Source organism: Vipera berus, assembly GCF_964194415.1.
Source record: "Vipera berus genome assembly, chromosome: 2".
In the NCBI taxonomy this organism is placed as follows: domain Eukaryota; kingdom Metazoa; phylum Chordata; class Lepidosauria; order Squamata; family Viperidae; genus Vipera; species Vipera berus.
This window is the reverse complement of record NC_138203.1, coordinates 216,524,811-216,668,989: the sequence shown is the minus strand read 5'-3', so window position 1 is coordinate 216,668,989 and position 144,179 is coordinate 216,524,811. Positions and strand designations below refer to the sequence as shown.

Below are 144,179 nucleotides of genomic sequence, written 5' to 3'. Positions count from 1 at the left end.
CAAATTCCTAGTATATTTTCCATAGTCTTTATTTCAGTGCTTTTGGGCATGAGAAATAACAGTATCTTACTCCATTCACTGCACCTTTAGCTCTCCTGTTTGTGCATAAAGTCCTACGTGTATATAAATAAAATGTGGACATTTATTGAGTGGCTTTTGTCTTTGTGTGGCTATTTCCACGCTATACGGCATTATAAACATACACCATGTCGGGGTTACACACACACACTCTACCACGTTCAAGTGAACTTATTGCTCAGCAGAAAGTGGATTGAAAAAGGTTTAGAATCGCTGCCTGAGATAATACACCCTAAGAAATTTGAGGCAGCTCTTTCTGCGGTTCGGAATGTACTTTTCTTTTGTACTTTCTGGCAGAGTGACTTCTACATACACCCCAGCAATAGTTCTTTGTAACAAAAGTTGTTGAAAGACTGCTCATTACGTATGGTCCCTTAGATTAGGGAACATAGAAATGGTTCTTCTTCTAAGCTGTTCAATAAAAACGTGCAGCTCAAAATCTAGTTACCAGAATAAAGTTGTTTTAAATGGATTCTAGAACAATTTCAAGACAAAACATTAATTCAGTTGTAAACGTACGACTCTGGAAACAAGCTTTAATTACCATTTATTTAACAAGTTCTGTCTATAATTGTGTAGCATTTTGAATTCAGAAAAGGAAAAGGCATGGGCACAGGTGCTGCCTCTGTCTTCACCTCCTTGACAAAAGCTGCCTCTTCAAGGCTCACAGGTTGCTGCCTGATCCCCAGGAAAGTGTACATCTGAATTAAGAAAGTACCAGTAGGTTGCACCAAGTACTTTGAAGTGGGTGTAAACATAATGCCTCTGTCTCCTTGCACGGCTCCTGTGTGAACCCAGAAACGGCACCAATTCTAAGGGAATGCGGAAAGATACAGAACGCTCATTGCAGAGTACCTTTTTGGTTTTGGATCTCAGGTTGCATGTTCTTGTTTCTGACCTGACCTTGAACTTTTCACTTCTATAGACGCCCCCCAAAGAGTTTTATTTTTTAAAAAATATTTTTTATTAAAAAAAAGTTATGGAATAAAAACATATAAAAAGTGCCGAGAAAAGAATAAAGAAATAAGAGAAATAGAAAAGACAAAATATAAAGAAATATGACCAGATCTTTATAGTGGTTATAAACACATTCAAATTTTATCCTCTCTAAGGATATATCATAACTTTTTATAATTTATGCTATTTAATCATCAAAGCCATACAGTCATGTGAAAAATATGCTCTTTGAGTTCTGTTGTTTTGACACATTAGGGCAGGGTAAAAATCATCTTAGCAATTCTTAAAAAGTATGTAAATACAACCTCACATGAACAACAACAAATGACATATCACACCATATTGTCATTTATTTTGGAAAAAGAGCCAAAATTGAGAAGCCACATGTGTGAAAAAGTAAGTACACTCTTACTGCTACATTGAATGAGGCTAAGTAGTAGTCAGGTGCTGCTAATCAAATGCCCTTGATCAATTGATCTGCAAGTGTGACTACCTCTACAAAAGCCAAAGTTTTAGGGCTTTGCTGGTCTCCAGCATTGAGGTGTGTGTCAACACATTGCCAAAGAGGAAAGGCATCAGCAATGATATTAGAAAAGCAATTGTTGCTGCCCATCAATCTGGGAAGGATTATAAAGCCATTCCTAAAACGATTCAAAGTCCGTCATTCTACAGTGAGGAAGATTATTCACAAGTGGAAAACATTCACGACAGTTGGCAATCTTTCCAGATGTGAACATCTCAACAAATTCATGCCAAGGTCGGTCTGTGCAATGCTCAGAGAAATTGCAAAAAAATCCAACAGTTATATTGCAGACTCTACAGGCCTCACTTTGCTTATTCAATGTTGAAGTTATAATAGTACAATTAGAAAAAGACTGAACAAGTATGGTTTGTTTGGAAGGGTTGACAGGAGGAAGCCTCTCTAAAAGGAACATGGTTGCATGGCTTAGATTTGCAAAGTTGCCTCTGAACATCACAAGACTTCGGTCAAAACCAAAGTGGGGATGTTTGGTCATAATGTACAGCGCCACATTTGGCGAAAACGAAACAGCATATCAGCATAAACATGCCAGCTGTCAAGCATGGTGGTGCAGGGGTAACGATTTGGGCTTGTTTTGCAGCCACAGGACCTGGGCACATGCAAACACTGAGTCTACCATGATTTCCTCTGTATACCAAAATATTTTAGAGTCAAATATGAGGCCATCTGTCCAACAGCTAAAGCTTAGCTGACATTGGGCCACACAACAGGACAATGAACCCAAGCGTACCAGCAAATCTACAACAGAATGGCTGAAAAAGAAAAGAATCAAGATGTTGCAATGGCTCAGTCAAAGGCCAGATGTCAACCCGATTGAAATGCTGTGGCGGGACCTCAAGAAAGCTGTGCATGAACAAATACCCACAAACCTCAATGAACTGAAACATTGTTATAAAGAAGAGTGGATCAAAATCCCTCCACAATGATGTGAGAGTACAGAAAACGAATACTTCCAATTATTGATATTAAGGTGATTCTATAAGCTATTGAATCATAAGGTATTCTTAGTTTTTCATACGTGGCTTCTTTGTTTTGGCTTTCATTTTGTAAAATAAATGATGACATGGTGCAATATGTCATGTATTGGTCATCTGAAGTTGTATTTACTTTTAAAAATGCCAAGGACCGGATGATTTTTACTATGTCCTGATGCATATCATATAACTCATGACTGTAAACCAACCACAAGTACATTTTTTTCCATTTTTAGCAAAAGGTCCATAAAGGGTTTCCAGTGACTAACAAATGTAGTTAATAGCCTTTTCCAGCTCTGTAATACACGGTAAGTAATAATTATTAGTTATTATTTGCAGGAACAACAGTTTTATCACAAGTATGAATTAAAGGCACTGTCAGCAGAATAGGCATTTATGGTCCTAACAAAGTGTGCTTGAGGTTTATTACTTATATTCAAGATTGAATATACAGTTTTGGCAGATATAGTGCCAAAATGCCGTTGCCAGTCTTAACGCTGTTAATTGTCTTTTCTCTAATTAAACAAGTCAATTTTGCAGTCTCTGCAAATTCTCTCATCATTTGTTCATTGTAGGTATTTCAAAAGTTTTCCAACTTCATGCATATAAGTTACCATATTAAAAAACAATTGTCCATAAGTCTTCTTTAATTGTTTGTCCTTTAGTTCCAGCAAGAAAAAATCTGGTTTTAGATGAATACTGGTTTTTAAAATTCTTTTTATTATTGTAATGGCTCAGCAATTAAAGACGCTGAGCTTCTCAGCTGAAAAACTGACAGCCCAGATTCGAGTCCTAAGCGCTGCAAGAGGGGATGAGCTCCCATTGTTTGCCCCAACTCCTGCCAACCTAGCAGTTTGAAAACAGGCAAACGTGAATAGATAAATAGGTACCACTTCAGTGGGAAGGTAACAGCATTCTGTGCCCCTTGGCATATAGTCGTGCCATCCACATGACCATCAGTGCCGGCTCCCTTGACTAACAAACAGAGATGAGCACACACCTACCCAGAGGTAAACTTTATCTCTTATTTGAATTCAGAATGTTCTGGCTTTTTCACAAGTCCACCTGATATGTTAAAATGACTTTCTTTTTTTCCACATTTCCAACATAGATTTGGATTCAAGTAGTAATGGTACATAGGGACACAGTGGCTCAGTGGGTTAAGATGCTGAGCTTGTCGATCAGAAGGTCGGCAGTTTGGCGGGTTGAATCCCGAGTGCCGCGTAACAGAGTGAGCACCTGTTACTCGTCCCAGCTTCTGCCAACCTAGCAGTTTGGAAGCACTTAAAAATGCAAGTAGAAAAATAGGGACCACTATGGTGGGAAGGTAACAGCATTCCGTGTGTCTTTGGTGTCACATGACCACGGAGACGTCCTTGGACAAGCGCTGGCTCTTCGGCTTTGAAGCGGAGATGAGCACCGGCCCCTAAAGTTGGAAACGACTAGCACACATGTGCGGGGGAACCTTTACCTTTACCTTTAGTAATGGTACATTGTTTTATAAAAATTGTTTTAAATTATAACAATGTAAATTCCCAACTGTATGCTTTCCTATTGTTCCCTCAGTATATAGTTCCTAGCCCATTTTATCATACCCTTTTCACTTCTTGTTTTTCCATTTCAAATTTAAACAAATCAACCAGATCACTTTTAACAGATTTGGCAGATTCAGGTACCTTTTCCCTCTCTGGTAGTTCTCTTTCTTGTAATTGTAACCCAACAGTGAAAGTGAATCATAGGTGAAAGTAAAGGCTGGGCTTTCCACATCCCCTCTCCCCCTTTTGCCTCTTCTGTATTTTTAAAGCTCTTATTTGTCTCTGCAATTTTAATCATATATTCTGTCCTACATTCTATCTTATTTTGTAAGATTTGTCTTTTGCCTTTGAGGTTGAACAATTAACATTCCCAGCAAGGTCTAGTCTATTTGTCTAATTAATTCCAAATAGCATCAGAAGCACTTTTGCGAAAATTATTAATCGCTCAAAAGTATATGGTCCCCTTTGTTCATTTATAACTTTCTTAAATTAAAATCCTATTGGGCTTTTTGCTGTTAATTTGTAATCTTTAAAAAATATTTGCCTCTTTTCTTTCTGTAATTCGGAATGAAGGCCGATTCACTGAGTGGTGATCCAAATACCTCTTTAACTGTACATTGGTTATATCCAAAGTGTTTACACTACAGCATGAGGGTGAGGGTTTGATGTCCTTAAAAGGTTGTGCTCAGGTGCAAACAGGCTGTCTCTCCCTCATCCCCCAGCTGCTCTGCTCAACCAGAAGTCCACAAGACTTCAGTTCTTGCAGTCTTCTCATGAGGAGCAGCTGTCCGGCATGCAGGTAGACGATCTCTCAGTCTCTCCTTTATCTAGAGTAGGGATGTCAAGCTAGTGGCCCATGGGCCGGATGTGCCACACACAGGCCACGCCCATCCCAGCTCCACAAAGGCAAAAAAGTCACGATATGTCATGATAACGTCCCCTGACGCGATCGAGTTTGACACGTGACCTAGAGAGATGTTGCTGGCCACAGCCACAGTGCCATCTCTGCTCCTTTGGAGACACTGCTGCCATAGACCTCACCCAGAAGGCAAGCCCCCCCCCCAAGTTTTGAAATTAGATGGGAAGGAAGTTTGGTGAAGTCATTCCAAATGAATCTCCTCAGAAATGAATGTATTTGATATAGTTATTCAGTATATTGAAATACTTGGGGGGGGGGAAGTGCAAAGAATATATGTTTTGGATACAGAAACCCTAAATAATGTAACGCAGGAGAGAATCGCTTGTTTTTAAAAAGGGAAGATCAGGGTAATTCAAATTTCCAGGGGAATGCTGTTCCAGTGGGCAGGCCCTATGGCAAAGTAGGCTCACCACCCGGGTGCCATCAGATGACACAGTATTAAGGATGGGATCTGGAGCATGACCAGTCTTATCAATTTATGTCAGATAGAAACAATAAGAGAAATGGGCAGTCCATATGCTATAAAAGCCCTATCGATCAAAAACAGCACTTTAAATTGTACCTTTGTACAAATGCCATCTTGTTGGGTCTCATCTCCTCAGTAGCTGTTCTAGGCATTTGTGTTGCAGGGGGGTGGGGGGGTGGCGTGTCGGATAAACTCTTGGCTGTTGGTGGTGAATTGAATCAACAATTGTTTGTTTTAACCTTGTAAGCCACCCAGAGTCACTTGTGTGAGATGGGCAGCTATTTAAATTATAATAAATAGTAAATAAATCACCAATCTACACAAGCATGCATGAACTGTAACTTATAAAAAGCTGGTATAAAAATTAAAACATTTACAACAGCCTCCTCCTCCCCACTTAAGGAATGCTAGGAGAGGCACTCTAACATATGAAGATGGAACTGTGGGGAAAGACTACAGTATTGTTTTCATAGAAGCAGTTATGGAGAAAGAATTCTGGTGGAATAACTTCCACTGGGCGTAAAGGGTTCAAAGCTGCTGCTGCTGCTGCTGAGCTTTTCCCCACTGATAGCTTTACACAACAGAAATGAGCCTGCTCTGGGAGGGAGATCTCTGTCTGGGAAAAGTAACAAGAAGCAGAGGTTTGCCTGCTTAGTGCTGTGTATGTCAGAAAGGGGAGCCCTTGAGTTCTTGAGCCCCTTAGTGGGGTTACTGAAAATTTTCAGTCTAAAAGCTTTTCAATTACTGATCCTTCCAAAATGACTGTGTGGTTCTAGGCGAGCAAATTAACCATTTGGAACGTATCTGGGCTAAAGAGCCCAGTAATGCTTGCCTAATTAATATTCCATAGCAACAAAAGTACCTTTTATGTTCAGATCAACAACACTAAGAGACTAGGGCACCTTTCAACATGATTCTAATCAATTGCTGGGTACTATTGATTGACTATGGACTGCATTTTAGGATGTGAACAGATGAGCCAGCCACATTTTAGCTAAAAGAGCCTTGGTGGAGCAGTGGGCTAATGCCTCCTTAGGTAACACCAGCTGCCTGCAATTAGTGCAGGTTCGCATCCCACCAGGCTCAAGGTTGACTCAGCCTTCCATCCTTCCGAGGTAGGTAAAATGAGGACCCAGATTGTTGGGGGCAATTAAGCTGACTTTGTAATAATGCCGCTGGGGTGTGTGTGAAAGCCCTAATAAGCAGGCATATACATAGAATGAAGGCTACTGCTAAGCTTGTAAGCTGCCCTGAGTCTTTGGAGAAGGGCGGGATATAAATGGAATTAAAATAAAATAAATAAATAAATAAGTTGGTTGAACCCCACCCAAGTGGGATAATCATCATCATCATCATCATCATCTACTGACAATCCAAATTGCCGACTTTGCAACAACAAAGCTGAAACTGTTTCACATTTAATATGTGAGTGCAGCAAAATCGCGCAAACTGATTACAAAGCTAGACATGACCGAGTTGCTAAACTAATCCACTGGGCATTGTGTAAAAAATACAACTTGCCTGTGTCCGAAAAGTCGTGGGAACATAGGGTGGAAAAAGTTGTAGAGAATGAGAGGGTGAAGATCTTGTGGGACTTCCGAATACAGACAGATCGCCATTTGGAACACAACACACCAGATATCACAGTTGTAGAGAACTGAAGCGTACAGCTGATTGATATCGCTGTACCAGGAGATGCCAGAGTCGAAGAAAAAGAACTGGAAAAAATTATGAAATACCGCGACCTGGCCATCAAAACATGTAGGACAATGGGAATGAAAATCTCTTTAAGTAGGCTTAACTGGAAGGTTTTTCATTAACTGCAGTAATAAACTAAAAAGGATCAAAGTGAAACTAACTTCATTCTAGGGTTCCTCATTGACTTTCAAACCACTAATTTTACAAACAAAGGCACAGTTTTCACAAAAATGTCAAATGCTTCTCCTGTAGGGTTATCCAAATTCTTCTCATCTGCTTCCTACTTCTACCAGTTGTGGACTTCAGTACTGTGTAGACAGACTTTCAGCAGTGTGTTGTATGCACCCTCTAGTGGACCAAAAAAAATCACAATTTTATTTTATTTTTAGGTGAAGTGATAATGAGCCAACAGCTGGAAATTGCTGAACAGGCTTAAATTACCTCATATCAATATTTTAAAGTTGTATTGTTGAGTTCTCCCCTATTCAAGAAGTGGAATTCTTTAAATCTAAAAGTGGGGTATTATTTTACCTTAGCTGTATTAGTTTTAAATCAGATACAAGATTGCTTTCTAAATGGAATACTGTAAGCTTTTAAAGATTAATAACATTTTGCTAAATTATGAAGGTAGTCTCTAATCCATTAGAAAATTAAATAATGACTGTTAAGAAAGATAACTGGAGGCAGATGATACAATATTCCAAGAGTACTGATTGTGATAGGATACAAATGATATATTTTGATCAGTAATCATAATCATAATCATAATAGTAAAGTTGGAAGGGACCTTGGAGGTCATCTAGTCCAACCCCCTGCTCAGGCAGGAAACCCTATACCATTTCAAACAAATGGCTGTCCAGTCTCTTCTTAAAAACTTCCAGTGTTGGAGAATTCACAGCTTCTGGAGGCAGGTTGTTCCACTGGTTAATTATTCTAACTGTCAGGAAGTTTCTCCTTAGTTCTAGGTTGCTTCTCTCCTTGATTAGTTTCCATCCATTGCTTCTTGTCCTGCCTTCGGACGCTTTGGAAAATAGATTGCCTCCCTCTTCTTTGTGGCAGCCCCTGAGATATTGGAACACTGCTATCATGTCACCCCTCATCCTTCTCTTCATTAAACTAGACATACCCAATTCCAGCAGGAGAGAAGCAACCTAGAACTAAGGAGAAACTTCCTGACAGTTAGAACAATTAACCAGTGGAACAACCTGCCTCCAGAGGTGGTGAATGCTCCAACACTGGAGGTTTTTAGGAAGAGACTGGACAGCCATTTGCCTGAAATGGTATAAGGTTTCCTGCCTGAGCAGGGGGTTGGACTAGATGACCTCCAAGGTCCCTTCCAACTTTATTATTATTATTATTATTATTATTATTATTATTATTATTATTATTATTATTATTATTATTATTATTATTATTATTATTATTATTATTCAGACCTGCCTATCCCAGGTCCTTGGTAATGACTCAATAGGGTTGGAGGTCTTGGAGATCATCTAGTCCAACCCCCTGCTCAGGCAGGAAACCCTGTACCATTTCAGACAAATGGTTGTCCAGTCTCTTCATAAAAAAATCCAGTGTTGGAGCATTCACAATTTCTGGAGGCACGTTGTTCCATAGATTAATTGTTCTAACTGTCAGGAAGTTTCTCCTTAGTTCTAGGTTGCTTCTCTCCTTGATTAGTTTCCATCCATTGCTTCTTGTCCTGCCTTTGGGCGCTTTGGAAAATAGATTGCCTCCCTCTTCTTTGTGGCAGCCCCTGAGATATTGGAACACTGCTATCATGTCACCCCTCATCCTTCTCTTCATTAAACTAGACATACCCAATTCCAGCAGCTGTTCCTTATATGTTTTACCCTCCAGACCTCTAATCATCTTTGTTGCTCTTCTCTGTACACTTTCCAGAGTCTCAACATCTTTTTTACATCGTGGTGACCAAAACTGGATGCAGTATTCCAGGTGTGGCCTTACCAAGGCATTGTAAAGTGGTATTAATACTTCACGTGATCTTGATTCTATCCCTCTGTTAATGCAGCCTAGCACTGTGTTGGCAGCTGCAGCACACTGCTGGCTCATATTTAAGTGATTGTCCACTAGGACTCTGAGATCCCTCTCACAGTTACTAATATTGAGCAAGGTACTCTGTATACTATACCTGTACATTTGGTTTTTCTTGCCTAAATGTAGAACCTTACTTTTTTCACCATTGAATTTCATTTTGTTAGATAGCGCCCAGTGTTCAAGTCTGTCCAGATCCTCCTGTATCTTAAGCCTATCTTCTGGAGTGTTGGCTATTCCTGCCAGCTTGGTGTCGTCTTCAAATTTGATGAGTTCCTCATCTATCCCCTCATCCAAATCGTTGATGAAGATGTTGAAGAGCACTGGGCCCAGAACAGAGCCCTGGGGCACCCCACTACATACTTCCCTCCATGTAGATGCGGTTCCATTGAGGACCACATGCTGAGTACGGCCGGTCAGCCAGCTACGAATCCATCTGGTGGTGATGCTGTCTAGCCCACATTTTTCTATCTTATCAAGTAGTAGGTTGTGGTCTACTTTATCAAATGCCTTACTGAAGTCCAAGTAAATTATATCCACAGCATTCCTCTGGTCTGCTAATTTTGTCACCTGGTCAAAGAATGCAATAAGATTTGTCTGGCATGATCTGTTTTTGACAAACCCATGTTGGCTTTTAGTAATGACTTTATTTTATTTATTTATTTATTATTTTATTTTAATTACATTTATATCCCGCCCTTCTCCGAAGACTCAGGGCGGCTTACAAGCTTAGCAATAGCCTTCATTCTATGTATATGCCTGCTTGTTAGGGCTTTCACACACACCCCAAGCAGCATTATTACAAAGTCAGCTTAATTGCCCCCAACAATCTGGGTCCTCATTTTACCTACCTCGGAAGGATGGAAGGCTGAGTCAACCTTGAGCCTGGTGGGACTCCAACCTGCACTAATTGCAGGCAGCTGGTGTTACTTAAGGAGGCTGCCTCTAGGTGTTCACCAATTCGTTGTTTGATTATCTTTTCCAGAATCTTCCCAGCTATTGAGGTCAGGCTGATAGGTCTGTAATTTCCTGGATCCATTTTTTTCCCTTTTTTGAAGATGGGAACTACATCAGTTCTTTTCCAGTCCTCTGGTAGTTCCCCAGTGCTCCAGGATCTTTGAAAAATATAGTTCAGTGGTTCTGAGATCACATCTGCCAGTTCCTTGAGAACCTTGGGGTGTAATCCATCTGGTCCTGGTGATTTGAATTCATCTAGGCTGGACAGGTGCTCACTTACCATTTTCTTGCCTATCTTAACTTGTGTTTCTATTCTGTGTTTTATGGTACTGTTTTTGATAGGTTGGACTGTTCTTTCCCTTTGTGTAAAGACAAATGCAAAAAACGAGTTAAATAGTTCTGCTTTCTCCCTATTGCTTGTCACCTTCTTGCCACTTTCACCCACTAACGGACCAATCATTTCCTTCACTTTTTTCTTGTTTTTTACATGTTTATGATTTTGTACAAGTCATAAAATGGATCAAGTAAGCTGTGGTTACGACTTACAAACCAGTGTGTCATATGAACAGAGTCACTATGAGCATATTTAAAACGATTGACAGTAAAAAAAATCTCTTGCCTGAAAATTCAGTTATCAGGCAGCGGCTGCTAATAAGTGATTATTTTGATTACAAAGCCAGCATACTTTGTTTGGTTAAGCTTGCATCATGGCTTATTAGAATAACGTAGGTGCCTAGGTTCATGCCACACACTATATCATAAATTAGCATAATTGTTTGGGTAACAGTATACTGAATCACAAACTACCCAAATATACTTCTTGAATGTATTAAGTAAAGCCAGTCATTTTCTCGGTGGGTGTGATGGGGCAATTACTTCCCCCAGTGCTGGCCTCCACTCTGGGCTTGGCTGCCAAACCAAGTAGTGTCATCAGGCTCCTGCAAGTGATGCCAAGAAAGGAAATGGCTTTCTGAGGCTCCAACTCCCGAGAGTCACTGCAACGCCTACCCCTCTCAACTCAAGCTGTCCTTTGAAACAGCCCCAACCAGACTGCCCTCAAGAGCGGAAGTGTGATCTTCTTGAGGAAGACTCAAAGAGCAAGAAGCAGTTCTTGACCTTCTGCCCGAGCTGAGCCAAATGGATTCTCTCCTCTGGTGACAAAAGAGCCGCTTGAGATCTCATTGAGCTCACAATATTCTACATGACAGGATACATTTGCTGAAAGTGGTGGGAGGTTTGGGTTTTATGAAATGTGTGGATTTTTATGAAATTTGTGGCAGAATTACAAAATTTCTGCCTCCTGCTTTGAAAAGGTGCTGGTGATGACCTATAAAGCCCTAAATGGCATGGCTCCGGATTATCTTAGGGAGCACCTGCTGCCAGCATCAATTTCCCATCGTCCTGTGCGCTCCCACAGGGAGGGCCTCCTTAGGGTACCGCCGGTCAGTGAGTGCCGGCGGGTGATCCCCAGGGGAAGGGCATTCTCGGTGGGCACGCCTGCCCTGTGGAACGATCTGCCTGTGGAACTCCGGACCACCCCCGACCTTCTTTCGTTTCGCCGGGACCTAAAAACTTGGTTATTTGATTTATCTGGCCTGGACTGAGGGGTTTTAATTTTTAAACTTTTAAATTTTAAACTTTGGGCTACTAATTGTTATTTAATTTAATTTTAATTCTATTTTAATTCTTATTTTGTCTTTTAACTTTGCCCTGTAAACCGCCCTGAGTCCTTCGGGAATAGGGCGGTATATAAAACTAACTAACTAACTAACTAACTAACTAACTAACTAACTAACTAACTAAATACATAAATAAATAAATAAATAAATAAATAAATAAAGTGTGCTCTGTTATTCTAATCTTCTTCTGAATAAGTGCTGTGGCCAATGCTATGATGGAGCATTGAATGAAGTCCAGTGATGGCGAACCTTTTAGAGACCGAGTGCCCAAACTGCAACCCAAAACCTACTTATGTACCAGCGGGTGCCGAGTGGGCGTGGCCCATTGGGTGGGTGTGGCCCATTGGGTGGGCACGGCCCATTGGGTGGGCATGGCTGCAGTGGTAGCTGCAGACTGGGTGGAACTAAAAAGTTCAATCAATCAATTCCAACTTTGCGAGAACTTTTTTTTTTCCTGCAAGAAGTTGACATTGATTTGATTGAACCTTTTTTTTTGTATACAGCGGTGGAGGCCTAAAGCGAAAAGGTTTTATAAAACCCAGCTGAAGGCCTGGGACTGGGGCGACGATGGTGTGCATGCCCACAGAGAGGGCTCTGCGTGCCACCTGTGGCATCTGTGCCATAGGTTCGCCACCATGGTCTGAAGCGAATACAAGTTCTTGAGAAGGGAGAGGGCAATAAGTACAGCATACATTCACTGTTATTTCATGTTGAGAACTTAGTGATACAAAGTACATCAATAAATAATTGTAGAAATAATACGAGTGAAATGACTGACTTGAAAACTTTCATCAGAAGTCCATGAAAGATCTTGCCTGGCATGAAGACTTTCAGCAAGATTAAGGCATCTGAGACTTACCGTGCTCCAGAAGGTGAACTTCAAGAACTAACTCTCTGCAGTCAGTGACTTCAAACTACATGCTTCATGCTGCAGTTAATACTGCCTCTGTTGGCTTGTTAGACTCCCTAAACACAGCTATTCCAAACATTAACATAAAGTATTATAAGCAGAACTTATTTTCATTTCTGCTGAAAGAATACAAAGCAGCTACAGAACAACTCTGAATCACCCTGGGCAGAGAACACATTACTACAGAATAATGATAGCTAAGAGAGTCCAAGTCTTTCTAGGAGCAGGAACACTCCTTGATATTCCTCAAGATGAAAAGTTTGTCATAGAAGAGGATGATAGTGCACACATTTTTATTTTTTTTAATTTTTATTTTAATTCCATTTATATCCCGCCCTTCTCCGAAGACTCAGGGCAGCTTACAAGCTTAGCAGTAGCCTTCATTCTATGTATATGCCTGCTTATTAGGGCTTTCACACAAACCCCAAGCGGCATTATTACAAAGTCAGCTTATTGCCCCCAACAATCTGGGTCCTCATTTTACCTACCTCGGAAGGATGGAAGGCTGAGTCAACCTTGAGCCTGGTGGGATGCGAACCTGCACTAATTGCAGGCAGCTGGTGTTACTTAAGGAGGCATTAGCCCACTGCTCCACCAAGGCTCTTGCTGTTTTACAGGAGTGGTCTGGGATGCTTCCCAAATGCAGTTTCATTCTGGCAGGCTAATGCTAGATATGTCCAACACATTCATGCACAGAACAGCAACAAAGCCATTCAGCGTGGTTGAAACACGCTGGCTTTCATACAAATACTGTGTCCTTCAGCTCACTATGCAGCACTAAAAAGTACTATTTTCGCTTGTTAGGGTTTAAGTGACAGCTATTACCTGACTCTAGTCAGCCCTGCCAAGCCGACCTTTTTACCAGCAGTTTAACCTCAGCTATTTCCATTGTCTTAAAAAAGGGTAGGATTAGAATCATTCCAGAGGATAGTAACTATACTTGAACAAAAGCCTGCTTTAAAAATATTGGTGCAAAGCTTTCACGTACCACTAGCTTCTAACCGTTAACCTTTCCATCATAGAGATTATTTAGGGTGAGCCTGAATTGCAGTGTTGACCTGGGATTCTTGCATGCAGTACCAGACTTTCTCAAATGAGGTCAGCATTTGTTCAAAGATGCCATTTTGGGGGATCCAACCAAGAGGGATAACTTTCTGCCAGCCTTGAAAATGCCATAACGCTCTAGCTGTGTTCGTACAACCAACTGAGCTGCTATTTATTTATTTATTTATTTATTTATTTATTTATTTATTTATTTATTTATTTATTTATTTATTTATTTATTTATTTATTTATTTATTTAGGGGACTTATATGCCGCCCTATCTCCTGAAGGACTCAGGGCGGCTAACAACAATAAAAACAACAATACAAAAGTTAAAAGAAATTAAATAAACAGCCCCAATAAATAAGTTAAACTAAACAATTAAAAATTAAAAAACATTTTTAAAAACCCTATCATCAGTCCAGGTCAGCCTGATGAAAAAGGAAAGTTTTAAGGCCGCGGCGAAAGGACCAGAGATCCGAGGCCATCCGGAGCTCAAGGGGGAGTTGGTTCCACAGGGCTGGCGCTCCCACAGAGAAGGCCCTCCCCCTGGGGGTCGCCAGCCGACATTGTCTAGGACAAGTACCAGCACCTTAAATCTCACCCGGAAGACAACTGGTAACCTATGCAGCTCATGCAGGAGGGGTGTAATATGGGAGTATCGGGATGCTCCCATCACTACCCGCGCGGCCGCATTCTGCACCAGCTGGAGCCTCCGGGTGGTCTTCAAGGGCAGCCCCATGTAGACAGCATTGCAGTAATCTATCCGGGAGGTAACGAGTGCATGAGTGACCGTACGTAGGGCATCTCGGTCCAGATAGGGGCGCAACTGGCGCACCAGGCGAACCTGGGCAAATGCCCCCCCCATGCTACCTGTGGTGGAAAAACTGCCAGAATACTGACATTTTGATCCATGGTCCTGTGTAAAGCCAGAAAATTGCGTTAAGTTTCAGAATCCTTGCACAAGCAGACAATGATGAAACAAGTGCAGTCATACAATGTGCTTGCCCAAGTTCTATAAAAATCAAATGTTTGCAAAGTGTTTCCGTTTCTTTTTCCAGCATAGAACGAATTTAGTCCTATCTGTTGGATTAAAAGTTCAGTGTATTGAACAAACTCAGAAGGTAGTTTCATTCAGTAATATTATTACTAGATTTAATAATTATATTAAAAACTCCTAATTAATCTAGTAATATTTTCTATGAACACAGCCTGTTTCCCTGTGGTTTTTGCTACAACAGTCTACCTTAATAGTTGGTTTCCATGCACAAAACTCTTCCCGTAGATTATGCAATTAAGCATTATACCCCTATTTTACTTTGATGGTTAGTAGCTTCAAACATCAGTGGCTAGGGACTCTTTTTAATTTGTATTAAGGTTCTCACTTAATTTGTATTGCTGGAATCCTTTCCTCACTCCTGTAAGATGAACAATGAGTCCCTTATAAATGTATATGTATCATTTAATATTTGTTAATGCCATCTGACTGCAGGTAAAAGCACTGAACTGGAAGTGGAACTGTAAGCAAAGCGCTATTCACAGTAGTTGTTCTGAATGGCACAACCATGACCAAGTCACTGTGGTGAATGATGATGAGGCATCTAGTCCTCAAAATGTTCAAATTTGGATATTGGCTAATCCTCTCACATGAATTGGGACTTGTTTCTTTACGAACATCTTCCCCTGACACAATTCTGCTCATCAGTAGTTTGGGGTATCAAATTTATAGAATGAAACACAATTATAATTCTACTGCAGCGCAGCTAAGCAGTACCTTAGAATAAAAACCATCCATTTTATTAACTTGTGTTCTTACGAATATGAATGCAAGTATGGATGGACTTGTGTGAAGCAATGCCTTACTATAAAAGCTTTGAAACTGTTTATACAGTGGTCATCTAGTTCTATACTGCCTAATCCCCATAGTCAAACAATCTTCTTTTTAATCTCAGTCTACTCCAATGAGATGCTTTAATTAGAAGCTGATTTGCTTTGGAGCTCCTTTATACAAAATACTTGCTATTCAGCTGAAGCAGGATCATTGGAAATAAATAAATATCGTCCAAAATCTAAAAACCAGGTACTTCTGAAATCATGTCCTATCTATCTTTAATTATTAACTGTCATTGATTTTCATTTGAAGGGATCTCAGATAGCTTTTCTGCTATTTCTAGTCAGATCAATTTTCATATGCAAAGGCAGATTCTGTTCTGGATTAAGTCTGATGGCTGCAAGTGTTTCAATAAAATCTTCATTCAGCATCTGGCTTTGGCAGTGTCTGAGTTAGGAAAGCTTTTTTCAAAGAAAAGTGCAAAATCTCATTTTTTTAACCTCATTGCTTCTCCTTACATACATGCCTTCTTTTTTCTCTTAACAGATGACCAACATTGTCCAAAGTGATATCTAGAGCACATCAATTTGTCATGGAGATGTTTACTCAGCAGCAGCTGTGGAATCACTATTATGTGCAAACATTTATAAATCAGGGCTAGTCACTCTTTTCTTTTTCAATGGTACATAGCATTAATTCTGTAATTAATTGGATTCAGATTGGCCATTGTTTGAATAGAAGGAAGAGCTTTTTCTGTACACATCCAGCAGAACAAGGATGGGCAATCTACAGGATATAGATCAGGGGTGTCAAACTCAATTTCATTGAGGGCCGCATCAGCATTGCCGTTGCCCTCAAGGGGCCGGGTGGGTATGGCCAGGGTGGGCGTGGCCTACTGGGTGGGCCTGGCTAGAGTGTGTATGGCCTATTGGGTGGGCGTGGCCAGCTCTACATCGTTCGCATCAAGGGTGCCTATGGGGGCCTGGGCAGGAGTGGGACAGATCTGAGGGTCTCTGGCAGAAGGAGGGTCTCTGGGCCAGGGCCAAGGCAGTGGGGGCCGTTCCCTCACTGCTTCCAGGATGGCTTCGCGGGCCACATGAAACCACTTTGCGGGCCGGATCTGGCCCCGGGGCCTTGTGTTTGACATGTCTGATATAGATGAACTCCTCCCCTCAAACAGATGGAATCAAGTTTTTGCTTCCTTTCAATGGATTTTAAGGGATAAACTCTTACTAAGAATTCCAGAAGCCTTGTAAAACCATTACATTCTTTCAGTTTGCCACAAGAGTAGAATGATGTGGTCTATTTGGGTTTTAAGGTACAAAAAGAATGCCTAGGATGAAGAAAGGGACCTTAAGGGACCTATTTCATCTCTTAACAGTCACCTTGAGACAAGATGGGTGGCGTATAAATCTAATTAATAAAATAAATAATGCTAACAAAACTGGCCCCAATGTTTCACCCCAATCACTTTAGTGACATTGGTAACCACTCCCCTTGAAGGCCCCAAATGCTGCATCTAAAGTTGTTCATCCCTGCAGGGTATAAAAGAAGAGAGGTCCTCCCTCCCTCTCTGGAGCCTTCCCTATGTCATTCCACCTTGTAGGGTCTCCAAGGCAACTGTTTTTTTTTTTAAAAAGACAACAGGGGAGAGGCAGAGGAAGAAATTGAGATAATGTACCGTATCTTTGGTGTTTTTTTAAAATTAAAACCAAGGGAAAAATAAGGTTGGATTTTGGATAATTACTTGAAGATCTTTTCCGTGGAAATCAAGTAAGTTTAGGTGGCTCACATTTGATTGGATCATACCCCTCGGTGTTGGTGCGGAGACTGAATGTGGGACTTTGGCATTGTTGTTAAAAGTTGGCAGTGGAGTGGAACAGCTGTCACATACAGTAAGGACTTGGCCTACTTTTGCTGGGAGAGTCTGAAGGGAAGACATACTGGTTAGAAAGCACTTGTTTGTTTTTTCACGCCCATTCCCTGGAACAGTGCTTGCAGCAAATGTTGAAGTCCTAATGCCAGATGGTAATCCTTTCCCACCAAGACTGGGACTTCCCAGAGACCGGTTCCACACAAAGCTCTATTGTCACTTTTCAGCTGGAAAGCAGCTGCTGGAAGATCACCTTTGCTTTGCTTTCCAGACAGTGGGTCCAATGAAATCAATCCAGAATAAGATTCAAAACAGAAAACCTGCTTAGATTTATTTAGCACAAAACACTCTCCAAATCTAATAATGCTCTTCTAACAAACTATATTTATTCCTAACCTTCTTCCAGACCCAGATCTTCTTTTAAAGTAACCCTCTCCAACAAGGTACCTGCTGCAAAGAGGCTGGATTACAAATCTAATAATTTTCAGACAAGTGACCAATTCTCAGGAGGGTTAGTGAAGGGTGGGTGGAGAGATTTAAATCCCCCCCCATTGTCATGTTCTATTAAGCTGTATGGCTTTATGGTCATTTTCACAACAAGGTCTCATTCTGGGCATTTGGTATTACAACATCCATAAGTTAATTTTCTTGTGCAAAAAATAAAGGTGATCTAATCCCACAGACAGATTTAAATGTACACAATTGGTCTAAAATTGTTTTCCAGACAAATGTATTTCTAGAAAACAAAACAAAAGAAGTATGACTTAATACTGTAGTTGACTGCTATTTACAATGATAGAAAAAAGATTCAGTGAAGGGATACTATGGCAATTCTGATGAAGAAAAATGAATTTGTACTTTGTAAATAATGAGTCCTCTAGCTAGTAAATAATGCAGACCGAGTTAATGTTCATTCATAATGTGTGGAATAGAAGAATCCTATAGAGATCTCAGACCTGGTCATATTTAACTCTGTCCAATGACTCAATACCTGCTTCCCCTCTACTGTGATTTTAAGCTGCTGCTTTATAAGCAATTCTCAAGGAGTAAATGCCACTGAACTTGGGGGAGGGGTCTCTCTTTTGATTTGATATTCAGAATATTGCATTATTTAATCAGATGTGCTTATTAGAAATTGATTTCCAATATTAACTGAACGATCATATGCATATGTAATTTGGGAGTGTGGGGATGGCTAGAGAAATAGGCAGGTTCCATTGTTCTCAGTGGAATTTACTACTATTGGTCTTGGGTGCCAGCATATAGCCAAATTTGGCTGATCCTAAAAGATGTAAGCAGGGTTGGACTCAGGCTAAATTGGCAAGCAAAAATCCCCACAGTCTGGTAGAAGGCAATATCAAGCCATTTACACATTGATGGCAAGAAAATTACATGGGCAAGTCAAATTTGAAGCAGAAAAAGTATTTTGAAGAGAGCATCAGCACAACCACTGTACCGGTTGGTACTTCATTAAAGAAGCCTGTTTTTGAACTTAATAATAATAATAATAATGAAGTTGGAAGGGACCTTAGAGGTCATCTAGTCCAACCCCCTGCTCGGGCAGGAAACTCTATACCATTTCAGACAAATGGCTGTCCAGTCTCTTCTTAAAAACTTCCAGTGTTGGAGCATTCACCACTTATATGGCAGCCCTGCAGTCTTTGGAAAATATGAGTAGAAATAAGGAATTCTTGGCATGCGTAGCAGGCTCATCACTTCCGAAACACTTCTGTTTTGTCCATCTTTTAGCCTCTCCGTGAACTCTCAAGCTTGACTCAAGGGAGTTTACCTGTAAAAGACCATCTGACTGAATTGTACAGAGCATGGTCTACTGGCTGTGGTCCTTAACCCTTTTATTGTAGAGCAGTAGCTCTACAGCAGCCAGTTGTCAGAAGGAGGAAGATGGCGTGCTTGGTTTGACTCCAGTCCTGGGAAGCTGACATATAACCATGGGGGGGAACTCCACATCTGTTAGTCAAGGAGATACTGCTTTTGAATGGGGAAGATCTGCTTAAGCTTCCAGGAAAAATGGCTGTGCAGAGTGGCACCAAGTTACTTATCAGCATGTCCAATTCTTTTTGTAAAGCTGTCTAGCACCAAAGCTCTTAAGTGATTAAAGAATAGCAGCAGTAGTCAAATCCATCTAAATGCCACTCCTTTGTGTGGCTAGCAATTCTGTATTTAGACTTCCTAATCTTCCAGGGTAGGTGTTGGCACCATGAAGAAACTCCTGCAGATATACAGTAATTGAACCTGCCGTTCCCAGCTTTGTATTTGGACCTCTTATCAAGGCCTTAGGTGGCAAATGGCTTCCTCCTTTTGCCCCTTTGCAGCTTCCTGGCACAGAGCTGAGAGGCCTGGATGTGGAGTGAGCAAAAATGAAGTGGCCTCATCATATCTTTTAAATTCTGGGCTAAGTATTTCTGTTCAGTAAGGAAAGCTTCCTCAGCTTTGGAGACAGCAGAGCTGGAAAAGGCTCTGCTGTAGAGTTTCCCCACCAGGCAAGGCAAGTGGCTCAAAGGTTCCTTGGTGCCCTGGTTGACCACTGAAGTAGGATGAGTTGTAGACTCTGAAGCAGAGATAGAGAAAGAGACAGGCTGGAGCAAAAGACCCCAAGGGCCAATCCAAGGAAGACAGATCCTAAAAACCAATCTGAAAGAGACAGAGAGAGATGTGTAGAGAGCAAACTGATTACTCTTCCAATATTCTAAGGAATCACATCAAGCAGCCCTGTCCTAATCCCGATCCCAATCCTGATCCCAACCCCACCCTAAACCCTGACCCGATCCTATATTATTCCTAACCCTATAAAATTTAATAAAATCCTTTAAAAAAAAAGCTCAGTAGAAACCATTATCAGCTGTAGAGAAACGGTTTGGGAGTGACAAATACACAATGGCAGATGCTGCAGGGGAGGAAAGGAAAACATCAACAGCATACCGGAGAGGCTCAAGGCCATCTCTCTTAAATCGCAGAGCAGTTCATAAGGCAAACCTCTCAAAGCAACCTTCTTGGGCCACTGCTCGAACTTCCTATGAGGGGAACTTCCAAAATCCGAGGGGGAGCTCTCAGCTCCAGTGTGACTGCAGATAATAAGCCAAAGCCTTCAAAATGTCCTGCCTTGCCCTTGAACGACAGCAAACACTCCAAGGCTGGAGTTAGTTCACAAAATATAATATTTTCTCCACCACCACCCCGATGCTAAAAATTGCTTGTTTGTTCCCAAACATTTGTGCTGTTGAGACTCTTGGATGAAATAAAGTCTTAAATTAGGTTTCTAAATAAGCTTCTCTTTAAATGTAGCTCGCTGGAAAAAGAAAAGGAGGGGCTCTGCAATGAGAGTAACATTTTGCTGCAAGAGAGGGAGCCATAAATAGGGAAGGCCTTTTACAGAACTTTTGCTTCTGCCCTCCTGGCAAGGCTGAAAATAGATGGGATGGGCTTTATGAATGTTTGTAGGCTTGCCAAGCCGAGATGGGGAGTGAAAGCAACAAGGACTTTCTGAGGCAGAGCCTTGCTTTTTACCAAGCCTGTTTCGCCCTTCGACAGGGGAAAAACCCCACTGAAAATGGGGCTGGAAATTCTTATCAGCAGAGCCCTGTGACAACATTCACAGGACAGCAAACAGCCCAGCCAGAAAACGGGAAGTTGCACTGATAGCAGCTAGTCGAGCAGATGCAAACCTGCCATTCAGCCTCTGACAGAGATGCCAGAAGGCTCTTAAGTACCCATTTTCTCATTCTTTCCACCCTCTCTCTGAATGCAGTCTGATTAAGGCTTGGCTGAACAATCCAATTCATACCCTTAGGGTACAGCCAAGCAACAACATGCCAAAAATAGTAGTGGGAGGTTCAAACTCGGAACTGCTGAAGGTAGGAGGCAGTGCAGTTCCCTTCTCCCACTTACTCGGTTTTATGGGGCCACATTTGCTGGCCACAAAGTGCCACAGATACAATTCTTTACTTTTTTTCAGTCAAGCTGCCCCAACGATTCAAGCCAACAATCTTCAATTTGCCACATGCCTGGCCTGATAGGACCTAGGAGACAAGCCCCAGCTACGGCCAAGAGTAATAAAATTTAAGAGATTGATGATGCTGTTTACCAGTCTGAATTTCAACCCAATTCATCTCATGGTTTTCCTCAGGCGGCAGATGCACATGTGATCTAGAAGAAGAAGAAAAAACGGGATGCAAAACATATTCGCGACCATTCAGTGCAATCCTTTCATTAAGCAATATCCCAAGGACAACCAATTGTAATATTTTTTTATTCACTATAGCAGTTTAAAAATCTATTGTTCAGAATCTATTACCCTGGCTGAGATCTAAAGAAGGAAACTCAAAGTACTTATAATATGAATGAAGTTGCAGCAAAATTCTGAAATTTCCAGATAAAGGATAGTAACTTTAAGGCCAATTGGGAATCTCTGAGATACCAAATTGCCCCAATATATTGGAATTAGCCACACACTTGTTTTTTGTCATTTCATTTTCACTCATGAGTAAATATACCTATTTTTTGTCACTGGAACATAATGCATTGTGCTTAACTAAAATGTGCTATATTCCTTGAAGGCTTAAACCACAACAAATCTATTTAAGGTACTACAAGACGCTACACATTTGCCAGCACAGAGAAATATAATTACTCCACCAAATACCTCAATATGTTACTGTTTTCAATAATGCTTTCTTAGGAGGAAAGAAACAAGGACATGTTCCTTGAATTGACACAAATATTTCCCAATTGGGTGGACAACTGCAAACATTTTGATGCACCTTTTGCACACAAGCAAGGTTTCTGAAGACAGTTTGGTAGAAAGTGGCTCTGGAATTCTTAGGAAAACTAAGAGACAGGTTCCTACACCCCATCCTCTCCAAAACAAAAAGCAGATATTCTCACTCAAGGCCCCATTCTACATCTGGGTTGCTACAATTTTGTGCTTGGAAATCAAATGTGGACATTACAAAATTCTGGTTTTCCAAGCCCCATGCTGAGAATCTTCATGGGTTCTAAATACTTAACCACCATTGAAGTGTGTCTTTTAATAATGGTACAAATGACCCTAAACAGGGTTCCCTGAACAACTGGGATTCCTACAAGTGGCACTGCAAAAGGGGGTAGCAGCAAATACATTGTGGTCACACACAATTGCTAGGGGAGGGATCTATCCTCCTATCACTAATTAGCCACTCTCAGGTGCACCAATTTCTCAGGGGAATGAGTCTTCTCTTATCCATGTTCTTCCACCATAACATTGTCCTTGGTTCTGAAGGTGGAACAACTTCTCCTTTTGATTCCACCAGACAAATTCCCATTAACATTCTTTTCTGGAAAACAGCCCTTTAGTAATTCTAACATCATCTAGGAGGCTTGGGGAGGTAGTGCTCTCTATGAATGTGCATTTATATGAACTCCATTAAAACATTTATTTATTAAAATGGTGCTATGTCTGAACCCCTACTGTCCAAGGCCAACAAGCAAAAGAGATTCTCATCTTGATTTTTGCTCACATCCTTCCTAGCCTATTGAGAAAGCTATTGCAGGGCTGCCATATATGTCCAGGAAAAGGCTACTTTAATTAGGTGCCAACAGGTGCAGCAGTGATTGTGCCAATACTCCCTTCAAGCGTCTTTTTTGCACCTAATTGTTTTGCTGCCAATATGTAAATAGCTTGATATTGCTAGCATTCTCCCAATTGTTCTCCCTGGTGGGGCGTGGAGAGGGCTCAGGCTACCTGGGTGGGCCCAGACCCTCCCCCACCCCACCATGCCCAGGAAGCCCAGGCTTTTTCTTAGTGGTCTGCCTAACGACCACAACTGGGAGATCTGAGATTGTAATCATTATGTGAAGAGGTCACTTGGTATCTCACTTAATGTCCATTTCAGTCAACAACTGAGATTCCAGGCCCTATTGAGGTCATAACTGAAGGACTACTTGTAAATTCTTTTTGTTTAACAAAGAGTGCTTTTGATTACAAAATATCTGGTTGATCTGCCATCCTTTAAAAATACTCTCGGCATTTTTATTTTTTCCTCAGCCTGAAGTGATACGCAGCTGACTATGCTGATATAACGGTTTCTTCAGATAAAGCAGCACATTGTCCATGACCAGCCTCTGTGCTTTGTAACATGGTGAGCACAAAGCATGACTGCACTGGGAACTGGGACATCTTCACCGTCATCACCTCAGAATAATTTGGAATTCCTGCTGGCCCCTCCACTGATTTGCCTGAGAGCACTGAAAATTACAGTCATGTGACTTGTTAATCATGACATCCCACCTCTGTTTTCACATGGCATAATTGGGCTGACAAGATTTTTTAAAATGTTTATTTAATTTTTTTTAGCACACTGCTGAATGGTGCCATCATCTCCTCAGAAGAGATTAGAATTGCTGCCGGCTTCTCTATCAACTTGTGCGAAGTTGTCAAGGAGAGTTTGAAATGAGGATCATCTCAGCCCGGGAGTTGTGGGGGGGGGGGGAGACACAGAGGAGATCAATTACAGGAGCCCCCTTCAGCAGTTCAGTCAGAGGATGCATTGCTTTGATAAACCCAGCCAGCAAGAAACGGCCCCCTGTTGGCATTAAGGCTCATTCTGTCTGGAAAGCTGGATCAATTATTCAAGTAGCAGGGGTCCTACGAGAAGACACTTGTAAGACAGCAACTTGGGTGAAGGGTGTTTATTAAGCTCAGAAGGTTAAAATTTGCTTCCGCAGGTGGGAACTTGAGGTGCACCATGCTACAGAAAGTGCTTTAACTTCTAATGACCCATTCAGGGATATTGTTGCACTATAGGCCTGTTAGCTCACATTCACTGACCAAGAACATGGGACTTATGCGGAGTACTTTTCTGAGCATCCAAATACAGTTCTGAAAGTCTCTCCCTACCAGAATGGAACACAGTAAGAAAGTTTCAAGGAGTCAAGGGTCCAAATTCTAACTACTTGCTGTGTTTGCTTAAAGTTTTGCTGTGGTCCAATGTTTTCCTGTTAAAAACCAGCAATGTTGACCATTCTAAGTTCTAAAATGCATAGGTATACAATATACTGTATCTTTTAGCTGTAATGAAGGACAGCTTCAATCCCAATGGCCTACATTTGGTCTAAGCCCCACACAGAAAAAAAATTTGTTGATACTGTTAAATTTACCAGTGGCAGAGCTTGAAAAAAGATGATCAAAGAGGATGGGGCAGATTGCACTGGAGTAAGTAGTCCTGAAACTAATTTCAGACTAAGGCGTGCATTGTTTGATATGCCACAGTGAATTGGACTTAGTAACCAGAACAACTGTTTCAACATCACCCACGTTGCCTGGGTCAGTTCCAATTTCCAGACTCTCTTCAAGGGTTGCCCCATGAACAGCATACTGTAGTCATTCAGCTTTGAGTAGAAAAGATGGTAAACAACTTAAAAACAGTGAAATAAAATACCCTAACTGTTCAGTTATCCTCATAAGGATCTGTGTAGTATTAATGAAAAAGTTTAAGTAGACAAAGAGCTGAATAGATTTACTCATGCATGATTGAAATCAGTGGGATTTCAATTAGTGGATCTAGTTTTTTTAATTTTTCAATTTAGTCTGGATTCAGTTTGTTCTAACAATTTTCTGACATTCTGATACAAGTTACTTCCATTTCTACACAGGGCCTCGAGTATACAGTAAATGGATTCAAGCTGGCTCTCTTTTCATAAACACTTCAAACTAAATAAAAATTATAATAAATAAAGGCATTGCCAGTGTTTTCTGAAAAGTTTGTACTGCAGTGTTTTTCAACCTTGGCAACTTTAACATGTATGGTAAATTTAAGACATCTAAGCATATTGGCTACAGAATTCTGGGAGTTGAAGTGCACACATCTTAAAGTTGCCAAGGTTGAAAAACACCGCTGTATTGACTATACTAATTCACTAAGGATCTTAGAAACGAGAAAGGCCTCTAAGAACAGCGAATTGATTTCTATAGCTAGTATTTATTAATTCATGAGGCAGTAAAATTCTTATTATTTTAGTCAAAGCATCAATAAAAGAAGCATAATAGTTGTAAAAACAAAAAGTATTTTTTACTTTGGAGAACGTGAATTCTAAATCCTACCTAAAATTGCAATCTTTAATTCTATGTGCAGCTAAGCATTTAAACTCTGAACTTCAAACTGAGTTCTAATCACATTGTAGTTTTTCAGATTTCTGTACAAATGAGCAAGATTCACACCAGTGTGAATTTTGGGAGCAAGTGAACTTCACCTGCTGCCAACCGAGTTAAATGTCACAGAGATTTGTAGAAACTGATTTAACGTGAATTATATATAAACGTGATGATTTAAATTATGTCTTGCCAGAAGAACATCTTTTGCTGGTGTTCTTAAGCTCATTAAGACATGTGAAATGTTTGCTAGCACTCACCTTTTACAGCTTTCAGTAATACTTCAAAAATAATTCTAATTATGACAGATTCATGACCCAAAGGAGATGAACAGGATCCCTGAGCCCGAAATATGAGCATTTAATTATTACTTTTTAAAGGTGAAAAATTAATGCCAAATGCTTCTGCCATGATTCATGCCATACCCATCACTTTCTTGTCATGTGCCATACACATTCCACCATAGATATTTATGGCCTATTCATGTGATTTCTGTAACACAAGATCTTTAAGAAATTGTTTGAAGCACCTGAGAGCTGTGTGTCTCCTTAGATAAATATTTGGAAATTTTATTTGGCCAACTGTAATTAGACACACAAGGAATTTGTTTCTGGTGCAGAAGCTCTGTGTACATGCAAAGCAACAAAGCAATAATAAACCTAATAATAATACCAATGAGAGGGTAGTAAAGAAGATAAGAATACTACTACTACTACTACTCACTTAGACATAAGATAATATTGTGAGAACTAGGTGTTCAGCAGAATAATGGAATGAGGGAATAAACTGTCCCTGTATCTAGTTGTTTTGACATACAATGCCCTACCAGGGGTAGGCAACCTTGGCTCTTTTATGACTCATGGACTTCAACTCCCAGAATTCCTGAGACAGCTAGGGCAAGGTTGCCTACCCCTGCGCCTATACTGACATTCTGAGGGGAGGAGTTCAAACAGATTATGTCCAGGTTATGAGGGATCTGTAGATATTTTCTCAGCCTTCCTTCTGACCTGCACAATATACAGGTCTTCCATTGTATTATTAATTTTATTACTAATTATTCAAAATAATTTTACTATTATTAGGTGGTTAGAACTGGTTCCTTGAGGACAGTGACCATTTGTCCCAGTACTATTCAGCATTTTCCAGCAAAGTCCTTTCTGAAATATTAAAGTACATCTTAGACTAAGCCAACCTTCCCTTATTTTGTCTTTTAGTTTGATTATAATCCACAGAATTTTACCCCACTAGAGCCATTATTTTAATTATAATTATGCTCATCTACATATTTTATGTAGGGATTTTGAGCTTATCTTTAGCTGATCAGTTGATCAGATAATTTTGTGTGAAGATCCAAAGCAAATTTTGGATCACAACACTGCTTACCTAATTTAATCCTAATACATGGGAAGCACTATAAGAGTATTGGTTGGAACTTAATTTGGTAAGTGTAGGGTGATTTGTCAGCAAGAAAACACATTTTAAAATTTATTTATTTTTTTAAAAAAGCAAAATTTGTTTTCAACTAAATTTTGTTATTGTCCTTATCTTTGATGAAATAGCTAATTGTAATCTACCTCTTATTGCAACACCCAAGCAAGTTCCAGAAAATGTAAGAAAAGATGGTAATTAATTATATCATTAATGGAAGATTGACAATTTATTAGACAGATAAAACAAGATTTTAAATATTAGTTTACATAAAAATATACAAGAATATACTCTGCAGCATTAATGATAGTTTGGGATACTTTTAAGGCATATTGTTTGTGCTTCATGGATAAAGAAAAAATGAGAAAATTTGGAAAACATAATTAAGGAACACACACACACACACACACAAACGTTTATGCAAGGCATTATGCATATACAAAGTCAAATTATATAAATTTCTTATGTTGCTAAATTATTAGTTATTACTCTATGCAGTTGAAATAGAATCTTATGAAACTGAATCTTATAAGCATGTCTTGCAAGCCAGAGGAAGAAGAAAAAGGATAATTATTTGCTGCTTGATTGAAACCACTGCAACAAAGCAAAATTTTAAAAGGTGTATACTGATTTAAAAGTTACTGAGAAATTAATTGTTTTATTTATTTATTTATTTATTTATTTAGTTACATTTATATACCGCCCTATTCCCTGAGGACTCAGGGCGGTTTACAGGAAATTAAAAAATCCACCATACAAAAGTTAAAAAAACCAAATTAAAAAATATTAAATTGACCCTGTATACTTAAAACCCCAATTAAAATTTCTCCTCAGCCTGGGCCCGAGAGCTCAAAGAGCCAGGTCTTCAGGCCCCGGCGGAATGATCGGAGGTCGGGGGCAGTCCTCAGCTCCACCGGCAGCTGGTTCCAGAGGGCAGGCGCTCCCACTGAGAAGGCCCTATCCCTGGGTGTCACCCGCCGGCAATCTCTCACCGGCGGCACCCTGAGCAGACCCTCCCTGTGGGAGCGCACTGGGCGAAGGGCGTTTGATGCCGGCAGCAGGTGTTCCCTCAAATAGCCCGGACCCAGGCCATGTAGGGCTTTATAGGTAATAACCAGCACCTTGAATTTCACCCGGAGGGCAACCGGAAGCCAATGCAGCTCGCGGAGTAGAGGTGTTACATGGGAGTATCGGGAGACCCCCATTACAAATCGCGCGGCCGCATTCTGCACCAGTTGAAGCCTCCGAGTGGTCTTCAAGGGCAGCCCCATGTAGAGAGCGTTACAGTAGTCCAGACGGGAGGTAACAAGCGCATGAGTAACTGTGCGTAGGGCGTCTCGGTCCAGATTGGGACGCAACTGGCGCACCAGGCGAACCTGTGCAAAAGCCCCCCTGGTCACGGCTCCTATGTGGTCTTCAAAATTGAGCCGTGAGTCCAGGAGGACGCCCAGGTTGCGAGCCCTATCAACGGGGGGTAACACCTCACCCCCCATCGTTAGAGGTGGAATAAGTTGGTTAACCCGAGATGCCGATATGCACAGCCACTCAGTCTTGGCGGGATTGAGACGAAGCCTGTTTCTCCCCATCCAGACCTGAACCGCCTCCAGGCACCGGGACATCACGGAGAGGGCATCGCTGGGTTGGTTCGGGGTGGAAAGAAAAAGTTGGGTATCATCAGCGTACTGGTGATACCCCACCCCGAAACCACGAATGATCTCGCCCAGCGGCTTCATATAGATGTTGAACAGGAGAGGCGAGAGGACCGACCCCTGAGGAACTCCACAAATGAGAGACCTCGGGGCGGATCTCTGCCCTCCTGTCAACACCGACTGCGAGCGGCCCTGGAGGTAGGAGGAGAACCACCGTAGAACGGTGCCTCCCACTCCCAACCCCCTGAGACGCCGCAGCAGGATACCATGGTCGATGGTATCGAAAGCCGCTGAGAGATCTAATAGGACCAGGACAGAGGAGCAACCCCTGTCCCTAGCCCTCCAGAGATCATTCACCAGCGCGACCAATGCCGTCTCCGTGCTGTGTCCGGGCCTGAAGCCCGATTGGTACGGGTCCAGATAATCAGTTTCCTCCAGGAACAGAGGGAGCTGATGTGCCACCACACTCTCAACAACCTTCGCCAGAAAGCGAAGGTTGGAGACTGGACGATAGTTGTTTAAAACAGCCGGGTCCAAAGCAGGCTTCTTGAGAAGGGGCCTCACCACCGCCTCCTTCAAGGCGGCAGGGAAGACACCCTCCTTCAAAGAAGCAGTTATTACTGCATGGAACCAGCCTCGTGTTCCCTCCCGAGCCGCATAAGCTAGCCAGGAGGGGCACGGATCCAACAAACAGGTGGTGGTGCTCAGTCTCCCCATGATCCTGTCCACATCATCAGGGGAAACAGGGTCGAACTCAGTCCAGATAACATGCTCAAGACCGCCTGATTCCTCCACGTCAGACTCTGCCCAGTCAGAGTCCAGACCGGTCCGGATCCAAGCGATTTTGTCCGCCAGATGATGACTAAACTCCTCGGCTCATCCCTGCAAGGGATCCTCTCTCACCTCCTGGTTAAGGAGGGAGCGAGTCACCCTAAACAGGGCGGCCGGGCGATTATCTGCGGACGCGATAAGGGCGGCAAAGTAGTTAGACTTCGCCGTCCTTATCGCCGCAAGATAAGACCTTATAAAGGTTCTTAACTGCAATCGGTCGGATTCGGATCGGCTGGATCTCCAACCGCTCTCTAGACCTCGTCTCCGACGCTTCATCTCCCGGAGCTCCACAGAGAACCATGGGGCCCAACGGGATCTGCGCCGGGTCAGAGGTCGCGTGGGTACAACGCAGTCAAGTGCCCTGGTGGCAGCCGTTTCCCAGGCCTCCACCAGAGCATCGACTGGGCTGTGGGTAAGAGTGATAGGTATAGGCCCAAGCGCCCTCTGGAACCGATCCGGGTCCATTATAAGTACAATTTTCCCAAAGATAACACACTATCAGATTCTTTATTCAACATTCCTATATTCTATCAGGAAATAATAAACATTAAGTACATGAAAGGCTTCCAGTGCTGATTATTATCCTTTTGAATGATATATGGCAGAGGTCCCCAACCTTTTGGGCACCAGGGACCGGTTCTGTGGAGAGTTTTTCCCATGGACCGGAGAGTGCCTGGTTTTGTGTGCTGCCTGCATCCCAAGGATGAGGCTTTGCTTGCTTGTGCAGACCAGCTGCTGGCATGCCATGGCCTGGTCCCAGACCACAGACCGGGGGTTGGGGACCCCTGATATATGGTGTATATTGATTGTTGGAGATTTATAATTATCCTTTTCTGTCTTCCTTTTTAAGATTTTTAAGACTGGTAAAGCTTCTGCTGATTGTATAAACTATCATCTGATTTTTTTGATTAGATGTTAATGCTAAGTTTTAATAGTAAAATTGTTGTCAATTGTTCATTCTGCACAATTTGTTTTTATGAAAGGGCAACCATAAACTATAATATTAGACTGCTTGAATTTTGCAGAGGTGGTCAGTTGGATGCAAAAAAGCATCCAATGCAATATAATTCTAATTTTGGAACGAAGTTTTACATAAATATGGATTTCCTTTTTCTATTAATTGAATTACAATGTATTATTCTCATTCTTTGGCCAGGGTTTTCACAAATAGAATTATTTCATCAGGGATGCTTATTCTTTGATCTTTTATTTAATTTAATACTGGAAACACTGGCTTGTCTTGCCCAGTAGGATAAAAATGATAAAACACTTTTTACTGGGTTTACTGAGTTAAACACAATAACATTTACTGATAAGGATCAACAATTTGATACATATCAGATTACTAAATTAACCAGAGTAAGTCTTTTGATACTTCCCATAGGCTTTAATTTACTTAAGGAAACTGGTAAAAGGATATTTTATTTGAAATTTAAATTCTTGAAATAATTAGTGCAAATAAAAATTGTTTGTAAATGTAAATACCTAAGATTCTTTATTTCAGATCAGTTTTAACATAAACAAGTTTCAAAATCCAAATGGGTTTATGGAAAAGAAACATTAAAAATGAATATTGCTTCAAGATTCATATATATATATTTGGAGGAGTTCCTATATTAACCCCCTTTAAGGTATTTTAAGCAGATAGATAAGTAAACATGGTCTTCCCTGATTTACTATATCCAAAATATAGCTTTCATATAATGGGAGAGAAGGGACATACCTGTTGGCTTCTTTATGTAATTCAAATGATTTAGTTTTAAAAAACCTTTGCAATTCAGGATAATAAACGTGTTAAATTACCTTTCCGATATCTTGGCAGTAACCTTGGTTCTGTTTTATGCAAAATTCAGTTATATTTCAGAATTAGGCATTATCAGACACAGGAAAGTTACTGGGATTGAAGTATAATAACTTTGACCCTTACTCCCATTATAGACTCTAGGATACTCCTAGTTTGAGAATTTCAAGTCAATTCTTTCCTTACCTACCTTTCCTCCTGCCTCTTTAAAATTATTTTGAGTTCTTGGCTAATGCGGCTTTAATTCCTCAGATAATTTTATTGCAGCCAAGTTTTTAAACTGAGGTATTGCAGGAAGAATTTGGTTTATTGTGCAAAGGCAATATATTCCATTAAAAGATAATCTGATTACATGATTTGGGGGCCATATATGTCTACCCATATTTGCATATATCCGCAGGAGTTTTGGAATTGAAGAGCTAGAAGCCCTGTCAAGCTTTTTCACAATATGGGTAGTCCTCTACTTATGACAAGTGAGCCTAAAATTTCCATTGCTAAGCAAGACAGTTAAGTGAATTATGCCACATTTTACAATTTCTTGCCATAGTTGTTATCATTGCAGTTGTTAAGGTAGTAACATGATTATTAAGTGAATCTGGCTTCCCCGTTGACTTTGCTTGTCAGAAAGTTTCAAAAGTCGATTATGTGATCCTGGGACTCTTCAACTATCATAAATACATGCCAGTTACCAAGCATTTGAATTTTGATCAGATGACCATGGGGATGCTGCAATGGTCACAAGTGTGAAAAACGATCATAAGTCATTTTTTCAGTGCCTTTGTAAACTTTGTTTACTGAATGAATGGTTGTAAGTAGAGGACTTCCTGTCCTATAAAGGGGAAAACCAGTAGTTAAAAAAGAATATGAAATATATTCCTACCCCTTGAAAAGTGAGATAATCATGAGGTGTAATCATGTTTCTATTTACTTGAAAATTAGTTTGTCTGCATTAAATGGGGCTTCCAGTGTGCTAAGTAAGCATAGAATTGTGCCTTAGGGATACAGAAAGAATGTTAATATGAACTTTAGTCTTCCTGACTAAAGCAAATACAACTACATGAATTATGAATGCATATAGAATTATCCCGAGTTAGATATTTATCAGTTTTAAAGCCTATGTAAAAGTATTATAACAGAATTAATCTAAATGCTTAACTAGTTTTAAGAAAATACTAAGTCCGGAATCAGTGAAGACATACCTTATAGATATAGAAGAATATGGTCAAGAAGTTCAATTTTATCATCTTTCTGTCATCCCTCTGACCTACAATCTCCAAAAGAGCAACTAAACCTGCTTCTAGTCACAGAGGAAAAGCATGCTCCTCTCCTAATGAAAGTGAAATTACAACCATCTATTAAAAACAACCTACTCTGCGTTAAAGAGATACTTTTGAAAGGACCAGCAAGTTTCACTGAATAGTTAATGTAGCAAAGCAAATATAATTTTTGTTGATAAAATGGTTCTTACTGAAACTAAATTATCTCCAGTGTCTGCTAAAGAGAGGAAGAGATCAAATGTCTTAAATTGATTCCGAGCTCCTATTTCTACTCTCCAATCTGTTTTTGCTGGTTGAGGAATCCCACCAGAACAATGGTAGAACTGGTGTTTGGGGGAACCTAGAGAACAGTAAGAGTGATAGTCCTTGGTTGTTAGGTCATTGCTTCAGAGATATTTCTTTACTTGAGCAGAGAATGACCAAGGGCAGAAAGAAAGAAAAAGAACACTGGGAGCAGGAGCAATTTCCTGCTGACGTCCCCATTGAGTTTCTTGCGAGAATGTGGCAGGGAACATCAGAAATCTACTTTCCTTCTTCCTTTTTTCCCCTTCCTCCTTCCCTTCCTAGTAGGCATGCAAATGGCTGCTGCTGAGTGGAGGGAACAAGGGGTTGCAAGACTGGCTGGGAAATTGTCACAGAATGCTAAAAATAAATATTTAATTATGCTATAATGCTTTTCATCTTGAAAATAGGCCCTTGAGGTTATTTCAGTTAGGAGGATGAATCATACCTGTGACGCATTTTCATGGACAGACTATATTAATAATAATAATAAAAATCTGATGTAATTAACAAGAATCCCAGCCTACGTTCCAACCATTCAGAAAATATTCCAGAAATCTCTGTTGTGGCAACTCCTTTACTGAGAATTTGAATTTAAAAAATAGCATGGAAACTTCAGTACTACTAAATTTCTCATTGGGCAAAAGGTGGAAGAAGCAGGCAGAATTAAAAGATGTTCATGGTCTCTAAATTTTTTGTTTCCTTTACATTATTTCTTCCAAGGTCTTGTCCAACCCTTTGATTCTATATGCTTTACAACTGTGTCTGAAGTCTTTTCCTTAATATAATTTGAATGTTATTGTGTTCTGCTTATCACTTTTGATCCTTAAATTTCCTCCACTCACTGGTGAAGATTTAATGCAGCTGCAAATATATATATATATATTTGTGTGTGTGTATGTATGTATATATATATATTGTATAGTATGTTTAAATATGTGTTGTGTTATGTATGTGTACACTTTGAGAGCAAACAACTAAAGTTCATTTTTAATGTGTGCCATTGTGCCCACAGTAAAAAATGACAATAAATGACAATCTATCTATGGCAACTAGGTGTGTTGGCTGAAGCTCAGCCTCTACCAGCCCCACATTTGGGAAGGCTTTTGAAATCAACACTAAGAATACCTGGAATTCCTTGAAGAATAAATACATTTTCTCACAGCCATCACTGTGCAACACAGTGCTCAAACAACCCGGGATCATTCTGCTGAATTTTATGCAACACCTCTATCGGATGTTTTTTCAAGTTATGAAACTATTGTGTGCTGAGAACCCTGTGGATCCAATGGAAGAGCTTTATAACTTCTGAGTTTATAGTAAAGTACACTGGTTTTATTTAGTTGATATGTTTCTTTACATAATGCAGAAAACACATTTTAAAATAATTATATAAGGACATAAAAACACATCAGTGATTGGTGAACACTTTTTAATACAAGATTTTCTCCCACCATTACAGTGTCTAGTGGCATAAACAAACAGCACTGGTGCTTAGGGGAAACCAGCTGATGAGAATGCCATTGTTATTATTCTGTTCACTGCCCCTTTGCCTCCAGTTTCTATGGTGACAGGTAGGCCCAGGCCTGAAATTGTTTGCGTGTGCGCATGACCAGTAATAAAGTGGTATCAGTTGCTAGGGACAACGGCACTGTTTGGAAGGCCCTTCAAGCTTGCAGCATTTAGGCTTAGGAGGCTGTGTGTGTTGATAAAGTGGGGGACATCTTGAAATGTGGGCCAGCCAGTAGGGCTATTGGCAACAAAGTGGTAACTCAAAGAAGGGAGAGGAGTAGCTTATTAACTTTACTTCCAAAGTGCATCTGTCCAAAAGCACTGTGCCTTACCTGATGCCACTTAACGATCTTCCTTGACCTCTTTTGAGTGAGGAGAAGTGTCCCTGAGCCTGTCTTTACTTTACAGCAGTCACAGGACAATATTCAAGTATCAGGGATTGGGGGGCATAAAGAGACTTTTTAGGGCAAATCTGTACTGTCGCCCTCACTTCAACACATATCCTTCTAGCCCTCTCAGAGTGGGGGCACAGGTCTATGGGGGAAGAGCAAAATTAACATTTGTTTTCTGGTTTTAAATTCTGTTCGCATATTTTAAAAGTGGTTTGATGAAAAATGCCACTGGAACAAGTTCAGGGGTGAAGGTCATCTTAGCCATTTATCCACTAGCATGTTAACTGGCCATGTCAGCACACAAAAATACTTTGCAAAACAGTCAATATGGCTTAGAAGTGTTTGCTTTGTGTGCAAAGTCAGCCGGAGGCTGCCCAACCCCCAGCCAGGGGATGGACTCATTATTGCAAAAGGTTTCTCCTCCCTCTAGTGTACCCAAAATAGTCTCAAAGGACAAGAAAAAAAAATCCATGCGTAAAATGATTTTGTCTAAAAAAAAAAAAAAGCTGGGAACCACTCTGAGAGTAGCTCCAACTTCCCAGAAGGAAGTTCAGTTCTTTTTTTAAAAAGGCAAGAAACCGAGACGTGGCTCTAATATTTAAAACAATTACTATGAAAGACTAAACAAAAAAAAAGGAGAAAAAAAAGCAACATGAGCATAGCATCAGACCCAGTGAATTGATACTAAGAAGCTAAGCTCATACAAACTGCTGGCAGCATTACCACTATTATTTTTTTATAATTAATAAAATTTGACGCTGTATCAAAAATTTAGTAAAAAAATTAAGAGCTGAGAGTTCATTGATGTTCACTAAGAACTGCTTCTGGCATCTGTTGTTACTTTTGCCATACGTCAGACTGGTTCTACTGCATCTGTATGCAATAGAAAACAGCGAGGGAGTGAACTGAGACAACCAGAACGGTGGAGGGGACAAGGGGCTCTTCCAATACTGTGGGCCCAGAAGGAGTTCATATAAGGAAACCTCATTACACTCTGTAAAAATATTGCATCTTCACCAAAATACCTCAAGAGTGTTTCAAAAGCCAAAGTATACCTTCCAGATGGAAAAATGTCAGTGCAGCACCATGACCCTTTGCAGTCTACAGATACCACTGTTGGGCCTCCACTTTCCAAAAGGCAGCAACATTGCTCCATAATTCTGCTTTTTGATAATGGCAAAGATACTTCAAACTCCATTGTTAAAAATATTTGTGCCATCTGTCAAGCAACAGCAGGCTAGAGAAACGAGAGCGCTACAGTTTGCAGAAAGGACCCCAGGTGATGACTGAATTGTATAATATGTGAAAAAATAGGATTCCTTTGATAAAAAAAGATGATTCCTCAGCCTGATTGGCATTGGAAACACCCTTTGAGCTTATAGTAAAGCACTTCCCTCCTTTCCCAAATCTATACAGATACGTTTCGGTAACAGTAATTAAGTGTAAAAACTTAATATTGATTTCATAAAGTCCTCTGAATTTAACTCTTAGGCTATGTTTCATGTTATGCCCTGCAGCTAGACACACGTGAATAGAAAAGACAGTACAGTTAGTTTTAAAGGCAAACAGCAGAGACCAACCCAGTGTGCCACCCCTAGTGCTGCCTGCATGTCCAGTCTCCCTTTGCACAAAATGCTTTGAGACGTCTGCTGACAGAAATATTTTGAGCCGAGAAGGTTTCTTTCTTTCTTTCTATGAATAAACAAAACATAAGCTGTTAGGCAAAAATAAAATCAGTGTCCCAAAAGTTCCACAAGCACTCTGGTTTTGCAAATGCACTCGGAGAGGGCCTGCTGGGATCAGGCAATGTTTGAGATTCTGAATGTTGGTTTTCTAATTGGCAACAGATTTGCAGGCCACTGATCCCTAGAGATAACACCGGTGTGGAACTAAAGGCTCCATCTCCGAAGGTGTCTCTGGTTCATTAAGGAGGGACATAGGGAGGTGGAGACCTGTAGGGGGTCATGTTCTTTGGGCGGGAACCTTTACCCTCCATGGGTGTTGTGAAAGGAGGGGGAGGCTGATAGGGAGGCGCATTAGGGTCTTCATCCCGCAAGGGTGTATATTCTCCTATGACATCTTGGTTCAGCGGAGTGGTTTCTGGCATATTTTGATTTGGATACTCAGGGGGAGGGAGAGGAGCTTTTTCTTCCTGCAGAATCAATGGCATGCTAGAGGAAGGGGGAGGCTTGGAGTCATCCAGCTCATCTGCAAAGATTATTGGTACTCCTTTCTTGATAAAGGTGGCCTGGTCTTCTATAGTGAGTTTGCCTTTTCTCTTTTTGCGGTAACAAATCATAGCAATAATGCCAGCTATAAGCAAAATGGCTGCCACCACTACTGCAGGAATTACGGTGTGCAGATAAACATCATCTTCACTCGTCTTTTCCGGATCTCGTGGAACAACCTCCGTGGGACGTACTGTTGTAGGGAACCCATCTTTAGACACAGGAATAAACTGAATGTGTTTGCAGCTACCAGCACCAACCACAGAAATATTGATGGGCTTAAATTCTGGTTCTAGGGTATTTGAAAAAACTGTGCTTGGAACTCCAGAATCATCAGAAATTTTTCTACTCATGACGACAATCTTTTCTTTGGGGCAGGGATCCAAAGGCAGAGTATTATTTGTCCATTCAACTAAAATAGAACCTTTGCCAATATTCTCTATGGTAATAGTACTACTGTTTCTATCACCAAGAGCAAATGCCAACTTCTTTACCAACATAATTTTTTTATGAATGTCATTGGCTACTATATTATGGTCTCCATGAAATCTGGCCTTAAATTTAACCGGAGGTATCTCATCATCTTCAAGAGTGTGGACAAATATTTCAAAAGCATCCACAGCTGAAAGGCCACCTTTGTCTGTAGCGTGCATAAAAAACTCATGTCTGCCTTCGTGGGTGTGATTAGGTAATCCGTACATTAATTGACTAGTGCTATTGAACTGCACCCAGGAGTTTTCCTCCAATGCTTTCTCATTTTCAAGTTTCATAGTCAGTTGTAGTTTATCAGTGGTAGTATCTTCTTTGTCATAGAAAGTGTCGGAAGGTATTTTGAGCTCAAAGTATGTGCCAACCCACGCATCTACCCTGTCAATATGGTTTTTCAACTCTGGTGGATCATTGGGCACACGGGGAATTCCAACTGCAGTAGTGCGAACACGGGTTGGTGATGAAACTGTTTTTTCAACCATGCTTGGTTTCGTAGTCCGAGGAGGCTTTGGAGGTCGAGGAGTTTTTGAAGGTCTTGGTCTTCGTGTTGTTCCTGTATCAGTTGTTGAGGGTGTTGATACTCTTGGAGTTGTTCCTTTGGGTTTCTTTGTTGTGGGAGGCGTAACAACAGCAGTAGCTTCTGCCTGGCCAGGCAGTGTTGGTCGAATCTGGCCAGAAGTAATAGTAGGTACTTCTACTGTTCTGGTTGGCTGAGCTGGGGTAAGGGTGGGTGTCTGAATAATAGCACCTCTTGTTCTAATAGTAACTGTGGGTTTTTTAGGCAATGGTACAGGCTGTCTTACTGGAGGAGCTGTTGTTTCAGTAGGAGGTGCAATGGCTGGAGAAGTTGGTGTTGGAACAATTCTACTTGGAGGTTCTTGGGGGGCAGTTGTTGGAGGTCCAACAGCAGTCACAGGTGTTGGTGTAGCATTAATCTGCCGTCTTATTCTCTTTGGAAGATTAGGTTTCTTGTTTGCAATGTGCCAACCAACTACAGGGTAACCAAGATGAGCAGACATTGTTCCTTCCTTAGCTGGAGATTCAACGTTACTTATATTGGGAACACTGTTTTGGCTCAGAGAACAACCCAGTTTCCATGATAGCAAGGCTCCATTTTCCACCACCTTCTTAGCATTCCCTGGTCCAGCCATAAAGGCTGACATATCAAAGAGTCTATTATTTACAACAGGAACCAATTTCATGTTATACAGTTCCACTTCTGAGAAGGTTTTCATTCTATTCAAAAGTTCAATCCTCTGCTTTGGTGTCATTTTTGTTAAGTCAGCATCCAAAATTACAGTCAAGATGGTGACTGGTTCCTCAGCACTACACACAAATGGTGATGCTTCGTTTACATCTTGTAAAGCCACCCGTACCGACTGAGGTTCATTATGATCTTCAGGATGAACTTCGATTGAAAAGACATTGGTGGTTTGGGGCACATAGCTTCCATTAGATACCAGATGCACTGCAGTCACTGAGATATAATGAATGCCTTTATCTGTTTCAAGGGGGAGGCCTTCTAAGGTTCTGCTCTCAGCTTCCCAGTGCAACCAAGAAGGTAAGGATTCTTTTCCAGCTTCAGCAATCTATTAAAGCGGGGGAAAAAAAGGACAGCAACATTATTCTTTAGAAAGCAACAACACACAAAACGCAAAACACATTTTAGAAATTCTCCTAACAGGCAGGTACTCAAGCAAAATATGGACGCTGTTGAGAAGCTACAGGAAACTGAAATTTTGTTTCTCCCCATGTGCCAAAACTATGAAATTTTCTGGCTTACTGTCAATTAATTTTTCTTCCCCCCCCCCAAAAAAAAAGGCTAATCAAACATAGAAGATTCTTCTTTAGTTTGTTAATCTGTGAGCTGGGATCTCTGGTTTCTTTTTGCCAAACTGAAGCCTTCTGACTCTGGTTTTTCAGCAGGGAATCTCCTGGCTTCATCCATCTTAGTAAACAGACCACTGTATGTTTTTGTGGTTTATTCAGCATATTTTACTGTTTTAATAGGTTTTTTAGTATTTTTACTGGTAATATTTTTTGAACTGTAAGTAGCCTAGAGTCATTGACTGAGATAGGTGGCTTTAGAAATTGAATGAATGAATGAATGAATAAAATTATTACCATTTGAGTGGGAATGGCTGAGTTGTAAGAATGCAACTTTTTATAGCAAACCAAGAATACACAAAATAACTGAAAACTGTTAGAAACTGTTCCTTATAAACAAGTATCTGCTTATTGCTTATTGAGTAAAATTCCTCTACCAAGGATTAATTTTTGTATAGTTGGAAATAAATGAATTGAGAGTAAAAGGAATGTTTTCTTTCATAAAGGATTAGGACAAATCATATAAATGCTTAGTCTTAAGCTTTCATAGGCTTATTTGGGAGACTGGGTTAACGATAGAGTTTAATACATTCCTATCCCACATAATTAAGCTACGTCTTGAAGGATAAGATTCTTTTTGATTTGGCAGTTTCTTAAAATAAAGTGCTCTAACTCTGCAGCAAGAGTCCTCTTGTAAAAGTAATAAATAATGAAAGAATCTGGGCTGGCAGTGCAATGGTCCTACAGTTAAGATGCTGGGCTTGTAGGTGCAGACTCGAGTAAGTGTATGTCTTTGCCTAGCTCTTGACCACCTAGCAGTTCAAAAGTATGCAAATGTGAGTAGATAAATAGGTACCACTTCGGTGGGGAAGAAACAGCGCTCCATGACATCATGACCACCCCAACATCTTCGGACGGCACAGGCTCACAGTCTTGAATTGGAGATGGGCGCTACCCCCTATAGTCAGCAACAACTAGCAGAGTAAAATCCACAGGAACTCCTTTCCTTCCTTTCATCTGTACTGACTGAAAATATGTGGACACACAAGTGGTAATAGAACAGGACCTAAGCAACAACTGTGTGGCATAGAAGGTTGAGAACTTGTACAGAACTGAAGGACAGTTTATTTATTGGTTCATTTTTTAACACCATCTACACATGTATTCAAAAGCACCAAAACATTCATATTTCAAGTGAATTTTTTATTCCATTTCTATCCCACCACAATCCAAGTGATTTTTCAGCTTTTTAAAATTACCCAGTTTTGCAGCAATAATAATATACAAAAGCCTCTGCTGTCTTTGTCAAGGAGACAAAAACAATTTTAAAAATGGCAGTACAACTAAAGCATTGAAACTGCTCAACTACTAAAGGGACCAAATGGGCCTTTTCAAGGAATGTTTTAACTTTTCTTGTAGATATCTATGTTCCCTCAGACTTTAGGGCTGGGAGGTTAATTGTTGGGTTTATTTAATCCTAATCCTATGATTAGAAGTGGAATACTTTTAGATCATAGAATTTTTGTGTTTTATTTGTCTTTGGCTGTTGTGATTTTGCTTTGGCTTTAACTCTTGTTTGCTGCCTGAGAAATTGTGAATGAGATGGGTAGCTATATACATTGTAATATATGTATAAAAATACACACATACATTTTTGGCACTGCCACCATCTAGCATATCCAGCCATTTTCTCCAGGGCAACCTGAATAGGAAACACAAAATTCCAGCACAAAAGAAATGTATTATGTGTGTGCTATGTATTATAAAGGAATGCCTGAATCACGCATTTGAAGGGATAAAACAGAGTTGGGTCTATTTTAAAATATCAGTAATTTTGCTGATCCAAATTAGTTGTAGACAAATTTTATAATTCCAGAAGAAATAATTCAGACTTTGTTGCTTTTAAAATAACAACAGAAAACCAAAAAACAAAAGAAACAAAACAGAAAAATACACATTGTTCTTTTAAGGAGTGATCAGTCATAAGCCGAGGAGTATCTATAATAGTTTTTTACTGCTATTTGTTATCTATGATGTGCAGATGTTAAGGGCTGAGTGGAATAAAGAATTAGAGGTTCCTATATTGCCTAGACAATGAGTGGCTTACGTTCTATAGCAAGAATATCATTGGATCTTCAGTTATGAAATATACAACAAAGGATAATATTTAGAATTTATTGGACTCCATTACTTTGGGATAAAAATGGATTGTCCAGGACACCATTTTGTTGGAGATGTAATAAAGACAATGCTTCTTTAAAACGTATGCTTTTACAATGTCCTATACTTACTAAGAGAAAGTAGTGAACTACTAAGGGATTCTCTATCCCTTTACTATAGCTAATTGGAAAGATGAATGTATGGCCTATTTACTCAATGGATTAAAGACTTGATGACACTTGCTACTTATGAGCGGATTGCCTATAATATAGGTTTTGTATGGATAAGTATAATAAAATATGGGGCTCATTTATACAAAATATAGCAACCTTTTTTTTAAAAAAAGAATATGTTACTACATATTCTATATTTTTTTCTGTTGTATTTTTTCATTTATATTTTAAGCACTTGTTATGTATTCTTTTTTTAAATAATTCAGACACTTTATTTTCTTTCTTTGGAGAGCTTAACCAAAATAGCTATACAAATTTTAAAGTACTGCAGTCACCATCATTTACATTTAAGGTCTGCATATTTTTTCCTAGCCTTTCCTAGAAGTAATTTTATCAAGTGAATATGAAATGGATTAATTCTAAGAGTACCAGGACTAAAATGATTGCCTACCCAATATCCTCCAGCTTAATTTAGGAATGAAAGAGCATAACATAAGCAAAAATAGCACTTCAATATTCAGAAAACTCTAATGAGAGTTTACTTCACCTAGTTTTTTTTTCTCTTCAATTTCACTTTTCCATTTTCTCCAAACAGAAATGGCTTAAATGGCTCTTTCCAACTCTTATAACTCTAAATGAAAAGTTTAACTCATGCTATTGAGAATTAGAATCCCTGAAATATTGGACTACATAAGATTATTTTAAAAAACCTTCAAATGCACAATTCAAGGAAGAAAATAAAATTATGTTTATATATATTATTTCTTTGTAGAAAGAGAAAATGTCTGGCTGCCTCATTTATTCTGCAGGTAATTTGATTAACTTTTATTTAATTGTTCAGAGCATTATAAACAAAACAGCTATTTTTATAAACATTTATAAACTGTAGTAAAATAAGATGTGCGTAAATGTATGATTAGCATAATGGATTCAGCTTATTGTTCCACTGATTTCACTAGACATGTCTCTGGGTTGCCCTTTAGAAGTTTAAGATTCTTTAGAAACACTCCACAATGAAATGAATTACTGTATAATTGAAAGACTGGAGGAATAGCTTTCCTCTGAAATCTTGTCATAATTCTATAATCAATTCTTCACTAATACATAGTTACCTTCAATATATACAGTGTATTTAACTGGCTACTGTTTATCTTCTTGCTAGATATACTGTCAGTGTTACCAACAGACAGAGCTGCCAAATTTCCCATAGTCATCTTCCAGCAATCTCACTCTGTAGCAGGCACACACCTGCCGCACCCATCTGCCCACACTTGGTAGCACACATGCATGCGCCAGACTGCAGCACCCCCAACATGACAGCCACAGCCACTCTCTTATACCTCTGAAGTACCTCTGCCTGACCACGCCACATTCTACAACGCTCACTGGCCTGCCGACCTGCTGAACTGCCTAGACCTGCAACTTTCTAATGGATTCCTACTGACTTTGCTTGTTGAATGTCAACAGGAAATTCCAAGTCACAATCCTATGATGCCAATGGGGACTGCCAGGACTGCTGTCACTAAGTGATGTGGTCATATGGCACACTTTACAACCACTTAGCAACAGAAATTCAGGTCCCAACTCCCATTGTTATGGCAAATGCCTCTACTAACCAGATTTTCATGTTGGTGAATCTAAAGATGAATTCTTAAATGGAAGTCTTCAGGCAATTCTAGAGCTGTATAATATACACTATACTGGATTGCTTAAAGCTCAGCGATATTATTGCAGGTTCCATTTCATGAAGAACAACACAACCTTTTCTCATAGCAACTTCCTATGAACTGAAGGAACAGATGCTAAAGAATATCAGTACTGCCATCTGTTGGGGAGTTACAACATGGGAGGCATTACTTTTCATTCAAATGTCCAAAAGTTGAGTTCAATTTATATATTTTTTTTAAAAAAAACACCCTCATATCTGCAAATTGGAAAAATGTGATATTTAGCAATTAGACTATTTGGCATCTCATTACCTCACTATTAACATTAAAGCAGATTGATACAAATTGTTTGCAATATATCATGTCATGTAACTAAAATGGACCCCAAATTCTTAATTCAAGAAGAAAGGTACTAATTCTAGTAGTCTATGAAGAAACTCATTGTGCACCATATGGACTGTTTAATGAATGTCATAAAAGAGTTTACTAAACAAAATTTCTCCTCTATCATGCCAATGATCATTTGTAATGTAGAAATTTAAAGTGTGTTGCTTTGGGGGGAAAAATCCAATTCCTGATAATACATAATCTTATATCTAGTTAGAATTCAGCTCATATGAAAGGTTCATCTTTTATTTAATAGTAGTAAGGTTAAGGTTAAAAATAGTTAATAAATGAATATCCTTTGAGACACAGTAAATGTTGGAAATATGGATATTAAAGTCTGCGTACAAAACATTCTTACAGATTTTGGTTTGGCTAAAGTCATGTGTTTTATGATAGTACTGAATATGCTAATTTATTAGTGTTCTATGTAATAATAAGTGCATTTTAATTATACCAGAAAATGCAGCAAAAAAATATCCAAATATGCCCACAGATCCAGTGTTTTCACACTGAATTGCCAACTTAGTTTTCCCCAAATACATCATCCTGGAAGTTCCACCATACCATGAAAAGTTAAATAAGAAAAATATGAAGGGATCCCCAAACATATATGGTACTGTTTCATAGCAAACAGACACTTGTATAATATCCATATTCCTATGTCTGGGAAAACTGTGCCTTTAAGGTGAATGCTTTAATAGAAATAAGAAAATTCCTCAATTTTGTATAAAAACGCCATCCTTCTAAAAATAGTTTAACACGTTTAGATCTTTAGTGTTCTGTAGTGAAGGTTCATATTTAACAATACGAAACCTATCTTTATTTTGCTACTCAACAGCATGGCAAAAATTTAGAACAATCTAATGCTTGCTATTCTAGAACAAGTTAATTCTTGCTATATTCTCCAAACATGACGACTATATCTAAGAGTAGCAGAAGAATATAGCTTTGGGTGTGCTGAAAAGGAATGTACTGAATACACATATCACCTAAGTGTTTGGTTTTGTTCAAACTGATCTGTAACCGATCTGACTTTAGTAGAACCCTTAAATATAAGACAGAGCATAATTCAAACACTTTGGCTACATGGCTACATATTTTCCACACTCTGCAAGTGCCAAATTTTTATTTAGTTCTTTCTTTATACATGCAAATTATTTGAATGGTAAGACTACAATTTTATGTATGGGTATTCGAAAACAAATTTTAGTGCAGGATTCATTTCTACGTTCAAAGGCCGAGTCTGAAATAACAATCTGGAATTTTCCAGAAGCAAGGCATACTAGCTACCAGATAGTACATTTTTTTCTCCAATAAAGTAATTGCCCATGCAGTTTAGCAAGCAAAATAAAAGATGTCTAATTAGAGAATTAAAAACACTGCTGACTGGTCAGAGGTAGCTCATGAGACAGAAATAAAAGATGAACCATCTGGGTTCAATGGACAACCCTGGGGAATACATGCCAGCACATCCTGGAGTTCAGAATCTTTGGATAATAAATACTATAATGGTTGGCTTTTATAATTTTTCACATCTGAAGTCAGATATCTCAGCAGTCCTCTTCCCAAATAGTTCTCAGATACTTCAATAACTGGCCCTTAAATAACTGTACTGCATGATTTTTAAACATACATTTTAATAAATTTGTGTTCTCTAAAATATAGTTCTGTTTTAAAGAAATAAAAGTTTAAGGAAGAAGGTATTTAAGAACTTTTTAAAAATGTCTGAAATTCAATAGAGGTATGTTTGTACACTACCACTTTTCTCTGTCTTCCCACCACTCCTGATATTCCTGAAAAGTCACTGTAAGCTCATGGGCCAGGTAGATACTATCTTCCAGAGTTCTGTGCATGGAAGCTGTTCCAGTTGTTGTTGTTGTTAAACTCTTACAATTCTATATAAAATATTAATTCAAAACCAATACTTTTTAAAGCATACTTATCAAAAAATAGTTTATTCCAAATACTGGTGCGTGTGTGTGTGCGTGTGTGTGTGCGCGCGCACGCATGTGTGTGTGTAATCATAGAAACGCTTCAACCATGCCCTTTTACTTCTTGCTCAGTGAAGTAGTTGAAACTCGGCAGCAGTTTGGGAAAGGGAAAGATGAAGTGTGAAGAGTACACATTCTGCCAACTTAAAAATACTTCAGCTATGCTACAGTATTTGAGAGGACGTTAGTTCCTACACTGAAAAATTGTGTAATACTGTATTATATTTCCCAAAATACTAAGCATTTGCTGCTGATAGAGACAGGTGGGCAGGCAGACAGACATAGACTTTAAAGTTAAAAAAACCCCTCCGTAATATTATTCCAAAAATCTTTACAATAGCCCTATAAAAAAGTTCAGGGATGCTATTTGTATACTGTTTAAAGCTTTCATCAAAAAGATAGCAGCTTCTTTAAGATCATACTGTAGAGCAGGCATGTCAAACTGCTGGCCTGTGGGCCGGATGCATCAGGCTGAAACTGTGTCCACCCCATTGCCGGCAATGGGGAAAAAGTCCTGATATGTTGCGCGACATCACATGACGTTGCGAGTTAGACATTCCTGCTGTAGAATAAAAGTTAAAGCAAATGTGATGCTCATTTCCAAAAATAGATTTCACCCTGTACTCAGAAAAGATGCAACTCTAACCCTCTCTTCAGGAACTTTAAAAAGAATGTAGAAAGAAAAGTTGGGGTCAGTTCATATTATGTATCTCAACAAGATCAGGAAAAGTCATACAGGTAGTCCTTGACTTACCACAGTACCGAAAAAGTGACTTTTGACTGTTTTCACACATATGATTGTTGTGGCATCCCCACGGTCACACGATCAAAATTCAGACACTTGGCAACTGGCTCATATTTATGACGGTTGCAAGGTCCCCGAGTCATGTGATCACCTTTTGCAAGCAGTCAATGGGGAAGCCAGATTCACTTAACAGCTATGTTACTAACTTAACAACTGCTGTAGTTCATTTAACAATTGTGGCAAGAAAGGTCGTAAAATGGGCAAAACTCACTTAACAATTGTCTTGATTAGCAACAGAAATGTTGGGTTCAGTTGTGGTCATAAGTTGATGACTACCTGTACTGTGCTACAAATTTACAATTCCAATTTAGGTAGCGTAGAAAGGAAGATGTAGCCCTATCTTTTTATTTATTTATTTATATTTAAATTTATATACCGCCCTATTCCCGTAGGACTCAGGGCGGTTTACGGGGAAAATTAAAAGTTAAAATACATCATATACAATTAAAAATGATTAAAACTAAGATTAAATTAATCCCTGAGCTTAATTAAAACCCCTTATGTCTTAATTAAAACCCCTTCCCTTATGTCTTGTTTCAACAATTTTTGAACAAAGCATACAGGTACTGGGTCTCTGTAAACCATGGTTCACTAATCAAAGCTAGTCTTGAGAGTGCACGCTTCCTGATCTATGATTTTTCTTTCTGTCTCAGTACTGATGATTGAAACTACAAGATGTTTAAACCTGCTCTTATTGGCATTGCCTGTAATGTAGGAAAAATTACAGCCAAAGCATTTTAACAACAGTAAAAGCGACAAGGTTTCTGGGAGACAAATTCTTCTCCCTCATTTCTTTTTACCACTACTCTACAATCCTTACATACCGCTGTACCGTGGCACTGGGGGGCTCTATGTGGAATGTAGGCATTCCATTCCACGTCCTCTATCTGCTACTTTACCTGCTATTTACTCTGCTTTCCTTTGTGCCCTTCAATTGTTCAATTCTATTTTCCACACAGAAGGAAATGGGAGGAAATTGCCCTGGAAGGTAGAATGTGAGAAACGTAGAGCAGTGAACCTAGATTTAAGTACTGGAACTTGCCATGTAACAAGCTTCCCTCTGTTATGCTGTGTAAATTAACTTAGATATCCGCATTTCTCTAAAGATTTAAGGCAGAAATTAATCACTGCTCCTCCATCTGATACCAGTGACAGAGCTCCACAAGGCATACCAAAAGTCAAGCATATTGTATATCATGGCGTTCTTTTCAAGATGATTTGCATAGTACAGCCTTACTCTAAGAATGTTAGCTATCAAGTACGCATATATGCAACTATCTGTGCCAACAGCAATGTGGCTTTCCAGTCCTTTCTCTGAGTAGAAGAGCAATTATGAACAAAGTTAAATCTCAGATGTAAAATTTTAGAAGATGCTTTATATTCCTTTACAATTTTGCAAATTTTTAAATGCAGTCAAATTTTGCAAAGAAAGAGGCCAAAGACACTTTTGACTCAGAAGTCAGTCTGTATTATGATGCCTCATACACAGTTAATAACTATTTCATATATAAGCTCTAAATCCATAGGTTTTTGTTCTTAACCCAGATGATGCTAAGTGACAAACATGCTTCATGATGGCATGATGCAAGTTAGTAAGGGAAAGAATCTGATGTACCTCTTATCACTTGCCTCTCATCCAGACACCTATGTATTAAATCTAGTACATTCTTTAGAAGAAAAAAAAACCCCAGATTATTTCCAGATATACAGTATGTATGTGGCAATTAAATGTACAGTACCAGGATCTGAAAGAAGTTCCAAGATTCAAACTTCACTTTAACTTCCACAGCAAACTAACCATCTAATTGAAGGGCGTATTTATACTTTGATGTTGGCCTCTCTAGTATTAAGATTAAAAAGTTCTATGTGATTGTAAAAGCTGATGCTGACTAAGAGAGCTAAAAACGGGCAGAAAAAGAAGCCAAACAATGGGAGAACACTAAAACCAGGCAACGTGTAAAATTCTTAAATATTACTATATAATACTGAGGAACCTTCCCAAACTACAGTATATGTATACTATTATGCTACAACTTCTCTCTTATTACCGGACTCAATATGTTCGTTGGAAGGGATATATAAGGGATATATACATATTCAGGGCTTTTTTTCTCATTGAACGCTCAGAATGGCGTTCCGGCACCTTTTTTTGCAAAAAAAGAAAAAAAAAGAAAAAAAGAAGCAGCTCCCTCTATTGGCTTTCCTAAGCCTATTGCAGGGCTAGGCAATCTTGGCTCTTTTTTATGACTTGTGGACTTCAACTCCCAGAAATCCTGAGCCAGCCATGCTGAGGGGAAAGGGAGAGGTTTCCAAGCTGAGCCAGGATGGCTCAGGAATTCTGGGAGTTGAACTCCATGAGTCATAAAAGAGCCAAGGTTGCCTACCCCTGCACTAGAGGAGGACATTAAAATTATTTACAGGGTTACTTCTTTAGGAACTAAACTTTTAGAATCTAAAGCAGCTAATTCAAAAAAGCCAACAGGAAAGAACCTCAGATTTTTCATCTGCTTCTGTCTTTTGGAAGGTAAAATTAGATAACAAAATAATCTATTTCCTATGTTAACATCTCTGCAATGATGATTTCATAAAGGTAACAGGAAAGAAATGAGAAACATTTTTCTCAATGTAATATGTCTAATTTAGCTGATGCTAGAAAAAAAGTATCTTTTGTACTATTTTGTACTATTGAAAACTAGTCAGTAGTATATGCCTGTTTAAAAATATCAAACATGCAGAGAAACAAAAATAAGTCGAAAATATCTGTATTACATTCAGAAATGCCAACTTTGCAACCAATATTTCTCATCCATAACTATGGCACCCTAAGGATACCTGCATACATGCAAATGCTTCTCTGGGATCAGTAACGCAGCAGGGATTGCTTTTTCCTTCCAGTAACATAAACCTAAAACCAGTTTATTGCATTTGGCAATTGTACTAAAAAAAAATCTCATTGTCAACCAATATAATTCATTTAATTTGAAATCAAGTGAAAAATTGATTTACATTATTTTATTAAAACAAATTAATGGCAATTCTTTTATAAGAAGTTGCCTCAAACAAAATGAGTTTGACATGCCTGCTCTAGATAGTTGAATGCTCCAAAATAAATTCTAGACCAGGCCTGTACATGCAGCCTGCCAAGCACCCTTGGACAGAGCACAGACTTTTTTTTAAAAAAAAGTAATAAAATCACCACCACTGCCCTAAAAGTCATGTTGCCTAGTGTCTCCATGGCTTACCATGACCACGAGCTCCAACACTGTAGATGCTCCTCTAGTCACTAAATCATTGATTAGCCCACCAGCATTCCTTTGCAGACCACAAAGATTTTTAATTTATCAGTGTGGGCCTTTCCCTTCTACAAGTTGCACAGACGTCTTCTAGATTTTCCTCTTGCCTTTCAGAGTTAACTCCTTGGTCTGTCATTGAGCAAGAATTGACTTTGTAGGGAAGCATATTATCATTTGATGTATATTTAACATATGTTCTACCATTATTTACCGATTATATAATATTTGTATGCAATCTACATGGCGAGGTTTGGGGCAACTTACAATAGAAAAAATATATTTTTAAAATCATAAGATTAAAACATAAAAGCTGGGCTTTTTTCTCATTGAACGCTCTGAATGGCGTTCCGGCACCTTTTTTTTGCACACACACACACACATACACAAAAAGCTTTTGCACAAGCTATGCTATTCCCTCCCTCCCACAAGCTATGCTACTCGAAAGCCAATAGGAATTGCTGCTGAGAACGCCAAAAGACCCGGCCAGCAAACGTTGCACTGGCAAGTTGTCTGCAGTGAAGGTGAGTTGGCAGGAAGTTTGCATCCCTCCCTGCTGCCCAACTACACCATCTCAACTAGGTAAGTAAAAGAGAACAAGGAGTGGGAAGTGGGTTCTGAGGAGTCCATGTGCACTCCTTCCTTGTGCTCACCCGTGTCAGCCAGGCTGGTGGCCTAACCCGGTGCTGGACCTGCGCCACCGTCGCCTTGCATCGCCTGGCCCGCACCGCCTCTACCACCCGCACCGCGCAGCCCCGCCATATAGAGCGGGCCCCGGTGCTCCCACTGCACCAGTCGCGCCAGCTCCAGCCCCGGGGGACAGCCCGACGCCAACACCACTCATGTCCGTGACTGCAGCAGCACCGCTCCCCCCCTGCCTGCCAAGATGAGAGTTCCAGCACCTTTTTTTTTAAAAAAAATATTTTTTTAAAAAAATACATATTCATCCATGTCTGGAAGATGTCAAGGTGGTGAAAGCTGCTATACAGATTGCTACCGTTAATAGTCCACTTTTAAACCTCACTATAAAATTCAAAAAGTAAACTCTAAACACAAGCAAGTTGTTTGTTGTTGTGAAATAAGAAATTTGAGCATTAGAAGTTTTGAACTCTCCTAAGTCTTTAGATATTTTGAAGCTATTTTTTTAAAAAAATGAAGGAAAGCATTGACACTGCTCATCCTGGAAGAGAATCAGGATAAATATTTTGGCTTACTTAATCACCAGTCATTAGGGCTGCATCTTCCTTCCCATAAAAGGAAGGAAGATGCTGAAGTGTTCACCTTTTTGACTTTACAAGGATTTTGCTCCCATTTCTGAGAACAATTCAAAGAAATTATCTGAAGCACTGCTATCTCTTGCACGAAAGCTGCTATCAGCCTCAATCACAGATCACATTTCTTGCCAATTGCAGAAAGACACCCGGTAACTTTTAGACTGTTACACCCCATTTGTAAGACTCCTTTTTTCCCCAAAATATACCCAGTTCTGCCCTCTGGCTTTGGCGTCAGGGGCAAACTTTAAAAAGCCTGAGCAAACAGAACATGCATCTTCTTTTCTTTGCCAATTTGATTGTTTAATCTTATGTTTAATATTTAATGAGTGCTATTGACTGATTTAGACTGGCATTGATTATATAGAAACACTGAATCCTACCTGCCGAAGAGCTGATTTGAAAATACTGAAAGTGTAATATCACAAACCAATAATTACTGAGTACGGTACTTTATTTAGTGTATCTGCAGACTGAATGTTATTGGGGTTTTGTTTCCATAAAAAACTGAGACTCATCCACATGTCCCCTACCAGTTCCATCATTACATGGTTGGTACACCAGGAAAAGCCTGTGTGAGGTTAAGAGATTTCTCCTTATAGGAAAATGCCCAATACTTCATGAGTCTAGCAGAAAATATGAAAGGGGGGAAAAAATAATTGTAAGGATGACATTCTGCCTGTAAGCTATTTTAAATTACAAGCTTATAGCTACTTGTTCTTTTAAAAGCTGAGTCTCAAATTGTATACTGAAGTACAAAGAATGGGGATTAATATTGAATAGTCCCTTTTAATGACAGTTCATCAGTTTATGATGGTCCTTAAGTTTTCTAGACTGGGGTCCCCAACCTGTGGGTCACGGCTGTTTAGCTATCGGGCTGCATGAAGAGATGGCCAGTACACACGCACATGTTTTCACCCCCACTTGCGCTAGCTCCGTCCCAAGCATTCCATCGGTGCTAGCACCACCCCACCCCAAGCGTCCCACTGGCACTAGCACTGTCCTGAGCATCCTGCCAGCATTAGTGCCACCCTGCCCCCGAGCATCCCACCAGTGCTAGCGCTGCCCCAAGCATCCCGCTGACATTAGCGCTACCCTGCCCCCGGGCATCCCACCAGCGCTAGTGCCGCTTCAAGTATCCCACCGGCGCCCTACCCCAGTGTCCCAACGGTACCAGTGCTGCCCTAGCGTCCCGGCAGCGCTAGCGCCAACCCATTTGCTGCACTCATGCCCACACAGCCCTGTTTGCAGGTGTGGCCATTTGTGTGTGCACATGTGCTCATGTGTGGCCATTTGTGTACATGTGCTGGCATGTGGCATGTGCTGGCGTGTGCTCATATGCAGCCCATCTGTGCGTGTGTGCACAGAGTTCATTTTTGCGCACGCACATGCACGGGCCATTTGCACGTGCTCACATAGCGGTGCCTTCCTCCCTTTCCAGGCCTCCAAATCAAAAAGGTTGGAGACCTCTGTTCTAGACAAAAGCTAAAACAGTTAAGCCTGTTTATTGTAAATTTTGCAAGCTAGCTTTGCTGTTGATGCAGTTTGCAAATTTGATCTGGAAGAACAGAGGTGCCTTACTATTATCAAATTTCCAACTAATTTCAAATATGCTGGTGCAAGAGACAGCAGAGTTTCAGGGAGGTGGCTTCCTAATAAAGGTCACCACAAATGTGAGAGACTGCAAAAGTTTAAACAATGACAAAACTAATAAAGTATTACATAAAGCAGTAATATCACTGTATAGTCACTGCAGCACGAGTTATCACCATAAGGATATACTTTGAAATGCAAAGCCCTGAACAATCTAAGACAGTGGTGGTGAACCTATGACACGGGTGCCAGAGGTGACACTCAGAGCCCTCCCTGTGAGCACCCGCGCCATGCCTCGGTGGCAACTGTCCCTCTTCAACCAGCTGCCCCCCACAGGTGTCTCTCCCCACGAGCGACATTGAGGTGACCACTTCCACCTTGGCCACACCCACCCAATCTTCCACCACAGCCACACCCACCCAGTAGGCCACACCCACCTGGCACCCAGCAATAAATAAGTGGGTTTTGGGTTGCAGTTTGGGCACTCAGTCTCTAAAAGGTTCGCCATCACTGATCTAAGAAATAGTTACTAGGCAAGCAGCACTGAATTTAGCAAAAACAAATCTCTGAACTCTGCCATTGCAGGTAATATTTCCTCTCCTCAAATGGAAAAAAGCCTGTTTTTATTTTGAATTATTTGCGTATAATTAAAAATAAGTATATTTTAAGATGTTCTACAAAAGTTGATGATTCCATAAATCGTGCCAGGAAAAGTTATTAGAATTCATAATATAATTATAATAACTTGAACTGATTGAACTTATTTCAAATCATGTGGATTTATATATGTGGCCCCTGAATTTTTTAAGGAGCCTGCCTTCCATTCATTTCACATCTTTCCCACTGTTTTCAGTGGAAAACACAATAATCGTAATGTAAACCTTAAAACAGGCTTAATATAGTTACTATATACATGTTTATAGTCCTCTCAAAGATGCTTTTCCAAAAGGCAACTGGACTGATTTTTGAGGAAAAAGAGGTTTCTTTTCTCATCTAAGAAGCTTCATCATGGATGAGAAGCGAAACATCTTTCTCAAAAAAACAGTCTAATTGCCTTTTGAAAAAGCACTTTTGGGACAACTATGCCCTGGATGACTGAGAATTTCCATAAGTACATGCTTATAGTGCTATTTCCTTTTGAAATAAGCAACACTATGCAAAGTGCAGAAAAATAGTAAGAATAGTAAACAAAGGAAATTAAAGCTATGGATAAAAAAGGATATACAAGTAGTTGATTCCTATATAATTCACTATACCTCTCTATTCTGTTCTAAATTTCAATGTTTATACATTTTGTTGTTTAAACTTTTCACCCCTCTCTTTTTGATGACCTCATCGATTCCATCCATTCATTCACATCTTTCTTGGTTTTTCTCTTCCTCTTTCATTTGTTTTTCAATTGTATTCTCATTCATTTTCTTCATATGACTAAGTGACAAGTGTCAACTCACTTTTATTGTCAGTTCCTATTCAATGAGCACCCATTCATTCTCAATCATCTTTCTTCTGCCATCTTTTTACCATACACATTTCCCTAACAATTACAAATCATTCTAGTTTCTACCATGTCTACTCTACACTACTTTCAATAAAATTCTGCCAAACAAATAATTCTCCTGTAGTAATTGCATTCACTCTTGCTACCTTTCCCCTTTGCGCATGGAACAATAACAGCATTTTCAAACTGTCAGATACAAACACACATTAAACAAAACATAGAAACAAACATGCCTATGTTTTACACCGGTTACACCATCTACACTTGCAGTTTTATATTCTCATGGCATTCCAGATTTCTGTATCGTAATTTTTACCAGCATGCTAACATTTATAGCATGTTTGCTTCAATTCTACTCTTCAACATACATCATTCCATAGAAATGGAATTTCATTTTCATCTCAAATAATTTCATCATTTTATTTTAATTCCTTTATTCTGCTCGGGCTCATAATTTAGCCCTTTTCTCTAATTTTCAAAACTACTGATTTCTATCAAAATTGCTCTGTGGTTTTTCTACCTTTATTCTAACTATTGACATTCACCCCTTTCATTTTATTTTTTTGAAATTCTTTTTTCCCTATATACAAACTTTCCTTCATGGCTTATTTTTATAGCAATCTTTCTCTCATGCACATTTTCTCTCATCCAGAAGCTCTCTATCATTCTACCGGGGATCCTTTCTCATACTTCCTATCAGCACACATTTTTGTGACACTCTAACATATTATTTTTTTACTCTGTCCAAGTAGTTTCCATTTGTACTTCCTTACTTCTACTTTCCATTCATACTGTTGGGTGATTAATCTATCTTTTAAACTATACAAGATTTATACTTTCTTTTCCTGCAGTCTTTCTATAGTTTCTTTAACTTTTTTTCTATGTCCATTTTCCCCTATAAAAAATTATCCTCTTATACTTCACTAATTCTCCTAGCCTTTTATCATATTCAAATTAGCTATGCTTCCAGATTTATTATAGATGTCCTTTCCATGAGTATGTATGAGCAGCCTAATGATTAAAACAGTTTTTAATGATTGATCTAATGAATAGTTACTCTTCAGACCACCACCGTTCTCTTTCATTCTTGGATTTACAAATGGCTCAAACTCTTGTTCTCTACTTTCTTGAGTCATTCCCACCCATCAATTCATTTTATCCAGAATAATTTCTTATCCTGGAATTCACTTCTCTTAAGAATGTTGTGTAAATTTTTCACAAAGTTCAAGTCCAATTCTTTCATTAATATCATTCAATGAAAAGTAATATGCAATTATAGTATAATCATCAACTTATAGATTCTTACATTTATATAGGCCCGTAATAACCTAGATGTTACCAAACCATACTTTTCCCCCCACTTTCATTATCTTCACTTCTCTGTATGTACATCTCAACTCCGCAAGATTAGACCAGATATTTGTCTCTAACACCCATTATGGCTTTGTTCAACCAAAACTTTCATGTAATGTTTTTTTTTTATTCACAAACATGTAGATTAGAACAACAGCCATAGCTATAATTGTGCTCCACACAGCATTCCCTGCTAACAAAGAGGACAGTTCTGGCACATTTTGGCCAGCAATTTATTTATTTATTAAATTTATTATTTACTAAATCGATATGTCACCATCATACTGTTTCAATGACTCTGGACAGTTTACAGTGTAATAAAAAAAGATAATATAAAAGCAATTAAAAATGAAGAAAGATTAAATAAAGACTAAAAAACCAAGACGACATGTGATAAGGAGGTGGGATTTTCTGTCTATCCGACAGGTCTGCAACCCGCGGCTCCGGAGCCGCATGTGGCTCTTTCAGCCGTCTCTTGCGGCTCCCAGTCCTCTGCCATGTGCAGTCCAAAAAAACAAAAAAAAGGGGGGGGGACTAAAAAAGTTCAACCAATCAATTCAAATATGCAGGGTAGGTGCATATCTCGCCTTGGCTCCACTCTTCAGTCAAACCCTGTTCTGCACATGCACGCATGTACGCGCATGTGCACACATTTTTTGTGGCTCCGTTTTTCCTTTTGTGAGGCAACCGGTTCCAAGTGGCTCTTTCACTGTTTCAGGCTGCTGACCCCTGGTCTATCCCATCAGCGACCACCAGCATACAGCACCCCTAAATGGGCTCCAGGCCAGCCAGCAGAGCCAGGTTTTTTAAGCCCTTCTGGAAGGCCAGGAGTGTGAGTGCAGACCTCACCTCCGATGGCCGAATATTCCAAAGGGAGAGGACTAAAAGCAGAAAAGGCTCTTTGCCTAGACCCTGATGCATTCTATTCCTATTGTAGCTTCCAAATACTGTTCAAGAGTAGTCTCCTGTAGAGCATGTTACAGTAATCCAACTGAGAGATGACCAAGGTATGAGTGGCTGCACGCAGGGCCTCACAATCCAGGAAAGGTCACAGATGGCACAAAACGCACAAAAGCTCTTCTAGCCACAAACCTCATCTGCTCTTCAAGCAGGAGCCATGAATCTAGGAGAATCCCCAGATTGCACAGGTGATATTTCTGAGGTAACACAACCCGATTCAGAACTAAAGATGATAAAGCCCCAGATCCAGAGGCCCCCTGAATCTACAATCACTCTATCTTACCAGGCTTCAGCCTGTGGCCTCCCCATCCAGACACCCACAGTTTCCAGGCACTGCAAGAGGGCAGCTACAGCATCACTTGGATCAACCAGGAATGGAGATGTAAAGTTTAGTAGCCTTGGCATATTGGTGATACCTCATCCCATGGTGTTGGATGATCTCACTCATAGCTTAACACAATAGAGGTTAAAAAGGAGCAGAGAGAATACTGAGCCTTGCAGCACCCCACAAAGCAGTGACCATGACTGGACAAATGCAACCAAGAATCAACTTTATCCCAAGCATACCTCAGTTCTTTTATGCAAGCTAGATCTCTAATTTACTTCTAATATTAGAAAATACAATCAACTCTGCATTTATTCTTTATTTTGCAATTTATTCAAATTTATATACAGATGGATTCTGTATACAACAGTCTTTTTAAGACAAGCACTACATGCAATGGCTTTTAGAAGTCAAGCATTTAGTTAGTGTATTAAACATTAAATCTACAATTATTCACATATATGAAGACTGGAGCCCTCAATATTTAGTAAAGTAAATCTATTTACAGGTACCTGTAAACACAGCCACAGTACGTATAAAAATGTAAGCACTCCTGATCAAATTGTACGTTTCAATTAATCCCTAAATCTTTCTGCAAATTTAAATGCACACTATCTATGCATTCAAAGTAAGAAAAAAATGAATATGGCAGATGCAGGAATTTGGCCACTCTTCCAGATAGCAATTGGTTACACCTATTTTAACAGAAAATAACTGTTTCTAAACATTTCCCATAGTATGCTAAGAGCCCTTGTATTCTTAATCTGGATTCCACCCAATTTTTCTTAGAAATATTCTTAGGGTAAAAATAAAATCAGTTTTAGCCTAATTACTTAGTAATCAATTACTACAATTACTTTTTTTGCTTACCAAAATTGCCTGTCAATGAATCTTGTGCAGCAATTAATTATGTCCACTTATTTTGGCTGTCTAACCTTTTCTCCCACCAAATGGGTTAGAGTTATTGATCTATGGTTGGCAGTTACCTCTGCAAATGTATATAACCACAGCATAATTAGAAGGATACTACATCAGTTAATTACATTCAGTGGCAAAAACCTTTGAGACAAAAGAGTTTAACATCAGTGTTAAACAAAAAAAGGAAGAAGAGCCCAAAATGTTTCACTAAAGTTGTCCCAATACACACTGAATAAGATTCTGGAAAACATAAGAACTTTTTTTTTAATGTTCTTAATATAATCTCTATTCTGTTCAAAGATAACCTTTTTCACTTTTTCTTTTAAACTCTATACTGAGTTCTAAGCAAATAGTTATGTTTTAAGAATACAGAGAAAAACTGCACAGAATTAAGGACAAAGGTAGAAAGTAATTATGACCAAGGTTAATGCCAAAATGCATTTTTTAAATTCTATCTAAAATACTTTCTGCTTTTGTCTCATAATATTAAAAAATTCCTGAGAAATTGCAAACAGATATGAACTTTCTTGTGAACATGAACAACAGTGAGACAAATAATAAAATGTAATTGCAGAATGTCATAATAAATAAATTTTTTAAAAAACTGCAGAACATACAAATTGCTGGCAAAAATTTCACTTTGAACAGGACAAGAATGAAAACTTAATATTCCTACTGAGCCAGAAGAAAACAGTTTGAATATATTATCCTTCTATGCCATAATCATTATATAATATGTGTACTAAACTCAGCTTGATTAAAAAAGGAAGAACCTGGGTCAACCTCAAACTTAATTATGGGTTATGAATGTAATCTTGCTTCAAACAATTCAAAATGGAAGATCAATCAGTTTAGAGATCAAAGAGAACAAAGAAACAAAACAAAATTTCCCAATCATCTTTCTTGTGTTCTTGTGCTCTAGTGTTTTTAAGAATTACAAGAATCCAAGCTTCTCTGCCACTTAGGCATGTGTTAATAAGCTACAGTTTACACTCATGGTTGAATGTGGTGAGCACGAAATGCAATCTGTGCTGCTTCGCTAACTTTTCTTAGATTTTAATATATCACCAATGTAATTGAGACAGCAGGAATCTGATATTTCTGGACATTTTTATGGCACCTCAAGTTTTCTATGATCCCATTGTCTTTATTCATTTTTTTAAAAAACCTCTCTTAATTTAAAAAAAAATGATTTAAAAATGTTAAATGAAAAACTATTGTCCACCAAAGCACCTGCCTCTATCATCATCTGGTTTAAAAGAATATCTTTAGCTCTGGTCATTTTCCTTAAAAATCTATGGAGTACATTTAAACAAAGATTATTTTGAGAGTTGAGCAGCATATAAATTATAACAATAAATAAATGTGCATAAATACAGGTAGTCCTCAACTTACGACTAGAATTGAGCCAAAATTAATATTGCTAAGTGAGATATTTGTTTTGCCCCATTTTACAACTTTTCTTGCCACATTTGTTAGTGAATCACTGCAGTTGTTAAGTTAGTAACGTGGTTGTTAAGTGAATCTAGTTTTCCCATTGGCTTTGCTTGTCCAAAGGTTGCAAAAAGGGATTACATGAGTCTGGGACACTGCGATTGTCATAAATGTGAGTCAGTTGTCAAACATCCGAATGTAAATCACATGACCATGGCAATGTCATAATGGTCATAAGTGTGAAAAATAGTTGTAAGTCACTTTTTTCTGTGCTGTATAGGTCGAGGACTACCTGTAAATAAAATTAAAATGGCAGGTGCGTTTTATGTGGAAATGTGCTCACATGCCAAGAAGAAGAAGGTAGATAAGGTGATAGATAACTTCCTGGGGGAATAATCCTGTCAGTTTGTCATAAAAAAAAATTCGGTGTTTTACGACTGCTGATAGCTGCCATTGCAATTCTTTCATAAGACTATCCACAATCTACTGAAAATAATCCATTAATCTAAACGGTTACCTTTCTTTAAGTTAAGCACACATAAAGCTCTAGAATATAACAAAAATACTGAGATTTGTGGAGCCTTAAATACTAATATTTATTGTGAGATTAGGTTTTGTGGATTGCAATCTATAAAAGCTTACGTAGTAATAAATTTGCTAGTTCTTAAAGTTTCACAAGTTCTTTATTTTTACTGGAATAAACTAAGACATAATCTTTGCAGAATATGACAGCATTTACTACCAAAAACTGAAGTGGGATTCTTGGATATGTAAGGCTTTGGGTGTCTGGGAGTTGAAGTCCATGAGTCATAAAAGAGCCGAGGTTGCCTACCCCTGGTATAGACGTTGAAAATGTTAAGCAGATAAATGTCAGGTATGACTTCTAGTCACGGAAAGATCTATTTAGCCACTAGAGGGAGTTAAGATATTCAAAACTTAATTGGCATTTATGTAGCAGATATTATGAAGTGTATTATAATTATATTTTTAAAAAATGGAACATGTTTGCCTGAATGTTGACACAATATAGTATCACACCAATTCCAAGAATTATCTTTATGGTAGTATGATTGTTCTGTTTCAAATAAACACATTCAATATATTCAGTATAATGAAACTACAGTAGAATCTTCTGAGAATGGAAACAATGAACAAAATTTCTACCATACATATAAAATATTTGGTCAAATTTAAGTAACAGAGAAATATATAGAAATTATTTATACTGAGAAAACATTCATTGTTCCTGTCCATAACAACGTCTCTGTGAGACAGTATTGTTCAGTTCACAAAGATATAAACAGATGTTCCAGCTAATTCCATTCTATCACTCCCACTATAACGCCTTCATTTCCAGATGTGCCTATGTTTATTATAAAGCAACTATTCAAAGATTTCCACTCTTGTATTACAGAGCATGCCAGTAATTTCACTGGGTACTCACAGCAAAACACTGACTACTGAATGAAGTGCTTCTTTCATAAGGAAATGCTGCAAATCTAAAAACAATTCAATTGTCTATTCCTTGTGAGTGATATAAGCACTTGGACTGTGACTAAGACTGTTCCTATTTTATTGACAAAAACCAAGGGCAAGATATCATATTTTAAAAGAGAATACTTCAATATCTGTGACCTTTCTACAAGCAAAAAGGCAAAAGGAATAAACAATCTCAGACTTAGACAATATTTGCACCAGATGCTTATTGATGCTTTAGGTTTTGTACTTGCTACTATTTCCTATAGTCAGCAGATGTCTACACTGGGAACAGATTCAGTGACCTTTCTCCAGACCATACATAAATGCATACTATTTTGTAAAGGCTATCAAACCTATTTGAACATAATGTTGAGACAAGAAATTATTTAGCCTGGGAAATCAGTTTATAATTAAACAGAGGTGTACTTTCCAAGCCTGAAAACTATAAGAAGGATCAAATCCCTTACACCAGAAGACACAGAAGAATTCACAAGTGAGACACTAGTCAGAATTCCTTAATATGGGAGATGTGATCAGATGTCCTTCTCCCAGAAATCCAGATTCAGATGTGCACAATACCAAGCCCATTATTTAGCAGACATTCTGCTGAACCATAACCACTTTACTAGCACAAATCTGCAAGAGAAATGCTTCTTGTATCATTTATTCCTTACTCAAGTTCATGCTCAGTTAAAAGTCTATACAATATGTCAATTTTCACCATAAGAGGCCAGAAGAAAAAACATAAATATTAATTATTCGGCACATGCCAATGCTCCAGAAGAATCCCCCCTCTTGGTATAGCTATTGTATTATTGTGTTATTTGGGACAGGCTGAACTGATAACAACCTTGTTTGGCTTCTTTTAAGAAAAGTCCTCAGATCTTATTTACAAGATGAAATCTTTTTAAGAGTAAACCTGTTAAAACATGTTCCCAGTAAATTATGACTGTTATCAGTCTCTGGGGGGGAAAAAGGGTTCTGTTTGAGCTCACTAAGCCACAATGTTCAGATTTATTGTGAAATGGTTCATTACTCACAAAAACCACCATTTATATAGTTATTTGGTGAATGAGCTTATTCAGTGGAGAGAATGTGGCTTCACTTTGGACAAGTCAAAATGATATCTGTACATTTATTACAGTATATGTATGGAAAACATCCTCAAACTGTGGGAAGGAAATAAAATGAAGGAAATAAAATAAAATGAAGGAAATACAATATCTAAACTTCCGGTTCATTACAGCACACAGAATCACACAATGATTCTATATCCAGCACATATTCAGATTCATCTAACCTACAATCCTCTCTTATAAGGAACACAGTAACTGCACCAATGGTTGTTTTATTCTTTAGTACAATACACACACAAAAATCTGAAAAGCCTCTTACACATGTTTTTTTAAAATACTGTTATTATAGTCACTACTACCAACCTTAATGGTTTTTTATTTATTAGAAACTTAGTCTACTGTTTGATACTTCAAGACTAAATCTGGCAGTTTATAGTGGTATTTTCTGTTACATTTTGTTTTGCAGAATCATTGAGTTATGATAAAAAGACTAGGAAGAAAGTTTATTTGTTAGATTGTTTTCCTGCTCTGCACTTTTGGCTGAAAAGCAATGCAGCCTTTTACTAGCAGGGGAAAAAGGGACCATTTTACAATGGTCTATGAGCCTGGGGCCAAAACAATGCAGAATTGAAAATACCATTTATCCAGCTACCGGCAATAAAGAAATCAGAGGGGCGATTTTGCTAAAGCAGATAGATAAGAGGCATTTTTCTTCTTTCTTTCCAGGGATGTAATGCAAACTAATAAGGGCATACACTGACCACAGGATTTGACTCTGACAGAGATCACTTCATCTTGAACTCAAGCTCAAGGGTTACACCTCAGGCTTGCATCAAGGGTTACACCTCAGGCTTGCATATCTCCATTTGACTAAAATAAAAATTTGTTTTTACACAGGGAGATACGTAGACTGTGGGAGATGAGCATTTCTCAATGTCAAAGAAACAGATCTATACAGTAGGTGCGTGGATTATTGGCCTTCAAATCCTATACAATTTCAGACAGAAAGATTGATGAGTTTTGTACAGAGTCTTTCTAAAAGCCGGCATTGTTTAAAAAATATTTATTGGTATTTCCTATTTTGGATATATAATATTGATGAAACTGCAGATACTGTAAAGGTAACTTTTGATAAGAAATGCACACAGTTACCAAATCACTATGTGATTGACTATGTGCTCTGAAGCCAAAGATGGAGAAGCTCTATACAGTCAGTAAAAAAAAGACCAGGAGCTGACTGTGGCTCAGAGCATGAGCTTCTCGTTGCAAAATTTAGGCTTAAACTGAAGAAAGTAGGGAAAAGCACTAGGCCACTCAGATGTGAACTAAATCATATCCCTGATAAATACACAGTAGAGGTGACAAATAGATTTAAGGAATTAGATCTGATAGACAGAGTGCCTGAAGAACTATAGACGGAAGTTCGCAACATTGTACAAGAGGTAGCAACTAAAGCCATCCCAAAGAAAAAGAAATGCAAGAAAGCAAAATTGGTGTCTGAAGAAGCTTTGCAAATAGCTGAGGAAAGGAAGGAAGCGAAAGGCAAGGAAGAAAAAGAAAGATACACCCAATTGAATGCAGAATTCCAGAGAATAGCTAGAAGAGATAAGAATGCCTTCTTAAATGAACAGTGCAAAGAAATAGAAGAAAACGATAGAATAGGGAGGACCAGAAATCTCTTCAAGAAAATTGGAGAGATGAAGGGAACGTTTCATGCAAAAATGGGCATGATGTTTTTTAATTTTTAACTTCAGTTGTAATTTATTTTATTGGGGCTGTTAATTTAATTCTTTTTAACTTTTGTATCGCTGTATTTTATTGTTGTTAGCCGCCCTGAGTCCTTCGGGAGATAGGGCGGCATATAAGTCCCAAAAATAAATGAATGAATGATAAAGGACCAAAATGGAAGGGACCTAACAGAGGCAGAAGAGATTAAGAAGAGGTGGCAAAATTACACAGAAGAACTATACAAGAATGAGCTTAACGACCCTGATAACCACGATGAGGTGGTCACTGACCCCGAGCCAGACATCCTAGAATATGAAGTGAAGTGGGCCTTAGAAAAGCTGAGCAACAACAAAGCTAGTGGAGGTGACAGTATTCCAGCTGAGCTATTCAAAATCTTAAAAGACGATGCAGCAAAAGTGCTACACTCAATTTGCCAGCAAATTTGGAAAACTCAACAGTGGCCACAGGATTGGAAAAGATCAGTTTACATTCCAGTTCCAAAGAAAGGCAGTGCCAAAGAATGTTCAAACTATTGCACCATTGCACTCATTTCTCATGCTAGTAAAGTTATGCTTAAAATCCTACAAGCTAGACTCCAGCAGTATGTGGATCGAGAACTACCAGAAGTACAGGCAGGATTTCGAAGAGGCAGAGGAACTAGAGATCAAATTGCCAACATACGCTGGATCATGGAGAAAGCTAGGGAGTTCCAGAAGAACATCTACTTCTGCTTCACTGACTATGCTAAAGCATTTGATTGTGTGGATCACAACAAACTGTGGCAAGTTCTTAAAGAGATGGGAGTACCAGACCATCTTATTTGTCTCTTGAGAAACCTATATGCGGGTCAAGAAGCAACAGTGAGAACTGGACACGGAACCACTGTTTGGTTCAAAATTGGGAAAGGAGTCCAGCAAGGCTGTATACTGTCACCCTGCCTGTTTAACTTATATGCAGAGCACATCATGAGAAAGGCAGGGCTAGATGAATCAAAAGTTGGAATTAAGATTGCCGGGAGAAAGATGATACCACTCTAATGGCAGAAAGTGAAGAGGAACTAAAGAGCCTCTCGTTGCGGGTGAAGAAGGAGAGTGCAAAAGTTGGGTTGAAACTTAACATTAAGAAAACCAAGATCATGGCATCCAGCCCTCTCAATTCCTGGCAAATAGATGGGGAAGAAATGGAGGTAGTGACAGATTTTATTTACCTGGGCTCCAAGATCACCGCAGACGGGGACTGCAGCCAAGAAATTAAAAGAAACTTGCTCCTGGGGAGGAAAGCCATGGCAAATCTAGACAGCACACTAAAAAGCAGAGACATCACCCTGTCAACAAAAGTGCGTATAGTCAAGGCTATGGTCTTCCCAGTTGCAATGTATGGCTGTGAAAGTTGGACCATAAAAAAGGCTGAGCGCCAAAGAATTGAGGCCTTTGAGCCATGGTGCTGGAGAAGACTCCTGCGAGTCCCTTGGACTGCAAGGTATTCAAACCTGTCAGTCCTAGAGGAGATCAACCCTGACTGCTCTTTAGAAGGCCAGATCCTGAAGCTGAAACTCAAATACTTTGGCCACCTAATGAGAAGGAAGGACTCACTGGAGAAGAGCCTAATGCTGGGAAAGATTGAGGGCAAGAGAAGAAGAGGACGACAGAGAATGAGGTGGCTGGATGGAGTCACTGAAGCAGTAGGTGTGAGATTAAATGGACTCCAGAAGATGGTAGAGGACAGGAAGGCCTGGAGGAATGTTGTCCATAGGGTCGCGATGGGTCGCACACAACTTCGCAACTAACAACCACCAAATCACTGGTGTGGGTGTTAGGTCGATTTAAGTTCCATTTGCTGGGTCAATAATTTTTGTCTAAGAAAGTGTTTTGATTTTTGAATGGATTCAAAAGAAACAAAACAGTCCATAATCAGTAAGCATTTTCAGTTGGAGATAACTCCCAAACATTACAATGATTTTCTATGGTCTCTTAAACAAAAACATCCTGATGGATTTGTAATGGACACTTACACTTTTGTATTATTCAGTATATACAAGTAAAAGAATCCTTTAAAAAAAATCAACATTCATTGTCATTACTAGTTTTCTCCAATTCTCTTGTCACCTCACTTCTGTCTCACCGTATCCTGCAACTTTATGGATAAATTAAACAATTTTACAGAAAAACAGAGTACAGCACCTCATGGTTCTGAGATAAACAGAAAGTAACCCTGCCAATCAAAGTTGACTCCACTTGAACTTTCTCCAGTTCAATTATAGAATAACAACACATATAGCATCTACATTTTGAGTGACCAAAATGTCAAATAATTCACAAATGTTTGCAGGTTTTTCAAGAAGATGCTACCTCATAACTAAATAACAAATTCCCCTCAGAATATGGGATTTAATAGAGGCTAACTCACAAACTGATGTGCAGAAATTACTGAGCTACTAATTTTTATTTTCTTGCTTGCAAACGGGAATTAATAGAATGTTTAAAATATCACGGTATTACAAGCTTAAAGACATTAAGGAGTTCAAAGCAGCCGATAAAAGCTAATCCAACAAAGGTTGATATGGATGCCAAAAATTAGACTAATCAAAATTAACCAAAGAAAGTGGAAAGGTTACTCCTTGGAACTTAGAAGTAAAGTCTGCTTCAAAAGACCATTTTGTTCCTTTTAGCATTAAAAAGGAATTCAATTTTATACATTGTTTGATGAGTAATAAATGTATTCTTTCACCTTGCCTCTATTAAGTTGTACTCTTGTGCAAAACTTTGAATAAGAACTTTTGTTTGAAACTTTAGTATAATGAAGCAAAGCTACAGAACTCATGCTACAGATGACTAAGTTTTTTTCCTGCCAAGCTTTTTCCTAGGCTGGGCAGATGCTTTTCAGGGAACAACAAGGGAGAAGGCTGGGAAGTGTCTTCTCTCCTCACACTACCTACTTCAATGATAATCACTTTGTTTTTAAATTTAAGTATTGCATGTTCCCCAGAGTAATTTCTTGTGAAACGGCGGCCATACAAATATGCTAAATAAATAAATAAATAAAATCATAAGATCACATTATTTCACTGAAATGAATCGGGGTGCTTTCATGGCCTGAATCATTTCATCAAAGCAGACCTGTCACTTCATAATCTATCTATTATGCAGTTTATGGATCCTAACTGTTTGATCTCAGAGGTCTTCCTGTTTTAAAATTCCATGACTGTGGCATAAGACAAGCTGAATAAAATGTAAGACAGCAAATTTGAACAGGAGATTTTATTCCTTTTGAGAAGTGAGTCACCTAGAAGTCAGGATGATATCTTTTCTTACAAGTTGCTCTCATCTTACACCGAAATTCAGTCAATTCTACAATGAAGCCTCTGAAGTGATTCAAAATTAAAACCTCTCCCACTTGCCTATTCCATCCAAAACTACTGGGATTCTTAGAGCATAAACGTAAGCAGTTTAAAAGGGAAAGAGGAAAATCATTTCTTTATGTCTTGGAAATCACTTAACAAATTGCAAACATATTCTTGCCTGCTAATGACAATTTTCAGTAGTACCTGTAACTAAAAGCTTTAAGCTGTAAGGTAACACCTGTCTGGCTTTTCTATGAATAGCATGGACAATATTGCTCACCAAATAAAAGGGTGCAAATATTTTTATTAGTTTATCAAAATGTAAAGTACAGAAATACAAAGAAAAACAAAAATAATGGGAAAATAATGGAGGAAATGGGGAAGAGAAAAAAGTGTAGGGGAAAGGGGGAAAAGAAAAAGCATTGACTTCTCACTCCTTTTGGTCCAAGACAAACCCTCAACTTTTTATTTTTATATGATAATATATACTAGCCATTTCTATAATAACAAACTTATCTAATCAGCAAAACCCAAAATCAAAGTTTCATTTTTAACACCTCAAGCACAAAGTCTAAAAGAGGTTTCTAAGTAAAATAAAATTGTGTTCTTTTCTTTAATCAAAGCAGTCAATTTAGCCCTCTCTGCTAACTCCATCAAATTTTGCAACCATTCGCCCATTGTGGGAATCAAAGTATCCTTCCAATTTTGGCATAAAGTATTCTTGCTGCCATCAACATATGTATATAACATCAAAATTGCTGGCCAAATAAAAGGAAATGAAATAACTTTGGCACACAAATTGAAAATCAAGTTCCAGTAGTTGTATTTCAGATTGTATTCAGAAGGAAAATTGAGTGAATGAAATCTCCTGCTAACAGTTTTTGTCGAGGCATAATAAGACAGTTGACTAGGGTGCCAAGAAGCATTTATACAATAAAATAACAATCACTTCTGAATTTGCTCAGCTTACTAATTGTGTAGCCAGATAGGTTTTATATTTTTAGTAAATTTTCAAGTTGACCAATTCATGTTTTGTGTATAAGCCTCACAATCCTAATGCAAGCTGTCACTCTAAAAAGGACTCTTACTTTTTGTTGCCAGAATAATGAGCAGTTCTTTGTTGGGGAGGAGGGGAAAACAACGAAAGAAGAGAAAGAACAAGAGACGAAATGAGTGTTATTTATGGTCTGGGAAGCCACCTGTATCTCATAAACATTCCAACTTTATCTTTCTACAGTATAACAGTGACCTTTCAATTATAGGTGCAAATTAACTTTTTGTCTAAAAGTCCAGAAAGAAAATAAGAGGTACCCAGGTAGGTCAGTGATGGCAGCACCTTTTCCCAATAGAAGAAAAGTCAATCATCACCACCACAGCAACTTCTCTCACTGGAGAATTATACAATAAAGTTGTGCCTGACAAGCTACCTCGCACAAATATGTAATTTTATATTGTTTTCCACAATAATTTAATGAATGTATGTGTTGGGCCAATTTGCTTAATTGGCTTCTCTTTATCTACTTTTAGGACTAGATCCTAAAGATAACAGACCACATTTTAGATCATGTTTATACAGAAATATTTAAAATTCAAAAAGGCTTGCAAACTTTTAAGTATATGAAACTGCTGGGTGGGGAGGGGGGGAGTCATCTTTAGGTATGGGATGCAGAATCATCAGTATGCTGATGATATCCAGTTGCGCATCTCCTCCTTGGACTGACCAAGTGATGGTGTCAGGGACCTTTCCCAGTGACTGGAGGCTGTGATGAGGGAGAAAAAGCTTTGGCTCAACCCCGGTAAGATGGAGTTTTAAGGCCCCTAGTTCAGGGGATTTTACATCTTTAACTCTACATGGGAGTACGCTTTCAGAAATTGGTGTGCAATTTGGGGGTCCTCTCAGTTCTTGCTCAATAAGCATGTGGTAGCTGTGGCTGAGTTGCACAGGTCCGTCTTATGCACCAACTGTGCCCCTGACTGAACTAGGAGGCTTTGCTCGAGTGACTCATGCCCTATCCATCCCCCGATTAGACTACTGTAATGAGCTCTGCATGGGGCTGCACTGGGGGCTGCACTTGGAAGCTGCAGATGATGCAGAATGTTGCAGTGCAGGCAGTTTTTGGTATTTCTCATTACGTCCATGTAACACTGCTGCTTCATGAGCTGCACTGATTCCTCGTAGGCTTCTGGGTACAGTTCAAGGTGCTGGTTATTACCGATAAAGCTTCTATGGCATGGGGCCAGACTACTTGCAGGATCATCTTTCTCTTATTGCTTCTGCCCATAGAGAGCATGTACCAGGTCTCTCCTATTAAACAATGGTAATATGTTGGATCCTAGAGTGATGTCTTCTCAGTGGCAGCACCTGCCGTGAGGCATAGCATCTCTCCAAAATGAACAGAAGGAATAATCTTTAGGAAGAGGAAGATAAAGGGAGGGAGAGGGGAAGCACATTTTGACTTTCAAGGTTCTGTTATTATAGCCTTATAGAAACACTAGTATTTGAATGCGTGATTTTGGTTGCCGAAGTTCATCTACCTTGAAGGGCTGACTTCAATTTTGCATGTCTCAGTGCACTATCCCCCCTTCCTCCTTTTATTTTTGTGAGAACTAGGAAAAGTCTAAGATCCTTTTTTAGGCTACAATTCCGGCCTAGACTTAGATATCTTTTATCTGACCTCTGCCTTGATTGTGGCTGTTCCTCCTGCTCCTCAGTTATTCCTCCTGCCCATTACACAGATACACAGACATTCATGGTGATTAAGATGACCCCGACCCTAATTAGCCTTTCATAAGGCATTGAAGACCTGGGTGTTTTCCTAGATATTTAGTTCAGAGGTGGAAGTGAGCTCTGCTTCTGTTAATAGTTTTTTCTTGGGAGTGAGGCGAGGAGGCATATATGTTTGGTCGGTTTGCTTGTTTTTAATTATGCAAATTGTGTGAGATGGGAGGCTATATACAGGTTATAAATAAATCAAATCAAACCAATCGACTTAAAATTCTCACCTGGATAATCTCTCCATTGGAAGCTATAAGTTCTGTAGGGATGGTGACTCTGAAGGTGCGGCCTACCACAGCAGAGCTGTCGGGAATCCCCACCACTGCTGGTGCACTCTCACGGAGGTCCGAAAGCACCAAATGCATGGAGGCTTCTAACTGATGTTCCCAGTCCCGTACAACTTCCGAAGCTTCACTGGGCCAGTGGCACTTAGCGGAAGTAATCAGTGTCAGAACCAGCAAAGTCCTCCCCAATACTGGGGGTAGTTGTACAAATCCAGGATTCATTTTAATGATACGCACCAACGATACTAGCCACAAAATAAGGCTCAGAGCCAACAATCTATATAAAGTTGCTTAATCAAAAGGTCTTCACATCAGATTCATTGTTGTCAGTCTTGATGCCTGAAAGAAGAACATACACAACGTTAATGAGAAAGTGAAGGAAATTCGTTGAAGTGTTCTTTGATTCATTTTATTAGCTAATTAGTACATGCAATCTTTCAAGAATTGAAATTAAGCAGCCTGCCTTAGAACCTTGCTTTTCAAATTTTATAGGTGTGCTTCAGCACAGATGGATGCCGCCCAGTGTAGGACCGAACAGATTTTTACCATCTGCACTTTCTTATTCAACTATTATCCTGCTCTTAATGGAGCTATCCAAGGTTTTTATTTACATTTGTAATCAGGCTCATGCCACCTTAGTTTTAGCAATTTCAGTATTAGAGGTTCCTGGGATATTTACTGTTTCCTCTCTCCATGAGTAACTTTAATCAATCCCAATAATCTAAATAAAAGAAAAAAGGAATTGAGGAGTTATAATGGAACCAGATGACCTTTCAAGAAAACAAAAGTGCACTCGTGCAAGAATTTTACATTTTAGTTATCAGACTAAAAGATCATTTGTAGTGAATGATAGAATTATTCCCACTATTTTGAGCTTTTTCCACACTATACTTTCAAACCATCAAATCACAATTTTGACAGCTGGAGAGCCTTTCTATATGACCTTTTTTCCTTTAGGGACAAAGTTCTATCTAAGACATTCTGTCATCCTTAATCCACTATGTCATATTTCAGAAATGCATATGTTTATTTTGACAAACATATATACAGGAAGATCCCTCTGAAAATCTACATCCACACATAATAAACTTCCCACACAGGGAGTGATAGCAATAGTCCTTCTGAAACACAGCCCTCAATTTCTTACTCTGCACTACCACAGTCATAAACTACAAAACCATAAATCACTATTAAGTAACCTCTGGCAGGGAAGTGTTCTAAAACTGGCTATCCTCCCACTTTCCTCTTGTTACTGCAGTAACTCCAGATAAGTATGGGTTTTTAAAATGTACAGGATAAATAAGAGTTAGTAAATAGCTATATATCATTATAGACAGAAATGCAGAGTGTAACACAGCGATAATACACAGCTGTGCAGTATTTGGTATACTATCTGTGGTTATATTTAATCAATTTTTAAAAACTTGTGTAAAATATAATGTTCAGAACAATTTACATATGTAAATTATAAATTAGACTATTGTTTGAACTGATGAGTCATTAAACCCCAAATTTTCAACAACAATAAACAATATATTTCTTGATGTTTTTGGCTCGTAATTAGTTTTCAATTAACCTTTATTCCAAGGTCTTTTTCATAACCATTATCAGGTGAGGTATCTCCATCCAATACTTGTGCATTCGATTCACCTTTCCTCATTCTTTGTTTTGTCTTTACACTTGCCTGTTAAATTTCATTCTGTTTTTTCAGCCCAATTAAATGTTATTCTTATCTTTCAGACAATTAGCTATCTAATGTTGTATTTATCTGCAGACTTCACAACTATTCTTTCTGCTGCCTCACTGAAGTCATCCTAAACCTTGTGACACCTCTATCAATAAACAAGGAAAGGAACAACTGATGTGTACTTTGGGCCGTACTCCTATAATATGTTTAACAGAGCTACCACTAATTCAGATATCACCAACGTCCATATCCACAAGCAACTGGTCATCTGCAGATATGATAAGAATTCCCCCTCCTTCTTCACCCAAGTCATTACTGAAAATATTGAAGAACAATAGATCCGGGTGTTAGCCCTTCAAGATAGTCTAGACAAGAGGCACAACATGGAGTGCCAGTTCGATCTTTATTGCAAGATTAGATTAACAGGTCTTGCAAAACTGAAAATACTTCTCCCTTCCTTTCATTTTGTTCTCCAGAAAAATAGGGAGGGTGTCTTCCTGTGCCTCTTCCTTCTATGGGCCGAGATAATTTTTACATGCCAGTTTTTCAGTCTACAACTCTCCCTCCTGTCTTTCAAGGTTATTCTCACATACCATTACACCAGAAATGATACTCAACTTGATACTTCCCAATTTCAGGAACCACTAATAAGCAACCCTGGAGTATGACTTCTGAGCTAGCTGTGATATTCACTTAAATACATGCCATCTAGCTCACACTTAGCTACTAGTTAAACAACTTGTCATAGAGTATTTATAGGGATTAGCTGCACTCAGAAGTACTCTGATTACCGGTACCTACAGAGGATTACTTATATACATTTTACTGTGTAGGCTGTCTACATCAAGAGCCACTGATCTGAACTCAGCAATGGATTCCCTTCAGTATATAGTGTATACAGTGGGACAAAAAAGTATTTAGTCAGCCACCAATTGTCCAAGTTCTCCCACTTAAAAAGATGAGAGAGGCCTGTAATTTTCATCACAGGTATACCTCAACTATGAGAGACAAAATGGGGGGAAAGAATCCAGGAAATCACATTGTAGGATTTCTAATGAATTAATTCGTACATTCCTCGGTAAAATAAGTATTTGGTCACCTACAAACAAGCAAGATTTCTGGCTCTCACAGACCTGTAACTTCTTCTTTAAGAGGCTCCTCTGTCCTCCACTCATTACCTGTATGAATGGCACCTGGTTGAACTTGTTATCAGTATAAAAGACACCAGTCCACAACCTCAGTCACACTCCAAACTCCACTATGGCCAAGACCAAAGAGCTGTCGAAGGACACCAGAAACAAAATTGTAGACCTGCACCATGCTGGGAAGACTGAATTTGCAATAGGCAAGCAGCTTGGTGTGAAGAAATCAACTGTGGGAGCAATTATTAGAAAATGGAAGACATACAAGAAGACCACTGATAACCTCCCTTGTTCTGTGGCTCCACTCAAGATCTCACCCCGTGGGGTCAAAATGATCACAAGAACAGTGAGCAAAAATCCCAGAACCACACGGGGGGACCTAGTGAATGACCTGCAGAGAGCTGGGACCAAAGTAACAAAGGCTACCATCAGTAACACACTACGCGACCAGGGACTCAAATCCTGCAGTGCCAGACGTGTTCCCCTGCTTAAGCCAGTACATGTCTGGGCCCGTCTGAAGTTTGCTAGAGAGCATCTGGATGATCCAGAACAGGATTGGGAGAATGTCATATGGTCAGATGAAACCAAGTAGAACTTTTTGGTAAAAACTCAACTCGTCGTGTTTGGAGGAAAAGGAATGCTGAGTTGCATCCAAAGAACACCATACCTACTGTGAAGCATGGGGGTGGAAACATCATGCTTTGGGGCTGTTTTTCTGCAAAGGGACCAGGACGAGTGATCCGTGTAAAGGAAAGAATGAATGGGGCCATGTATCGTGAGATTTTGAGTGAAAACCTCCTTCCATCAGCAAGGGCATTGAAGATGAAACGTGGCTGGGTCTTTCAGCATGACAATGATCCCAAACACACCGCCCGGGCAACGAAGGAGTGGCTTCGTAAGAAGCATTTCAAGGTCCTGGAGTGGCCTAGCCAGTCTCCAGATCTCAACCCCATAGAAAACCTTTGGAGGGAGTTGAAAGTCCGTGTTGCCCAGTGACAGCCCCAAAACATCACTGCTCTAGAGATCTGCTTGGAGGAATGGGCCAAAATACCAGCAACAGTGTGTGCAAACCTTGTGAAGACTTACAGAAAATGTTTGACCTCTGTCATTGCCAACAAAGGGTATATAACAAAGTATTGAGATGAACTTTTGTTATTGACCAAATATTTATTTTCCACCATAATTTGCAAATAAATTCGTTAGAAATCCTACAATGTGATTTCCTGGATTCTTTCCCCCCATTTTGTCTGTCATAGGTGAGGTATACCTATGATGAAAATTACAGGCCTCTCTCATCATTTTAAGTGGGAGAACTTGCACAATTGGTGGCTGACTAAATACTTTTTTGTCCCACTGTAACTAAACAATAATAAAAATGCATTTGTTTGACTACTACTGTAATATACATGTACAAAGCATATTTCTATCATTTTGCAAGCTGTCTGCAAAGTTCAGTGAAGTATCATTTTTTTGCATTTGGCATTTCCGCTAGTCACTGTGAATTCAGATACAGTTGGGGGAAGACACTGCAACTAAAGCCCAGAAGAAGCAAGCAGGATTTAAAAAAAAAAGATCTGCAAAGTGGACCGATTGGTGGAAAAAAACTGCTGTATTTGGAAAGGACAAACTGGGAGTCAGAAAGTTTGATCATGGCGATAAACTTCCAAGAAATACGAGATGTGAAAGTATTGAAGTCATCCAACCAAGAAGGAATCAAAATTGTGACAAGACATAACAGATCAGGAAAAGAGAAAGTGAGTTAACTAAAAAAGTATAAAAACACTATACAGAAATGTATGGATAGCTTATTAAGCAAGGTTTTAAAAAGAGGCACTTTTTAAAATTAAAATGTACTGAAACAATGCTATACTATAGAGAACAAAATCTATGTATCTGACAAGTTCCCATCTATTTTCACTGCCCTTCAACACGCGCTTTGATCAAGATAATTCACAGCTCACCATATTAAAGACAGAAAAATATTGGAAAACAAATTAGAGAAAGTATACAGAACATTGCGATCAGAATAGAGCTGGAAGGGACTTGGAGGTCTTCTAGTCCAGCGCCCTGCTCAAGCAGGAAACCCTAGACCATTTCTGACAAGTGATTGTCCAGTCTCTTCTTAAAAACCTCCAGTGATGGAGCGCCCTGATTTCTGAAGGCAAGCTGTTCCACTGGTTAATTGTCCTTACTGTTAGGAAGTTTCTCCTTAATTCCAGGTTACTTCTGTCTTTGATCAGTTTCCAACCATTGTTTTTTGTCCTGCGCTCTGGTGCTTTGGAGAATAATTTGACCCCATCTTCTTTGTGGCAGCCCCTCAAATTTACTGGAATACTGCTATCATGTCAACCCTAGTCTTTCTCTTCATTAAACTAGCCAAACCCAAGTCCTGCAGCCGTTCTTCGTATGTTTTAGTGTCTAGGCCAGGGGTGTCAAACTCAATTTCATTGAGGGCCGCATCAGCTTTGTGGTTGCCCTCAAGGGGCTGGGTGGGTATGGCCAGGGTGGGTGTGGCCTACTGGGTGGGCGTGGCTAGAGTGCGTATGGCCTACTGGGTGGGCATGGCCAGCTCTACAACGTTCGCATCAAGGGTGCCTATGGGGGCCTGGGCAGGAGTGGGACAGATCTGAGGGTCTCTGGCAGAAGGAGGGTCTCTGGTCAAGGCAGTGTTTCCAGGATGGCTTCGGGGGCCGCATGAAACCACTTTGCGGGACGGATCCGGCCCCCGGGCCTTGTGTTTGACACGTCTGGTCTAGGCCTTTGATCATTTTAGTTGCTCCTCTCTGATTTTTTTTCTAAAGTCTCAACAACTTTTTTGTAGTGTGGTGACCAAAATTGGTTGCGGTATTCCAGGTGTGGTCTTACTAGGGTTTTATAAAGCGGTATAATACTTTGTGTGAACTTGATTCTATGCCTCTGTTTATACAATCAAGGATTCTATTAGCTTTTTTGGCTGCTGCCACACACTGCTGTTTTATATTTAAGTGGTAGTTCACTAGGTCTTTTCAACCTTATCACAGATTGTACCACTTTTAGGACATGACAATATTTGAGTACCACCAATGCTTAACAAGGTGTCAAAAACTTGATGACTAAAAAATAAGGGGGGGATTTGGGGTTTTACTGCTTAGATTTATTTGTTGTTATAGAAATGGCTAGTTTATATTATGGAAAAGTAAAAAAGTTGAGTTTCAATGTTAATGCTTCCTTCTACTGCAACAGAGGAAGTCTGTTCTTTTTCTCTTCTCCCCCTCACTTTCCCTATCTTTTTCCTCGCTACTGTGTCCTACTATTTGCTTTTGTATTTTTGTATTTTATTCTACAGTAATATTACAAACTGTAGGAAAAAAGTAAAAAATTACCAGTTTTAATTTCTTTGGTGGCTGTTCCTTTGCTGAATCACTTTCCCTTTGCACTGACAAATGTATGATGAATTTATCCATGTTTATTAATATGCACCACTACCAGCTAGCTCAGGGGTCTTCAAACCTGGCACTTTTAAGACTTGTGGACTTCAACTCCCAGAATTCCTCAGCCATCATGGCTGGATGAGGAATTCTAGGAGTTGAAGTCCACAAGTCTTAAAGTTGCTAAGTTTGTAGACCCCTGAGTTAGCTGGTCGGCCCTTCTTAGCTCTCCTTCCACAGTGTAATAAGAATGCACCCCTCCCCAATCCCTTCCCTGTACCCTTAAAGACACAGGAATCAAGTGCAAAGCAAGAAAGGCTCACAAAAAACACATAAACTCTGTGTGTGTGTGGGGGGGGTTTGTTCTTTCAGCTGCCTCAGGGGTGTCACATGTCACAATGTTGCAATCCAAGACTGAAAGGCTCCACCAAATTGCGAGAAGCTTTAGCTTTAAAATTAAATCTGTTTACCTTCAAAGAAAACTTTCTAAAAACCATAGACAGACTCAAGATAAGGGGGTAAAACTAATTACATTTGTTTAAAGGGATTAGACCTACGGAAGTCAACACTTTGGAATAATAATAATGATAATAACAACAAATTTGGAAGGGACTTGGACGTCATCTAGTCCAACCCCCCGCTCAGGCAGGAAACCCTATACCATTTCAGACAGATAGCTGACCAGTCTCTTCTTAAAAACTTCCAGTGTTGGAGCATTCACCACTTCTGGAGGCAGGTTGTTCCACTGGTTAACTGTTCTGCGAGGAAGTTTCTCCTTAGTTCTAGGTTGCTTCTCTCCTTGATTAGTTTCCATTACTTCTTGTCCTGCCTTCAGGCGCTTTGGAGAATAATAGCTTGACTCCCTCTTCTTTGTGGCAGCCCGAGATATTGGAACACTGCTATCATGTCCTTCCCCTCATCCTTCTCTTCATTAAACTAGACATACCCAATTCCAGCAACCGTTCCTTTTAAGTTTTAGCCTCCAGTCCCCTAATCATCTTTGTTGCTCTTCTCTGTGTTCTTTCTAGAGTCTCAACATCTTTTTTACATCGTGGTGACCAAAACTGGATGCAGTATTGCAAGTGTTGCCTTACCAATGCATTGTAAAGTGGTATTAACACTTCACGTGATCTTGATTCTATCCCTCTGTTAATGCAGCCTAGCACTGCGTTGGCTTTTTTGGCAGCTGCAGCACACTGCTGGCTCATACTGCTAGCCTAAAATACAGACTAAAATATTCCAATAACCAAAGCACACAAAGGAGTCTCTGAATTACAAAACGCTGTAAAATCTGTACAAAAATCCTTATGGTAACCCAATCAAGCTGCCAGCTGATCCAGAACTAAATAAACCCACCTCCTTTCCGACATGCCGGCTTTTCATTTCATCAGCACTGTTTGCATTCTCCTAGCTGGAGTAAACGAACCAGGGGACCTTTTCTTCCAACAACAGTTGTTGCTTCTCCGTCCCTATTTCTTCCCTGCCGGCTGACTTCTCCTTCTCTTTCCCTGTTCTTTTTTCCCTTTCCTGCCCAAACCACCTCCTTTTATAGCCTCTCCTCTGCTCCCCCCTTTTCTTCAGTTCACCTCCAGCTCCCCACTGCTTCCCGAAGCACCAATCAGCTGCAGCCAATCAGCTGGAGCTCTGCTGGCTCCTGGGGCTTCTGCTGAGCCCAGACAGTCCTGCAGCTGCAGCTGCCTCTCCCTCAGGCTTGTCTCCCTTCGGCTCATTCCCATCCCCTGCTACACTTGGCTAGCAGTCGCATACCATTTGCCACGTGGCAAAGTACCACAGGTGGTACGCGTACCACTGGTTGAAAAGCCCTGCGCTAGGACTCCAGGGTCCCTCTCACAGTTGCTGTTTTTAAGCCAGATTTTGCCTAATCTGTACCTGTACCTTTGGTTTTTCTTGTCTAAGTGTAAAACCTTTCTTTTCTCCACATTAGCTAGGTTGGTTAGGAATCTGTTTGATCTCCCCACTTGCTGCAGAGTTTGTCTCCCAGTTGATATCAGGGTAGTTAAAGGCTCCCATTACCACTGTAGTATACATACATTCATTACTTGTTTAGCAAAAAGTTCATCTATTTCTTCTGCTTGGTTGTGTGGTCTGTAGTATAGCAATATCATTCTTTTTTCCTGTTATAATGACCCATTTGGATTCTAGGTTTTCATCCTTGGTTTTGTGGATTTATGCAGAGATATAGTGATCCAAGGGGTCCTTGGTGCTTTTGGAGCTTGCTTGTCTTCTTTTTTTCCTAACTAGGTAACATCATCAACAAGCAAGCTCAGAGAACACCAAGGACATCTCATTCTAACCCTGAGCTACAAATATTCTCCATCATTGATATAGTAATCTTTTATATATAATGCAACTCAGCCTCTTTTGTCAGGTCTTTTTCTTTTGAATAGCTTGTATTCTTCCATCAGTGCATTCCAGTCATGAGTTTCATCTCACCATGTTTCAGTAATGGCAACTATATTATAAAAGCTTATTGTGCTGTAAGCTTTTTGTACAGATCACTCTTTTTATTCCAAATTTCTCTTTAATCTAAACTATTTTCCCTCAATACTCATTAAGAAAAAAAATCAAAATCTTCATACCAAAGTTCTGTAAATTGGAAGCTGTTCATAGTGATTCCCTGGAATGTTTCGGGATTAAGGTACGATGCAAATATTAGTTTAACTAATCTTATTTTCACGTATGTAACTAAGCAAAAGAGAAGAAGGTAATGATTTCTCCCCACAAGAACCCAGAATTCAAAGTCACTTAATATTTCACCTCAGTCTTAATTAACAATTCTAAACTTTTTACCACTGGTTCTATATATTCCAGTTCTATATATTCTTAATAATTTAGTGTTGGGGAAATTAAAATAAAATTACTTAACAAATTTTACTATTTGCCCTCACTCCAGCTTTTATTGCATGAAAATCCTATTACCTTTCAGGGCAAGAGAATATATTTTCTATTCAGTCCAAACCATGCTTTGCACACTGTTTTGGAAGAATTAATATTTTCCTTAACTATCATTGGGATGCAATTTCATGGTAGACAGATTTAAACACTATGGTTACATCCAATGAATTTTAACTTTATTGTGCAATTTCTACTATTCCATGATTTCTCTCTATTGCCCATAGTCTTTGCCTGTTCTTTACTCTCAATAGGTTTTTTTGTATGTTTATTATTTTCAATATTGTTATCCTCTCAGACTTATGTAGTTGAGGTAGACGGTGCTATAAATCTACCAAATAAATATTGCAAAAAAACCTGAAGGACCAGATTTCTAACAACACTGCTTATATTAAGATTTCTGCTCACATCTAGCTTCAGCTAGCTAGTTCATAGATTGCTCTATAGTTGTTGCACCTCAATCCCAGACTCCTGTGAAAATTGAAGTGTTCCTTACCTAGCTTGGAATCAGCCATGAACTGATGATACTTTGTCTTCCTGTGAGAGAAAAGCATGTAACAAAGGCAAAATGGATCTGGCTCATTTTCTTTTTAAAAGTCCATTTAATAGGGGGGAAAAATCTGAAAATCTACTGATTAGATTTCCATTTTTCTGGGCCTTGATGATCTCTGCTCTATATAGACTGATAGGATGGATTCGATTAACATATTGTATGAAATTTAAGGTTTTTTATAACTCTTTCCTGCCTGAATCCCTTAAGATAGGATTTCTTCGCATTCACTATAGCAATATAAAATGCTGTACTGTATTATACATGTACAGAGACAGTGTAAAAATGAGAAGAAGGCAAATTTGAAAAAAAAAATTCTCTATTGTCCATAGAATGAATGTCCTGATGACGAGACAGGTCTGCAGCCAGCACCTAAAGGATATAATGGTAGATTCCTTTTTCGATTTTAGAGGAAAATGTTTAGAAAATGTATAGAAAAGGTGCAGAAGATTGCACTGCAGTGATAGACACATGCAATAGACTTCCCCTGGTGATCCTGATCTCAGCAACTATCTTTAACAGAAAAGGCAATCAATCAACTATCCTAGTCCCAAATTGTTCAGGGCTTTATATATCATATGCCAAACCTTGAACCCTCTTCAGTAACAATCTGTCACCAGTGTAGATATTTCAATAGAGATGTAGTAAATATATTAGAAAAATAGCTGCAGCATTTTACACTAGTTGAAGCTTTTGGAACTAGAATAAAGTAGCCTCAAAGAGCACAATGCAATACATATAGTCCTCAACTTAGGACCACAATTGGGACTAGAATCTTGGTTGTTAGCAAAATGGTTGTTAAGTGAGGTGCCCACATGATTGCTTTGTTCAATGATCATAATTCTGGCATTCCTGGTTGCAGCTGTCAAGAACTAAGGAGGAATTTCCTGACAGAACAATTAATCAGTAGAACAACTCTATCATCATCATCATCATCTCCCAGGTTATTAAGCAGATGGGGCAAAAGAACTGCCTGCAAAGTTCTGCTCTTCTCTGTGCATGGAAGGAAAATGTTCTGGTGGGCTTCAAAAATAGATTTTCAGGATATGAGTTCAGTTTCTCTACCCTGTCAAAAAGGTTTGGATCACCTCTCTGTCCAGAATGGAACTGCTCCAGCGGGCTACAGGGACAGAACTCGGATTTTTGGGATCTGAGCTCCATTTTTCCATTCCACTGGAGGAGTTCATATCCCCTGAGTAAGAAGCTCTTTCAACCAACTCCCAGAGAGAGAGCCCTCTCAGTAGGCATCAGCAGCTTGCAACCTTCCCTACTGGCTTCCCCATTGACTTTCTGGAGAAATTGGCAGAGAAAACTGCAAATGGAGAATGCATGATTGTGGGGTGCTTGGCAACCAGTCATATGTGAACAGGTTGCCAAGCACCCAGACTGTGATTATGTGACTGGGGTCCAGCATGTGGCTGGAAGTGTTTTACCCTTTCTGAGACCAATCGTAACTTCAGATGGTCATTAAATGACCAGTCATAAGCACTAAATATAAGGTGACCAGTATATGAACAATCAAACCCAGTCTGGTTATAAGGGGTTCCCCTGGTCACAAAATAATCTAAACCTAGGCTGGTTATAAGGAGCTCTCCTGGTCACAAAATAATTTAAACATCCAGTATGTGTGTTGAGGGACGCTCCACCAAATTCCATGCTTGTTCCTTCTGAGAATGCATCATTGCTGAGAACAAGCAGACTCCCAGTTCTCATATTTGCTTAACATTCAACAATGAAGCCTTGTCAGGATTCAATCTGAGTTTATTGGCCCTCATCTATCCCATCACTGTATCTAGGCATTAATTCAGAACATGAATAACTTATTTTAATCATGGTATTATGGAGAAATTGAGCTATGTATTGTGACAAAAAGGTAAAGGTAAAGGTTCCCCAGCACATTCTGTTGATCCCCAATTTGTAGCTGTGCAGGCACCATTACTTCATCAAAGGCTTTGTTCAAATGTGAAGAGTTAAAGAAAATGCTGAAGGAGAAAGAGAAAGAGAAAAAAAATCTTTTAAAATGCAGATGCATACAGTTTCCTATAATCAATAAAGGGGGGGGAAGTGTTGGGAGGGATGCTCTCTGGTTAAGTGTGATGCAAATTTCTACAACAAAATTACTTTAGATACTTTGATGTCTCTGTAGATGAAAAAGCCTAAGCCTACAGTGTAGGAGATCTAGTTACTGTCCACTCCCTAGGCTAGGCACACAGGGAGGAAGGATAAATACTTACATTTCTATGCCACAACTGAAAAGGGAAATCATAATGCAATGATGCATGATAGATCAAAGCTTGAGAATAAAAACTGAACCATCCCTCAACTTTATTTCTTTTATAAGGGACATGCCTAGATCTAGTAACACCAGTAGTTCAGGTTAATTAGAGCTAGTACATAGTTACAGAGATTGTATTTCATACAAAAAACCCAAACACTTTGCTTAGCAGAAAGCTCACTGGGTGGCCTTGGGAAGTCTTAGTACATATAAACACAAAGTTAAATGCTGCTTAAAGCTCTTTCAGGGGGCAGAGGCTTCTCTTATCATTGAAATTTAAAGGGGAAAGTCTACTTGTGCAATATTTCTGAGGGAAAATGTTGCCAGCACCAACTTTATATTTTATATTAATGTAGACATTAAATAGCCTAAATCTCAAATGTAACTCAACTAATTTTGGAGGCATTCATGCACTTAGCACATATTGTGTATCTGTATTATCTACAATGAATCATGAGGCAGGCATTTTGTTTGCATAAAATTGTTCACTGACATACTTGAAGAATAGATTGTAAATTCTGTAAGTTCTGTGTAGCTGATACACTTAATTTTTCCCATGCAGCATAATAGCAAGGATAGAATTACCAAAAAAACCTTACACCAAAACAGCACACACACACACACACACACACACACACACACACACACACACACACACACCCAAACTAGCCATAGCAAACTAGCAGCTTCATCATGGAATACTGTCTTCCAACTAAACCTCATATATGGTTGCACATTATTTGAAATTCAGCAGAGAGTTTTAGAGAGTTCCACTATATTAAACCAAATGGGCATTTTAACTCTTCAAATTATTTACTGTCCATTTCCTATGTTCTATATTAAACCACCCAGAATCACCCAGAATCCTTTTTTGAAATTTAATTTCCTTGGAAGTCTGAAACAGGCATGCTAGTCTTCCAGATAAATGGAATTTAATGGAAATGGATATACATTTTTAACATTTAAACTTCATAACAGGCTTTCAAATACTTTGGAAAGTACTGCTGAAAGAAAGGTCTTCATCACGGTACATCCAAGCTAGGAATAAACATGGCAACTGCTTTGGGAAGAAGGCTGTAGTTTATTGGAGAGGAGAACCAGACAGGAAGATGTCTGGCAGAAAAAGGAAAAGGGCTGAGCACATGTAGGGAGTGGGTTTTTATACCCTCTTGAGCCTTTTGTTTGGAGTGATTTCCTGTTCCTGTTTGAGACTATTTCCTGTGTCATGTATTCTGAGCTGAGTCTGGGTTTGCCCTTCTGGTATTCTGATGGTGATGGGTTACTCCTATTATGTCCAAAGGTCATGTCCTGCTGCCCTGGAGCTGGGGTATGTAGATTTTAGGTGTCTTTGTCTTCTTAATCTCCAAGCTGGGGGCCTGCAACCTTTCTGCATTTACATCTGCATTTGTACAGAACTGGTTTCTGCTTGGGGGAGGTAGACCTGGGGCTATCAAGAAAAACTGGGCATGCTTTCCTGCCTCTTTAAGATGGTTTTGAGGAAATATATTTTTTTCCTGCCCTTTTAATATTTCCTTCTCTGGGGGGCTGACTTCCCACAGTAGAAAAAGAATTGACAATTGGTAGCTGTTCCTCCTTCTCCATGTATTAATCCTCCATCTCAACTAACCTCTTGAGGAAAGATTCTCATTCTCAAACACTCTTTCCCTATAGGCTTCAATCTTGCACATTTTTTATTAGCTGCTAATAGATATCCCAACACCTTATAGTATATCCTTAAATAGTAAATGTAAGAAAGTAACATATAAATGAAGACATAAGTTGATGTACAAAACTGATTAATGGTGTTTTCTTAATCTTTCTGATCTAACATTTTAGATATAGCTCTTGATTACATTTATTTCATTTTTCATCTGCACTAGATTAGAATAGAGCTGGAAGGGACTTGGAGGTCTTCTAGTCCAGTCCCCTCTCAAGCAAGAGAACCTATACCATTTCACATAAGTAACAGTCCAGTCTCTTCTTAAAAACCTCCAATGATGGAGCGCCCTGATTTCTGAAGGCAAGCTGCTCCACTGATTAATTGTCCTTACTGTTAAGGAAGTTTCTCCTTAATTCCAGGTTGCTTCTCTCTTTGATCAGTTTCCAACCAGTTTTTTGTCCTGCCCTCTGGTGCTTTGGAGAATAATTTGACCCCATCTTCTTTGTGGCAGCGCCTCAAATTTACTGGAATACTGCTATCATGTCAACCCTAGTCTTTCTCTTCATTAAACTAGCCAAACCCAAGTCCTGCAGCCGTTCTTTGTATGTTTTAGTGTCCAGGTCTTTGATCATATTAATTTCTCTTCTCTGAATTTTTTCCAAAGTCTCAACATCTTTTTTGTAGTGTGGTGACCAAAATTGGTTGCAGTATTCCAGGTGTAGCCTTACTAGGGTTTTATAAAGTGGTATTAATACTTCGTGTGAACTTGATTCTATACCTCTGTTTATGCAACCCAGGCTTGCATTAGCTTTTTTGGCTGCTGCTGCACACTGCTGGCTCATAGTCAAGTGATTGTGCACTAGGACTCCAAGGTCCCTCTGACAGTTACTGTTTTTGAGACAGGTCTCACTTAATCTGTATTTATACCTTTGATTTTTTTTTGCCTAAATGTAAAACTGCTTTTCTCCACATTAAAATTCACTTTGTTGGATAGGGCCCATTGTTCAAGTTTGTCAATATCTTTTTGTATCTTGAGCTTGTCTTCTGGGGTGTTGGCTATTCCTGCCAGTTTAGTGTCATCTGCAAATTTGATGGGTTCCCCTTCTATTTTCTCATCTAAGTCATTTATAAAGATATTGAAGAGTGCTGGGCCCACGACGGAGCCTTGTGGTACCCCACTGCTTACTTCTCTCCATGTGCAGTACCACTGACTACATGTTGAGTACAGTTTGTTAGCCAGCTACAAATCCATCTGGTGTGATGTCTATTCCACCTTTTTCTAGCTTACCAAGAAGTAGGTTGTGGTCTACTTTGTCAAATGTGTTACTGAAATCTAAGTATACTACGTGCACAGCATTTCACGGGTCTACTAATTTAGTCACTTTATCAAAGAATGAAATAAGATTGGTTTGTCATGATCTGTTTTTAACAAACCTGTTCTGCTTGCTTCTAGTTGTCCACAGATCTATTTTTTGATTATCTTTTTCAGGATCTTCCCAGGTATTGATGTTAGACTGAAAACGGGAACTAGATCTCTCCCCCCCACACACACCTTGAGAATAGTTTTAGTTATCCTTCCCTAGTCTGTAATGAGCTTAAATATCATATCTACACTATTTTAGGCAACAAGATTTATTTTCAGATTATTGCATCTTTCTTTTTAACTGTATACAGTGTCGCATTAGGCAAAGTCTACTAAATGTGGTCTATTCAGACATAAGATTGTAATTTTTCCCCACATTCCACTATCTCACAATCTGTTAATCCACATTTCATACTACTTAGGAGAATCCCTGTGGCAAAGCAAAGGGAATGGACACTGGCATGGAAACAATTCAGACAGCAGAGTGATAATAATTGCAGAAGACTTTTATGATAGATTCTTAAATGCACTGTGCTACTCTGAGGTGATGGAATGAGAGCTATTACATTATTTATCTCAGTATGGGGTCAACACAGAACACATAATGAGAGTATCAAAAGGCTTCTTCACTTACAGGAAACTATCAATTGATAACCTTGAGCAATTACATGGCCTACCTTTAAGAATTGCTAGAACTGCAATACCCCTGAAGAATAACTTTTAAGTTGTTTTATATTCAAGTGTTTTAAAATACTTGGATTCTGCTGAGTGTCACATCTGTAGCTTCTAATTACTTTGCTGGATCAAAACAATTTTCATCACGATAATCATTCAGATTTTAATAGCATATATCCTAAATCTGCTTGAAGCTGACAAAGAAATGTAATGATTATACTGTCTGCCCTAGTATCTGTTATACAAAGTCCACTAATTAGCAATAGAAAAGAATTTGTCCTTTGATTTAGCACCCAAACTGAAAATTTATATTAATATTCCTCAGTCTTCCATTATACTGATTATTTTTGTCTCCTTTGAATATTATCATTTTGGTGCTCTAAAAGTATATGCTTCTCCCTGAAAAATCTATTTCACAGCTTTGGTCTATAAACATCTAATATTTTGCAGAAGAAACTAGCTTAACACAGTGATAACCTGGCAAAACATTAAAAGCACAGAATGAACATTTTACAGTATTTTCGACGTATTGAAAACTTGCTTCACGGCTAAATTCCATTACTCTTCCACTCCCTAAAAGAACCTTTCCCATAACCTACTTCCACTATCAGCTACTTTTTGCTTTTCAGTAAACATACTGATGAGACCATCTAGATGCAAATTAAGATGTCTACTGGGTATAGAACATGAAAGATTCTGTAATGTTCTTCTATCTTCTTATTTTCCTTGAGTATTCTTTAATCAGTAGTAATCACTTCAAGAGCACATTTAGGTTATAATAAGGTAGTGAACAACTGGACCTTGAAAGCTGAATCAGGAACAAAATCTACCTGCGATGAACTGTGTAATAAAGTTACCATATCAGAATCTGTGTCAGTGAAAACAGATACATAAAGCTGTGGCACAAGTTATAGGAGAGATTCAAAGAAATAAACCTCTATTAAATGTGTTGCGACTGATAAGCACATCTGCCTGTCCCCACCTGGTGCTTACATTCCATGCATACCCCAGAAACCTCTCCTGTGATCCTTGATAAGGAGTCTTTTTCCCCCCTCAGAGGAAAAACTCCTAACAAAAATGACTGTTATAAACTGTTTTATATGAAAACATATTTTTACAAGGCTAGAACTAATATAGCACAGTGGCTACACTATGCTATGTACTGGGAAGTCCCTGGCCCAACCAAATCTTATTTCTGCCATGAGCAAACTGCTCTCTTCTTGCATCAAATATGAAAGATCACACTAATTTCCCACATCAAAGCTGTGGTCTTCTATTTACCTCAGACAACACTGTAACTGGTACAGAATCCAGTATGTAACCTTGGAGAGTCACAGGATTTTTCAACACTACTTTACTGGATTCCTATAAAAATTAATGCATATTAAATGATTTGAAGTTTGCTCCTTGAAGTTTGAATGTGCCATATAAAGTGTGTTTTAATTTTTTATCAGATTAGAGACAATATATAACATGTTTATGGGACCACAAGTACACATTAATCCTTACTACCTTTTACAGCCCCTTCATGGATTACTGCCTTGTCGTGGCGAAGGGGCTTGCGTAATTCAATGAAGCTATGAGCTATGCCGTGCAGGGCCACCCAAGACGGACAGGTCATAGCTGAGAGTTCTGACAAAACGTGATCCACTGGAGAAGGAAATGGCAACCCACTCCAGTATCTTTGCCATGAAAACCCTATGGACAGTACCAAAAGGCAAAACGATATGACGCTGGAAGATGAGCCCCTCAGGTCGGAAGGCGTCCAATATGCTACTGGGGAAGAGCAGAGGGCTAGTACTAGTAGCGCCAGAAAGAATGAAGCGACTGGGCCAAAGCCGAAAGGACGCTCAGCTGTGGATATGTCTGGTGGTGAAAGGAAAGTCCGATGCTGTAAAGATTTTTTCTCCATAGGAACCTGGAATGTAAGATCCATGAATCAAGGAAAGCTGGACGTGGTCAAACAAGAGATGACAAGACTGAACATCGACATCTTAGGTATCAGCGAACTAAAATGGACAGGAATGGGTGAATTTAATTCAGATGACCATCAGGTATACTACTGCGGGCAAGAATCCCTCAGAAGAAATGGAGTAGCCTTCATAGTCAATAAAAGAGTAGGAAAATCAATACTGGGATACAATCCTCAAAATGACAGAATGATCTCAGTTCGAATCCAAGGCAAACCATTCAATATCACAGTAGTCCAAGTCTATGCCCCAACCACCAGTGCTGAAGAGGATGAAATTGACCGGTTCTATGAAGCCCTACAGCACCTTATAGAAGTAACACCAAAAAATGATGTCCTTATCATCATGGGGGATTGGAATGCTAAAGTAGGAAGCCAAAAGATAACTGGAATAACAGGCAAGTTTGGCCTTGGAGTACAAAATGAAGCAGGGCACAGGCTGATAGAATTTTGTCAAGAGAATACGATGGTCATAGCAAACACTCTTTTCCAACAACCCAAGAGACGGCTCTACACATGGACATCACCAGACGGTCAACACAGAAATCAGATTGACTATATGCTCTGCAGCCAAAGATGGAGAAGCTCTATACAGTCGGTAAAAACAAGACCAGGAGCTGACTGTGGCTCAGACCATGAGCTTCTCCTTGCAAAGTTTAGGCTTAAACTGAAGAAAGTAGGGAAAAGCACTAGGCCAGTCAGGTATGAATTAAATCATATCCCTGTTGAATATACAGTAGAGGTGACAAATAGATTTAAGGAATTAGATCTGATAGACAAAGTGCCTGAAGAACTATGGACAGAGGTTCGCGACATTGTACAACAGGTAGCAACCAAAACTATCCCAAAGAAAAAGAAATGCAAGAAAGCAAAATGGCTGTCTGAGGAAGCTTTGCAAATAGCTGAGGAAAGGAGGGAAGCGAAAGGCAAGGGAGAAAAACATAGATATGCCCAATTGAATGCAGAATTCCAGAGAATAGCTAGAAGAGATAAGAATGCCTTCTTAAATGAACAGTGCAAAGAAATAGAAGAAAACAATAGAATAGGGAGGACCAGAGATCTTTTCAAGAAAATTGGAGAGATGAAGGGAACGTTTAATGCAAAAATGGGCATGATAAAGGACCAAAATGGCAGGGACCTAACAGAGGCAGAAGAGATTAAGAAGAGGTGGCAAAATTACACAGAAGAACTATACAAGAATGAGCTTAACGTCCCAGATAATCACAATGATGTGGTCACTGACCTCGAGCCAGACATCCTAGAATGTGAGGTGAAGTGGGCCTTAGAAAAGCTGAGCAACAACAAAGCTAGTGGAGGTGACAGTATTCCAGCTGAGCTATTCAAAATCTTAAAAGACAGTGCAGTAAAAGTGCTACACTCAATTTGCCAGCAAATTTGGAAAACTCAACAGTGGCCACAGGATTGGAAAAGATCAGTTTACATTCCAATTCCAAAGAAAGGCAGTGCCAAAGAATGTTCAAACTACCGCACCATTGCACTCATTTCTCATGCTAGCAAAGTCATGCTTAAAATCCTACAAGCTAGACTTCAGCAGTATGTGGATCGAGAACTACCAGAAGTACAGGCAGGATTTCGAAGAGGCAGAGGAACTAGATATCAAATTGCCAACATACGCTGGATCATGGAGAAAGCTAGGGAGTTCCAGAAAAACATCTACTTCTGCTTCATTGACTATGCTAAAGCCTTTGATTGTGTGGATCATAACAAACTGTGGCAAGTTCTTAAAGAGATGGGAGTACCAGACCATCTTATTTGTCTCCTGAGAAACCTATATGCGGATCAAGAAGCAACAGTGAGAACTGGACACGGAACCACTGATTGGTTCAAAATTGGGAAAGGAGTCCGGCAAGGCTGTATACTGTCGCCCTGCCTATTTAACTTATATGCAGAGCACATCATGAGAAAGGCAGGGCTAGATGAATCAAAAGTTGGAATTAAGATTGCCGGAAGAAATATCAACAACCTAAGATACGCAGATGATACCACTCTAATGGCAGAAAGTGAAGAAGAACTAAAGAGCCTCTTGTTGCGGGTGAAGAAGGAGAGTGCAAAAGTTGGGTTGAAACTTAACATTAAGAAAACCAAGATCATGGCAACTGGCCCTCTCAATTCCTGGCAAATAGATGGGGAAGAAATGGAGGTAGTGACAGATTTTGTTTTCCTGGGCTCCAAGATCACTGCAGATGGGGACTGTAGCCAAGAAATTAAAAGACGCTTGCTCCTGGGGAGGAAAGCCATGGCAAATCTAGACAGCACACTAAAAAGCAGAGACATCACCCTGTCAACAAAAGTGCGTATAGTCAAGGCTATGGTCTTCCCAGTTGCAATGTATGGCAGTGAAAGTTGGACCATAAGAAAGGCTGAGCGCCAAAGAATTGAGGCCTTTGAACTATGGTGCTGGAGAAGACTCCTGCGAGTCCCTTGGACTGCAAGGCGATCAAACCGGTCAGTCCTAGAGGAGATCAATCCTGACTGCTCTTTAGAAGGCCAGATCCTGAAGCTAAAACTCAAATACTTTGGCCACCTAATGAGAAGGAAGGACTCACTGGAGAAGAGCCTAATGCTGGGAAAGATCGAGGGCAATAGAAGAAGGGGACGACAGAGAATGAGGTGGCTGGATGGAGTCACTGAAGCAGTAGGCGTGAGCTTAAATGGACTCCAGAAGATGGTAGAAGACAGGAAGGCCTGGAGGAATGTTGTCCATAGGGTCGCGATGGGTCGGACACGACTTCGCAGCTAACAACAACAACACCTTTTACAGAGAGGAATAGTTGCTAAAAAGCCAGACGTACTCTCCAGATGTTTCGGAGAAAGGTTTTAAAATGTTGTTCACAATGGATTTAACTATAGAAAGCATTCAACAATACTGAATTTTTACTTTATTCAGTAATATCACTTGTTAACTTATGTTTATGTGCTTTATGGTTTTTAAAATATTATTATATTTGCACACCACCCAGTCACATTTTGTGAGATGGGCAGTTATATAAATAAAGAAAATGAAAGCACAAGATTTTCACTACATGTTGCAGAAGCATGAATAGTCTTGCTTTATTTCTACAGAGATCCCAAATTCTCTAAATTTTAAAATTTGATAGATATGCTATATCAAGTCCCATCATTTTTAGTGAAACATTTACAGCCATAACACCTGATGTAGGAGTATTCATAAAATGAAGAATGCACTTTATTCTGGACAGGCAATGGCCCAACTGAAGCAGCATGTTTTGACCAAAGAAAATCAAGAGAAGAACAAATGAGGCAAAGCTGGCGCATCTCATCCCTTCACAACCCTCCACAGTTGTATACTAGCCTACTGGCTGATCTTTACAGCACATTCCACTCCTCTTTCCCCACTTTCCTTGTACGTCTTTCCCCACTGCTGCCACCTAGCATCCAACCAGCCTCTCTAGTGTTGTGTATCTTCTTTCTCCATCTTAGAATCAGAGAATCAGAGCCGGAAGGGACCTTGGAGGTCTTCTAGTCCTATCCCCTGCCAAGGCAGGAGAGTCCCAGATAAATGGCTGTCCAATCTTTTCTTAAATACCTCCAGAGATGGAGCACCCACAACCCTGCAAAGCAAATTTCTCCATAATTTCAGTTTGGATCTCCTTCTGCTGAGTTTCCACTCACTGCTTCTTGGCCTGTCCTCAGGAGCTTTGGAGAACAAATCAATCCCCTGTTGTCTATGACAACTCTTTATGTGTATTGGATTGGAAGACAGATGTCATGTCACCCTTAAACCTTCTCTTCCTTAGGCTAAACATACCTAATTCCCTTAGCTGTTCATCATACTAAGGTTAGTCTCCTGATCCCTTATCATCTTTGTTAGTCTTGCCTTTGGAAATTGTGGTGTGCCAGCACTGGAGGCTTTTAAGAAGAGACTGGACAGCCATCTATCATAAATAGTATAGGTCTCCTGAGAGAGCAGGGGGTTGGATTAGATGACCTCCAAGGTCCCTTCCAACTCTATTACTATTACTGTCTTCTCTGCAATCGTTCTTGCTCTTTCTCTGCACTTCTTTCCTAGGCATTCAAATGTACACAGATCACCTGCCTGATTTATGCATGGGATTAGCTACAGTTTTCATATGGGCCTTGGAAGAAATATACTTTGGAAGTTTGAACAGGAATGTTCTCATACGGCAGCAAGCTCATATATGCTCTGAATTACAAGCAACCATTTCATTCACGTCAAGTCTCCGCTTTAATAATGCATGTGAGATAGTATCCCTCTAAGTAAACTCTTAATTACACCAGTATTTGAAGAATCATCTCAAACAAACATATGCATATGCTAAACTTTTCACTAAGTAGATTAGCTAGCTAGTTATATGGCTATATTTTGATAAGCTCTGAATAAATTCTCACATGATAGTGTACTTCTAGCATCAAGTAGTTTTCCTTTTTTGGAAGAATATGCTCTCCATTAGGAAGAACAGCTAATTCAGATACTATGAATAGACCTACAATATTTATGTGAAGACAATCCTTTCTCCAGGAAGTACAATGTGAAAAAAATAATCTAGTTTACTGTACTGAAAGTGAATCAAAGATGAGAAGAGCAACAGAGAAGAGCAACAAAGGTCTGGAGGCTAAAACATATAAGTAACGGTTGCTGGAATTGGGTATGTCTAGACTCTAGTTTAATGAAGAGAAGGGCGAGGGGGTACATGATAGCAGTGTTCCAATATCTCAGGTGCTGCCACAAAGAAGAGGGAAACTAACCAAGGAGAGAAGCAACCTAGAACTAAGGAGAAACTTCCTGACAGAACAATTAACCAGTGGAACAACCTGCTTCCAGAAGTGGTGAATGCTCCAACACTGGAAGTTTTTAAGAAGAGACTGGACAGCCATTTGTCTGAAATGGTATAGGGTTTCCTGCCTGAGCAGGGGGTTGGACTAGAAGACCTCCAAGGTCCCTTCCAACTACTACTACTTCTTCTCCTTCTATTATTATTATTATTATTATTATTATTATTATTATTATTATTATTATTATTATTATTATTATTATTAATTTTGACTGTTAAGGTACATTATTTGGAGAAGCAATTTAAGATTCAAGTAAAAACTGTACTTCCTGGCTTTAGAGTAAGAACATTCTTAATTACAAACAAAAATGGACCACACCACGTATAAAAATGCAAAATTATATTACACATACAGGGGTGAGGTGGAAAAGGCACACATGGCTCATTACCAATGATATCCTTCTTAGCATACTGATCCTAATATAATATACAATGTGAAAAATATACCTCATGAATTTAGCAGATATGACTTTCTGAATACAATGATTATGTTGGAAATTAGTATTTCCAGAATTTGGATAGTGCCTATATAGCTTTCTTTGCATGTATATTTGAGTAAACAGCTTATCAATTTCAAGTCACGTATTATGGAATACAAATTTATTTACCATGTAGAATGATCTACAACAATAAGGTTTCAAAGAAGAATGTGAAACTTGATAGAAACTTAAAAATTAAATGAAAGGGTAGGTTGCGAAACTTACGGTACTTACCATTTAGTTTGAGTCACATACTTATATTTGAAGACTTCAAAAACTATCAGCTAGACCAGGGGTGTCAAACTACCAGCCCATGGGCCGGCAATACGTTGCAATACATCATGTGATGTGGCGACTTTGACACATGTGAGCTAGACCATCATAGGTGTATTTTTCCCACTATGTACCCGTTTCATACAATAACAATGTGAATAGTTATTTGATATTTCTTCTTATACCTGACTCTAGCATTTCTGACATTCCTAAGCTGAAAACTTTATTTCAGTTAATAAAAACACAAATAAAAACAAATGCAATATTTTACAGTCCATAAAGAGGATACATTTAGAAATATGATGGAATTCATGCGCTAAGACACAGGTCGGCAACCCGCGGCCCCGGAGCCGCATGCGGCTCTTTGAGCTGTCTCCTGCGGCTCCGTCGCCCGGTGTGCGCGCACCTCTTCGAACGGGCGGTGGTGCGCGCGCACCTCTTCGAACGGGCGGAGGTGCGCGTGCACTTCTTCGAACGGGCAGTGGCGCCGCTCAAGGTGCGTGCGCACCTCTCCAAACCTTTGGAGAGGTGCGCGCACACCTCTGCCTGAATGGGCAGTGGTGCCGCTCGTTGGGAAAGCTGCTGTGGCCCGTTTGCAGAGCTGCCGCCTTCAGAGGAAGGCGGTAGCTCTGTAAACGGGCTGCGGCAGCAGGTCTGTAAACGGGTGGCGCCGCGCGCGCACCTCTCCGAATGGGTGGAGGTGCGCGCACAGCTCTCCAAACCTTTGGAAAGCTGCGCGCGCACCTCTCCGAATGGAAAGTTGCCATGGCCCGTTACTAAACTCTACATATTGCAGAGCACACATAACTTGCCAGTTTCTAAGGAAACTGGGCAATTTTTCCACTCAAAATGTGGCGCTGAACTAAGCGATGGCAACGGAAATGCTATGGACTTGCACTTCCGTATTTCATTGCGTTTAAGAGGCCGGAGAAGAAAGGCTGGTTTGCTTTTTAACAAGCGCCAAGCAGTTCCTGACGCGACTCGGCTCTCAGAGGCTCCAGAAAAACCAAACCCGTCGGCTGTTTAGCTGGGAAAATTAAGTCCCGGGAGTTCTTTTTATAGCCACAAAGCAGCAGGAAAGTTCAGAGTAGGCGCGGCTGGGCCTCTCAGCGCTACCCTTCACGTAGTCGTGCACAGAGGTCCCCTTTTTCTGCTTGGGAGAATGCAAGGCTTCGGTGACCGAGGCCGCGATCGCGATCGCGGCGGGTAAGGAAAAGGGAATCGGGCTTCTTTCAAGGGTTTGTCGTATCTCTGCCACCCCCCTCCACCCAGTCTCACCCCTTGTGCTCTTTCTGCTGCGTGGGAGGCAGAAATACTGGGGCAGCCAGCGCTGCCTGAGGGCTGATCGTGCTAAATTTCTGCCTTTCTCGTAGTTATTAAAGCATCGAATGGCACCAAGAAGAGGGGTGGGGTTCTGCCATTTTGTCGAAATGGGAAAACGTCGAAGTTGGGGAGCAAGTTCCTCGGAACTCTCCGGGACTTTTTAAATTAAATCAGCACAATACTAGGCTGTGTGGAGAGCTGATGCAATGGAGGAGGGCTGCCAGTTTGTAAGGTTTGGGCTTTTATGTCGTGGGGAAAAGAGCACTTTAACAACAGGATCTTTTCTCGTAAAGAAAAAACAAAAGGCTCACGCTCTGTGTTGCTTTTCTTTCTCCCTGTATTTCTAAGATTACGGAAGCTTTGCCAGAAAATTTTATGCGGGTGGTTGAAAGATGGCATCACAATAAGGAGGTGACCGTTTGACTGGGTGCCAGATTAATGTCGGCTCTGCAAATGGGCCGTCGCCGCCGCGCAACCGGTTCCATCACACATAAAGTGGCAACTGCGCGCGCGTCTGCGCACACGCAAGAAAAAACCATTTTGCGCATGCGCGTGCATGGACACACGCACGCGGCTCCCACTTTTTTTATGTGTGATGGAACCGGTTCCCAGTGACTCTTTTGCTTTTTCAGGTTGCCGACCCCTGCTCTAAGAAGATCCTTAGGTCTGAAAGCATCAAATTCTATTCATGCCTACTTTTACAAGTGATAGAGGTACGGTATTAGAGAAGGAATATTTCAAGATAATAAATTAGGGGAACTTTCATAATGAATGCTGCTTCTGAAAGGCTGGTTGTCTGTAATTTGAGCAGTAGCAGCAGAATGATGGACAGATGCAAGAAGAAAAATAGGGCTGATGCATACCCAACTTGCAGCAAGGTTGACAGACACTATTTATTGAGGAGCACAACTGGGCATGGGATTTTGCCCACCAGCCAGTTGAAGAAGAAAAAAGGGGCACTGAAAGGTTGGTTATCTGAAGGACAGTGAAGAATATGCCCTTAGCCTTGTTGTTGTTGTTAGCTGTGAAGTCGTGTCCGACCCATCACGACCCCATGGACAATGTTCCTCCAGGCCTTCCTGTCCTCTACCATCTTCTGGAGTCCATTTAAGCTCACGCCTTCAGCTTCAGTGACTCCATCCAGCCACCTCATTCTCTGTCGTCCCCTTCTTCTCTTGCCCTCAATCTTTCCCAGAATTAGGCTCTTCTCCAGTGAGTCCTTCCTTCTCATTAGGTGGTCAAAGTATTTGAGCTTCAACTTCAGGATCTGTTCTTCTAAAGAGCAGTCGGGGTTGATCTCCTCTAGGACTGACCGGTTTGATCGCCTTGAAGTCCAAGGGACTCGCAGGAGTCTTCTCCAGCACCATAGTTCAAAGGCCTCAATTCTTTGGCGCTCAGCCTTTCTTATGGTCCAACTTTCACTGCCATACATTGCAACTGGGAAGACCATAGCCTTGACTATACGCACTTTTGTTGACAGGGTGATGTCTCTGCTTTTTAGTGTGCTGTCTAGATTTGGCTTTCCCTTAGCCTTACTGAATACCAAAGAGATCAAACTGGTCTATAAGACTAAATGAAGAATAAAATAGATGGCAATAGCAATACAAAGTATTACACGACCAGTACATAAACAAAACTAGCGGGCAAAGTAGATAACAACGTCTGGAAAAGGCTAAGCAAAGTTGAAGAAAGAGAGAGGGACTAATCATGGCTGCACAAGACCAAGCCTTAAGAAAAAAATGCATACAAAGCGAGAATTGAGAAGACAGCAAGAGACAGAAAATGCCACTTCTATAAAGAAACTGAAGAAACATGGACCACTTAGTTAGTTGCTACAAGAAGAAAACACCGACTGACTACAAATAATGGCATGACAAAGTAGCAACAACAGTGCATTGGGATGCCTGCAAATACCATTTGTCTGCAAGGAACAGCTAGCTGGCGGAACCACAAAATAGACAAAATAATAGAAAATGATGAAGCTAACTCTCTATGCAGATTCTCAGTCACCCAGGTCACAGTTATCCCAAAGGTCCTTTTTCACGAGGCAACTGGACTTTCTTGTTTTTTCATTGAAGATGCTTCACTTCTCATCCAAGAAGCTTCTTCAGCTCTGACTATCACACCAGGTGTTAGTACTAACATACTAATTCCCAGGCCTGAGAACAAAGTGACATCTAAAACAGGAGCCATACATATTTCTGGGGGCACACAAAGATGTATACTTAACAGTAGAAGATGGTTTATGAACAAACAAACCTCTTCTGGCATTTTGAAATTAACTGCATTAACTATATAAACCATCAATCAAAAATAAATTTGTTAGACTGAAGGCTACATCAATTTTTAATCTTTAACAATGCACTGAGTGATGCAATGTGATGCACCTAGAAGGATTTTAAAAATAAATTGGTAATAAAGAAAATTAATTCAAAAAGTACTACCATTCCACTTAAATACAGGTGATTCCTTTTCAGCATTTAATTTGATTCTTGGGTTTAAAATTGAGTATATGGAAAAATTATGAAATACAGAAAAAGAAAAACCCCACATTATCTCACAGATACTGTATATCAGGGGTGTCAAACTCAATTTCATTGAGGGCCACATCAGCATTGCGGTTGCCCTCAAGGGGCCGGGTGGGTGTGGCCAGGGTGGGTGTGGCCTACTGGATGGGCGTGGCTAGAGTGCGTATGGCCTACTGGATGGGCGTGGCTAGTGCGTGTATGGCCTACTGGGTGGGCGTGGCCAGCTCTACATCGTTCGCATCAAGGGTGCCTATGGGGACCCGGGCAGGAGTGGGAGAGATCTGAGGGTCTCTGGCAGAAGGAGGGTCTCTGGGCCAGGGCCAAGGCAGTGGGGGCCGTTCCCTCACTATTTCCAGGATGGTTTCGCAGGCCGCATGAAACCACTTTGCGGGCCGGATCCGGCCCCCGGGCCTTGTGTTTGACATGTCTGCTGTATATTCTCCAATAAAAAGACATGTCTTATGGAGTAAGGGGATACTGTCACTGGAAAGAATTTCAGCTCACATAAGGATTTTTCTTAGAACACTGGGAATCCTGGACAAGAACCAAATTCTGATCCCAGCCAATGGAGATTTCCAGATTTCTTTATTAGAACCTGAGGACTTCCATTATTGTCTGGTGATCATTATCAAGAATTCTGGGAGTTGATCAACATATTTGGCGGGCATCCAACATAGGGAAATTGAGCTATGCATTGTGAAGGGGTGTTCCAGAATCATCAGCTGCTGAGCTGAATACATACAAGGAATCCACAGATTAAAAATAAAAATAAGGATGCCCTTGAGTTGAGCTTAACCCTTCAAGCCAACAATAAACATAAACAAGCCAATCAGTTATCTTGCAGTGTTATGAAGCAGTTTGTCACTGCCTTATTGTGTGTGTTTTTCAGTTTCTCAAAGATTCTGAGGTTTCTCAAGGCCTACAGCAATAGTACATACTAGTTACTACGGTCAAATGTGCTTATCTTCTGAACTCACACAAAAAGGAGCCAAGTACTGCAACCTATTAATAGAAGGGAAACTCATGTATTTATTCCTTTTTCCTTCTAAAATAATGACATGGATTAAAATCAAGATGATGCCATAACTAAGATAGATAGAACAGACATTTTTAGATAAAGGAATAGAGCTAGAGCTAGAGAGATGAGACAGAGATGGAGATATGCATCCCCATAACTAAAAAAAGTCTTGTGACAATTTGGCAATTATAATTTATAATTTTTCAACTAAGCAAGGATCCCACAGTGGTGATCCACAATTTCACAATTCCAGAACCATTAAAAAATATATATTGATCAACTAGGCCCATTTCAACTAGGCTTCTGAAGAAAAATAAGCAGAGTATTTTGAAAACTATAACATGAGCTATGCTGAGAACTGGATGTCAGGAACACAGCTTATTAGCTTTCCTGGATATTTATTATTTTATTTATTACTGCCATTACATCCCATCTTTTCTTTTGAGAGTTTGGTATGGGAAAACATCCTTTTATTTCCACAGCAACTCAGTAGGTTTGTAGGCTGAGCTGAGAAAATGACTGGCAGAAAATAATCTAGCAAGCTCCATAGTTCAAAGGGAATGAAAATGGGTCTCCCAGGTTCATCTTTGGTCTCCCTGACCTCTCAGCAGCTTTCAATACCATCCAACATGATGTCCTTCTGCAGGGCACAGCATTACGACAACATTCCCTTTTCTTCCAAGATCCTTTCTAGTTGGTGTTGGGGAAGGGAAAATTCTAGCCCACAATTGTTCTGGATGGGACTGTACTACCACAAACAAGAAAAAACTTGGAGGCCCTCCCAGATCCAGAGCTCCTGTTCAAGAAGGCATTGGCAGCTGCGGAAATTTTTGCATTTTCATTTTGTACACCAGTTGCACCCCTTCTAAAGGATTTGCTCATGGTCACTCATGGCTTAAGTCATTTCCTGAGTGGATTGTTGCAATGTCCTCAACACAGGTTAACCTTGAAAAGAATCTGGAAGCTGCAGCTGGTACTATTTTCTAGTACCACTACTAACTGGGTTTTGGCAACCTGCCCCAGATGTCTCCCAGTTATACTGGCTGAGCAATTCTCAGAATTCCTAGACAGTGCTTTAGGAAGACCTGAAGCACAACTTGAAGAAGATTGATTTATGGTGGCACACGCAGTTCTGATCCACTTCCTTTGTTAATACACCTAACACCACTAAGTGAGGTCACAGTAATTTGGAGTGAGCAACATCAGCCAGTTTGGTGTAGTGGCTAAGGAAAATATTTGTAGCTCAGGGTTGAAAGGAGAGGTCTTTGGTACTCTCCGAGCTTGGTTTTTTTCTTGCAGACATTTCATTACTTGAAGTAGGTAACATCATTGTGGTTTTAGGGAATGAGATTTGCTCTCGTTTTATAGTCTAGTGGCTTTCAGTGTTGGTGGAAGTTGTCTTGATGGTTCTTTGGCTGGATTGCAAAGGGCTACAGTTTATACAGAGACGACATCTGAGGAAGAAATGGCAAACTGAAAGCAGCTGCACCGGAATCAGAGCCAACAACCGCCAACAGAATGAAGAGCCAGCAAATAGACCAGATCTTTGTAATTCCTCTCTATACAAGGTCTTGGAATTGCCCCCAAATACTCCAGACAACAGTTTCTTGCAAGGAGACCACAAGACAGCAAAATACATTAACATTGAGTGTACTAAAGGATATTTGTGAACAATGGACTCAGAAGATATTTAGAGCCTTGGTGGAGCAGTGGGCTAATGCCTCCTTAAGTAACACCAGCTGCCTGCAATTAGTGCAGGTTCGCATCCCACCAGGCTCAAGGTTGACTCAGCCTTCCATCCTTCCGAGGTAGGTAAAATGAGGACCCAGATTGTTGGGGGCAATTAAGCTGACTTTTGGGGTGTGTGTGAAAGCCCTAATAAGCAGGCATATACATAGAATGAAGGCTACTGCTAAGCTTGTAAGCCGCCCTGAGTCTTCGGAGAAGGGCGGGATATAAATGGAATTAAAAAATAAATAAATAAATAAATAAATAAATAAAAAATAAAAAGTTTCTGCCGTTATAGACAGAATGTGTTTGAAATATGTTATGGAATAGGAACATGTTTTACTAGACAATAAAATGGATTTAAAAATGACAGACTACAAGAATGGTATGAAAAAAGATGATACACTGGATATACAAATTAAAGGGCCAGTTTGGTGTAGTGGTTAAGGTGTTGGCCTAGAATCCAAGAGACTGTTGTAGTCTTGCCTTAGGCATGAGAACAAGTTGGCTGACCATGGACCAGTTACTCCCTCTCAATCCTCCCCCCCAAGAAGGTTGTTATTGTAAGGAAAAGAGGAGGAAAAGGCAGTGTTAGGTATGTTCACCACCTTGAATTACTTATACAAATTAATGCATATAAAATCTAATAAATAAATAAATAATAAAAAGGGGCACATACAAATAACAAACAAAAAAATGATCCAGGATACTTTCCTATACTGGATTTACAAAAGAGATCTTAAAGCTTTGAAGAATTTTGTGAGACGGTACAAAGAAAAAATTAAAAAGAAATCAATGTCTAGCACATTGTTTGAAGGGTTTAAAGATCACGATTGTTAAAAGTAAAAGGAAAGAATAAAGTTGGTTTACTTGATTAAGGTAACTCTTAATGGACTTTTGCTATCAGGACTAAATAACAAAGCTTTGTGTTTACAGATAAGAGATGAGATATAGGAAGAAATCATTTGTTGCATTTTATAAGGCTATAAGTTATTAAAATTGTTTATACCTTTTCTGATGAAGGGGAAGTCATTTCCTTATGTATTTTTCTTTACTATTTTTCTTTCTTCTGTATTTTTCTATTGTTTTCTTTATCTTTTTTGCACTTTCTATTTTTCTTTTTATTCTTTTATTTGTATCAGTTTTCATCTTTTTAATTGTTTTGTTTTAACGCATCTGCAGGATAGACTTTTATAGGAAAAACTGGACATATTTTATTAAAAAGAATTCTCATAAAGCCAAACTAGTCAGCATCTTTGGAACTGAGGAACAAAACAGACAACAAGAAATGCAAATAGCTGAAATAAAAATAAGATAATTAGGGAATGAAAAATGTTAAAAAAAATACCGGTAGTAGCATAACTTTCAGAGTGCTGTGCTGTAGCAATTACACATTTGAAAAAAAACCAACCACTTAGGTCAGCAGTAAGAGAAATGATGCCACAAAACTAAAGAGTTTTTATCCTCCTAGGTTCTGGTGATAAGCTGAAGGGGTATTGACAAACCAAAAGGTTTTCAGTAGTAAACAAAAATAAAAGCTTGTAGTGTCTTAACTACGAAGACTTTTTGACAAACCAGGAACTCAGTAAGAAATAATCAAAATAATTGCTCTGAATAAAAGAAAATGGTTAAAGAATTTATCTGCTCTGTTTCCTAGATTTGGCAAAACACTGCATATTCTAAGAAAACATCCACATTAAACAAACATACATTTTGGGGTCAGTACTCAGTAAGTATGTATGTTTCTCCTCTTCCATAAATTAACTTGGTCAAGCAAAATATGATAATGACTATGGATCAGGAGGAATCAAGACAAGAAGGGACAAGGGACAAGAAGTTGGGACTGTTGTGGAGGACAGTCCCCCCCCCCACGGCTCTGCCTGATGCTATTGCCACTCCACCTGATGCTGCACAGGCACCCTGCCCTTTGCTGATGCCACACTGCTACTACCTCTGCCAATGCAAATGCCCTGTCCCCTGCTGATAACACAGGCCAGACTGGGACCACCCACAGGTTGGATGTGGCCCATGGGCCATTAAATGCCCAGATCTGCTCTATACGTTATAAAATGAAATGCCTGGAAGGCATGTTGAAGATTACCTAAGATAAATCCTGCCCATGCAGAAATCCATTACTACACATCCAAGCAAACGTCTACTAAGTGCTATTTAAACACTTTCAGTGAAGTAAGAGTTCTATTACTGAACAATTCTTACATTTAGAAATATTTTCCTGGCAGTCATCTGAAATGTACTTCTTTACCATTTAAACTGTTTCTTGCCTTGGAATAACTCTGAACAATACTGACATCTCTTCTGATGCTTGAAGCAAGTTATTTATTTAAATTTATATGCCTCCTATCTCACTCTGCAAAGTGAGTCTGGGAGGCTAACAATTAAAATCATAAATATAAATATATTAAAAACATTAAGTAAACAGAGAAGTAAAAGGTAAGATCAATACAGTGACATTATCTTCTCTGTTACCCATCAGCCACTTCCAACATAAAGCATCTGGTTCTTAGCCTGATCTACTCCAGGCTAAGGCAGAACCAAGTTTTAGCATTTTTCCCAAATGCAAAAAGGGTGGGAATAGACCTCATCTCACGGATCAAGGACCAGCAGAAAAGTCACTTTTCTAGAACCTGCCAGCCAAATCTCAGAGATCTGCTGGACTGAATGAGGTGGGCCGATACCATTGGGATGAGACGGTTCCCATGCCATAAAGGGCTTTTTAAAGGTAATAAGCAACACTTTGAATTGAACTTGGAAGGAAATCAGCAACCAACACAGCATGTATAACTGCAGTGCTATGTGCACCATCCTAAGGAGTACTAAGACTATGTGCTACTGCACTGTGTACAAGCTGCAACTTCTGAATACTCTTCAAGGGTAGCCCCATGTAAAGCACATTGCAGTAATTGAAACAGGAGATGACCAGGGCATAAGTGACTGAGCACAAGGTCTCACAATCCAGGAAAGGGCACAAGTGACACACAACAAAGCTCCAAAGGTGCAAAGGTCCTCCTATCATAACGCCACTTGCTCTTTTAGTACAAATCACAAGTCTAGGAGAATGCCCCAAGTTGAGCGCTGGGTCTGTCTGGGATAGTGTTACTTCATCAGAATAAAAAATGATAAACTCCCAAATGCTGAGACTCTGTACACCCACAGCCAACTCCATCAAACTAGGGTTCACCTGAAACCTGCTTTCCCCCCCCCCTCCACCCCTCCAGATACTCACAGCCTTCAGGAAATGCAAGAAGAAAAACCACAGCTTTTCTTGGGTCACTCAGAACAGAAATACATAGCTGAGAATCATCAGCATACTGAAAATACCTCACTGTGTGGTATTGGATGATTATTAAAAAGAAGCAGAGAGGACACCAAGGTTATGGCACCTCACAAAGGAGAGACCATGGGCTGAACCTCAATACCAAAACTGTGCCTTCCAGCCCCAAGTGCTGCAGTCAGCACAAAAGGATACAATCACCAATTGTATCAAAAGTCACCAAGAGGTCAAGGAGAGCACAAGCACCAATTATATTTCTGTCCCAAACTGGGCCTGAAACCCAACTGGAAGGAATCCAGATAATCTTTTTTTTTATTGAAAAGTTTTACAGTACATTTTTAAAAACAAAACCCCTCCCAACCCTCTCCCCTCTCCCCAAACCTCCCCAACTCTCCCCTCCCCCCTCCCCGACTTCCCAGAGCTAAATACAGGGTATAAAAATACAAACAAACATAATCTACAATATGCAAACAACAATGAAATATTAAATTCTATCGCACTTTAACTCTTAATAAAATAACTACAAGCAATTTATATATCATATAAATCCACTACTTATTCAAATGCTAAGTGAAACTTTTTAGTCCCATATTTATTCTGGATATAATCAATCCATCTTCTCCACTCCACAGTATATCTCTGTTGCGATTGGTCTTTCAAGTAGGCTGAAATCTTTGCCATTTCCGCCAAAGTGGAAACTTTTAAAGTCCATTCTTCTATAGTTGGCAGTTCTTCCTTCTTCCAATATTGCGCTACTAAAAGTCTCGCTGCCGTAATTAAATTCAGCATCAGCTTAGTGTCCACAACAGTAGTATCTGTAATAATACCCAATAAGAACAATTGTGGACAAAACTTTATCCTTTCCTTGAATATCTTTTGCATATTCCACCAAATTTTAATCCAAAAAGCTTTAACCCTTTTACAAGTCCACCATATATGAAAATACGTTGCATTCTCACAACCACACCTCCAACATTTGGGCTGGCAGTTCGGATACATACTTGCTAATTTTTTAGGATCTAAGTGCCACCTATAAAACATTTTATAAAAGTTCTCTCTTAAATTTTGGGCCTGTGTAAATTTTACATTTCTCACCCAGATCTTTTCCCAAGTATCCATTGTAATAGGAATCCAGATAATCTGTTTCATCCAGGACCCTCTGGAGCTGCAACACTCTAAAAGTGTTTTAGACTATTTACAAGTGTTAAGATGCCGTTTAAATGTATGTCTGCAAGGAAACACTGATGTAATGGTTAAGGCACAAGACTGAAAACAGGGAGGCTGTGAATTGTTTTGGCCTAGGCCTGAAACACTGAATCACTTTGGTTCAATCACTCTCAGCCCGATGCTCCTCACAGATTTGTTGTTATGGGGACAACAAGAGAAGGAAAGAGTTTATGTATGCCTGCTTCAGTTATTTATAAAAATAGCAAAGGCAGGATTAAAAAGTCTAAAAACATCTTGTCCGTCAATAAAAAGTTGGCAAAAGGGCTCTAGAGCCAAGAGCCTGATTAATCTTATAGGATGTTTATATAGAAGTAACCCTAAGTAAAATTTCCTCTTGGAACATGAGGAAATTGGTCACTAATTGCCAAAGGGCTGAATAATGATGCATAACAACCAAATTCTGGAGAATTTGTCTCTTAATGCCTATTTATGTTAGATACAGGGCTATGCTACGAATCCTGCTTTAAGATAAAATACATTCAAAAACATATAAATTTTATAGATTGCACTATATTACCGAGAAGGTATCAAAGTGCCAGGAAACATCAAACAAGCCCTCCATACAGTTTACACTACTAGTCTTTCTCAAGAGAACAGAACTTTTTTTTTCATTTCCCCCCTCAACTAAAAAATTATTCAAAAATGTTAATCGAACAGCCAGTGGATTCAGTAATTCCCTGAGCAAGAGAAGTACCTGACCCGAATAACCTTTGCAAAAATGTCTACAAACTCATAGTGAGTCTCCAAAAAGTTTCAGTCTAACAAATACAGTAACTTTCCAGAGTCATGGTAATAAAGCTAATTCCTTTTCAGTGAGTGGGTGATGGGGGGAGAGGGCTTGTAAATGGAACAATTGTTTGACTGTGAATGTACTTTGCAAGTGTATTTTACATTGCTTCAAAGCTATAAGAGAGAAGCCTAATTGTATAAACTTTGGTCCTTAGCCTCATCATCATTTTCCATCACCTCAGTTACAACTTGTTCCTCCAAATAAAGATTTTATAATGATCCCTGACAAGTATTGAGGACTTTCTGTATGGTCTAATAAGATATGAAACACTGAAAAGTTTCTAATATGCATTCATATGCCTTAAAATGTTGGGCTCAGACTCCAAGAATCACTCCACTAATTCAAAAGGCAGACAGTCTTCAACTTAGAAAAGTTCATTTAGTGACCATTCAAAGTTACAACACTGAAAAAGTGACTGATTACCATTTTTCACACTTATGACAAAGAATTCAGATGCTTGGAAACTGACTCATGTTTATGACCGTTGCAGTGTCCCAGGGTCATGTGATCACCTTTTGCTATCTTCTGACAAGCAAAGTCAATGTAAATATCAGATTCACTTAACAACCATGTTACTAACTTTAACAACTGCAGTGATTCACTTAACAACTACAGCAAGAAAGGTCATAAAATGGGTCAAAATTAACTTAACAACTGTTCCACTTATCAACAAAAATTTTGGGCTCAATTGTGATCATAAGTTGAGGACCATCAGCACAATAAAAGTTTTATGATTACTCCAAACTACTTATTTTTCAAGGAAAGATCAAGGTGAAAGCCACTGTTGACCAAGAAAAGCTTTAATGTTCATCTCAACTTTGCCAAAAAAGAACTGACGTATCCTGCAAATTTCTGGTGGAATGTCCTCTAGACAGAAGAGCCAAAGGTTTATTTTATCAGACTACATGGCTATCATGTGGCAGAAACACTGAATTTCATGAAAAAAGTCTCGTGCTGCCCATCAACCATAAAGATAGCAGTATTCCAATTTGGATATTATTTTGCTGCAAGACCTAGACAACCTACCTTCACTGAAGAAATTATGAATTTTGTTTAGTTCTATAGGAATATATTATGCCATTTGTCCAACATTCAGAGCACAGTAATTCTACATATAAGCAAATCTGAATAGCAAATTACAAGATAAAGAGCAAATTCAATGTTTTCAAGGTTAAAATCCAGCTCTAAACATCCATTGAAATATGACAGGATCTTAAATGAACAATCCATGTTAGATGTTGCAAGTAGAATGAATAGCCCAAAATTCCCACTTGAAGTTGTAAAAGGGTGATCATTAATTACAAGAGGTGTGGTTTACATTTACTGCCAGTAAATGTGACAGAACAAAAAGGAGTAATTAATTCTTCACATTGGTACAAGCAAGCACTTTTAAGGGTTTTTGTTCACACTCCCTTATATCATTAGGATCTACATGTTGCTCTGATAGTCTACAGAGTTATAAAATATGCAAAAATTCAGAAAATCTAAAGGTAAAGGTAAAGGTTCCCCCGCACATGCATGCTAGTCGTTTCCGACTCTAGGGGCCGGTGCTCATCTCCGTTTCAAAGCCGAAGAGCCAGCGCTTGTCTGAGGACGTCTCCGTGGTCATGTGGCCGGCATGACTAGACGCCAAAGGCGCACGGAACGCTGTTACCTTCCCACCGTAGTGGTCCCTATTTTTCTACTTGCATTTTGACGTGCTTTCGAACTGCTAGGTTGGCAGAAGCTGGGACGAGTAACAGGCGCTCACTCTGTTACGCGGCACTCGGGATTCGATCCGCCAAACAGCCGACCTTCTGATCGACAAGCTCAGCGTCCTAACTCACTGAGCCACCGCGTCCCTTAATCAGAAAATCTACAAGAGGACAAATACTTCTGATACGAATTTGTAAGTTACACAAAACTCTTTTACCTAGCAGCTTCCAAATAACATATTCTGGATTATTCCACTTTATCCTCCACATAATTCATAAGCCATTGATAATAGAATTAAGATGTAAAAAATAACTTGCACTTGGAAATGTGGATTTTTGGGGGGAATTGTACTGTCAAAGGAACAAAATACTTAAGATGGGAGAAGAAAAATATTTATTGAAATGTTGATGGAAAAAATGTCAAGCAATTGGCTAAAAAATACAGATAGTCCACATTTAGCAAGCACAACTTGGACTAGCAACTCCACCACTAGATGATGCAGTCATTAAGTGAGACTCACAATTTTATGCTGGCTTATGCATTAACTCTGTGAAACATGCAAATCGTGACCACATGACTTCGGGGCAGTGCAATAGTTATGTAAGGACTGATTGTAAAATTACTTTATCTTTTCAGCATTGTCAACTTTGAATGGTGGCTAAACATGGCAGTCATTAAGCATACCTATAATATGCAGTTGTACTGTAGCTTTAGATTCTCATTTAGAGCAACTGTCAGAAAAGAAAATTGCATATAACTTTGAAACTGCCAAATTTGCCTAGAGTGGAAAATTCTGATGCCTGAAAAATGTTCAGCTCAATCTTGCGTTCCTTTCAAGCTAAGAAATGCACTTTGTTAAAGATTGGTAATACCCACTCGTTTCATGCTGTATCTTTCTTAAAACCAGGGTGACATTAAACTGGGTGGTTTTAACAGTTGTTTTAAATGGATTTTAGCTGTTTTTTGCTTTTCTTTTTGCCTGCTGATTTACCTGAGTGCTATACTGATATAAAGATATAAACCAAGAAAAAAATAGCCTAAGAGCTTGTACCTCATCTCCATTGTTTGTAGTTTGAACTTACATCTGAACCTAGATATTCCAAGTACAAAACAAAAACAACATCTAACTATAAAGAAAACAACACCTAACTATTTCTGTGAAGAAACATAAAGAATTAAAAAAAATGTTGAATGTTGAAAAGCCAGTTTTAGGTTTTGTTTAAAGTTCCATTAAAGTTATTTTTTCTAATCAAGTAACATCCATATTCAGCACAGAATGCAAAAGACTATTCTTTATCAAGGTTAGGTGCTTCAATAGTAATAGCACTTAGACTTATATACTGCTTCATAGTGCTTTTCAGCCCTAAGCAGTTTAGAGTCAGCATGTTGCCCCAACAATCTGGATCTTCATTTTATTGACCTCAGAAGGATGAGGCTGAGTCAACCTTGAGCCGGTGAGAATCGAACTCCTGGCAGTGAACAGAGTTAGCCTGCAATACTGCATTCTACCCCCTGTACCACCATAGCTCTTTCAAACATCCAAAAGTTATTTATTTGATCTATTAGTGAAGCCACTGTTTTTCCACACTGGCATTCTATTTATCAACTCAAGACAGAAATTAGTAGTCATATGCTTTGTAAACAATAAACAATGTTCTTGTGATATGGTCATGTATCTTGGATATGAAGTTTTGCATGAGTTAAAAAGGAAAAAAATATAGTAAATGTTGCTACTGAATCCACATAACTAAGCAGCAGAGATGGTAAATAAAGTATTTGGACATTGGTCAAATGTTCCTAAAACAAATAAAAGCAAGCCGTTTAATGAGACATTTTGTTACTCATGTTCTGAAGGAAGTATTTCAACAAACACCAAAAGAGACAGTGGCAAGAATGTTAATTGTCTTAGGTAACAGTGTCTCAATTGTCTTAGGTAACAGATTGTAGATTTGATTTTAATCTAAATATTTCACTAAAATAGATATTTTAGTGAAATATTTAGATTAAAATCAAATCTACAATCTCTAAGTTGAGGATATCTATCAAAAAATGTAATCGTATAAGAAGTGGGGTTTTAACTGTCAGAAATGCGCAGTCCTATATTATCATCTTTAGTCCTGGGGACAAAGGTTTTGAAATAGTTTGGAATGTTAATGAATTCTTTAAAATCAAGTGCTATATTTCACCCCATATTTTAATTCTTATTCATATATCTTGAATAAAAACCACTACTAAGCATTGGATCTGATAAAGCTGTGCAAGAAAGAAAAATCTAAAAAAAGCTAGTATTCTATAGAAAAAGTGTTTGAATTCTGTACCTAAAGGTTTTTCACTTTTTGCACAAACCATATTGTTGTGCCAAGTTACATGTTTTTATCCAGTCTGCAACAACTAGCCCAATCACTGTCTTAGATACTTCAATCCACAACAATACGTTTTGCCTTTCTGAAGACTATATTACTTCAGAATGCAAGTGGAGAGAACACTTTTCAATAATTCTGCACATAAAAATTGTCTGAAAAAACCTAGGCTAGAATTGTCTGATCCAAATAATTTTATGAAGTTGAATATTAGTATCAGAGACAATTTCTCCATTTACTTTTCTTTTTCAGTACTGCATCTTTTTGTTGATGCAGAAAGATCAAAGTGTTTTATCAGATTAATTAGTATATTAATTAGTATAATCAGATTAGTATATCTAAAAAACCTCTATTCAATTACATGAAAAGATAACTTTCATGGTTCAACTATACTATGCTTGAAGCAAAGATATAGAAATGTGGGTGCTAAAGAAACTTAGAATCTGATCTCAAGGCTAAGTTGCAAATTTACCTATTTCCTTTGCAGTCATGGCAAATACTCAGAACAACACATAGCAGAAAAGGCCTTTTATTTCCAAGAGTACAAGGAGTGAATTAACTTGGGCCATATTGGAATATAAACTAATAATGAGGATCTGGACAGACCGGAACACTGGGCGCTATCTAACAAAATGAAATTCAATGGTGAAAAAAGTAAGGTTCTACATTTAGGCAGGAAAAACCAAATACACAGGTATAGTATAGGTGGTACCTTGCTCAATAGTAGTGACTGTGAAAGGGATCTTGGAGTCCTAGTGGACAATCACTTAAATATGAGCCAGCAGTGTGCTGCAGCTGCCAAAAAAGCCAACACAGTGCTAGGCTGCATTAACAGAGGGATAGAATTAAGATCACGTGAAATATTGATACTTTACAATGCCTTGGTAAGGCCACATTTGGAATACTGCATCCAGTTTTGGTCACCACAATGTAAAAAAGATGTTGAGACTCTAGAAAGAGTACAGAGAAGAGCAACAAAGATGATTAGGGGACTGGAGGCTAAAACATATAAGGAACGGTTGCTGGAATTGGGTATGTGTAGTTCAATGAAGAAAAGGGCGAGGGGTGACATGATAGCAGTGTTCCAATATCTCAGGGGCTGTCACAAAGAAGGAGACAAGCTATTCTCCAAAGCGCCTGAGGGCAAGAAGTAACTGATGGAAACTAATCAAGGAGAGAAGCAACCTAGAACTAAGGAGAAACTTCCTGACAGTTAGAACAATTAACCGGTGGAACAACCTGCCTCCAGAATTTGTGAATGCTCCAACACTGGAAGTTTTTAAGAAGAGACTGGACAGCCATTTGTCTGGAATGGTACAGAGTTTCCTGCCTGAGCAGGAGGTTGGACTAGATGACCTCCAAGATCCCTTCCAACTTTATTGTTGTTGTTGTTGTTGTTGTTGTTATTGAGACTCATAAATATCTAATATTTTGGGGGGAATCTACTATTGGAGAACTCAGGCAGAAGTTGGAATCATGCCTTTAAATGGGATTTTGCCCATTTTCAAGTTCACTCTGGTCTTCCCAATTTGTCACATGTTGGTATCTTCAGTTTAAGCAAGTTCTAATGAAATAATCTGGACTAGGCAATTTGGTGACCTTAAAGGCATCAGAGTTGCTTTATTACCTGATGGAATCTATGTCAGAATTAAAACATCTCTATCAAAGCTCAAAAATATTTGGCCTAACCAAAAACTTCTTTAAGAGAACAGTAATTGTGGATATACAAACTAAATTTTAAAAAGCTGTAAAAAAAATCTTTTACTTCAGAACCTCCAACTATAATATTTATCACTTCTGCAATAGCCAAATTCTGATTGCCGTGACGAAAATAAGGCATAATTGTTTACAGAAATAACCAGTGTTTTTATTCATCTCTTTTTACTATATGTTACATTTTTTATACATTACACAATTTACATTATGTATTAGCGATCTTAAGTGATATGTGTTTTTATCTCATAGATTGTAATATTTTACTTACACTTGCACAGGTAATTAACACACCAGTATAGTAGTTACATGCTATGTCTTTATTATGCTTTGTTATTGTTATGCTAGTACTTTAGCTCACTCATTTGATTTTACTATTGTGTTGTATATTTCCAAATTTTGCTGGTCACTGATCAAATGCACAGTATTTCAGTTGGACATGAGTTCGTTAAAAATATATTGTCCCATACAAATCTTATTACTTCTTTTTTATAAAGTGACTAATTAGTAGACCAAAGGAAACCTGTATAAGGGGTATGTTTAGAGTTAATAAAGCTGTTAATAAAGGTGACCAGAGTTTCCTTCTTGATAAAGCAGAACAATGTAGGATGGAGGTACCACTGTCCGATGCATTCACAATTAACTGAATCACCATACTCAGTACGTGTGGTTCTTAATAGATCTAGGTCTACATGGAGAGACGTAATAGGGTACCTGAGTAGGCTCAGTCCTGTCCTCTTCAATATTTTCATAAACATTGTGCAATAGCCTTGGTGGAGCAGTGGGCTAATGCCTCCTTAAGTAACACCAGCTGCCTGCAATTAGTGCAGGTTCGCATCCCACCAGGCTCAAGGTTGACTCAGCCTTCCGTCCTTCCGAGGTAGGTAAAATGAGGACCCAGATTGTTGGGGGCAATAAGCTGACTTTGTAATAATGCCGCTTGGGGGGGGGGCGAAAGCCCTAATAAGCAGGCATATACATAGAATGAAGGCTATTGCTAAGCACATTGATTTGTGCTTTAGATTGTAAGCCGCCCTGAGTCTTCGGAGAAGGGTGGGATATAAATGGGATTAAAAAAAAATACAGGAAGGATGCCTAGGAACTGGAAAGAATGCAGGAAAGACTTACAAAGATACCGAGAGGCTTGGAGACTAAAACATATGAAGAGCTATTGAAGTAATGTTTTTAGCCTAAAGCTACATGATAGCAATCTTCCAATACTTGAAGGGCTGTCACAGGGAAGAGAGTGTGGATTATTCTCCACAGCACCCAAGGGTAGATGAAAACTAATGGATGAAAAGATTTACAGAGGGAGATCCAAGCTTAAAATAAGGAGAAATTTCTTAACTGTGAGAACTATTGAGCAATGGAACATCCTACCTTCTAGTGTCCTGGGTGCTCTATTACCCTGTTTCTCCGAAAGACCTACCCTGAAAATAAGCCCCAGCTTGGTTTTGGGGGCTGGACCTAATATTTATTTATTTTTATTTTATTTTAATTCCATTTATATCCCGCCCTTCTCCGAAGACTCAGGGCGGCTTACAAGCTTAGCAGTAGCCTTCATTCTATGTATATGCCTGCTTATTAGGGCTTTCACACACACCCCAAGCGGCATTATTACAAAGTCAGCGTAATTGCCCCCAACAATCTGGGTCCTCATTTTACCTACCTCAGAAGGATGGAAGGCTGAGTCAACCTTGAGCCTGGTGGGATGCGAACCTGCACTAATTGCAGGCAGCTGGTGTTACTTAAGGAGGCATTAGCCCACTGCTCCACCAAGGCTCTATAATATAAGCCCTACCCCAAAAATAAGCCCTAGTTTGGGGGCGAGGCACACACCAAAATCAAGCTAGGGTGGGGATGGGGGGCGATCTGCCCCACGTGCCCTCCACCTACTTACCTTGCAGCCAGGCCTCTCCTCGCCAGCCCACTTCTTCTGTGGCATCTTCTGTAGCCAGGCCTGCATTTCTTAGTCACAGGCCTTTGCGGAAGGCCTCTGCAGCCGAGAACCGAGCTATGGACTGAATTGGCTGCAGTGGCCTGACTGCGAAATGCAGTTGCAGAATGAAGCTGCTCCTTCAGCCCCAGAAGAAGTGGACCTGCTGGGCGAGGCTGTCAGTGTTGGACGTCAGTATAAAAGACACCCCCCCGAAAATAAGACCTGGTGCCTCTTTTGGAGGCCAAAAGAAAAAAAAAAGACCCAATCTTATTTTCAGGGAAACGCGGGTAGTACAGATTTTCAAGTAAATATTGGACAGACATTGGCATGAGATTTGATATGAGGGTTCTTTCCCTGGATTTGCGGGGGGGGGGGCTTTTTTAATCCTACAAAAACCCCTGTAATGTGTCAAATAGCATCCAATCCCAAGATAACTACTAGGAAGCAATACATTTCACCATAGCTTCATTTTAAAAAAGGAAGAAAACTTTTAAACTCTACACAGAGAATACTAGATATATAAAGCACTGACTTGAATTACCAAGAAAGAAAATTTTAAATAGGGAAGAGGGAAATCAGTTGTCCATATCAGAACTCTAGAAATTAATTTAATTAATTCTGATCAATTTTAGGATGTCTGTTTTCCACCCAAACTTCTAAACAAATCTTTTAATTTGATTGCATACTGAAATCACAGTAAAAATTCTCAGGAGAAAGAATAACTTTGCTTGACACAATCTAAGCTATGTTTTAGTAGTTAAAATATTTCATGCCAAGAACAAATATGTTCAACTACTGTACTGTCCCAATTTACCAGTTTCATCCTTTCTCAGCATAAGGATTTAATACTTGGTAGAAGAAACTATTCTTAACATTCAAATTAATATTCCATGTTTCTGATAAAAGATATACCATAACAATTTGAATAATGTTTGTCCACAAGATTCTTTGTTTTCACTGCAACACACACTCCCTTACTATTAGCTTCAACTATATATTATAAATGGAAATTATATGCTCATAAAATATGAAAATGGCCCAAGAGATATTTCTACCATCAGACTAGAACTGTAACTTACGCATATTTATAAACTTATAAACTCAATACAAGTATGTCTTTAAACAACAAACTTAAAGCTTCAGCATAGCTAGACAGATCCTTATTACTGGCGACAGTACAGCTGCTCCCCCTTCAATTCTAATATGTTGTTATATGTTGTTATATTTACATACTAAAATACATCCACTGAAGTCTATAGAGTAAGGACTTGTAACTCTCCAAAAACCTATTAGCATTCCAGATATTTTAACTTCTTAACAGGATGTTCCAAACTGGCATGCTAACCTATATTTAGGATACTACTGTGGTAATATTAAAAGTGAGCAAATCAGCATGCCTGGACTAGTATAAATGTCTGCAGTGCACTCTAAATTAAGCAGTAGCACAAAGATTGGGAATGCAAAGAAAACTTACTGAATTAACACAACATTAAAGCAAAAGAATATCATAATTGATTCCACTAAGTAACACAGGACATGTAGTATGTTTGCACAACATACCTAACTTGGTTACTCCATTAATCTGTTTTCTGGGTTCTCAAAAAATCCAACTGAGAAATAACAAACCAAATGGGTTACATTCACAAGCCAACCCCCTCTCTCTCCTAAAGTGAAAAGTTAGCCAAGTTTAACATATTGTGCTAATGCAGCTAATAGTTCTTCAACTGTCTCAGACAAGTGTTGTGAAAACACAATTAAGATTACAAGGAATCCACGTAGCATAGATTTTTATTTATTTATATTTCGAAAATTACCAAACTACAGGAACAGGATAGGGAGCTCTTTAATTGTAATTGTTTTCTATTTATAGAGTAGGATGTTTAGAGATACTTAGCCAAGGTGACATAAGCAAGGCACAAATTAAATTTCATAAGAAAAGGGATAGCACTTGGCTAACAAAATTATCAGGGACTACAGCTTTGCTTTAAACACCACAATCTACATTCACATCCTCTCATTTTCTCATTCTCTGCTAATTAACAGGCTGGAAAATCTGGAATTCAATGGCCGTCAAGCAGGAAACAAATCTCAGATACTTGATGGTAATCAGACTGAACTTCTCTCTAATTCTTTTTCCCCATTCCCCAGAATTAACCATTATTCATATTCTCGGCCCCATGAAAATCATCGTTCATTTCAATTTCCCCAATGCTGAATTAAAAAACCAATTTTTCATGGATTTTCAATTTAGGACAATTCTCAAGTCAAACACCGGAGTACTGCTGAGCTGCTTAATTACATTTCTTGACTTTTTTTACTTTATAATATCACTTCAGCCCCTAATTAAAAATTAGTACTCAATGTTTCTCTTGATTTAAATGACCAAAATAAATTTCAGAATTTATTTATTTTTATTTATTAAATTTTAATGTTACCCATGTTCCCTACAAGGTGACTCTAGGGAGCTTATAAGAATGCCTGTTCTATGACACTAGAACTTAAAACACTCGAAGTCTTGCAATAAGAATAAGTTAAATGTTTTACTATATGACATAATAAAAATTACACATTCAAATTTGTGTGCATGCATAATATTAACCTGAGAACAAAATATCATAATTGTATTAACCAGCTATTTATGGTAAATATCCATAAGTTAAAAATATTTTTCAGGACTTTATTAGGTATCATATATTAAGTTCTTCATGACCTAATAGTTCCAACCCACTTGACTACAAACTAAACAACAAATTTTGCTAGGAAAATGTAACAGCTTTGAAAGTGAGTCTGTTGACAGCAGCTTGGGGCTTTTATACAGTTTTCTTTAATCTCTTGATGTACAAAATTTGAACAAACCAGAAGTTAATTTAATGTGAACAAGGTTTATTGTGAACAATTCAAATCTACAAGTTAGTCAACCTTACTTCTGAGTTAAGCACATCTTATCAGCTCCACCTATAATTAACATTACTGGTTTCACATACTTTTGTTATGACATTCCATTACTGAACAGTAATGAAAAGTTACAAGTAATCTCTGTAATTGCTTACACAAAATTCTGACTGATTAATTACATCTTTTCACTCCACTGCACAATACACAGTGGCTAGAGACTTTCCTCTTTTTCAATCCCCAACCTAATAAATGTAAAGCCAGCCATCTATTCCTTCTAGAATAAATTATTTATTCTTTGTCACTGATAATATCTGTGCGGGAGCTATCAAAGATAGTAGTAATCTACTTTTAGAGAGGAAGTTTTATATTTTCTCCATAAACTATATTCATTCTTAAGGAAGTTTATGTAATTGACAGTTTATGTAATTTCATGTTAAAGAATTGTAAAGAATAAGTTACCACCACTGATCCAGAATTTATTAATTCATTTTTAAAACAAAAGGCAAAATTGATTCAATAACTGCAAATGAAATTTTAGTAGGAATGGCTGATTTAATTCTATTAAACAACATAAAAAATAAATAAGGGAATTGTAACACCACAACTCTGCACTGACAAGTATTGAACTAGGTAAAAACTGAGATCTTTTGAACTTGAAATTATATTATTTTGACACTGTAGATACAATTTTCTGTAAAAAGACGTTTACAAATTAAAACAGAAAAGTAATGCTGGATCTATCCAGGGATCCATTTAATTCAACAATATTCCTATAGTAGGAAGCTAAATGTCTTCAGGAAGTCCATTGACTACTTGCTTTGTAGATCTACACACTGGTAACCAAAATGGCCCCTTATTAATCATGTTGGATCTCTCCATGTTTGCAATACTGAGTTAAAATGCCTATCCTTAAAAATATATTGTTTTGTTCCAATTATTTTGTCTAAGAAAAAAAGAATTTGATCACTGGTGAAGATGAAATTTTCATAGAGTTCAGTGTTATCATCACTAAAATTGTTAATTGTATTAGGAAGCCACTGTTCTACAGTTGAAAAATGTTAGTTTACTACTAATAATAACCAGTTCTATACATTGTTGTTAGTTGCGAAGTTGTGTCCGACCCATCACGACCCTATGGACAATGTTCCTCCAGGCCTTCCTGTCCTCTACCATCTTCTGGAGTCCATTTAAGCTCACGCCTACTGCTTCAGTGACTCCATCCAGCCACCTCATTCTTCTATTGCCCTCAATCTTTCCCAGCATTAGGCTCTTCTCCAGTGAGTTCTTCCTTCTCATTAGGTGGCCAAAGTATTTGAGTTTCAACTTCAGGATCTAGCCTTCTAAAGAGCATTAGATTGACATAAATATTTCTAATTCCCACTACAGATCCCAGGAGATTTTGCTGCCTAATTTTTAATATATTGATAATACATTCAATACTCTTATTTTTTCACTGTCTTCTACATGAAACATTGTCTCCTCATTCCATAAAGGCTTTAAATTTAAACTGATTTTCTTTATATTAACCACAAAGATTATATAACAGTAGAAAAAAATCACAAACAGGTGGCAATTTATTTAAGAATCTTGAAGAAATTAACAGAAAATCCAAAAATGATGTATTCATCCTTTGTCACCAGCACCTGATGTCTTTAAAAACTACATAATTTATGTCTTGGTACAATGACTTTCTGGCAATGCCATGTAAGACAATGAATATGTGCTGACACATATTCACTTGCTGTGGCTAGTGAAATGTCAAGATGTATTTAATGTCTCTCATGATTAGAATTTAAAATTCAATTCACAAAGAAATAGTAGTTATGAAAACCTATACTCTGCACCTTTTTTCTTTCTTCTTTTAGTAATTAAGAATATTGATGATACATCCCAAGATAACTATATAAATATTTTGCAACAACTACGGTAAGCAGTCCATTTTATCACTGCTATATCAAGTATATAAAAGCTCTATATGCTCTAAGACTCTATTCTTACGATAACAGTTCTGCAATAATTCAATCATATTTTTTGTGGTGATTTCTAAAGCTACTTACAATCAATGATTATTGCCTTTGCATATTATTTTGGAAGGGCTTCTATTATGAGTTAAGTCTTATGGTAGCAATTTGCTAGTTAAATCTTGTACAGAACCAAGTAATTATGTATGGGAAGTTAAAAAAAAGGAATGATATATGAAATATACCAGAGTCTCTTCCAAGAGAAACAAAAAAAGCATTTCACATGTGTTGATGTTTAACAATGGAACTCAACAATTTATCAAATTCACAATAAAAAACTATGGCTTCTCTTCCATTTAAAGTATTTACTGAAACAGGCCAAAATATTTACACTACAAATGCATTTTTGATTTTATATGCTGAAGTTCCCAGCTCTTTTGTCTTTACCCAAATTATTGATTTTATATGCTGAAGTTCCCAACTCTTTTGTCTTTACCCAAATTATGATAACAGAAATGTACCTGTATGCTGTTACTCTTCAATGCTCTGGACTGATTCTAAGAGCCATGTTATTTTGAATTATTTCAAATAAGCTAACTAAGAAGCCCAAATCATATACAAACAAGCATTACATTAAAGGTAAAGGTTCCCCCGCACATGCGTGCTAGTCGTTTTTGACTCTAGGGGCCGGTGCTCATCTCCGTTTCAAAGCCGAAGAGACAGCGCTTGTCCGAGGACGTCTCGCCAAAGGCTCACGGAACGCTGTTACCTTCCCACCGCAGTGGTCCCTATTTTTCTACTTGCATTTTTATGTGTTTTCGAACTGCTAGGTTGGCAGAAGCTGGGACGAGTAACAGGCACTCACTCTGTTACGCGGCACTCGGGATTCGACCCGCCAAACTGCCGACCTTCTGATCGACAAGCTCAGCGTCCTAACCCACTGAGCCACCGGGTCCCATTACATAATGTATTACATTAATCATTATCAACTCAATTAAATTGGTGCAATGCTTCCCAAATGTCTGAAAAATGTACATTTGCTTACTAGAGTTATTCTAAACATTAGACTTAAAAGGATTTATTTTGGAGTGCACAGAAATATGCTCATTCAAAGGAATACCTCCATTTTTGCATACATCAGTGTTCATGGCATGCCATCTGGCTGAATACAATGGGCAGCTTCCTTTGAAGGCAAGAATCCTGCTGCATGTCAAGAATTGGAAGTGACTGCATGCTGAAATTATAATGAATGCAGAGACTAGACAGAACTGCATACCTCCAGCGAAGTCTGATTGGAGAGAGATAAGAGCATATGCAGCATCAGCCTATAGTTTGTGTGCATACCAAGTATGCACAGTACTCTTTATTTAACTAATTTAGCATAGCAAGTATCCAGCACAACTGATACACCATTTGGGAATTAATGAACAAACATAATTGGTATGCAGGTTACAGCCAACATACCACCATACATCTTTATTAAAAGGAACTTTTCCTCATTCTCTGTGCATTTGAGAAAAGAATGTGGCTTAGGAACATATTTAAAATAGTTACCTCTTAGTAAAAATGGCGATCCATAAAACATCTTGCACTGGTACTCAGAAAATGAATCTTTTTGTGCATTGAAGAACTTTCCCTGTCCCTAAACTAAGGAAGTATCTTTCTATAGATGATTTTTCCCCCCTAAATTATTAGGACTCTCAGCACAAGTAAGGGAAGCCCTTATGCTGAACCAAAAGTTGACCATAAAACATTTTTATTCACTTAATACAAAAGGTTAGTATATTGTATAAGAAACCCACTAATCTTTTAGGCAGTAACAGCTATACAACTTTCTTATCAAAGCAGGTCAATATAAAATATTGCAAAATTTTACCACCTTTGACTTGCCACTTAACCAATAGCTCCACTGATGTCCCAAGCAAATTGTAATTAATATTAATCACACAAAAAGTTATTCAGTGCCTTAAGCTAGACAGCTGAATGCCAGCATATTCTGATTTCATATCTAGGAGCCCAAGAGAGACCTAGAAATTATAACCCTGCATCATAAGAACACCTTCACAAGGGGAAAACAATACAACCTCATATCACAGAGAAAGAAAGAACAGCTGGAATAAAATTAGTACACCATTCTCTGATAGGGACAAAACATTCCCCTTCTATGAATAATTGTACTAGAAATGAAAAGTTGAAAAAACATTTTGGTCTCATCTATCCTTTAAATATTTAAGCAAAAATAACAGCAAAGAGAGACTGACTCTACTGAAAATAAATAACTGCTTTAGTTTATTATTAACTCTAAATTTAGCATATGCCTCCTGAAATGTTCTTTTTGCTTGCCTTCTTGGAATATCTTTTTAGTTTGCAAATTGCTACCAGAGCCAGCCTCTCTCTTAAAATGACATAAGTTCAGAACATAATAATTGTTTGAAAAGTAACATAAAAAATAGCCCATAATTTATAAAGGCCTCACATAATTTCAAGATAGAAAACATCTTAGGAATTCATGTACTGTAATATTTTCAATCTAAAAATCAGCAAATGATGTATGAATTGAGGTGGAAGCTGTTTACATAGTAACTTTTCTCTGTGAAATATTAATGGAGAAAAAGAACACAACAGAGAAAATCATTCTGCTTACTCTCTCCAAAGATCAAGGTCTAGTTTTAGAACTCCAGCACAACAATAAAAAATAAACCCTGAAGTCATTCCAGATTTTCAAAAAAAGCAGCTGCCTTTCCATGGAAAAAAGCAAACTGTAGTTATCCCTTTTCTTAATTAACTCTGCATTCATGTTAGAAATTAAAAACTTTGTATTTGATTTTTAAACTTTTGCTGCAATCATGGTTTGAAGTTCTCCATAGCTTTATTAAGATACTGGCACAGCTTAGAATGTACTGTAAAATTTTCTCTAGTAGATCTCTGTTGCCCTGGCTTTCATGTTAATGAAGTTCAAATTATCAACGCATATATTTAAAGAATTGTATTTCTTCTGCTGTATTTATGCTACATGCATGATAAACAAGGCTTTTCAGTATTATTTCCTGGAAACATACCGTAACTTTGAACACTGTATGCAACATGTCAAATATAATAACATTTATACTAGGAGTTATTTCCCCAGAAACCAAGTCCACAATATATACTTAAGGGTCAACTATTTTGGAACTCTTTAAAAAGATCAACTATATAAAAGCAATAGTGTCTAATTCCTACAATCAGTGTAAATAAGTGCTGTACACATTCATATGTCCAGAACAAATAATTGTGGAAACAGTGCAATATAGGGAAAATGTCCACTACAACATCAGCTAAGAAAGTCACTATTTGAACATGCCCTTATGTATCGCTTCTAAATATACAGATGATTTATAAATTTAGCTGAATGCTGGAACTAAATTCAGCTTTTGAAATGCAAAGTTCATTCTCCATATGGTGGATACCAGCACTTACTGGTATCATGACAGCATTACCTACAAGAATAATGATTCCAAGACATTACTTTACAGATCAATAGAACCTCTGGTGAATACATCGATCTTTTTAAACAAACTTACATTTAACTTGTCAATGATTCCTGCAGGCCTAACTCTCCGGGCCAGAAACATGAAGATAACTTTAATATATAAGCATGTGGCAACAGGAAAACAGTATTATCTCCTGCCTAGCACTTAAAAAGCCCCTAGTACTTCCAACTGTAAAAATTAGCTACACAGCTGCAAGCCAACCAGTACATACTTTACTGACAGCAAAGGATTATATTTCTTAAGTTTCCTATCTTACAAGATCGTTGGAAGGCCCACAGAGACATAACGCTGAATACTTTTATTTAAACCAAATAACAGTAGACGTGAATTCTGGAAATTGTGAATGAATGTTTGTTATACTGTACTATTCTATTCTATTCGGCACGTAGTATACAGTGGAACCTTTTAACGTTTTTCCAACCCCTTTTTGAGTCTCTAACTTGGATTTTGGATTTTATTAGATTTATATACCGCCCTTTCCCGAAGGACTCAGGGCGGTTTACAGGGCATTTTAAAATCATATCAATATAAAATACAAAGTTAAAAGAGAATTAAAAGATTAAATTATCCCTGAAAATAAAACCCCAGTTAAAATTCTCAGCCTGGGTCAGAGAGCTTGGATACCTCGGGAACTTTTGGCCAAGAGCGAAAGAACCTTGCGTGTTCAGTAGTACCATATATAGAAAGCATCTATTCCTCCCCAAGAGAAACAACCGCAGCGTTTCCGCGAAAGGCCTGCAACTGCTCGCTAAACGGCAAAGAAACAACGGCTACCTTGGGCTGTAAAGGACAAGACCGCTCGGTTTCCTAGCCTAGTTTCACGTTCAGTTCTTCTTTTCCACCGTTTCCCCCGTCAATGACAACCGAGTCTCACCAACCTGCTCCGAGGCGCCTCAGCGCGCACACCCCAGCGCCCAAAAAGCCACCTTGCACCTGCTGAGCTCGTCTCGGTTGCATTCCAGGCTCCCCGCTCACCGGGCTACCTCACGGCCACACGCCCCTTCGGCAAGGGAGGGCAGCGGCCCAGGCCCAAGGTGAGAGACCCAGGAAGAGCACCAGAGGAAGCCTCTCCGGGACGCGTCTGGGAGAGAAAGGAGGCGCCAGAGCACGCCCCAAAAGCGCCAACCGCTGCAACTTAATCCGGGGCGCCGGGAGGCCTCAGGACTTCCCGGAGTCCCGGCACCCCCAAAACGTCCCCGTTACGAAGCTTCTCCGGCGCCTCGGGCTCACTTACCACGGGGCTCGCGGGCTCCTTTCTCCCTCCCCCCCCGCCCCGCCGGCCCTTCCGAAGTACGGCCCGCGAGGAGGCCGCTCCCTCCCGGGACCCGCCACCGGCACAGTGACCCGAGAGAGCAGGCGACAGAGCAAGCGCGACGGCGCGCGACACGTACCTGGGGGAGGGGCGGCGCAGAGGAGCCTAGCAACCGCCGGCACGAGCGCGCCGCAGCCAATCACGAAGCCTGCCCGAGCCCGAGCTCTCGCTCTGCAAACGCACACATCGCCGTTCGGCAGCGTCTGCTTGTTTGGCCGAGCGGCAGCCCAGCCCAACCTAACCCAACTCGTCGGACTCCGCCTCACGCGCAAGGACTCCCCCCTACCCGACCGCAAGGACACGCCTCCTCTCCAAGGCAAAGCCGCGCCTCTTCTTCTCGGGCGCGTTCCTCGGGCTACAGTCCAGGGGTCGGCAACCTCGGCTCTTTTATGACTCGTGGACTTCAACTCCCAGAATTCCTGAGCCAGCTATGCTGGCTCAGGAATTCTGGGAGTTGAAGTGCCCCCTCCCTCCCTCCATCCCAGGATCGAAATGCCGCCCCTCCTTTTATTTCTTATTGGGCAAAAGGAGTGGGACTGGGGGGGGGGGTTCCTTAACATTCTTGCGGGAGGTGAAAGAAATCCGGCACTTTGCATCGCCCCACCTGAGAAGTCCGCCTGGGCTTCTTTCTTCCCAGGGTCAAAACCCAGGAGGGGGATGGAAGTGCTTCCCTGCGGCCCAGGCTCATAGGCTACACATTATAGAAGCGAGGCCAAGGCTGAAATCTTTTCGGAAACCCTTAATTAAATATCCTGGTTTTGTAAGGCAACCGGCGCGGTTACTCAGGGAGGTAGATATTCTATATCTCCACGGATAAACCGCAAGGCGCAGTGAAACAGCTATAGAGAAGGGGTCAATAAATGCTACGCGTTATTATTTCCGGAAAAAAATATTAAGTTCCACCAAGATCGTTTTAAGGATCCTCAACTTAATTTAGCTCGACCGTTTGAGTGCACGTGTTGGATTGGAGTGTAGCTTCTGGCTGGATTTTTGGAGCTTGGCCCAACCTACTGGAGAGCACCAAGTTGGTGAGCCTTGTGGAGCGCAACCATTCACGAAATTTCAGGGTGAAAAAAGAGCAAGAAGACAGTTCAGTTTGATTCCTTCAGTAATCCAGAGTGAAGGGTTCTATAGATCAGCAGCTTATGCAGCTGAATCCCTCTTCCTACACGTGCCCTGCAGATTGCTATACAGTAGCTGAGGAACTGCTCTTGCTTTTGTGCTGGGACTAAGGTAGGTTTTCCTGGATTGCAGCTACCCCACTGAATCGGATCCAGAAGAGCAGAGGCAGATGTCAAAACACTGGCATTAATTGCTTATAGTGGCACATTTCTTATATGACAGGCCTGTACATTTTGCAACAGCTGAACCTTCCCAACAATGTTCATAAGCCGTTCCATATCATATTAGTCTTGCTTTAAATCTGGCCATTTTTGTCTAGATTGGTTTACAATCTTAACAACAGGGATGAGACGGGATTGTTTATGTAAGGAAGAGGTGGCTTTAATATTTCTGTGTTCACTTCCTAAAAGGAAAATAAATTTGGAGTAGAATATATCATCTAGCAGCGTGTTCATTCAACTGAGGACAGGGAACACACTGACTATTTACAAGTGTTATGACCTTAAGCAAAAAGAGGACACAATCATATTTGGGACATCTTTAAATCCCAAATTTCTTACAGGCGTTGCACAACATGTCTTTCCTCGTGTACAAATGTGGCTGATTGTTTACAGAGCATTATGTCTCTGGGCAACATAATGCCAGTTCAAGATGGATTTGTGGACCTTTACTAAATAAATATGATTTTTTAAGAGGGCACAGATGGATAGAAATGAATTGTGGCCATAATTCTTTTAGGTTCTGCAATGCAATGTCATAAATACATTATCTTGCAATAATCAAGTAACAGATACAAAATACACAATATGACCTACGAAGATGCTATCAATATAGAATCTGAGAAATAATTTTGAGAATCACTTTAGATGAACTTTGTAGCATACCATACAAATTTACCTGGGAAGGAGCACTGTTCAATTTCGTGGCACTTATTTTCAAAGAGTCTGGAGGTGTCTGGAGGCTGGGAGGATCTGAAGAACATCAGGCTTCAGTTGAACCTTGACAAGACTGAGTGGCTCTGGGTTTTGGGTCCTGCCAGTTCCGGGACTATGGCATCTTTGCTGCTGGGTGGATTGTACAGCCCCAGAGAGACCCGGTGCGCAGCCCAGGGCTCCTCCTGGACTCATGGCTCCTAGTCAAAGAATTGTGGCTAACAGGGCCTTTTCATAGCTTCATTTTGTGCACCAGTTGTACCTGTTCCTGGACCAGGCAGTTCTGCTCACGAACACTCATTACCTAAGTCACCTCCTAATTGGATTACTGTAATGCACTATATATGGGGCTGCCCTTGAAGAGTATCTGGCAGCTTCAGCTGGTATAAAATGCAGTGGCACAAGGAGTTATGTGTACTTCTGGAACACCTCATGTTACTTCTTTGCTCTGTAAGCTGCACTGGTTGCCAGTCTGTTTCCAGGTCCACTTCAAGGTGCTGGTTTTGACCTTCAAAACACTTCGTGGCATGGGGGTGGGTTATTTGTGGGATCACCTCTTCTGGATTACATCTGCCCATCTCATCAGATCGAGCAAGAGAGACATCCCATCTGTCAATGAAGTATCCTTGATGAGCAATGGTGTTTGCTTATGGAACATTGTTCCCCCTCCTGCCCCCAAAGTGAGGCCGTCCCCATTCCTCCTTACTTGATGGAAGTTCTTCAAGACCTGGCTATGTCATCTGGCCTGAGAATCTCAGGGGACCAGTGAAATATTGAGGTGGCTCCCTTGCTGATCTAATATCTTGTGTATTATGCTTTTTTAACTTCTTAATTTAATTGCTTTTGACATTTTTATTTTTATAGTTTTTGCTGTATGCCGCCCAGGATCATATGGGCAAATATAAATTCGATAGATAAAATCAGTCAATCAATCAATAGACTAGGACACAGATGCAAAACTTCTTTTACATGATATTTTCTACATTCTGCTTATAATTATAAGGCAGCACCCACTTGTTGTCTACAAGTTGTAGACAACAAGTGGGTGCTTACTACAATCTATCTACAATCTCCAGTCTATCAACTTACAATACAATAATGATAAAAAACCAATAAGATACAAAAAACTGAACCAAGCCTTCATAAAGCCTACCTTTAAAAGAATAACAAAGAAAACTAGGATATATTGTCCACATAAATGGAAGGTTTATACTTTTCTTTCAGCCATATATGTTCATTTCATCTGAATGTACAAGTCCCAAAGGTGCTTTTTCAGGAGGCAATTGGACTTTCTTGTTTTTCTTTGAAGACATTTTGCTTCTCATCCAAGAAGCTTCTTCAGCAATGACTGGATGGTGTGGAATGGAAGGATTTATATTCCTTGCAGACAGCTGGTCATTTGCATTCTTTTAGAGAGTCATTGAGCCATTTGGAGGTTTATCTGTGTCCTTAGGGTCACCTGAGTGTGGAGACTTCTTGGCTGCAGGACGTTTTCCTGGCTGCAGGTAACCCTGAGGACACAGATAAACCTCCAAATGGCCTCCACAATTGTCTAAAAGAATGCAAATGACCAGCTGTCTGCAAGGAATATAAATCCTTCCATTCCCCACCATCCAGTCAGAGCTGAAAAAGCTTCTTGGATGAGAAGCAAAATGTCTTCAAAGAAAAGCAAGAAAGTCCAGTTGTCTCTTGAAAAAGCACCTTTGGGACAACCATAACTTGGATGACTGAGAATCTCCAGTACAAGTGTACATGAAGGTGATTTACGGTATTTGTGTATGTACCTCTCTTTTTTATATCAGAATTCCAAAAGCACAAAATTATTCATTGATCAGTGAGCCTTATGTAAGCTGTTAAGTTATAAATATTGCTAAATTTTGGAAAGATGAAAAAAAGCTTTCTTGTTCATAATAATCATTCTTCTGTTTCCTAACAATGTGATAATGTTTCGTTTACTACGAAGTCTCTAATAACTGGTCGGTTGTAGCATGTTAATGAATAAAAGGATTGTCTCTTAAAAGTAAGTTTTAAATTCCTTTGCCCAGGTGTTTCACCTCTTTAGAATTAGAGTTGTATTCATAGGAATACAATAGAGCAGGATCGTCATTTTTTTGCTTCAGAACATTCATTTGCAGGAAAACCGCCCAGGGCTTTACATATAAAGGGAAAGGCTAAAAAAAGGTAAAATACAGAATTCTCAGAGAGATGCATTTGGTGCATTGAAAGTCTGGAATTTTAGCTATTTCTAAAAGTATAAAAAAGTATGTGGGAATATTTGTGGAAATACTCATAAAACCTTTGATATCCAAGCAGGGGAAGGTAGAATTATAAGTGTCCCTATGATGGTGAAGAAGACTCCTGCCAGTCCCTTGGACTGCAAGGCGATCAAACCGGTCAGTCCTAGAGGAGATCAACCCTGACTGCTCTTTAGAAGGCCAAATCCTGAAGCTAAAACTCAAATACTTTGGCCACCTAATGAGAAGGAAGGACTCACTGGAGAAGAGCCTAATGCTGGGAAAGATTGAGGGCAAGAGAAGAAGGGGACGACAGAGAATGAGGTGGCTGGATGGAGTTACTGAAGCAGTAGGCGTGAGCTTAAATGGACTCCAGAAGATGGTAGAGGACAGGAAAGCCTGGAGGAACGTTGTCCATAGGCTCGCGATGGGTCGGACACGACTTCGCAACTAACAACAACAACATGATGGTGAAGGAACCCTTTCAGAAACCTAAAAAAACCCATTAAGTTCTATAAAACATATATAGGCATTTGTACAACTGTTCCACAATTTTCTACCTAACTAGATTATTCCCAGTAAAAATAAAAAGACAAACCAGATATTTTAAAAATAAACAATTGATATCTATAAAATAATATGATTTGTATATCTTGTGAAATTATCAATAAACTGACACAGTGCACATTAAAGCTCCATCTTCCAACTCTCCTTAGACTCCAGATCTCATCATGACTGATCATTAGTCATGTTGCCTGGAGCTGATAAGAAATGGGCTCCCAAGTTTCTTATTCGTGCACAGCACTACCAGCTCCAGGCTGTAATCCTGATGTTATTAGGTGTCAATAAATAGATGCAGAAAATGATTCGATATTTCTTTGATGCCATCTAATGATCGTCCAGTTCTGATCTGGTAGTCCTACCCCAGTGACCAGTATTATAGTGAAAGAGATTCATGCGCTCACCCATTAGTTTTGACAGCGAGTGATATCCATTCTTAAATCAAGGGATATCCCTGCTTCAAGTCTATTATTGCTATTGTTTAAGAGATTTCTGCAACAGCTCATTGTCTTCTTGCATAACCTCATTCACTGTCCTCAGAAAAATAATAGAAAGTTATCCTAACAATTGGTATGTGATCGTTCTACCACTTCAGTACTGCGTTTCTGTTATTTTGATCCGCTTATCGTAACTGACTTTTTTCTGCTTTTGCCAGAATTGCTCAAAGTCAAATTTGAAAATGCCCAAAGAAACAGGTGGGTGGTTTTTTAAACGAAGCTTGGTGCTATTTTGAACAGATGAGCAAAGGACAGAGCATGAATATAATGAACTGTTATGTATGAGCAGTAGTAATAATATATTGCTGGTTTACTGAGTTCATCGCAGTCAGCTCCATTTCAGGCAGGGTGCTGAAAGCTGCCTGGATGACTGGGAAGTCTGGGGACCAGTTTAACAATAAATACACAGAATCCCCAGAAGTCAACTTTCTCTATGGCTGCTGTCATATAGGAGGGCAGGGAAAACATCGAGCTTGTCCTTTTGTAGCAGTATGCAGGGATTAGCAGAAAAAGTTTTTCACCACATGCCAAAGAGAGAAAATATTGTCTCTTGCAAATGTTGGAAGGTCACGGTACTGTAAAAGGTGCAGGGAGATATGCTTGAAACAAAGATAGCTGTACATTTATCTATCAAGTAGAGAAAGGATTATGGAACCAGCTGCGATGACTCTTCTCCAACAGCTGATATAAAACAGGACGATACAAACAGTGATCGGCAGGACAGGCCACAGCCATGTAACACCCATGCTTCACGAACCGCGCAGGTTTCCTGTTGGCTGCTGGATGCAATTCAAGGAGCCGGCTGTTATTTTTAAGATCCCATATAAAGTATAAGGCCTGACTATTTCAGGGACTGTCTGCTTCCCATGGTTTCTGTCCACCTGGAAGATCTGGCAGAGTCGGCTGCCCATCAGTTAAGCAGTGTCCTCTACTAAGACCCGGGAGCTGAGCCCTCTTTATTATATCTGCCCTCTGGAACAGGATTCTCTTGGAGATTCACATGACCCCATCATAGAGGCCTTTAACAGTGTGTTAAAAACTTGGCTATTTCCCCAGGTGAGCCTTTTGTTTCTTTTTATCTTTGGGGTTGGGCCGGGGAGTTAATGGAGTTGGTGGTTTCCCCCTCCACACTGTGTTTGGGTTTTTACTTCGATTATTTATTGTTTTTGCATGTTGAAGCCGACCAGAATTATTGATGACCTAGAAATGTGAGGCAGGCAGATAAACAGATACAGCTGCATTGGTACCCTCCAAATATAATATACAAATTTTGTTGGTTAGGCCCATGGGAGCTAGTGGGCATCGAGCTGCATAGTGCTTGATTATTGTTTTTTTCCCCCAAGAGTTTTAAGATTAAGCCACAAATCATCTCAGTTCATTTCACTTGTCCTCAGTCCCATCCATAAGTGTTTAGAACAAGCCATTGGGATGTTAATTATGCCCGTGATACACTTGCCCTCTCCTTCTGTGGGAAGGGGCATGTTGATTATTAATATTCTGATGCATACATGAAACCTTAAGCCAGACATGTCAAACACAAGGCCCAGGGGCCAGATCCGGCCCGCGAAGTGGTTTCATGTGGCCCGTGAAGCCATCCTGGAAACAGTGACGGAACGGCCCCCACTGCCTTGGCCCTGGCCCAGAGACCCTCCTTCTGCCAGAGACCCTCAGATCTGTCCCACTGCTGCCCAGGCCCCCATAGGCACCCTTGATGCGAACGATGTAGAGTTGGCCATGCCCACCCAGTAGGCCATATGCACTCTAGCCACGCCCACCCAGTAGGCCACGCTCACCCGGCCCCCTGAGGGCAACTGCAATGCTGATGCGGCCCTCAATGAAATTGAGTTTGACACCCCTGCCTTAAGCTATACACATGGCATCTGTGCATGCTGAGCATGTTTACCAGTGCTCAGATTCCAGACATTAGTATGTATAGGTTTCTGACAACAAGCATTTAGCAAGTGAAGGGGGGGGGTGTTTGAGCAAATTTTGAGCAAATCCTATTTTAGAACACAAACCTTTTTTTTCTCCTCTCTCCATGATACCACACCACATAGACAATATGACTGTATCTACTTACAGAAGAAAGGATAGATGTCCAAGGAACCACTGTCTTTCCACAGTGGAAAGTAAAAAAAAAAACAAGCAATGCCTTAATGCTTGGGCAGTGCAAATTGATACTGACTTTCTTACAAGATGTATTTCAAAACAGTGCAACTATTGCAGCAGGTGGTCATTCTGAAAAGACCAAGGACATGAGTACTCTCCCTACTTTCATTTTATTTGAAGTCTTTATCTTCAAACACGTTGCTGAGATTCTGATTGCTAGCTGTTTACTCTCTGGGGTCGGTTGCTTTCATGTCAGCCTTTTCTTAAATTACTTCTGGAATGTAACCATTAGTGATACAATGTTAATCAAGCAGTCAGATTTACGTGCGCCACTCTGGTACAGAGCAAGTTGGCCATCTACGGCTTTGAAGATGCCATGAGACTTCTGGAGGTAACAGACTGGCGTATTCCACTACTAGGTGTATCTTCTAATGCAATGGTTCGACAGCATTCTTTAAACCGGGATTCTCAAACTCTTTCAGGGGGTAAAAGCTATTAATCCTCAAACCCTGATCAAAAGGCAAAAGCTTTACTGTTTTTTAAAACATAAGCTGTGAGGAAGTGGACATTTCCCTCCCCTCTTACTCTCCCATGGACCCTCATCAGGTTCTCCTATGTGATCACTTCCCTGTTCAGAGGAGGAGGCCATCCTAAGCCACTTTGCGGAGAGCCCTCTCCAATTGGGAGCCAGCCCCAGACAGGAGGAGAGGCTGGAGACAGCAACCTATGGGGCTCAGAAAATAAAGAAAATGGCCACCAGAAGAAGAAAGGAACATAAGTAGCAAGTGGCAATTAAAAAGCATAAAGGGAGAATGACAGTTGTAAATGAGATTATAAAGAATGTGAAAACAAAAACAAAAACGGTCTGAAGAAATGGGAGTAGAAATTGGGCAAGATTTCAACAGCTCTGCTTTGTCTCAGTGCTTTGAAGTATTTGATGAGAATTGTACTGACTCTGGATTGAAATAACAACCAGTCTAAAGTACTGTATGTCCCTTCTTTCATTGGGTTGAGCCTTTCCATGTCCATGTTTCACATTCCTGGTCCAAACTCATTCTTTCCAGGATCTTGCTTCCTATAGGTGCCAACTGTTAAAAGCCCGATGGTGATGCTGAATTCCTAAACTTTTTCTTTCCTTTGATTTTTGTGTTCATATACTCAGGAAAGAGAGACAGAGAGTCATGGAAGCAATGGAGGCAAGCTGAGACATCCTGACAAGGCATATGTACACTTGGATAGAAGGAGAAACAGGTGTGGCACAGGCACATCCAAGTTTACACTCTGACTGACCCAAGCTTCTTTTCATTGTTGCATATCTTTGTCAACTTATTTAATGCAGGCTGAAAAGTCTTTAGCCAGCCTTCCCCATATTGTCTCCTCCAAATTGTTGGCCAACTTGCTAAGTTAACAACCAGCATGTCTTCTGCTAGATTCTGGGAGTTACAGTTCAATATATCTAGAGGACAAGTTAGGGAAAGGGCCATGTCATCACTAAAAAGAAAATAAAAGGAAAGACCTAGAAGACCTCAAATCACAAAAGTTGGGGAGACATACAGCAAGGAAGCTGACTGAATGGGTGTTGCCCAAAGGAAGTGGGTAGATGGCCATAAAGCCCATGAGCTGTTCAGAGAGGGTTTATCTCCGTGGGTGCAGCATGAGGATCTCAAGCAGATTCTTGAAATATCCCCATCTCAATGCTGCCATTGTCTGGTTAGGCATGCAGGCGCAGGCCCAGTTGCTACTGCCACAGACCCACAGTCTAAGGAATGCCGGATCCTTCCCTGCTGCCCTTTTCCAATGCTGACTCTGGTGTTAAAGTCACTATGGTCAATCTAATCCCATTGCAGTAGGAATGAGAGGACCCAGTAAATATTTCCGTGAATAAGAGAAACCATCACTTGATCTTTTCAGAGGAATACAAGTAGACTGCCTAGGGGAGTTGCCAGCTAAGCAGCCCTTGGCAGCGCTTCTCACTTCAACACAAATAGGAAGAAGGCTGTCATAACAGCCATTGTTGAAAGCATTGCAAGAGAAAGAAATTGACCTCCAAGAATCTCCCTTGCGAAATATAAATGTTGTTCCCTGTCTTTAACAATCGTGTCAGAATTTCAAAGTCTACATGTTTTTCCAAAGCATGAAATACAGCAGCAATGGGAAACGCACTCTCTGCAGGATGTTTGAATTGCTCCTGTCATTCTGGAGGGGAGCAGGCAATCTCTCTTTCTGGGTTTAAGAGGATTCCCTCCTGACCTGCAGTGCTGTCACCCCGTGAATCACCCCTGTATCTCACCGCCACCTGTTCCCACACTGCAACATTCTTTCTCCACAAAAACAGTGTCTTTTCCTCTGCCAGCAGCTGAGCAAACACATCCTTCCTGGAGAGTGGGAAAAAGTTATCAATAAGCTTCTGTCAAGCCCCAGGAGCAAAGGTAACGTTGATTTCTTCTGCATTACCGGCCTTGGGGTAGAATCCTCAGTTTGGGCTGGTGTGCAGCTGTGGGACGTGTGGCGGATGTTTTAACAGTTGTGCAGAAGTCAAGCCCTTCAGCAGGTGTAACTCTCTGCCCCATTACCAAAAGATGCAGGAATCCTTCCCTGTGTGGTCTTCCTGAGTGGGAACTGAAGACAACCAGAGCTAAATGTACAAGCCAAAAAGAGCCATTGAGAGAGCAAGAAAAAGGCAAGGGAGAGAGAGAGAGATGGTGCTTTGAAGAAGGTTCCAGATCAAGCGTTTAGTGCTCAATCTGAAAAGAGGATGAGGCATTTTTATAGAGGGAAAGACTGTATTCCCAGGATTTCTGCACCCCTTGACTTTTCCTGCTGCAAGTAAAGAATCTCCCAACTTCTCCAACTGAACTTTGCTCTACTGAGTGATCAATTTGGTCCTAATCTCCAGGAACAAGTTTAGCAGTCTCTGATACCGGATCATTGTTCCTCTGGCTGCAGTCCTGAGTACAGTCACTCCCCTATTCCACTCCCAATCTCCCTTCTACAAAACTCTTAGATACAGACTTTATTTAAAAAACAACAACTTTTCATTGTTCGGATGTTGTGAAACAGAATGTTGTAACAAATGCCTTGATATCAAGTGCGAAACTGTGTGGTTTGGGCAGTAATTTATTTATTTTTTTAAATTTTTTTTAATTCCATTTATATCCCGCCCTTCTCCGAAGACTCAGGGCGGCTTACAAGCTTAGCAGTAGCCTTCATTCTATGTATATGCCTGCTTATTAGGGCTTTCACACACACCCCAAGCGGCATTATTACAAAGTCAGCTTAATTGCCCCCAACAGTCTGGGTCCTCATTTTACCTACCTCGGAAGGATGGAAGGCTGAGTCAACCTTGAGCCTGGTGGGATGCGAACCTGCATTAATTGCAGGCAGCTGGTGTTACTTAAGGAGGCATTAGCCCACTGCTCCACCAAGGCTCATTTAATAGGCACATCAGTGTGTTTCCTGATATGTGTACTGAATGATAGGGTTGCTGCCTAGTAAAAAAGCTAGTCTAAATTCATAGCTTGTTGCTACTGGCCACCCTGACCCTTGGGAGCGGTAGTCCCAGCAGATCAGGGTATACGTTTGGTTGGATATTCAGCTTTAGCAGGAATTAAACAGAGAGGCAAAGTCTCTTCTGGGTGTCTTTACCTGCCCTTGCCTGGCTGTGTTTTCCACCCAGCCAGCCGATCTCCTTGTGTGTTGCTCTTCTGTGATATTTTTAGCCTCTCTCTCCCTTCCACCCAGCTCCCGCACGCCTCTCCTCTGACTCAGTGGCACCAAACTCCCAATCTCTGGAATTGGACTAAGCTCATCTTACAGCTCTCTTTCACTGTGTGTGAGAGAGACGTGCCAGACCCAAGCACAGCAATGTGCAGGGCTGCCAGCAGTGGCAGGAGAGCAGAAGAGGCTGGGCGCTGTGGATAGGGAAGGTGCCCATGGGGGAAACACCAGTGCTTAGCTCCAAAAGTGCCCTGTCCCCTGCAGCTGCTCTTTGAAAGGAGAGGCCCTGAGGGGTTGTTGTTTTTTTGTCCTGAGTCACGCAGGAGTGGTGATTGTAAAGTCTCTTTAAAGAGAGATACTCTCTAGGCAATTGCCTGTTGGTCTGATTTCTTGAGTAAAACTCTTGTTCAGCTTAGTAGCGGGGCTAGTAGCAAATATTTGGTTCTGGATTTAATCAATCTATGAAGGCCTTCCTTTTTGGCCAGTAGAATTCAACCATGTGAAAAGTGAGGGAAACCAGACTTGCTTTAGCCTGATTACCTTACTCATTGGGAGGACTCTAGATTCCTGTCTAGGGACTCTTGGTTCAGCATTTCTCAACCTGATGCTTTCCGTATATGTTGAATGATCATTTCCATTATTCAGTGCAGATATAGTCCAATAGATTTGGAAGGGCCCTTAGGAAAAGACGCTTTTCTTATTATTATTTTTTTATTTTAATTCCATTTATATCCCGCCCTTCTCCGAAGACTCAGGGCGGCTTACAAGCTTAGCAGTAGCCTTCATTCTATGTATATGCCTGCTTATTAGGGCTTTCACACACACCCCCAAGCGGCATTATTACAAAGTCATCTTAATTGCCCCCAACAATCTGGGTCCTCATTTTACCTACCTCGGAAGGATGGAAGGCTGAGTCAACCTTGAGCCTGGTGGGATGCGAACCTGCACTAATGGCAGGCAGCTGGTGTTACTTAAGGAGGCATTAGCCCACTGCTCCACCAAGGCTCATTATGTAACTTTTATTGTTTTATCAAAGTATAAAAAGATAAAAATAAAACTAGGAAATTAAGGGAAGAGAAAAGAAAGAGGGAAAGAAAAAATTAAGTACAAGGGAAGAAGGAAAAAGGCATTGACTTCCAACTCTTTTAGCACAATATAAGGTAACATTACAACCTCAACTTTTTACTTTTACACATTTCTATAACAGCAAATCTATCTAATCGGCAAAACCAGAGTTCAAGTTTCATTCTTTTATCAAAAGCACAAAATCCAGAAGTGCTCCATTATCTCAGGGGCTGCCACAAAGAAGAGGGAGTCAAGCTATTCTCCAAAGCACATGAAGGCAGAACAAGAAGCAACAGATGGAAACTAATCAAGCAGAGAAGCAACCTAGGAGAAATTTCCTGACTATTAGAACAATTGATCGGTGGAACAACCTGCTTCCAGAAGTTATGAATGCTCCAACACTGGAAGTTTTTAAGAAGAGACTGGGCAACCATTTGTCTGAAATGGTAGTTTCCTGCCTGAGCAGGGAGTTGTACTAGAACAGGGCTTCTCAACCAGTGGTACAGGTACCACCTGTGGTACATTGGCACCTGGCAAGTGGTATGTGACCATCCTAGAAAAGTGGTATCAGGGGAGAGGAATGAACTGAACCAGTGGCAGCACCGCACAAGCCTGAGCGAGAGATGGCTGGAACTGCAGGGCTGTCAGCACTCAGCGGAGACACCAGGATCAGCGCTTCTTTGGGGCTGTCAGAGCTTAGTGGAAGCACCAGGTTCAGTGCCAGGCTCCAGCTGGAGCTCAGGACTGATCCTGGCACTTCTGAGCCCAGAAGAAGCACCGATCAGCTGGAATGTTGCAGCATCTCCAGGGTCTTGTGATTTACATTCAGATGCTTGGCAATTCATATTTATGACAGTCACAGTGTTCCAGGGTCATGTGAAGTGACCAAAACCTGCTGCAACCACCCAGCAGGTGGGGGGGGGATAAAAACCAAACACACCCCACCCTGACCCCACCCCCACTGCCAATCCTCAACAGAAATGCTCACAACAATGAAAACCTCGGACAGGAGGAAGAGCGCCGCCGGGTGGGCAGGCAGGTGTCTTGCTCGGCTGTGGCTTGGGGGGCACTTTTTTCAGTGCCATTGTAGCTTTGAACAGTCACTAAGCGAACTGTTGTAAGTCGAGGACTACCTGGACTTCATCACTTTTTTCCTTTTTTTTTTTGGTCATCAAGTTTTTGACACCTTGCTAGGCGACTGGTAGTACTTGGATGTTGCCATATCCTAAAAGTGGTACAATGGGTGAAAAGGTTGAAAAGCCCTGGACTAGAAGACTTCAAAGGTCCCTTCCAACTGTATTATTGTTATTGATATCCAAATAAAAAAGCTTTTCTTACGGAAGGGGAAAAATCTTGAATGGCAAAGCTTATTCAGCTTTCACCATTCTTCAACATAGAGCCCAAAGTCTTGATTTTCCTGTATTAAATGTCAGCTTTCTCATAACTGGAAAGAGGGCTTGAAAACAAAAAGCCTCATCAATTGACATTTGTTTAAAATAATTCTATTTCATGGATGGCTTAATTAATTGTATGTGCATTTACCCAGAGTATTGTATTACCACTGTACAAATGAAATTCAGTGAAGTCAAATTTTGTGTAATGACCGGAATGGAACTTTCTTCTAAGTATCAGCTTTGAAACAAAAAAAAAGTATTTGAAGTTGGTTGAATGCCTGGCAATCCTGAAAGATTAAGAATGTCCCTCTCTGAGGCACCACCAGACTCTTTGCCATTATTGACAGTTATTGTCAGTTTCTCTTGCTCAGGGATAAGAAAAGTTGATGAACTACAATTCCCAATATCCCTCAGAATTGTTTGTGCTGACTGAATGTGCTGGAGATGCAGTTTAGCAACAGACAGGGGCCCTAAGCCATCCAACTGTGTCCTAGCTGCTGTTTATTTGCAGCTATTGATCTGTTTGTTTGTTTGTGAGTGAGTGTGTGTGCATGTGGTGGCACGGCAGCTCCCTTTGGTCCTGGAGGAAACTGAGTATCTGGATCCATACCAATCGGGTTTCAGGCCCGGGTACAGCATGGAGACAGCATTGGTCGCACTGGTGGATGATCTCTGGCGGGCCCGAGACAGGGGTTATTCCTCTGTCCTGGTCCTTTTAGACCTCTCAGCGGCTTTTGATACCATCGACCATGGTATCTTGCTGCGACGTCTTGAGGGGTTGGGAGTGGGAGGCACTGTTTTACGGTGGTTCTCCTCCTACCTCTTGGGCCGTTCGCAGACGGTGTTGGCAGGAGGGCAGAGGTCAACCCCTAGGCCCCTTAGTTGTGGGGTGCCTCAGGGGTCGGTACTCTCGCCCCTCCTGTTCAACATCTATATGAAGCCGCTGGGTGAGAACATCTGTGGTTTCGGGGTGAGGTATCATCAATATGCTGATGATACCCAGCTTTTTATCTCCACCCCGAACCAACCCAGCGATGACCTCGATGTGATGTCCCGTTGCCTGGAAGCGGTATGGATTTGGATGGGGAAGAACAGGCTCCAGCTCAACCCGGCCAAGACTGAGTGGCTTTACGTACCAGCATCTTGACTTGTCCAAGAGGTTCCATCTTTGGTTATGGGAGGAGAGGTGTTACCTCCCGTTGATAGGGCACGCAATTTAGGCGTCCTCCTGGACTCACGACTCAGTTTTGAAGATCATATTGGAGTCATGGCCAGGGGGGCATTTGCCCAGGTTCGCCTGGTGCGCCAGTTGCGCCCCTATCTGGACCGAGATGCCCTATGTACGGTCACTCATGCACTCGTTACCTCCCGGATAGATTACTGCAATGCTCTCTACATGGGGCTGCCCTTGAAGACCACCCGGAGGCTCCAGCTGGTGCAGAATGCTAGTGATGGGAGCATCCCGATACTCCCATATTACACCCCTCCTGCGTGAGCTGCATTGGTTACCGGTTGTCTTCCGGGTGAGATTTAAGGTGCTGGTACTTACCTTTAAAGCTCTACATGGCTTAGGCCCGGGATATTTGCAGGACCGCCTGCTGCCGGGGACGACTTCCCATCGCCCAGTGTGCTCACACAGAGAGGGCTTCCTCAGGGTGCTGTCGGCTAGACAATGTCGGCTGGCGACCCCCAGGGGGAGGGCCTTCTCTGTGGGAGCACCAGCCCTGTGGAACCAACTCCCCCTTGAGCTCCGGATGGCCCCAGATCTCCGATCCTTTCGCCGCGACCTCAAAACTTTCCTTTTTCATCAGGCTGACCTGGACTGATGACGGGTTTTTAAAATGTTTTAATTTTTAATTGTTTAGTTAATTTATTTTGGGGCTGTTTATTTAATTTCTTTTAACTTTTGTATTGTTGCTTTTATTGTTGTTAGCCGCCCTGAGTCCTTCGGGAGATAGGGCGGCATATAAGTCCAATCAATCAATCAATCAATCAATCAATCAATAAATGTGTTTGTGTCTGTTTGTACACGCATCTGCATCTGTTTGCACATTTCCTGCCTTTATTGTTATCTCTCCCTGACCTGACAAGCCCCATAATCATGTCTAGGTAAAAATGTGTAGCTTAGATAGAGAGAAGACAAGAGTTTCTGAACTTTCTGTTACCAAGCTTGACACTCATTAAGTGTAGCTCTCCTTTCTTTCTTGACCAATCCATGGTCACTTTGCAACTCACAGTTCTGTTGGAGCAGAGTAGTCCCTTAAAAGACAAGAAGCCACAGGCCTTACTGTGATGAGAGAGCAAAGGGACATTGATAGGCTGACTTTACTCAGTCACTACTCTCCAAGAATGTGGAAGAGAAGCAACACTTGTCCTGCCATGATAACTCAGTGACAGATGAAGAGGTAGCTTCTCCTGCTGTCAAAGGAGTTGCGTTTCTCTTACTCCTCAGTGAGGACAGACAAACTACAGTTCAGTTTGAGGCATGGCATACCTTAGTAAAGTTCAGTTGCATAATTCTGAGCAGTGGATGAGCATAATCATTGAGATTTGTGGATTCAAACACATCCACAAATATCTATAGGATGGGACAACCTCTTCCTCAACTCCAAATGAAAAACAACAACAACTAGAGATCCCATTCTGGCAGCAGATCTTCGTTTAAATTATTTATCTTATTTTGGGAGGGGAATGTCATAGGGAGGTTCGCAATACCTTTATGTTTTAATAATGCCTACATAGATATAAATTCCAATGATTTTCCCAATTGCATTCATAGTAACAAAATTAGAAGAAGTTATTTGCTTCTGTTTCTAATTTAGGTATAATAGCAACTGCAAGGAAGGGAAAGCTTTATTGAGCCAGTATAGGCTTTCCATCTGATGTCCTCTGGACACTGGGGACATGGGGCGATCCAGTTTGAGAACACTGGGCTGAGATTTCCTTTCTTTCCCCCCATTCTATGCTTTTCTGGCATGATTTTTTAAAAATTATTTATTTGTTTATATCTTACTTTTATTATTTATATAAATAACTCAAGGTGACAAACATCTTCCCACATGTTTTCCTCCTCCTATTTTCCCCACAAGATCAACCCTGTGACATGGGTTGGGCTGAGAGAGAGTGGGACTGGCCCAATGGCTTTTCATGGCTCAGGCAGGACTTGAACTCACGGTCTCCTCCTCCCTAGCCTGGAGCCTTCGCCACTAGGCCAAACTGGCTCTCCTATTGGAAATCCTATTGAAAGCAGTGCTTCCTCCTCCTATTTTCCCTCAAAGCAAAAATCTTGTTAGGTAGGTTGGACTGAGAGTGAGTGTTTGGCCCCAAATTATGCAATGAGCTTCTAAGGTAAGGTTGAAGGTGGACTAGACATGAGTCTTCTCAATGCCAGTTGAACATTAACATTCGTATAATGACCTTCCTGGGCATCCACATGTTTAATCCCTCTAATTTATCTCTTCTAATTTATACAAGAACCTTCCACAGTACGTCCTAATACTATAGATAAGTGGCCGAGACAGTGATGCTGTTTAATGTAAAATTTAATGTTATGATTGAGCAAGAAGTGAAAATTTTCCATCTACACACAGGGATCAGAGGCTAAATGAAAGGTAATGACTGCATGTGACAGATTCAGCAGGCTTCCGTTCTAAGCATAGCCTCATAGTAGTGCAGGAAAGACTGGGACTGTACAATAATTGAGAGCTGGCAGTGACAAGCTAGTGCAAAGTAAACATATAATTTCATTGATACATAATTAGGTGGCCTTAGCGCGCATTGGCAGATGTGTCAAGCTGCTATTACACAGAGAGGAGACGCTTTCCTACATGAAAACAGAGCTAAGCTGGCTACAGAGTGCTTGCTGCCGAACAAAAACTGCTGCTGCCTTCATCAACTTTCTTTTGCTGTGAGGACTTGTGATTTGTTGAGGGTAGAATAAAATGGATCAGAGTTTTTTTCAGGAGACGTTGGTAGACTAATTATGATGCAAATAGTTGAACTGGCCCTATCTCTTTTTGCCAGCAAGTCATTAGTAGCAATCTGTGCATGATGAATAATATGCCTTGCCAGAAGCCTAGGTGATTTTGTCTGAAGTGTGCTGAAGAGTATGCAGTAGGACTCGCTGTATTTGGGTTTGTGTGAGCAGATATGTCCTTATTTTGGGGATTGGATTTGCTGGTGCAGGATGCGGAGCCTAAGAAGCACAATGTCTGAAGTACAGCATCTGCAATTTCCTCATTTGCATATACCATTTAATTTAATGGATATCAAGGGTGTTTGCTGAAGAGATTAAAAAGATTCAAGATGGTACCAATAAAGGAGAATATTTGTAGCCGTAGGTTGAAATGAGGGGTCTTTGGCGCAACTGAGCTTGCTTGTTTTCTTGCAGAGCTTTCATTACCCAAACTAGGTAACATCATCAGTGCTAGCAAAGAGTGGGGTTTGCTGCCAGCTTATATTCTATAATCAAGATATTGGCTGTGGTCATGAGAAGCCTGACCATTTTTACCTAGATCGCACATGCAATGCAATAAAAAGTGTGCAGGGCTTCAACTTCATGGTGCCATCTTGATTTTTTTTTACTCTCCCTTTCCCCACAGACAGGTGCCTGAGGATAAAATAGACATTTCAGCTGTCAAGGAGTTCTAATGAAATGAAATTTACCAATAAATATATCGAAAGCTAATATCTGTTTTTTTTCCTACAATATGTTATTACATCATTGTAGCAGCTGCTACAATTGTATACTTTAAAAGAATCTTTTGTTTAACAACAGTTAAGAAAACTGTTCTGTTATTACTGTGTCTATCCTTAAAATCTCTAAATTCTCACTATAGAGAGATATACGGTAGGTGAGAGCCTTCACCTTTGTCCCTTGTCCATCCCAACAATCAAAAGGGGGAGTTTAAATATACTGACAGAATGGAATTCAAGAGCTTCAGAAATATAGATTTCAGTGGCTAAAAGCCCTAAAGCTACCCATTTCAGACTTGGATATTTCCAGTGTTTCCTTATATCCCTTTGGGCAGAAGGCTGTTATCAGCGGGTTGCAGTCTTTAGTCATAGTTTGTAACACTCTACTGTATTTAACTTTTTAAGAGGCAGAAGAAAGAGAGGAATGCATGAAAAAAATGGATTAGGCCGAATGTTTGGCAGATGTGAAGTGCCTGACAGGTGGAGAGTGGAGGTTGGAGACTGTTGGAAGAGTCAAGGGTTAGTGTGTGTCTATGTGTTTGTGTTTCAACTAGCTTGTAAAAGCCAGAGGTCAAGATTGATGGCAGAGAAAAGAATTTGGATATGCTGGGCCAGGTTTTTTTTTTAGGACAAGCATTGTTTCTATATCTCACTGCAAGATGGTTCAGTGTTCCAGATGTATATTTAAGGAAAATTCTACTGCTGCATATTCTGCATATTAGTTCAGTAGGTGTCACATTAACAACAGTTTCTTTTGCATATGTTCAGGGTGATAGTCCAGACCAGGGGTGTCAAACTTAATTTCATTGAGGGCCGCATCAGCATTGCGGTTGCCCTCAGGGGGCCAGGTGGGTATGGCCAGGGTGGGCGTGGCCTACTGGGTGGGTGTGGCTAGAGTGTGTATGGCCTACTGGGTGGGTGTGGCCAGGTCTACATCATTCGCATCGAGGGTGCCTATGGGGGCCTGGGCAGGAGTGGGACAGATCTGAGGGTCTCTGGTAGAAGGAGGATCTCTGGGCCAGGGCCAAGGCAGTGGGGGCCGTTCCCTCACTGTTTCCAGGATGGCTTCGTGGGCCACATGAAACCACTTCGCGGGCCGGATCTGGCCCCCGGGCCTTGTGTTTGACATGTCTGGTCCAGACTGTTAAACAATTTTTTAATTTGGTTTTATTAGTCAACCCTTGGAATCACACTTTACTTCAAAAGTTTGCACTTTACATATGCCCAGGTAGCATGATACATTTCTCAATGTCTGCAGAATGTTCTGGACAGACAGAGCAGAGGGCTGCTCCAATATCTCAGGGGCTGCCACAAAGAAGAGGGAGTCAATCTATTCTCCAAAGCACCTAAAGATAGATAAGAAGCAAGGGATGGAAACTAGTCAAGGGGAGAAGCAACCTGGAACTAAGGAGAAATTTCCTGATAGTGAGAACAATTAATCAGTGAAACAACCTGCCTCCAGAAGCTGTGAATGCTCCAACACTGGAAGTCTTTAAGAAGAGACTGGAGAGCCATTTGTCTGAAATGGTATAGGGTCTTCTGCCTGTGCAAAGGGTTGGGCTAGAAGATCTCAAAGGTCCCTTACAACTCTGTTATTCTGTTATTCTGTTTCTGAAATCCAGTTTGTGTGCTGCTTAATTTTTCTCTCTATCTCTACAACTATTGCCATATCCATATGACTGAGTAATGCCTGCTCCCCAAGGCCTCCCAAGAGCGGCATTTCTCAACTTTCAAGAAGGGCCATTGTCTTTTCAGAATGTAGAGAATTTGTCCATTTGAAAGCAAAATCTTTCTCCCTAAATCCCTGTTTAAGGAGGCTGATGTCTGCGGAATCCAAGAGTTAAACTAACCTGCTTTTTAAAAGTCGCTGATATTGCTGGAAGGCGCTGAGCTGCAGTTTTGTAGCTAGGCTGCATTTCCTTTCAACATGTAATTGGGTCTTTGAACTCTCCTGCAGCAGCCCTGCCACAGACTGGCCCAACCAGTTTATACTCAGTAGGTCATTGTTCTGAGTCATTAAGAGACATCTCCGGGCCTGGCTCACTACCCACCCACATCCTGCCTTACAAAAAAGGACAGAAGGTTAATAAAAACTCTCTAGTAATGGAACAATTGTGTGACACTCAAGAGCCTAATGATTCAAACAGAGTTTCAAACAGAATACCTGCCGTATCCAGTCACCGAGGTGAAACCCACTGGCTGGCCTCTGTTTTTGCAACAGATGCATATTTATAGTATGAGTTTCCCCGGATCTAGTGGAGATTGAAAGTATAAGAATCTACCTTGCAATTTTTGCTCAACATGTTGACAAGGTCTGCTTGGTAGCCCTTCCTTTAGCAGAGAAATGTGTGACAAGGCAAGCTTGAAGGGACGAAAAAACAAACTCATATCTCACTCCATTATGGGTTCCTGTCAATTTGTGTTCTCTCTTTTTCTCTTGGTGACCATAGGCTTCTCTTATCTTAAGCTGCAGATAGCTGCATATGAACATATGAAGTCGTAGTGCACTTTGGCCCATCGGTCCATCTAGACCAGGATTGTCCACTGTGATTGGCAGGAGGTTTCAGAGTCATCAAGTCAGAGGCCTGTAACAAATAAAAAGTTCTACCAGCAAAAATTCTTTATATGAGTGAGATCAGAGAACATCTGCAAGCACAACTATTCTTCTCCTGGGACTGAGCCATCCCATTTGGGAAGAAAATCCCCCCCATATTTTCTTTCCATATCATCATCATCATCATCATCATCCAGACTTCTTGCCTGGGATAAGAAGAAACGGGAGGTCCCATATAACCTGCTCACAAACATACACCAAACATTATTTTTGGTGAAATCTTCAAGTCAGGTGAGGAATGGAGAGGGTTTTGCTCACTTTATCACCAGTTCCAGTTGAATCTTTTAACAAGCTAGTTGACAAGTGCTGGAAACTGATCTGGCAATCTTGTGGGATTCTGTTAAGAGAAAGATGGGAGAGTACAGCTCATTGTATTTCTCATAGCCCTCAGCAGTTTTTAATACATGATCAACTGTCTAGAGGTGGAGAGCATTATCCATTATAGTAGATTCTGCAACGACATGATTGGTTGCTTCCAGAGGATGATACTGAAATTTTATGAAGCTGCTCTGGGTCAACTAAGTCATGGGATTCCTTTCCTATCCTATCCTATTTAGCATCTATATGAAACCACTTCTGTCAATAAACTCCAATCTGTCTCACTATACTTTCAGAACTATTGGGACTTGCAAAATGTCAGCCATAGCTTCTTTGTTGAAAATGCTTTGTGCAGTCTGATATCTGTTGTATTTATTACTGATTAAAGCATTTGGTCCACAGTTTATATCTTGAAGAAGGGACGCGGTGGCTCAGTGGGTTAGGACGCTGAACTTGTCGATCGGAAGGTCGGCAGTTTGGCGGGTCGAATCCCGAGTG

At 39.9% G+C, this 144,179-nt stretch overlaps 1 protein-coding gene across 12 annotated transcripts; it reads right to left on the bottom strand.

Moving 5' to 3' along the window:
- Positions 1 to 34,345: 34,345 nt before the first annotated feature.
- DAG1 (dystroglycan 1) lies at positions 34,346 to 122,676 on the bottom strand. Of its 12 annotated transcripts, none has more exons than XM_081320779.1 (4): positions 121,886 to 122,311; positions 118,702 to 118,869; positions 69,828 to 70,223; positions 34,346 to 39,138 (listed from the first exon to the last, which is right to left on the bottom strand). In XM_081320779.1, the coding sequence occupies exons 3-4, from the start codon at positions 70,104 to 70,106 to the stop codon at positions 36,757 to 36,759; spliced, it is 2,661 nt and encodes an 886-aa protein (XP_081176905.1). In that variant the 5' UTR covers positions 70,107 to 70,223; positions 118,702 to 118,869; positions 121,886 to 122,311; the 3' UTR covers positions 34,346 to 36,756. The 12 variants fall into 12 exon arrangements, with proteins under 12 accessions (XP_081176905.1, XP_081176907.1, XP_081176906.1 ...); XM_081320781.1 differs by lacking the exon at positions 121,886 to 122,311 and adding an exon at positions 119,136 to 119,299; XM_081320780.1 differs by lacking the exons at positions 118,702 to 118,869; positions 121,886 to 122,311 and adding an exon at positions 122,503 to 122,676.
- Between the last annotated feature and the right edge of the window lie 21,503 nt (positions 122,677 to 144,179).

Excerpts from the sequence above, each read along its gene's own strand:
- DAG1 (XM_081320780.1), bottom strand. The coding sequence starts at position 70,106 with ATGAATCCTGGATTTGTACAACTACCCCCAGTATTGGGGAGGACTTTG. Across the intron at positions 39,139-69,827 it reads CCAATGGAGAGATTATCCAG|ATTGCTGAAGCTGGAAAAGA; the intron begins GTGAGAATTTTA and ends CCGCTTTAATAG.